At 44.2% G+C, this 144,179-nt stretch overlaps 3 protein-coding genes across 10 annotated transcripts; 2 read left to right on the forward strand and 1 right to left on the reverse strand.

The window, feature by feature from the left end:
• Window positions 1–672: 672 nt before the first annotated feature.
• Window positions 673–99,325, forward strand: IKZF4 (IKAROS family zinc finger 4). 7 transcript variants are annotated; one of them, XM_084837377.1, is made up of 8 exons: window positions 673–1,010; window positions 42,281–42,335; window positions 55,115–55,219; window positions 64,354–64,614; window positions 67,619–67,786; window positions 96,732–96,881; window positions 97,485–97,616; window positions 98,410–99,325. In XM_084837377.1, the coding sequence occupies exons 2-8, from the start codon at window positions 42,296–42,298 to the stop codon at window positions 99,156–99,158; spliced, it is 1,605 nt and encodes a 534-aa protein (XP_084693503.1). In that variant the 5' UTR covers window positions 673–1,010; window positions 42,281–42,295; the 3' UTR covers window positions 99,159–99,325. The 7 variants fall into 7 exon arrangements, with proteins under 7 accessions (XP_084693503.1, XP_084693504.1, XP_084693502.1 ...); XM_084837378.1 differs by having other exon boundaries at window positions 852–1,010; window positions 42,284–42,335; XM_084837376.1 differs by lacking the exon at window positions 673–1,010 and adding an exon at window positions 3,635–3,725 and having other exon boundaries at window positions 42,284–42,335.
• A 10,466-nt stretch (window positions 99,326–109,791) lies between these two features.
• On the reverse strand, window positions 109,792–120,038 carry LOC146353818 (uncharacterized). Of its 2 annotated transcripts, none has more exons than XM_084837370.1 (4): window positions 119,846–120,038; window positions 113,703–114,713; window positions 111,894–112,020; window positions 109,792–110,955 (listed from the first exon to the last, which is right to left on the reverse strand). In XM_084837370.1, the coding sequence occupies exons 2-4, from the start codon at window positions 114,402–114,404 to the stop codon at window positions 109,967–109,969; spliced, it is 1,818 nt and encodes a 605-aa protein (XP_084693496.1). In that variant the 5' UTR covers window positions 114,405–114,713; window positions 119,846–120,038; the 3' UTR covers window positions 109,792–109,966. The 2 variants fall into 2 exon arrangements, with proteins under 2 accessions (XP_084693496.1, XP_084693497.1); XM_084837371.1 differs by lacking the exon at window positions 119,846–120,038 and adding an exon at window positions 119,662–119,726.
• A 4,570-nt stretch (window positions 120,039–124,608) lies between these two features.
• Window positions 124,609–129,662, forward strand: RPS26 (ribosomal protein S26). Its single transcript, XM_084837383.1, has 4 exons — window positions 124,609–124,635; window positions 127,313–127,490; window positions 128,612–128,742; window positions 129,559–129,662. The coding sequence occupies exons 1-4, from the start codon at window positions 124,633–124,635 to the stop codon at window positions 129,592–129,594; spliced, it is 348 nt and encodes a 115-aa protein (XP_084693509.1). The 5' UTR covers window positions 124,609–124,632; the 3' UTR covers window positions 129,595–129,662.
• The last annotated feature ends 14,517 nt before the right edge of the window (window positions 129,663–144,179 follow it).

Raw genomic sequence — 144,179 nt, forward strand, 5'->3', positions numbered from 1 at the left:
GTTACGCGTTACAGAAACAGATTAGAACGCATTGCCTGAGTAAAAGCATTTTGAAGCTGCGCTTTGTTGTAAACATAACTAAAATCGGCATGACTATCAATTCGCACTGAAGATCAGTTCGCTATTAATGTCGATTAATATGCAGCATCCTTCCAGTCCCTCTGTTGTTGTTTTTTGAAAACACAACATGTTGGTGTTATACGCGATTATGCAAACGTTCTACGGAAACACTTTTCACTTGATCGATTTGCAAATCATTAGAATTTGGGAGTACAGAAAATGTAGATCAAAGAGGCGCTGTTGATATATGTAATATGTAATTCGTATTTGCTAAGGCTCTATTAGCAGAGAAGACTAATACAGTGTACTAAGAAGTGGGGCGCGGGGGGATCCGCCGCCATCAGAGCCGCCGTCCAGCTCCCAGCCGAAGATTCGGCTCCCAGACACGCCCCGTCCGCTGCCTTTTTCTGGTGGGTTGCGTCGATGCTCTCGACGTTCAGCTGCACGACCTGCTCCCTCTCCTCCTCGCTCAAGACGCCGGTGCTGCTTAGGATAATCGATACACTAGGCATTCGGACCTTTCCCGCAGCTCAGCAGTCTCCGCTCTCGGGCTGCTTCTTCCACCTCCTCCGGCTACGAGCCTTCTATCGACTCGCTCGGCTCTCTCCCTGCTTCCCTCCGGGCCGCGAAACGAGCCTCTTCGAGCGCGCTCGATGCGCTCCGTGCTCGCCCTCTCCCACCCCTGACGGAACGATGCCCTGGGCGCTTTCTCTGACCACTCGAGCCTCTCGACGCTCTTCTCCCCGTGCCTGTCTCCTAGCAGAGGGACCGGAAGTGGCTCGGGGAGGGGAGGGGGGCTCGGTCCCTCCTCAGGTGAAGGCGCTGCTGATGGAGCCGCCGTTGCGGAGCAATTGAGCCCCCCTCCAGCGCCCCCCACCCCCCTCCCAGAGGCTGGGCCGGGGGGCCCCTCCCCGCACTGAGACAGCTGGGTTTGGAGCCCCCCAACTCAGGTGAGGAGGGAGAGGAGAGGGTGTACGGGGGCCGGGAGGGGACAGCGAGCAAAGGGGGAGTCGGAGAGTGGGGGTCGAGGCAGCAGAGGGCGGAATAGTTGGGATTAGGGCACTGGGGGCTCCGGGGGGCTCTGGGGGAAGCCGTTTGATCGGAACTGGGTTGGGGGGTGCGGTGATGTGGGTAGAGCCGAAGTGTGGTGCTCTATTGTAAGAGGTGGTAACTAAGGAACAGCTGGCTGCAGGGAGAAAGGCGCAGAGGAAACTTAGGCTGTGTCTTGGGGAAGCTAATGAGGATTTCTATAGGGGCTGTCGGCTGCTGTGCAGGGAAGCAGGAAGAGATTGTATGTTTAGGGGCCGTTCGTTATTGGCGGTGGTAACTGGAGAAGTTTCCCAGGTATTTAGAGATGATGTTGGCCAGGCGGATTGGTGAAATGCTGCGAAATAAGAATGGAGGGAGTTGTCACTTTAATGCACTATTATCTGAACATTTAAAAAAACAACAAATGCTTGAAGTCCCTGTTGTGGCAGGTACAGCACGGTATGAATCCTATTCCGGATTTATAGATTTGGCTCCACCGTAAGGCAACACATCTCCTTTTGTCCGCACACAAATTTCTGGCAATGCATTCTTTTGATTGCATTTTGATGGGTTGCCCTTTATCTTCAGGACAGTCTTTGCCTTAACAGAAGGCATTTCTATGGCATAGTGCTCAGTGTAGTTGCTCAGTGCTTCTTCAAAGTAACTCTTATTATGCATCAGTAACAGTAACGGAAGATGAAGAAAAGGTTGATAGATTTGGGAACGTGCTGGGATCTTCATTCTCATCAGCTGGCTTAGTTTTGTAGAGGTGGAACTAAAGGATTCTAACTAAGACTTACTCACGCAGGCTGATTATCTGTGGTTACTGTTGAAAGGAGAGAAACTTCCCTTTCAGCAATAAACTTTTCTAACAGCCCAGTTACTCCGAAGCGCAAATATTTCCAGTTTTTACCTTGTTCTACATCTTGAAAAACAAGATAATTCATCTCTACAATGAGGCTAGTTAGTATGTTTTTTTCCCTGGGTGCTTGTGTAAGAGAGAAAACTAACAAAAGTATCAGCATCTACAAAAAAAGCAGTCTAAAAATACCGCTAAACGCCACTCTGTAGTTCTGAGAAATGTGGAGACTTTATCGGAGGCAAAGTTCATGTTCCTATTTTGCTTCCCTTTAGTTGAGTTTCTTGCATGCTAATTTGTCGGTGGGGGGATTTCTTTATTCAAACCATGTAGGTGTCATGCTTAAATAAATAAGCCATAGTGGGCATTTTGCTCTGGAGCCAAGTTTGCGTTTTAAGTTGAAATCAAGCTTATAATATCTAGGCTCAAATTCCAATTTGCCTAGCTCCCAAGTTTGGCTGCTTTGGCATCTCTGATGAATAGAAGAGGTAGTTGGTTTGAAACAATGCAAAGATACTAACAGTATTCTTAAGTATGACACAATTGTACAGGGGTTTATAACAGTATTTCTGTGTGGTCTTAGCAAAGTTATGCTTGAGAAGTGCTGCTATGATTTTCCTGACAGGCATTTGAATGATCAGCCTTAGCTTTCTAGTATTGAGTTATGGGGTAGCAAATTCTAACCAAATGACCAACATTGGTTGGAAGGTGCATAAATGTTCAATTGGATCATAACTTCGCAGAGTCTTGGATACAAGCTGACTCTCAGTGCCATGAATGCAACAATATCTAATCACAAAAAGCAGCATTCATGGGGGTAAAATGTTCTCTCCAAGTCAGTTGAGGCTCATCAGATAACAGCAGGACTTCATTCATTCTCTAGCATATGTTTAATGCTACTAATCTTATATCAGGTGAGTGAATCTTAGAAGGTTTCAGGTTGCTTAGTTTGGTGCATTTAAGTCACATGAGCTGGCACTGGCTTTGTGGATAGGCTTTTTATCCCCAAACTGGCTGTTAGGTTTCAAGATGAACTTCTCTGCTGCCTTATTCAACTAATATAAAGTGCAGGAATAGCCAAGGATCTGTGCATTAGAAGCCCTGCTACTTTCTAATCTATAGCGGTTTCTTTGTCTGAAGGGGAGTAGTAGTCCTACTGCCAGCAAGTTGTTAGTGTTTAATAATAATTCTTAATTATCATAGTGTGTTGAGTAAATTCATCTCACTGAGTTTCTTTGTGAAATGAGGACAGTTCTAGTTCCTGGCACAAAAATGGCATGGCTTTATCATAAACCTTGCTTGGGATTCTCTCTGTCAGGTCTAATAGCCTGGTCTTATACATGTTTAAGTTGGAAATAAATCCCACTGTGTTCAGTGAGACTTCATTCTAAGGTTAGAGCTTGCAATCATATGCAGAAAGGATGATGATAATTCCTAGTATTTATGTGTACATATGTGTGTGTAGTGCTTAAGAGTGTTGTGAGTTACTCACTGACATTTTGTTATGTTTACAACAGCCCTATAAGGTAGGACAGTATTACTATTATTATTATTATTATTTTATTTTGCAGATTCTAGGGTGGGGGGGGCTCACCTTAGCCAACCTACAGTTCATGGCAGTTCATGGCAGAGGGGAGACTTGAACCAGGGACCTCCTGATTTGTAGCTCAGACTCCAAGCTGCTATGCTACACTGGCTCTCCAAGGAGTACCTCGTTGCTAACAACCATGTGAAACTATAACACCACAGCTGCTTTTGTATTCCAGGCCTATCTAAGGTGAAAGCTTTGTTTCTTATGAATGGTACTGATTATGCTTTGACAAGTAAAAAAATCTGTAATCACGATAAATGGATGTTTTGTCTTTGCTACTTAATGCCTGCCTTAGAGGTGTGGTGGCAGAGTTAGGAGAAACAGGCTATCTCTTGTGTTACAGCTTTCTGTTTGAAGTGACTCAGTCTCTACGTGCTTCAGCAACCATCACCTACCTGATTCCCCTTTGTGATCTCAAGAATAGCCAAGAACCCTACCCATATGGCAAGAACCTATAGACAGCCATTCTTAGTAGCTGCTTTGAAGCTGGAGAGTTGTGGTCTTGAGATTTGCCTAAACCATAAGCATTATGCAGCAACCTTCCTATTTAGTTTAACTTTCAGTGGTCTGTGTTAAGTCTGTATCTTAATGCCTTAGCCCATAATAATATTTTAGTGAGCTCTTACATTTTCACACTTTTTAGCAATCTTACTGCATTACTTTGGATATTGGGATAGGATGGGCTTAGAAACTGGAATGGCCAGCAGCTATAAAGGTTCCAAACAAAACCTTTGAGACTAAGTTAGCTGTAGTCTCCTGATTTTTTTTAACTAAAGGGTAGAACAGTCTAGTGATTCATTTTTCTGTTTGAATCAAACCCCTTGGCTGCAAATCCCTTGTCCTGGAAGTTATTTTTATTAGCTTCTAAGTTTATTTGGATTATATACGGCCCACCTTATCTTGGAGATACAGAATGGGTAACTAATAATAACAAAAAAATAAAATAGTGTACATTTTAAATATCCACAGCTATGCATTCTTTGTCAAATGCATTGAAATTGAAAGGTCCAAATTGAAAGGTCTTCCGCTGCTTTTGAGACGTGTTTAGGCTAGGACCCCAGTAAGGAGTTCTACAAATATAGTGCAGCAGCTGAGAGGCAGTTTCTACATGTCTTTGATGAAACTCTGATGGCATTGTTAACAGAACATGCTTCAGGAGGAGGATGGGAAGGAGGCAGCATGTATCATGTTCTCCTTAAAACATCTTCTATTCTGAAGCTTTCCATCAGTCTGTTTGCAGCTGACATTAGAGCAAGGATGGGGAACTTCCCCATCCAGTCTGCCAGCTTCTTCCCCAGGCCCTGCCCCCTCTGCTGGCAGGGAAAACCTCTTTTTTTTCTGATCAGCAGCTGATTAGAGATAAGAACTTTCCCCTGATGCTCAGGGAGAAAGATTTGAGAATTTGTGCCTTAGGCCCTAATGATCTGTGTCCCCTGTTGTAGAATTAAAGCACTTGGCCACAGACTTTGATATATGTCACCATTTATAACTGAAGGCAGCAGCACTTAGCAGTTGCCCCAACAGAGCTACTAATGTCTTTGAGGTTGATTTAGCCAGGGGAAGCCTGTAATGGAGTTAAAGGGACACAGCTATTTGACCTCCCACCCTGTGAGATGGAGGTCATGTGAGGTCAACTGCAGGGACAAAGGCATAACATGTCAGGGTGAGCTAAATGTCAGGTGAGAGGGAAAGAAGCTGGGTTATTTCTCTCTGTTTTCTGTGGACCATTTCAATTTGAAGCGCCTGTGTGCCTATCATTAGTAATGTCAGTTGAGTTGCGTTTCTCTACCACCTCTCAAAACGTTCGTGTTCAGAAGTGGCATACACCTTTTACTTGTAAAGGTCAGCTTTGCTTTTTCTTGGGAGGTGGGTGAAAGTGGAGCTGACTTTTGTGAATCTATCTAGGTATATGCTGAGCAGGTAAACTATTTTTTTGATCTTCTTGCATGGAAGAATGATGAGAGAAGTGGGGTTTTAATCTTATCTCAGCAGAGCTGCTAGTTGATTGATTGTATGACAGTGGAACCTTAAAGCCCTGCCCTAGGAAGGAGCCTTTCCCCTTCAGATTAAAGCATTCATTCAGCCACTTGGAAGGGTCCGTAAATATCAGTCCTGCTGAGTGCAGTGTCATGGGTCTAGGGAGGCCTGTTGTTCTTCCCTGACACTGCGGGTAACAAGCAGGCCGTGCCTCAAAGAACGTATGGTGCCGAGAGAAAGGTGTGAGAGAGAAACTTTAGAAACGACACTAGTAAAATGTTGCCCTAACATCTTACTACTGGACATCACTGGTGGTATTTTGCCTATTTTGTCTGTGTTCCACCTCTCAGTTCAGCTCTCTGACCTAGACAGCATGACTTGTAATCATTTTTGCAGCTCTTGTACCTTGCATCTTGCATCTCCTGTCACCATGCTGATGATCCAAACAAAAGCCTTATGTAGCACATTGACATTGGGCATGTCACCGAGTTAATCATGGACTTTACTTTATTTAACTTGTCTCTGAGTAAAAACAATTCTGGAACAAAAAGTATACTTTTTTTTTTAGGTAAGCTATGCCATAACAGGCATTTCCTTCTGAGTGAGGGGAAATGGGGAATGCCTCCTTTACGATGGTGGTTGCCATTTGTATCTTTTATAACTACTTGTATTTAAAATGTGGTGTTTTTTAAACTGCCTGGTTAATTGGGGCACTTGTTACCCCATTAAGGCTGCAATCCTATACCCATTTACCTGGGAGTAAGCCCCTTGAACTTGGTGGGATCTGCTTCTGAGTAGATATGTATAGGCTTGCCATGTAAACAGTGTTGAACTGTTTGATCTTACTGATTAAACTTTTCAGTCGTAGTTCTTGACCACCATTTGGTAATCACTTAGGAGGGTGAAGGATGAGGCCATGTAAGAAGCCCAAAGAGAAAGATATAGGTAGTAGGAGATAAATGCATACAGAGGCACACAAGCAAACCAGAGCTACTGAGAAACAAGAAGGAAGTATCAGCATGTTTGGGAGAACCCTAAGATTTTCAGAAGTAGAAAAATATTTTTGGAAAAAACCCTAAGGGGTCATAAAATCCCCCATACAGCCCAGTGAGGACTGAGTGTGTTCAGTAGCCAGAGAATGCTGTATCCGGGGAGGGGTGGGCACAGAAAACTGAGCAGAGGCAGAGTGAAAAGGACTGTCCTGAAAAGGAGCATGCATGGCTGGAATACTGAATGCTCCTTTTTTCAGATCCCACTTGTGACATCTAATGTTGGATCTAAAAGCTATTACAGGATCTTGGGAATCCCAGTTGTCGCTGCTTTGTTTTTGCTTTAAAGGAAGCTCTTGCACTCGAGGTTATAGAGAAAAAGCTGAAAATATGATGGTGATGATTCTAACTATTAATGTAACAAACAGAGAGGAATCTGGATAGGGATTCCAGTGGTCAGTGGGTATGCAGACTTCACTTTACACTTGTCTATGTTTCCTTGCTCGTAGAGCAATCTTGCAGATACTAGATCATTATCCCACACATAATCTATATCACTCATGTTTATAACCTGGGGTAAACAGGCTTAGTTCTCTTCCAATTTACAAAAGCCTCCCTGCCTGGTAAATGGAGGTAATTCATAGTCTCCCCAGGTAAGTGGCCATTTATGAGCCCGCCTTAAAGAGCTTGGTCCCCTGCCTTCTTGCTGCCTTGCCTCACACACAGATCTGAGCACAACTTCAAATTCTGAAACATTTGTCTGAAAACATTGCGAATTCTCTGAATAAAATTAAGCAAAACTGCCTAGTTAGCATGATTTAGTCCAGTTATATACTTTCGAGTTGCTTTAGCTAAGCTATTGAGCTGTTTTTCTTTCCTATATCTTATACAGCTGTGTTTTCTCAGTGGTCTGTAATAAACATACATTAATACATGAAAGTTAAAGGGCATTAGAAGTTCTGAGATCCTGTGGTTAGACCACAGCAGTTAAGAGTACCATGGTTTCCATCTCCGCCACTAAACTGCTATGTGAATTTGGACAAATCACTTCAACTTTGTCTTGTTTATTATTAATATTACATTTATATACCACAGTTTTTCTTCCAAGGGATCCAAGATGGCTTACATGATCTTCCTCCTCCTCCGTTTTATCCTCACAACAACTCTGTGAGGTAGTTTAGGGTGAGAGTCAATGACTGGCCCAAAGTCTTCTTGTGAGCTTCATGGCAGAGTGGGAACTAGAACCCAGATCTCCCAAGTCCCAGTCCAACGCTTTAATCACTACACCATAGTGGCTGTCTGTTAACTCTCAGAATACATTAAAGCAGTCTACATAGGTGTACAATGCTGATCCTAGCTGTGGAAAATGTTTCTAATCATGTAACCCAACCCAGAGATGTTGCTGAGCTTGTCTCCCCTATATCATTGGTGTCGGAATCACACATCAGTTCCATGTTTCCCAGTGGCTGCAATTATGTCTTGATGAAAACTCAATAGTTGCCTATCAGATAGGCCCATTGTCACACAACTTTTTGCCTGCTGGACGGTTGTTCCTATGGAGATATTGCCATACAAATTTTTTGAGCAAATGGGAGAAACAGAAGAATGGTTTGCTCGCATTCTTGAAAATGGAAATTATCTGAAGTTGAAGTTACTTTCCCAGGATTGTTGGCATGTACTTGTCCATCTGCACATGTTTGCATGGGAATCCTCATGAAAATACTCCACTAGTGGGTAAAATGTATTGTTACGTAGACTTTTTGATTTCAAAGTGAGAAAGGATATAACTTGTTCAAAAAGAACAGAAAGGGAGGTGGAGTTGCACTATTTGTTAAAAATACATATCTCTGCACAGAAATACAGGAGGATGAGCTTGGTAGCCCATCGAGAGTATCTGGGTTAAAATAAATGGAGCTAAGAATAAAAGGAACATGGTGATCAGAGTCTACTACAGGCCACCCAATCAAGGAGAGGACGTGGATGAAACCTATGAAAAGCAAATTGCCAAGGTTTCAAGGAAACATGATGTAGTAGTAATGGGGGACTTCAATTTCCCCGTTATTTGTTGAGAGACAAATTCTGCAAAACATGGCCCCTCCAAGAGATTCCTGCCTTGTGCTGCTGATAATTTCCTCCTACAGAAAGTAGAGGAAGGAACTAGAGGATCGGCTATCCTTGACTTCATCCTAACTAACAGAGATGACTTAGTGGATCAAGTAGCAGTTACGGGAACTCTGGGGGAAAACAACCATGTTATACTTGAGTTCTTGGTTCTAAAGGAAGCAAAAGCCGAGTGTAGCCAAACACGTACCCTGGATTTTAGGAAAGCCAATTTTAATAACTCAGAACAATGATCACTAAGGGCCCATGGCAAGCGACTCTAACGAGAAAAGGAGTCCAAGATGGGTGGGAGCTTTTTAAAAAAGGAAATTCTCAGGGCACAATTACAAACAATTCCAACAAGAAGAAAAGGCATAAGACAACAGAAGAAGCCAATGTGGCTTCACAAAAATCTTAGAGATGACCTGAAAACAAAAAAGGACACATACAGGGAATGGAAGGAAGGCCAAGCTACAAAGGAGGAGTACAGGCAGGTAGCACAGAATTGCAGGGATGGCGTCAGGAAGGCTAAAGCTGAGAACGAGCTGAGGTTAGTGGGGGATGCTAAAAGCAACAGAAAGGCTTTCTTCAGATACATGCATAGTAAAAGACAGAGGAAAGAAATTGTGGTTCAGCTATTAAATAAGGATGGCAAAATGATAACAAAGGACAAAGAAAAGGCAGAAGTGCTCAATTCCTACTTTGACTCAGTCTTCTCCCAAAAGAGGGTCTATGAGCCCCCAGGCAAAGTACAGGCTGAAGGGGCAGGATTGCAGCTTGAGATCGATAGGCATATGGTCAAGGAATACCTAATTACTTTGAATGAGTTCAGATCTCCAGGGCCAGATGAACTGCATCCTGGAGTAATAAAGGAACAGGCAGAAGAATCAGAGCCACTGTCTATTCTCTTTGAGAAATCATGGAGGACGGGGGAAGTGCCAGATGACTGGAGGAGGGCTAATGTTGTCCCTATCTTCAAAAAGGGTGAAAAGGAGGAACCTGGGAACTACAGACCAGTCAGTCTAACATCAGTCTCTGGGAAAATTCTGGAGCAGATGATAAAGCAATCCATCTGTAAGCACCTTGAAAACAATGCAGTGATTACTCGAAGCCAACATGGATTTGTCAAGAACAAATCCTGCCAGACGAATCTGATCTCATTTTTTGATCTGGTAACCTCCCTTGTGGACTGTGGGAATGTTGTGGACATAATAGACCTCGACTTCAGCAAAGCTTTCGACAAAGTGCCCCATGATACCCTGATGAGCAAACTTGCTCAAAGTGGGCTAGATGAAACAACGATCCGGTGGATCCACAGTTGGCTACAGAATCGGACTCAAAGAGTGCTTATCAATGGGATCTTCTCAAACTGGGGAGAGGTAACGAGTGGGGTACCACAGGGCTCAGTCCTGGGCCCAGTGCTCTTCAACGTTTTTATGGATGAGGAGGTGCAGGAATGCTGATCACATTTGCAGATGACACAAAATTGGGCGGGATAGCTAATACTTTGGAAGACAGAAACAAAATTCAAAGTGATCTGGATAGGCTGGAGTGCTGGGCAGAAGACAACAGAATGAAATTTAATAGGGATAAATGCCAAGTTCTGCACCTAGGAAAAAGAAACCAAATGCACAGTTACAAGATGGGGGATACGTGGCTCAACAACACTACAAGCGAGAAGCATCTTGGAATTGTTGTAGATCACAAGCTGAATATGAGCCCACAATGTGATGTGGCTGCAAAAAAGGCAAATGCTATTTGGGGCTGCATTACCAGAAGCATAGCTTCCAATTCCCATGAAGTACTAGTTCTCCTCTACTCAGCACTGGTTAGGCCTCAACTGGAGTACTGTGTCCAGTTCTGGGCACCACACTTTAAGAAGGATGCAGACAAGCTGGAGAGGGTTCAGAGGAGGGCAACAAAGATGATCAGGGGAGTGGAAACAAAGCCCTATGAAGAGAGACTGAAAGAACTGGGCATGTTTAGCCTTGAGAAGAGAAGACTGAGGAGATATGATACCGCTCTTCAAGTACTTGAAAGGTTGTCACAGAGGGGAAGGCCAGGATCTCTTCTCGATCATCCCAGAGTGCAGGACACGGAATCATGGGCTCAAGTTAGAGGAGGCCAGACTCCAGCTGAACCTCCTGACTGTTAGAGCAATACGACAATGGAACCAATTACCTGGGGAGGTGGTGGGCTCTCCCACACTGGAGGCATTCAAGACGAGGCTGGACAGCCATTCCTGCATTGAGCAGGGGCTGGACTCGACGATCTTATAGGCCCCTTCCAACCCTACTATTCTATGATTCTATGACTCTAAGAGATTATTGATTTCTCATTTAATTCCCATCATTGTGTTTACTGGGGCATAAAATCATGTGTGAGAGGCCCCTTCATCTTTTGTTTCTGGCTACTTGCAACTCTCCCATGGCCCCTAGTAAATTTGTTCTTCATTTGGTCTTCTGTGACACAAGGTTTGGCTGATGAGGGTTTCCTGGGGAAGTGAAAGTACCATGGGAAACTGGGAAGGTGGGCCATCTCCCCTCCCCTTTCTATTCCTGCCTTTTTGGGAATTGGGAATTGCTCTTTAGAGTCTTCAACAAAGTTGAAGGGGAAGTGGCCAGAAGTGAGGAAGTGCGGGGCATTCTTGCATTAATGTTCAAAGTAATTTTGGCACCTGCATCTTTGGAAGTCGTCCACGAGCCAATTTAAAACAATTGTTATTGGTGTTACTCTCATCCCTTGTCCTTAACTTCTCACAGAAGGACCAGAATCTGTTGTCATATGTGCTTAGTTCTTTGAAAAAAAAGAAGAACCCCAGTGGTAGCTGTTTGAAAGAAATTTACATAGAAATTCTCTCAAAGAACAAAATTAAAGTGCATTAGCCTGCAAAGATAGGCCTAAGGGAAATATACAGAGCTCTATTGGAATGAGCATGTAAGAAATGCTAAATGGAAATGTTAAGTACTTTTAATATTAAGTGCTGGAGTATGGAAGATGTATTTTTGTAAAACAATGTTGTGCTGATTAAAGAACAAATAGCTCTCATGTCCCAACTACCCAGAGTTTAAACAAACATTGGGTAGGTATGAATGAGTGGGAGTGCGCTAGTTGCTGGCTGCCTGGCCACTTCTGCTATGATATCGTGATGTCTGAACCCAGAACTCTGGGTTGTTGTGGGAGAGACAACCCAGAGGTGGGTGGCTGGTAACCAGCATGCTCCCTTGCTCCTGTTCATTTTCAACAACCCACGATGAAGAATCCATGGGTCACTTACTACATACGAACCAAGCCACAGTGAACTGGAGGGCTACAGCTAATGTGCATGTCAATTTTACAGTAATTAACACAAGAAAGTTAAGTACGTGCTTAACAATGCTTACTTTGGCTAGGATGTAACCGTCATTTTGCATTAATATCGTCAGAATCAAATCATTTCTTGTAGACAAGTGTTGCCTTAGCAGCTCAGTCTTCCACTCAGGTGAGTAACCAAAATGTTCAAAAAATGATTTAGCCCTTTAAATAATTAAATGGACTAAGAAAACCATTCCAAAATCTTCCCACTTTGTTGTCAAGCACAAGGCCTAGAAATACCTTTTAATGAGAGGTGAAGTTTGATATTCTTGGGATTCTAACCACTGACTGTGCCTGGGGATTGCGGGGAGGCAGGGAGAAGCATAAGATGTCATCTCTTCCACTGATGTGATCCTTCTATTTAACTAGTGCTTGGGAAATCATGGGAACCTAAACATTAGATGTGGATAGAATGTGGGGAAAACCCATTTCACGTTTCCAGTCGCCCATGTGTTAATCTAAGGCAGCCTGGACACCTTTCCTGGCACTTGCCAAAGTGCCCTACTCCCACATTTTTTAATTAACACATGTTCTTACCAACAGCTGGGATTGCTGTGAAAATCTCTTATTGCTGAAAGCTGTGGGTTCAAAGGAGTTGTCTTTGCTTGTACTCAGTCTTTTGGGCAGGTTACTTGTCTTTTGCCGCACCTGCCATGGCCGCCATTTTGTGATGGTGTCCAGGACAGTTACTCAAATCCCCAGATATGCCCACGGCCCAAAAAGGTTGCCTACGCCTGGTCTAAGTTATCTGTAAAATCAAGTCTCTCCTATCTTAAGCACTGATGTGATAGCAGATCCTGCAAAAGGTGGGCTAATGTGCATGAAAGCATTTATATTAATATAAATGGAACAGGGATACAATGCCATGTAGGCTTTCCTTTTCTGTTCGCTTTCTCTCTGGTATCTTCATTTGCATAGACTTCTGATTTTCATAAAGTTTTTCTGTGCCACAGCCAGAAGCTATTTAGTGTCAGCACAAACTAAGCATTGGGAAAACATTTTCCTTGGTGCCTAATGGGCTGCCAGTTTGATAGCTACATTAGCTGTTTGTTTACAAATACAAATGGTTTTCTTACAGGCTTGCTTTTGAAATGTTTCTAACAATCCAGACGCTTCCCCCTCATCCTGCTCCAAATGGTAGTTCATCTGACTAACTTCTCTTCGCAGCAGAAGTGGAAAACAAGTCTTCACAAAGGAAAAATAAACTACTGTTCATGGAAGCAATGGGTTGGGAAAAACAGCAAAGCTTTTCTAGATCTTACTAAGTCTTCCCTTAACTCAGTAAGCTTTAAGGTGTTAATTATTGGCTGTCAGCAGCTCTCAGATGCAAGGCTCACCAACTTTCATGCCCTCCCCCTCTCAGTGAAATCCCTAGTTGGAAACATATGATTGCCCACTGGCTTGTAATGGGAATTGGGTAGTTAAGTGCTGCTTTTGCCTCACTTGCTCATTGCCTTGGCTTGGTATCTTGCTGGGTGGCATCATATGATTGAAGTTGTGAAAGGGCCACTTGTCCTCTTCCAATCTCTCTGCATGCCCAATTTTAAGCCCTTTCTGCTCCTCTCTTGCCCATTGATCCTTTTATTTCTTCTCCACTACTCCTCCTTGCTGAGCTCAAAACACACCACTTCTGAGTCGTTTTGTGAGGAGGTGCAGTAACAGGGTAACTTAAATAAAAGGTTCCTGTAGTGTTAAAGGGGTTCACTGTGTTTCATTAACAGCAGCCCATCTGCAATCTCTGTGGAGTTATCTTACTTAGGGAGCTACTTATGGCCTGTGTGCACATGCACGTGCCTCTGTTATGAAGGCAGAATTGTGTGTTCAGAGTTAAATTTTAATCAGTCCTGCTTTTTAGTTAAAAACAATCTCTGAGAGCTGGTTCATACACTGTATTTCGGGTCTAACCTACACAAATAATTGCTCACATGAGCAGCGTAACATTGGATACGCTGTTTATGAACAATTGCAGCATCTGCTAAAGGTCTGTGTGTGTGTGTGTGTGTGTGTGTGAGAGAGAGAGAGAGAGAGAGAGAGAGAGAGAGATTGTAATCACTTGTGTACCCTGATCGCAGTCGGAATCTTTTTTCATGGAATTTTACTGTTTATATATGTATATCAACAAATATGTGATGCTGTAATAAGAATGGGGGAGTTATCTGAGGTGGGGCAAGACTGTGGGTTGACAAGACCTCCTTGGTATGAGAAACAACTTGCATTCAATTCAGTATATTTCTGACAGTGCAGTCCTATGCATGTTTCCTCAGATGTAAGCCATATTGGGTTCAATAGGAATTATTCCCAGGTAAGTGAGTGTAGGATTTCAATGTGAATGTCTGAAACACATGAAATTATGATCATGTGGGTGAAGAACCCACTGTGACCTTCTTTAGAATAGCATTATCTGTCTTCACTCTAAACCAGGGATGCACAACCTGTGGCACCTGTCACTGCTGAACACCCCGTGCCAATTTCCCACAAATTTCGTACAGATTGCTCTTTCCTTGCTGTTCCTAGCAGTGCAGAAAGAGTCATCTGTATCAATATTACTGGAGGAAGGGGCGGAGAGAAGGCTGTCTGCTCACTCTAAGCAAGGAAAGAGGATTTTTGAGATGTGCCTATGTGTATGTGGACATCACATGTGGCCCTCGGGGCTAAAAGGGTTGTGCACCCCTAGACTAAACAGAACAAAACAAAAAGATCTAGTAAATCATCTTAAAGAAATACAGCACATAGTACTTTGTCAAACCCACTCTAAAAACTGAAATTGTTGCGTAGGACAAAAACAATTCGTTCAGCCTGCATTCAGTGTTTGTTTGTTTGTTTATTTATTTATTTATTTATTTATTTATTTTTTTATTTTATTTCATTTCTATACCGCCCAATAGCCGAAGCTCTCTGGGCGGTTCACAAAAACTAAAACCAAACAACACACAATAAAACAATTTAAAATATATAGAACATTAAAACCACAATATAACAATACAACCACAATAAAACCTAGCAGCAGTACAGGAGTTTAAAATACAGATTTAAAACAGCAAAGATAAAAATTTAGAAAGCTAAAATGCCTGGGAAAATAAAAAGGTCTTCACCTGGCGCCGAAAGGAGTACAATGTTGGCGCCAGGCGAACCTCACTAGGGAGCTCATTCCAGAGCCGGGGTGCCACAGCAGAAAAAGCCCTCCTCCTAGTAGCCACCCGCCTCACTTCCTTTGGCAGGGGCTCACGGAGAAGGGCCGCTGATGATGATCTTAAGGTCCGGGCAGGCACATATGGGAGGAGGCGATCCTTCAGGTAACCTGGCCCCAAGCCATTAAGGGCTTTGAATGTTAACACCAGCACTTTGAATCGGGCCCGGAAATGGACCGGCAGCCAGTGCAGCTGGAAAAGTACTGGCGTAATATGAGCTCGCAGGACAGTCCCTGTTAACAATCTTGCTGCCCTATTTTGGACCAGCTGAAGTTTCCGGACCGTTTTCAAAGGCAGCCCCACGTATAACGCATTGCAGTAATGCAGACGAGAAGTTATCAGAGCATGGATAACTGTAGCTAGGCTATCTCTGTCCAGATAAGGGCGTAGTTGGTATACCAGCCTAAGCTGATAAAAAGTGCTCCGTGCCACTGAGTTCACCTGTGCCTCAAGTGACAGTTCTGGATCCAAGAGCACCCCCAAACTACGAACCTGATCCTTTAGGGGGAGTGCAACCCCCTCCAGAACAGGTTGAATATCACCTAGCCGGGCAGACGAACCACCCACTAACAGTACCTCCGTCTTGTCTGGATTGAGTTTCAGTTTATTGGCCCTCATCCAGTCCATTACCGTGCCCAGGCACTGGTTCAGAACAGCCACTGCCTCACCTGGTTTTGATGAGAAAGAGAGGTAGAGCTGGGTGTCATCCGCATATTGATGGCACCTCAGCCCACACCTCCGGATAACCTCCCCCAGCGGTTTCATGTAGATGTTAAACAGCATGGGGGATAGAATAGAGCCCTGTGGAACCCCATGGCACAATTGCCATGGCACAGAGCAATAATCCCCCAGCACCACCTTCTGGAATCGGCCATCCAAGTAGGAGCGGAACCACTGTAGTGCAGTGCCTCCAACTCCCAACCCAGACAACCTATCCAGAAGGATACCATGGTCGATGGTATCGAAAGCCGCTGAGAGGTCCAGGAGAATCAACAGGGTCGCACTCCCCCTGTCCCTCTCCCGGCAAAGGTCATCCCACAGGGCGACCAAGGCAGTTTCCGTTCCAAAACCAGGCCTGAAGCCCGATTGAAATGGATCTAGATAATCCGTTTCATTCAAGAGTGCCTGGAGCTGTCCTACAACCACCCGCTCAAGCACCTTGCCCAGGAAGGGGATGTTGGCCACTGGCCTATAATTGTTAACATACCAAGGAGGTCTTGTCAACCCACAGTCTTGCCCCACCTCAGATAACTCCCCCATTCTTATTACAGCATCACATATTTGTTTATTCAGTGTCCCATTTTCCAGTTTGTATTTTTAAAATTTATTTTAATTGCTAATATGATCAGATACAGTGGCAAGAAACAGTTTGTGAACTCCTTAGGATTATCACATATTTCCAACCTAAAATGTTATGAGATCTTAATCTAACCCCATAATCCTAGATAAAGAACAATAGGTAACCTGTTAAAATGACTCATGAGCATGATGCTTTTTCAACATTTACTTATCCACAACTGATTCAACATTCAGTATCTATGTGTGGAAAAGTATGTGAACCTTTAGATTCAGCACCTGGTGGCACCCCCTTGAGCAGCAATGACTTCAAGTAATCATTTCCTGTAACTGTTGGTCAGACTCTCACAATGGTTTTGAGGAATTTTGGCCCATTCCTCCATATAGAACTGCTTCAACTCAGTGACATTTGAGGGCTTCCTTGCATGAACAGCTTGCTTCAGGTCCTGCCACAACATTTCGATGGGATTTAGGTCTGGACTTTGACTAGGCCATTCTAAAACACGGAATTTCTTCTTCTGCAGCCCTTCTTTTGTAGATCTGCTTGTATGTTTAGGATCAGTATCTTGTTGCATGACCCACTTTTGGTTCAGCTTCAGCTCACAGATGCATGGCCTGACATTCTCTAGAATCTTCTGGTACACTGCAGAATTCATGGTTGTGTCAATGAAGGCAAGCCGTCCAGGTCCTGAGGCAGCAAAGCAGGCCCGAACCATCACATTCCCACCACCATGCTTGACGGTTGGGATGAGGTTCTTCTGTTCGAACTCAGTGTTTGTTTTTTGCCAAACATAACATTTCTCATTAAGGCCAAAAAGTTCTACCTTTGACTCATCTGTCCAGAGAACATTGTTCCAGAAGTTTTGGAGATCATCTGTGTGATCTTTAGTGAACTTCAGATGGGCAGCAATGTTCTTTTTAGAGAACAGTGGTTTCCTCCTGGCTATCCTCCCATGAACGCTGTTCTTGTTCTGTCATTTTGTGATTGTTGAGTCATGCACACTCACATTAGTCAAGGTGAGAGTGACCTGCACATCCTTGGATGTTACTCTGGGGTTCTTTTTGACTTCTTGGATGATACGCCGGTTTGTTCGTGGAGACCTTTTGATACGATGACTGCTCCTGGGTAGAACGACTATGGTCTTGAACCATCTCCATTTGTAGACTGTCTGACAGTGGATTGGTGGAATCCCAAATCCTTACAGATAGTTTTGTAACCCTTTCTAGACTGATGAGCAGCAATAACTGCTTTTCTGAGGTCCTCAGAAATGTCTTTGAATCGTGGCATGATGTGTTTCCACAGAACCCTATGGTGAAGACCAAACTCACAAAGTTTCTGATCCTTTTAAAGGGTGGGGCCTCCCAAACTCACCCCTGAAGATCTACCTCATTACTTAAACACCTGATTCTAATTATTCCCTTTAATTGAGCTGATGCAGCCAGGGGTTCACTTAACTTTTGCATATACTCTGACTCTTAAGTACTCATTGTTTACTTTATTCATCGTTTTATTTCACAGGACATGGAATTGGTTAATATAAACCCTATTGGGTATTTAGAAAAGAACTTGTTTTGATTCACAAAGGCTATCATGGTACAACTATGGAATTTCCGTAATTATCATTAGGGTTCACAAACTTTTTCTCACCACTGTACATCTGATTCTGTTTTAACCATGATAAACTCCCTGGTTATCCTACACACTTTGACCTGCAATTTGAGCTGCTCTAGCAACCATGATGGTCATCTGGAAGAATGCAGTACAAGGAAAGAACAAAAGTTGAAAACCAATCAAAATCATTTAATAGAGTATGTATCGGCTTGTAAGATACTATTGAAGTCTTCTAAAGCCCCATAGTCCACATTTTGAAGATAAGCATGGAAATGTGATATTCCTTTGGCCACAAATTGTCTATTGGCCTTTGCTTGGAATTAGTTGTCAAAAGAGCCATTTTTTCTCTACCAGCTAAACAGTTTGAGTTGGATTTGCACCTTAGGGCTGCATGGAAATTAGGTTTGCAAGAAGCTTGCCCATTTTACATGTGGAGGAATATGATTTTTGTATACAGGTAAGTCCTTTGATTTTTACTAAGGCTTAAAAGCATTTGACTTGTGTACAGAATTGCTGCAAAAGTGGTTTGTGGTTGTTCAGTTAACAATTGAAGCTACTGGCTTCTGGTTCCACTTACATGTGATAGATCAGTAGTCTTCAATCATTTCAGACCTGGGACCCACCTTTAACTCCAACCTGAAACATAGGAACCACTTTGATTTTTTTTTTTACTATTATGTGTCTCGTTGTTTTTCCTTCCTTCTTTTAACACCTCTCCCCCAATTTAAAAAACCCCTCTACATTTATTTATTACCTTTTATTTTATTTTATTTTATTTATTTCAAATAGCCAAAGCTCTCTGGGCGGTTCACAAAAATTAAAACCAAAAAGCACACAGTAAACAATATAAAATAAAAACATTAAAACCACAATATAACAATACAACCAGAATAAAACCAGAGTAAAACCTAGCAACAACACAGAGATTTAAAATACAGATTTAAAACAGCAAAGCTAAAAGTCTAGAAAGCTAAAACGCTAAAATGCCTGGGAAGATAAAAAGGTCTTCACCTGGTGCCGGAAGGAATACAATGTAGGTGCCAGGCGAACCTCACTAGGGAGCTCATTCCACAGCCGGGGTGCCACAGCAGAAAAGGCCCTCCTCCTAGTAGCCACCCACCCCACTTCCTTTGGCAGGGGCTCACGGAGAAGGGCTGCTGAGGATGATCTTAGGGTCCGGACAGGCACATATGGGAGGAGGCGATTCTTCAGATAACCTGGCCCCAAGCCGTTAAGGGCTTTGAATGTTAACACCAGCACTTTGAATCAGGCCCGGAAATGGACTGGCAGCCAGTGCAGCTGGAAAAGTACTGGTGTAATATGAGCTCGCAGGCCAGTCCCTGTTAACAATTTTGCTGCCCTATTTTGGACCAGCTGAAGTTTCTGGACCGTTTTCAAAGGCAGCCCCACATATAACGCATTGCAGTAATGCAGACGAGAAGTTATCAGAGCATGGATAACTGTAGCTAGGCTATCTCTGTCCAGATAAGGGCGTAGTTGGTATACCAGCCTAAACTGATAAAAAGTACATGAGAGAGATAACGGCAATATTGCTATTGATGCAGTATAAAGGACTCAGCCATCCTGTATATCCTGACTTTCAATTGAAGACAAAACAATAGACCGTCATGGTGCAGACAGATATTCAACATCTTGTATGTCCTAATGATGTCAATACTCCCCCATCCCCATTTTCTATCAGCATTTTGGAATTCTGTCAGATGACACTATTTACCATGCTAGGCCTTTTGCCCTTCCGGGGTGGCTGAGATGCATTTGGCTTTGGTTCAAAATAGTTTAAGTGTGATGTTGTCCATGTTTTATATTTACTTATATTAGAAAGTGATGGTCACCATTTTTAAATAGTAGGCTGGGAAGTCTAGGGACCTGGGGTGGTTGTGGTATGACCCTAAATCCAGTGATAGTGATATGACCCAGGACCTGCAGTTGCAATTTTCATATGCATTGAAGCCTTTCCTTTGTTCAGAAACTGGGATTTTTCTCCATGTATTGTGGTTGGAAGGAAAAGAAAATAGATTGTATTAGACTGTCTTTGTGTAGAGCTGGTGAATCAGACTGGTACGCAGATCCTAAATATTTATGCTAGCATATCTGCTTGGGGTGCCAACATAATACCTTGTTTGTCATTTTGCTGGCATGACCCACACTGGGCACTCTTGTATTGACATGGCAGTGGTGGACTCTACAAATAATGGAGTAGGAAATAGATTCTGTGAAATGCAGAAGTTCTGGCCACTGGAGACTCCCCCTGAGTCACTAGCATACACTGCTTAAACATCCTGGACTTTTCTCCATAAAGGCTGAGAACTTGTTATTTACAGAATAAAGAAAGTCAAGATTCTTAGAATTCTGAAAAAGTCTCCAGTTCCCATGAGTTAATAGTTCTGTATATTTCTAGAGTCTCTTATTCTGGTACTGCTGTGTACCATATATAAGGAGGAGGAGATCTTGCCTAGGTGTTACAGAGGAGCTTCAGACATTGTTGCTGTTCAGTCGTTCAGTCGTGTCCGACTCTTCGTGACCCCATGGACCATAGCACGCCAGGCCTTCCTGTCCTCCGCTCTCTCCTGGAGTGTGCTCAAGTCCATATTCATTGCATCGGTGATGCTATCTAACCATCTCCTCCTCTGCTGTCCCCTTCTCCTTTTGCCTTCAATCTTTCCCAGCATCAGGGACTTTTCCAGAGAGTTTTCTCTTCGCATTAGGTGGCCAAAATATTTGAGCTTCAGTTTCAGTATCTGTCCTTCCAATGAGCAGTCAGGGTTGATTTCCTTTAGGATTGACTGATTTGACCTCTTTGCAGTCCAGGGGACTCATAAGAGTCTTCTCCAGCACCACAGTTCGAAAGCATCCATTCTACGGCGCTCAGCCTTCCTTATAGTCCAGCTCTCACAGCCATACATTGCTACTGGGAAAACCATAGCTTTGATTAGATGGACCTTTGTCAGCAAGGTGATGTCTCTGCTTCTTACTACGCTGTCTAGGTTTGCCATAGCTTTCCTCCCCAGGAGCAAGCGTCTTTTAATTTCATGGCTACAGTCACCATCTGCGGTGATCTTGGAGCCCAAGAAAATAAAATCTGTCACTGCTTCCATTTCTTCCCCTTCTATGTGCCAGGAAGTGATGGGGCAAGATGCCATGACCTTCGTTTTGTTAATGTTGAGTTTCAAACCAGCTTTTGCATTCTCCACTTCCACCCTCCACAAGAGGCTCTTTAGATCCTCTTCGCTTTCTGCCATTAGGGTGGTATCGTCTGCATATCAGAGGTTGTTGATAATTCTCCCGGCAATCTTAATTCTGACCTGTGATTCATCCAACCCGGCGTTTCTCATGATGTACTCTGCATATAAGTTAAATAAGCAGGGTGACAATATGCAGCCTTGTCGTACTCCTTTCCCAATTTTGAACCAATCGGCTGTTCCATGTCTGGTTCTTACTGTTGCTTCTTGACCCTCGTACAGGTTTCTCAGGAGACAGGTAAGGTGGTCTGGTACTCCCATCTCTTTAGGAATTTGCCACAGTTTGTAGTGATCCACACAATCAAAGGCTTTAGCGTAGTCATTGAAGCAGAAATGGATGTTTTTCTGGAATTCTCTTGCTTTCTCCATTATCCAGCGACTGTTGGCAATTTGATCTCTAGTTCCTCTGCCTCTTCGAAACCCAGCTGGTACTTCTGGTAGTTCTCGGTTCACATACTGCTGAAGCCTAGCTTGTAGGATTTTGAGCATCACCTTGCTGGCATGTGAAATGAGCGCAATTGTGCGGTAGTTTGAGCACTCTCTGGCGTTGCCCTTCTTTGGAACTGGAATGTAAACTGACCTTTTCCAGTCTTGTGGCCACTGTTGAGTGTTCCAAGTTTGTTGGCATATTGAGTGCAGCACTTTAACAGCATCATCTTTTAGGATTTTAAATAGCTCAGCTGGAAGACTGTCATCTCCGCTAGCTTCATTGTTAGTAATGCTTCCTAAGGACTACTTGACTTCACTCTCTAGGATGTCTGGCTCAAGTTCAGTGACCACACTATCATGGCTATCAGGGACATTCAGATCTTTCCTGTATAGTTTTTCTGTGTATTCTTGCCACCTCTTCTTAATCTCATCTGCTTCTGTTAGGTCCGTGCCTTCTTTGTCCTTTATCATGCCCGTCTTTGCACAAAACATTCCCTTGAGATCTCCGATTTTCTTGAAGAGATCTCTAGTCTTTCCCATTCTATTGTTTTCCTCGATTTCTTTGCATTGTTCATTTAAGAAGGCCTTCTTGTCTCTCCTTGCTATTCTCTGGAACTCAGCATTCAGTTGGATATATCTTCCCCTTTCTCCCTTGCTTTTTACTTCCCTTCTTTCCTCAGCTACTTGTAAAGCCTCCTCAGACAGCCACTTTGCTTTCTTGCATTTCTTTTTCTTTGGGATGGATTGAGTTGCTGCCTCCTGAACAATGTTACAGACCTCCGTCCATCGTTCCCCAGGCACTCTGTCTATCAGGTCTAATCCCTTAAATCTATTCCTCACCTCCACTGTATATTCATAAGGGATATGATTTAGGTCATACTTGAATGGTTTAGTGGTTTTCCCTACGTTCTTCAATTGAAGCCGAAATTTTGCAAGAAGAAGCTCATGACCTAAGCCACAGTCAGCTCCAGGTCTTGTTTTTACATTACTGTATAGAGCTTCTCCATTTTTGGCTGCAAAGGACATAATCAATCTGATTTCGATATTGACCATCTGGTGATGTCCATGTGTAGAGTCGCCTCTTGTGCTGTTGGAAAAGAGTGTTTGCTATGATCAGCATGTTCTCTTGGCAAAACTCTTATTAGCCTTTGTCCTCCTTCATTTTGTACACCAAGGCCATGCTTTCCTGTTATCCCGGCAATTTCTTGACTTCCTACTTTGGCATTCCAATCCCCTATGATGAAGAGGACATCTTTTTTTGGTGTTAGTTCTAGAAGGTGTTGTAGGTCTTCATAGAACCGATCAACCTCAGCTTCTTCGGCCTCAGTGGTTGGGGCATAGACTTGAATTACTGTGATGTTGAATGGTTTGCCTTGGATTCGTACTGAGATCATTCTATCGTTTTTGAGATTGTACCCCAGTACTGCTTTTCCCACCCTTTTGTTGACTATGAGTGCTACTCCATTTCTTCTAAGGGATTCTTGCCCACAGTAGTAGATATGATGGTCACCTGAATTAAATTTGCCCATGCCCGTCCATTTTAGGTCGCTGATTCCCAAGATGTCGATGTTCAATCTTGCCATCTCATGTTTGACCACCTCCAGCTTACCTTGATTCATTGATCTTACATTCCAGGTTCCTCAACAATATTGTTCTTTACAGCATCGGACTTTCTTTTCACCACCAGACACATCCACAGCTGAGTGTCCTTTCGGCTTTGGCCCAGCCGCTTCACTCTTTCTGGCGCTACTTGGAAATACCCTCTGCTCTTCCCCAGTAGTATATTGGACACCTTCCGACCTGAGGGTCTCATCTTCCAGTGTCATATCTTTTAGCCTTGTGATACGTTCCATGGGGTTTTCTTGGCAAGAATACTATTATGCACTATTTATTGGACATTACCCTGACACCTTAGCTCAGGAATCTGAAAGACACAGCCTGAATGGCTGCCAGGAACACAAAAGCTCTGGAATGCTGCATAGTTGCAGGAGTCATAGAGTGTGTGCAAACCCACTTTGGTTTAATTAAAGGGAGCATTTCCCTGCAATCAGGGGACACATGCACATGTGTGCCTGATTGCCATCTCATCACCTAGCTGGCTGACTCACTAGGGTACCTTTGAATTGGACAATCAAATGCCCTGATGGGAAAAACAAGCCAATCTTGAAACATCCTCACCTACCTACCAGTTCAGCAAGGTCAAAACACTAACCCAAGTAACCTAAGCACCCTTGATATTTTATCTTTTGTTCTGAATATTGAGCTATAGTATCATGAACAGCTAGTTTGATGCAAAAGTAATGAAGAGGTGAGTGCCTTCTGTTCAGTAGTTGGTTCCCTTGTTTTGAGCCATCCTGGACCAGCCTCTGAGCAATCAAACCCTTTGTAGTCTGTGTGCAGCCCTATAACTGCTTGGGAATCCCAGAGCTGGGTTCTATATGGAGAGAGGCACTGTTTGACCTGTGAGGTCACTCTGTGAACCGCCATGTGAGTTGCCAACTCTGAGTCCTAGAGAGGTGGTCAAGAAGCTAAATACCCTTTCTAAGGTATTTAGAAATGGCCACTAAAAAGTTTGAGTGAACATGCTATCTTCTGGATTCTAATGGATGCTCTAAATCTGTTGTTCAACCAAAACTGTGGTGGCTCCAGGGTCCTTAATAACAACTTAGCATTTGGTCACTCCATCCTTGCTCATCAGATGCCCTGTCTTTGGATGTCTATAGACAATGTGGTGCAGCCAGTTGTCAACAAGAGTGGAATGGTTTCATTCTGCTAGATGTTAGTGATGTAATGGAGATAATGCCCCGTTGAGCCATATGATGTGAGCATGCCCTGGGGTGGCTTCTTTCTGATTGAAACTAATTTGTTCATGCAAAATCTGTGATAATTGCAGATGTTCATGCATGTATAAATTATATTCCTATGATGTGGGAATTAACAGATGGGCAGCCAAAGTGGATTTTGGGAGCTCTTACAGTTGCAAAGAGACTCATACTTCAGGCTTGGAAGGATAAACACCCACCACTTATCATTCAGTGGTCTAAAATCTTACTGCTGTTGCTGCATTTGAATGTATCTTCTACCGTCATCAATTTCGTATGGATGCTTATTTAGATATATGGCCTGCTTATATTAATGTGTTTATTTGGAAGAAAAGTGTTGAATCGTTTTTTGTCTTTTATTTATGGTGTTGTGAACAGTTATCAATGGATACGCTTTTTTGTCATGTTCCTCCCTTTTTTTCCTTCCCCCTTCTCCTTTTTGTTTTTGCTATAATTGCAAATAAAAACTAATAATTTAAAAAGAATGGCTTGAGGCTATTACCCCATTACTGTAATTTGGAAATGAGCTGAAAAATCCAAGGATAGTCTGTACCCACAGCAGTTTTATAACTTTTTGCAACCAATCGAGAAATGAAGTCCTTCGGATTCCCCTTTCGCTGAGTCAAGTAAATAAAACCATCCCTTGCTCTTTCCCTTTTTCCTAATTCCATCTATTTCTATGCCTGTGATCCAACGTTTCACCAGCATCCAAACTTCTTTGGCTTTCTAGTCTCCCAACCCCCTTCTCTGCCATTTCTCTAGTGCAGAGGTGCAGAACCTCAAGCCTGGAGGCCAAATTCAGCCCTCTAGGTGTCAGGAGCGCCCTAGCTGCCTCTTACAGTCTACTCCAATAGCCAACTCAAGACACAGACGAAAAGGATTCTTTTCAAGGTGTTATTCCTTTTACAACTTAATGACTCTTTCAGATGCTAATCACCAGTGACTAAGCAAGGAACAGCACTGGGGAAAGATAGCAGAGTAGCCTATGCTCCAGGTTAGGCAGTTGGTCCCCGTTTGAAGGAGAATCACTGGAAGACCCTGAACTTATGGGCTAGGGAGAGATCCTCCCCCTTTCCCTTGGGTCCTTGGGACGCGACCGTTGCTTGCGCACCAAACGAGTGCTACACCTCCTTTCCGCGCCCTCCAGCTGTTGTCGCTCCCTGCGCCAGCGCCAAGCATCCAGCAAGCCCCCCTCCAGCACTCTCTCGCTGCCAGGGTCACTATCTAGCCCAGGAATGCTGGCAGGAGGAATCTCTGCCAGCTGCTGTGCCTGTGAGAGATGAGCAAGCTCCTCTCCCACGGATTGCTGTTCCTCAGAATCAGAGCTGCTCTGAGGTTCTGTTGGCTCAGTTTCCACCCTGACATCAGGGATCCCAGTCCTGCCCTCTGGGTCTCCCCAGATGCCCACGTCTCCTTCCCTTTTTCCCTCAACCACTGATCATTGGGTGGTTTCCTGGCTTTTGTGCAGTTTTCCCCCTATTATATAAGGTTGAAATGCCTCTCCTAAGGCTTAGTTACTGGCAGTAAGAGGTTTAAGCTAAAATATGTACCCCTTTTGCCTTTGGCCCTGCCCGCCACTGGAATGTGGAACCAAAAGCTTCTAAATGGAATTCGGCCGTCAGCCTGGAAAAAGTACCGCACCCCTGTGGTACTTTTGGTACTAGCACCACCTTTATCTCCTTATTTGGCAAATACTAATTTCCTCAGTCTTTGTCCTGTCTATCAGTTAGGTCTGTTACAATCGGTATACCATCCCATGAGGGTATACTAACCAGGGTTTTTTTCTACTTTGTAATGAATGTGCATGTGTGTGTTTTTTTAGTACAAAAATCTAAGAAAATAGAGTTTATGTGTTTGGACTTTTTAAAGCTTTTTCCTCAACTTAAAAGTAACTGTTCACCATTCGGTTAAGAACATAGTGCATAAGCCTGCTGTGTGTACATCTCACCGGTGGGTAAAGGCCGTCATTGACCCATGTTGCTTGCAGTACAAGTACCCACGCTAGTTGCATGTGCATGTGAACAAGGATGCGCTGCAACATAGGGCCCTGATCCAACAAAGACAATCCATTCACAAAAGCAGGTTTCTGCAGGTGCATTACTTGCTGGATCAGAAACCACAGGCAGACGTTGGCTGTGCACCCAAATACATGTTCTCTATCTGCTTTCAGTAAGTACTTTCAGTAAGATAGATGCACACCCAAAATGTGGATGGGGATGTGCATGCCAAAGCACATCTGAATGTAAATCCCATTGGAAGCAATGCATATCAGCACCAGATATGCATCTGATTTCCACCCACTGTTCCCAGTCCAGCCAGTGGTCTGCTTCTTTACATAGATCTCCTTTCTTGGATTGGGGCACAAGGAGTTTAGCAAACTGGGTTCTTGCCATTTTAAGAGGCATTCTAAGCTATGCTTCTAAATTTTAACAGAGTTTATGAAACCAAGACCCTAAAAGGGCTTAATAAAATTGGAAACTGAATTAAAACTGAGAAGTCTCCATGAGAGATGGCTAGGAAACAACATTCTATATCTTGCTGCCCTGACAGAATCAAAATTAAAATGCCAAAAGCCAGCACACCTCAAGTAATAAGACAGAACAAAAGAGAAAAGTACTATTAGAAGTATTCTTTGGTTTAACTAGCCCTAAACAACCCAGCGCACTGGGTTTGCATGTCACGCTCACAACCTACAACCTGGCTGACCATAGGCTGTCGATTAAAAGCAGAACTGAGACACATGTGGGAGGCAGCATGCTCGTTTACTCTTACTCATGTATGGTAAATCGTGGGTTAATTAACCCACTATTTGTCATTATGTGCGAACTGGGTCATTAACTTGCTTAGCTCTATTTGTATCTGATTTTAACATCAATTTATGCTGTTTCTATGTCTTTTCTTTTAATCATGTTGATTGATTTGCCACTCTGGGAACCTGTCAAGTCTGTAGATTTCTTTTTAATGTGGTGCCCCAAGATGGAATGAGAAAGAAAGTATTAGTTCATAGTATAGCATTTTGAACTAGTATAGCAGTTGAAAACTGGAATCTTTCTTCCTGCCCTACTGCTAAATAAACAACTTGTAAGTAATGTTTTCCTCAGTGCTGCCTCTGTAGGTGTTTTTGTATTCAGTTTTAAGAAGGTATCCCATGAACTTTAATTTACAAAGTATTTCAATATATATATGGGGATAACTGTATCTCTAATCAGGATTAGACCAGATAGACAGAGTGCCTGAGGAACTATGGACAGAGGTCCGTAACATTGTTCAGGAGGCAGTAACTCAATCCATCCCAAAGAAAAAGAAATGCAAGAAAGCAAAGTGGCTGTCTGATGAGGCTTTACAAGTAGCTGAGGAAAGAAGGGAAGCGAAAAGCAAGGGAGAAAGGGGAAGATATATCCAACTGAATGCTGAGTTCCAGAGAATAGCAAGGAGAGACAAGAAGGCCTTCTTAAATGAACAATGCAAAGAAATCGAGGAAAACAACAGAATGGGAAAGACTAGAGATCTCTTCAAGAAAATCGGAGATCTCAAGGGAATGTTTTGTGCAAAGATGGGCATGATAAAGGACAAAGAAGGCACGGACCTAACAGAAGCAGATGAGATTAAGAAGAGGTGGCAAGAATACACAGAAAAACTATACAGGAAAGATCTGAATGTCCCTGATAGCCATGATAGTGTGGTCACTGAACTTGAGCCGGACATCCTAGAGAGTGAAGTCAAGCGGGCCTTAGGAAGCATTGCTAAAAACGAAGCTAGCGGAGATGACAGTCTTCCAGCTGAGCTATTTAAAATCCTAAAAGATGATGCTGTTAAAGTGCTGCACTCAATATGCCAACAAACTTGGAACACTAAACAGTGGACACAAGACTGGAAAAGGTCAGTTTACATTCCAATTCCAAAGAAGGGCAATGCCAAAGAGTGCTCAAACTACCTTATAATTTTGCTCATTTCACATGCCAGCAAGGTGATGCTCAAAATCCTACAAGCTAGGCTTCAGCAATATGTGAACCGAGAACTACCAGAAGTACAAGCTGGGTTTCGAAGAGGCAGAGGAACTAGAGATCAAATTGCCAACAGTCGCTGGATCATGGAGAAAGCAAGAGAATTCCAGAAAAAATCAAAAAAGCCTTTGATTGTGTGGATCACAACAAACTGTGGCAAATTCCTAAAGAGATGGGAGTACCAGACCACCTTACCTGTCTCCTGAGAAACCTGTACGAGGGCCAAGAAGCAACAGTAAGAACCAGACATGGAACAGCCGATTGGATCAAAATTGGGAAAGGAATACGATAAGGCTGCGTATTGTCGTCCTGCTTATTTAACTTATATGCAGAGTACATCATGAGAAATGCCGGGTTGGATGAATCACAGGTCGGAATTAAGATTGCTGGGAGAATTATTAACAACCTCAGATACGCAGACGATACCACCCTAATGGCAGAAAGCGAAGAGGATCTAAAGAGCCTCTTGTTGAGGGTGAAAGTGGAGAGTGCAAAAGCTGGTTTGAAACTCAACATTAAAAAAACGAAGATCATGGCATCTGGCCCCATCACTTCCTGGCATATAGAAGGGGAAGAAATGGAAGCAGTGACAGATTTTATTTTCTTGGGCTCCAAGATCACCGCAGACGGTGACTGTAGCCATGAAATTAAAAGACGCTTGCTCCTGGGGAGGAAAGCTATGGCAAACCTAGACAGCGTAGTAAGAAGCATAGATATCACCTTGCTGACAAAGGTCCGTCTAATCAAAGCTATGGTTTTCCCAGTAGTAACGTATGGCTGTGAGAGCTGGACTATAAGGAAGGCTGAGCACCGAAGAATTGCTGCTTTCGAACTGTGGTGCCGGAGAAGACTCTTACAAGTCCCCTGGACTGCAAGGAAGTCAAATCAGTCAATCCTAAAGGAAACCAACCCTGAGTGCTCATTGGAAGGACAGATACTGAAACTGAAGCTCCAGTATTTTGGCCACCTAATGCGAAGAGAAAACTCCCTGGAAAAGACCCTGATGCTGGGAAAGATTGAAGGCAAAAGGAGAAGGGGACGGTAGAGGAGGAGATGGCTAGATAGCATCACCGATGCAATAAATATGAACTTGAGCACACTCCGGGAGAGAGCAGAGGACAGGAAGGCCTGGTGTGCTATGGTCCATGGGGTCACAAAGAGTTGGACATGACTTAACGGCTGAACAACAACGACAAACTGTCTCTCTCTCTCTCTCTCTCTCTCTCTCTCTCCATAACTTGGTTTTCTGGAGTAGTATACAATGCTGCCATTCTGCTTACACCATCGGCATAGCACTAGCATAAGCTACCTCTAGTGCAACTCCAATAACACATGCAGGGTAACAGATTTCCCTTGAAAACCTGTCACTCCCACATACATTATTGGCATTGCGCTAGGGGCCACTTACAATAGGCTGTGTCAATTCCATAAGGAGAGTGGCAGCAATGGATACTGCCCCTGGATTCCAAATATTGTTTAGTCCAATGCATTTTTTTCTGGCTTTAGTATAGGGCAGAACCACTGTTGCTGTTACACTGGAGACCTCTGTGAAATGCATACAAGGTGATAGATATTAACCTTAACAATCAACAAATGCCTTTTTAGTCTAAAGCCAGGCTGATACCTCAGAGCAGAGAATGAAGAGGTTTTGTTTTAATATCAGTAATTTCTGTGAGTACCTGACATTTCTCTGCATCCTTGTGCAGGACAATTAAGCAAGGCTATTCATAGTTAAAAAAATATTTTTTTTGTGGTATTATGTAAGGAAAAGATGAGAAGAGTTTCCCAAAAGACAAGAAGAGTTATTGAAGTCCTGGGAGATGTACCTTTTGCATATTTGACACTTAGCATAACCATCGTGGTCACGAAGTGATTAAAGGGCCTTTTCCACAGTGGCTCCGCACCTATGGAATGGGTTGCCATCAAGGGTCCGTCAGGTCTTTAAAAAGGCCTTGAAAACCTTCTTGTTTACTCTGGCCTTCTCTTGATTATGTGTGTGTGTTTGCTGTTGTTTTTAGACTGTTGTTTTTATGAAATTGTATTAGTCTATTTTATTGTTGTAAGCTGCCTTGGGAGAGCTCCTGCCCTGAAAAGCGGCCTAGAAATATTTTAAGTACAACAAATAAATTAAGCCTGTATCCGCTTGTGAGCATGCTAGTTCCATTGATTTCAGGAAACGTTGCATGCCTAAAGCCAGGCACAGGATTGCATCCATAGGTAAGGTTTCTGGTGGCATTTTAATTTAGTTTTGAAAAGCATAATGGATTCTAGTGGAAGGGAGCTACTGTTTTAGATCTACAGTCAACATATTGCAGTCCTTAAAGGGATGGTAATTCATTGCCAAAATAGCCTGCCTGCAGTTATTCTGGAGTAGGATTACTCAGGACACATGGCACAGTTTGATCAGAAACATTAGAGCTGGAAAAAAGTAACATTTTCTGAGATTATTACAGAGTGTTCTAGTGTAATCCAATGGACAGAGCTCTCTCTATTCATTTTTGGTTCTTGAGTTCTTTGCAAAGCAGTTTCTTCTGTAGTAATAACCTTTATTTAGTCTGGAAGTAGTATATTTTGTCATATGTTGAGTTTTTTTTTAATTATTTAAAACATTTATTTCTACCTTTCCTTATAAACTTTCAAGGCAGCTCACAAACTTTATTTAATTATTTGTTACATTTATATCCTGCCTTTTCTCCAAGAGCCCAAGGTTGGCATACATGATCTCTCCATTTTATCCTCACATCAGCCCTGTGAGGTAGGTTAGGCTGAGAGTCAGTGACTGGCCCAAAGTCACCCAGTGAGCTTCATGGCCAAGTAGGGACTACAATCCAGAGTCCCAGTTCAGCATTTGAACCACTACATCATGCTGGCTCTCCATAAAATACAATATGGTTCTTGTGTGGACAGTGGTCTACACAAGAATCATAAAATGCAATAAAATTAAAAACCATGGGTATGCTTTGTCTATTAATCACACTGATTGCTGTTAACACTTAAAGAACATTTCACTTTTGCAGTTGCTTGAGGACAGGATGAAGAAGGATGGGTCTGGTTTATTTGATCACAACCGTCAAACCACAATAGAAAAATATTGTGTAAACCCTGAAAGGAAGAGTAAGCTTCTTTGACCAGAGGATATGAAATATCTGAAAATAATCTAGATCTTATTTAACCATTTTTTATCATGGCAGTGCACCTGCTAGTTAAGCTGGCAACAAGGGTTGTAATGTTGGAAAGATTAGGAAAGTCAGGTAGAGGTGTGGCAGGCAGCATCTGGGGTTCTCATTATACTCATGTCTAATTAACCAAGAGATGTTTATAATACATCACTCATATCCCCAGGACCTGGATACCACATTTGATGTATATCAGTCAATAGAGGCATCCAGGGCACCCTCTGGTCCTGTTTTGTTACATGACTTTCAGTTATTGAGGATATGGATAAGATGCTTGGCCTGGTCCAGCCAACTACCTGTTTGCTTGGCCCTTGTCTATCTTAGCTTCTTACATCTAATAGGGAGGAAGTGATTTCTTAGGCCCAGGAGGTAGTAAATACCTCAAAATATTGATCGGTGGTCTCATCTGCTTTAAGGCAGTTAAGACATGGGTGCTCCTGAAGAAACTGCCTTGAGCACAGAAGATTTGAACAAATATTGGCCAGTGGCTAACGTTTCTTTCCTGGGCAAGTTGCTGGAGTGGGTGGTTGCTGGTCATCTCCAGGAATTCCTGGATAAAACTGCTTTTCTAGATCTGTTTTGATTGCAAATGTAGTTTTTGCACAGAAATTGCCTTGGTTATTTTGTGGGATTAATTTTGCTGGGAGAGAGATGGGGCATGTGATCCAGTTGATTCTTGTGGAGCTCTCAGTGGCTTTCAATACCATGTACCATGATATAATTTTGGATAGCCTATCTGAGTTAGGGACTGGGGACACTGCTCTGCAGTAGACCCACTCCTACTTGGATGGACAATTTGAGAAGATGGTGCTGGGATCCTGCAGAGCTCTGTTCTATCCTACATGTTCCTTAACATCTACATGAAACTGCTAAGTGAGGTTGTCTGGAAGTTTGAAGTGTTATAAATATGCAGGTGATCCGCATTTCTACTTGTCCCTTTTTCATACCTCAGGTGAGGCAGTGGGACTACTGAATCAAAGGCTGGGCATAGTAATGAACTGGAGAATGGCCAACAAGCTGAAATTTAATCCAGACAATGTAGAGGTATTGTTAGTAATGGTTCCACTGCCCAGGTGAGTGGAAGTCAACCTGTTGCACTTCGCCAAAAGGACCAGATAGTTAAGTTTGGGGGTGCTCCTTGATCTCTCTTTCTCACTAGAGGCATAGGTCACCACCATGGCTTGGAGATCATGTCTTACCAGTGTAGGCTGTTATCTGGGCCAGGATAGGCTGGCTTCAGTTATCCATGCCCTGGAAACCTTGTATTTGGGCTACTACAGTGCATTGTATGTAGGGCTGCCTTTAAAGACAGTCCAGAAATTTCATATAGTTCAGAACACAGCTCCAAGATTGCTAACTGGGATCAGATGGTATAAGCATATCACCCTTGTACTTTGCTGGCTTCAATGGCTGTCAGTCCACTTCTGGGCCCAATTCAGAACACTGGTTTTTGACCTTTAAGGCCATACACAGTTTGGTACCAGGGTACCTGAAAGATCACCTGTCTCCATATGCATGTATCCAGACCTTCAGATCTTGAAAGAGCCATCTCCCAGTGCCTCTACCAGCTGAGGTACTATGGGTGGCTACCTAGCACCTACCTTTATGTCATTTCAGTACCAGGCAACAACTATCCCCGCACCCCAGCATTTTAATCTGCTATTCCTTTAAATTTGTTTTATCTGGGATGTAGGCTTTATGGAGGTGTTGTACTTTTTAAGGTATTTGTTTTTATCGTTATTGTAAGTTACCCTGAGAACATGGTTATAGAGTGGCATAAACATATTTTTAATAAATAAGGATCATCCAGTGTTACAACTTTCATCATGCAAATTTAGTTACATCCAATAAGTTAAAATTGTAATACCAGCCATAGTCTGTCACCCACTGTCCAACATCAGTTGCTCACCAAGAGATGCATTAGAGGTGAGTAATCTATCTATCTTCCAGGTAATGCTGAGTAATTTGTTAGGAATGTCAGGTGGTTGTGCGCTCCAGTGATGATTGTATTGAGAAACTGGAAAGTGTTTCTCTACTGACCTTGTCTTATTTTAGAAGCAGAACACCATGTCAAGGAGAACAGCTTAGGCTGACCAAACAGGGGTTGAGAGAGGCTGGCAGCCTTATAGAAGTCCATCTACTTAAGAAGTGGAATGTAAGCCACCTTTGACACTGGCAATGGATCCTATAAGTGCTTGCAAGAACTGCTGCTGTGCCTGTGTTTGCTTCAGTGCGGGTTGGCTGGTATCCTCTTCCTGCTTGGCATCACGTGAGAGATTGCTGGACATGACAGTTTTTCAGTGAAATGCTGTTGATTTTGGTCACACTGCTGGGCCCATGCAAGAGAATTGTGGATCCTGTTGATGTGAATAGGATTGTCTGTAGTGTTGCCGTGCAACCCTTCTGCCCACTTAGCATGTTGACTTTCTATTATGTGTTTCTATTTAAAACTTACATGCCCCACATTAAAAAAAAAAAATACAGTTCAGGATTGTCCTGAATTGCTGCACTGGTACAACACTGAGTGCTTTGAAGTATTGATGCCGTGACTCATGACATAGCATTCCATCCCATTCTTCCTTTCTCAATAGGACATAAATCTAGGCTGTAAGGGGTAGGTTGGGAATATCTTGTAGGAAGCAACTGTAGTCTGACTAAGGAAGAGGTCTGAATTAATTTGATAAGACTTTCTTTCTTCTAGGATTTGGACACCATCTGAAATAACAAAGAGATATGCAAAGGTCCAGCTTGATTTCTTTTCACTGTGACTTTTCAGTTATTGCTTTATTTAAAAAAATTGCTGATCTTAAAGGATGCACATAAACAGTATAATGCAGAGGTTATGGTGTGTATGTGTTTAAAATAATTGGACTACTTCTGAAAGCTTTACTCCCTAAGTTTTGTCACTGGGGGCGGGGGGAGCCCTTATTTCAAAAGTGAAAAGAATTTCAAGGGCTTCTGAAGCCACTGTGCTCTACTTTTAGTGTGCTAATGTTCTTAATTCTCAGAGCCTGGAGGGGATTCTAGACACTGGCCCTGTTTCTCTCTTGCAGTATGTGAAATATTGGAAACGTACCACTATTAGCATTGAATGCCAAAGACATATGGATTTTGTTCTTTTATGCAGGGTGGAGGTTACAATGGCAAAATGTTGCCGTAATGTGTGTGTGTGTGTGTGTGGGGGGGTTACTAGGGAGTTTCTAGTACAAAGCATGTGAACACATACACACTTCAAAAAAGAGCTGATTTGATCTGGCTCCCATTTATGTTCGCTGTGGATACTGATGGTTCCCCACTCCCCTCTCAGCCAAAATAGTATAGCATTATCTACATAAGGAGTTTGCTACCTTACTTACGGAATGTTGATTCCCCAACTGGGTCAGTCCTCAAAAAACATTTGCTTTCATTCATATTGTTACCTTTACACTAAATTATAGTACTGGTTTGAGCTTGCAGAGGGAGCTGCAGTGGTGTAAAGATAATACACATTTTTTGTTGTTGAAGTCCAACAAGTAATTGTGAAACAAAAAGGGGTGCTTTTCCTAATAGTAATACTTGAGCTATGTTAGCCAGGATATTATTTCCCTACAAGCTGATCTCATTTCTAACCTAGACCCATTGAAAGTAGAGCTGGGAGAAGGCACAGAATACATGAGAGGGCCTCCATGAGACACAGCAGCTTTTAAAGAAACATTGCTATTGCTGACATAACTAACATCAAGTGTTGTCAGTCATCCAGTTACTGGGCTAGTCCACACGTCACAATAAGCTACCCTGAGATCAAGCCACCATGGGTTGGTTATTCAATCGCTAAACTAGGAAGATGCTAACAGACAACCAGCTCTCAGAGGCTTCATGTGGCTTGTTTCCCCCTTTGTCCACCCGCCCGCTCCCAGCACGTATCCCAGGGGCCTTTGCAGCACAAACTGTTGTGATGAGATTCTCCCCCACCAACCCACATGCTTTCTTGCCTTGTGAAGCACCTGGCTTGACATACATATGCTGTATCTTCAGAGCTGAGGGGGGTGGGGGTGCTTATCTTACTTTTTAGGATGACGTGGTTGAGTGTTAAGTGTTATTTTCTTTCTTTAGCACTTAAAAAATGCTTCTTTGGCTGCTCCTCACAGCCCATTCCTCTTCCTAGCACAGCTAAGTATATATGTGTAATTGACTTGCCTCTGGGTAATTGCCTCTGGTGCATCCCCCAGTTTGGGACCATGGTGATTCGGGAGGGGGTATTTAAGCTTCCCCCTCCTGTTGTCATGCCAAAATCCTCCCCTTTTCTCTCTTCTGAGACTTTTTTCTTTTTTTAACCATTCCCCATAGGTAGGGGGGAATTTCAGCATGAAAACAGAAGGGGGAAGCTTAAATCCCCCTTCTTGGAACACCACGGTCCTGAATTGGGGGGTACATGCTTACTCAGTGGTAAGTGAATCATGCACACATGCATAGCTGGGCTAACCCAGCTCACAAGGGGATAGTAAAGCTGGTTGCTCTCAAATGAAGCACCACGCTGGAGGGGTGGAGGGCACTGTGAGGAGCAGCCGGGTTTTTCATTGGTCTTGCCAAGCATCTCTATAGCCCTGTCAATCAAGAACCCACTCTGCCAAGTTTGGACACCATGAGAAGCCATCCTGAAAGAAAGCCACCCTGAGCAACCCAACAACAAGCCATGGGTTCTCAGGGTGGCTTGTTCATGAAAAATAAGCCACCCTGCAGAAACCATGCTGAGTTCAGACATCATGACAAGCTGCCATGGGTGATAAGCCATGGCGGGTTGTCGTGTTGTGTGAATCAGCTCATTGAGTTGCTAATTTAACCATTTTATCTGCCTATGTTCATTATGTTTCAGATGAATTTGGAACGTATTGCCAAAATAATCAAATCCACCTTTTGAAACTATAGGATTTATAAATATTTATGAGGCTTTTCTGCATTTTCAAATACATGCTCACATAGTTATTGGATATCTCTAGTCCCACTTCAGTAACCAGTTGCAATAAAAATGTCTCTTAATAGCTGTTAACTTCAGAGATTTATCTCTTTCTATGCAGGGGGTTCCCTCAGCAGGTCTTCTCAACCTGTTTTTGTCTGACTGTTATGTATAGTTCTGAGTAATATAGTGAACAATGGTATATGAGGCAGAAATAAGAAGTGTTGGGACAATGTATGTGGTGCTGTTACAGCGATTTTATTCTGAATGCACTCTGAGGGAACTTGATTAAGGACAGCATTTTATGTTCAGTTAGTTTGACCTGGGAATAATCCTGCTGGCTCAACTGTGGAAGCCAGCTAGTTTCTAAGAACAGCTTTCAGCCAAGGATGAATTCTCTTCAGTGAATGGTGGATTTTCCCTAAAGGTACTTTCATCCAGTCTGGAATGTTTACACACCTCTTTGACTTCTGCACTTTGCATAGCTACAGTGTGGCAGGGTAAAAATGTATACTTCATACTGGAGTAACTTGCATTCCATGGTAATTGAGTTAGTTCACAGAGTTGCATCTGTTATAAGGGAGCTTCCTAAAGTAAAACACATAATGCGTAATTAAGCCAAGGAAGTCATTGCCTGATAATGATGTGAATGCCCAGCAGCTGGAAGGGGTGGCGGTGTTAAACATTAAATTGACTTTTAGAAAATATTTGACTTAACAAGTATAGAAAATACTGCAGCCTATATTCTTGGTTGCCTGAAAGCATAGTTACATATAGCATAAAGGTGGAATTTTTTATGGTTGCAGAGTACATTGTGTAAGCATTGTATGTAATCCTTCTCAACTTAGGTATGAGTAAAATTGTTCACAGGCATAGTGTCCCAGTTCAGAAAGGTCCCATTTTACTGTGGTGGTCTGGTTAAGGGCCAGTTTTGTTCTGTCGGTGATAGTTTCCTGTTGCAGTGCTGCAACTACTGTTCTAAGGATTTCACCTACATGAATGGGACTCCAAGGCTACTAGACATAATAGCCTAAAAGTGTTATTCCCAGGGCAAGATCTGAAGGCACATGAGGCAACTTGCTGAAGCTAAGTGGATCTGGGTCTTATCTGTGGGAAACTGCCTGGGAAATTGTCAAGGAATCCAAGCCCTGCAGCGGAGCAGGAAGCAACAGAGCCTTGCTTAGCAATCCACAAGGTCTTTATTCAGTTAATAACACCTCTTCACACCTAAAGTGACTACAAAGCGAGTCAGAAACCAAATCAGGGAGCCTGGGTCCAATCTTGACAGAAATCTGTGTACATTTTAAATTTCATCCTGGAAGAAAGGCAGGATAGAAATGAAATAAGGGCTTTTCAAACTGGAAAAGTGGTGTGTGTTTTGCTTTTATGGATGTACAAATGACAGATATGTGAGCAGACTACAAACAATGTTTGTAGGACAGTAAACTTCATGAACTTATTTGAAAAGCTGTGCTTACTGCTATTTTCTATTTATTCAGTACCTTGGATTAAGAGGGAATGAATATTTCCACGAACTCTTGCTTCTGAACCTCTCTAGCTGGCCACAGACACAGAAAATAGTATTTTAGGTGGATCCTTTTCTAACCCAGCATGGTCATTTTCAGTGGGAATGAGTCAGCCCTTGGATGCCTTTAGACATAACTCTAGGTATGTGGGAGTTGTTTTCTATCAGAAGATCCCACATGGCTAGGGACTGTGCTTAGATGACAACATGTGATCCACCATGCCTGCGTGTTTCCATCAGTCTAACACAGATCACAACAGGCTCTCACATGGGCGTTATGTCTAAAGGGCATATGAGTAATTAGCTCAAGTGGATTAGCAGATTGATGTGGCTCCTACATCCTTTTAATTTTTTTTTGGCATGTAATGGATTTCTGGTTTCCAAATACCAATAACTGAACCAAATAAGTCATTTAGTGAACAGTATTTTATATAAAAACATCTAAAATGGGGATTGGAAGAGGGCAAAATTTAAGTAGAGATCATTGTTGCTGTAATATAACTTATAAGTCCCTGTGGCTAGACCAAGGAATAAAGTGGGAAAAGTGTTCAAACGGCTGCCTTTCTTCTGAAATTGCCCATTTTTATTCATTCATTTTTTACCCAGCATCTAGGCAATGACATTGTCAAATTGATGCAATCCAATGTTTTTCCACTGGGGTTTTCCAGACCTGATTTGGGGTGGGGGGGTTTCAATAAAATGTAATTGCAGCACTAGCCTGTCAAGTGTGGGCTCCTGTGTCATTTAATTAAAGATTTTCTGTTCCCAGATCCTGTCTGTTTTATTATTTCCTGTTGAATACAGCTGGGGGATTAATGATGAATAGCCTCTTAATGGACCCTTGAATAGCCTCTCTTGTCCAAAATGCCAGTTTCTTTTCAGGGGGGTGGGCAATATTGTTTTAATTGCTGGTTTCCTCTCATTATTTTTTCCTTCTTTAGCACTGTTTTGCTATTTAAAAAAATTAAATGCAAGAGGCTGTTCAAGAGACTTTTAAGAGACTACTCACCACATTCTATTCCCCAGATGCAGTCAACAGAGACTATTCCCCAGATGCAGTCAACAGGAAGCAATGAATAAAAATATCTAAAGTAATAGAAGGATAGGACCTGCAAACAGGAAACTTTAATTAACATTGCAAAGGACCTTTGCTGAATGGGATTTAGCCATGAGCAAACATAGAAAGATCTTGGCCATGAAGAAGGGCATGAATGCTTAATGCAGCGCTATATAAGTGGTTGCATGGAATCTCCATTTTAATTCAGTTCCCAGCTAGTTATGGAAAACTGATTATTTACCATCACTAAAAGGCCGTAGTGTAGAAGCAATGTTTACTATCACCTGGGGCTACTCCTTAGGAGGAGAAAAATATTGGGGACTCGACCCTGTGTGGTCAGAGGCAGGAAGAAGGAATTTAAGCAGTGTGAGCCAGTGTGGTGTAGTGGTTAGTGTTGGACTGAGACTCAGGAGATCCAGGTTCTTGTCCCCACTTGGCCATGATGCTCACTGGATGACTTAGGGCCAGTCACTGACTCTCAGCCTAACCTATCTCACATGGTTGTTCTGAGGATAAAACAGAGAAGAGGAGGATCATGTAAGCCACCTTGGGTTCCTTGCAAGAGGAAAAATGGTGGGGTATAAATGTAATAATAAATAAAAAGCAATCTGGAGAAAATGGTTGTCTGTCTCATAGCAACATCTGTCAGTTCAATATGTGAAGAGGCACACCTGTATAAGTTCCATTTAATGGTGGAACATTAAAAGTGAGTTGCTAATTTTTCTTCTTTGCCCATACCTCATTCCAACAAATACTGATCTTGTGAAGAATGTCATACTTCTCTTAGTAATTGCTTATGCCTCCTTAAAGCGCGCATTGACTAAACCCACTCTGATCAACAGTGGATTTGCTATCCTTGCAGTAGGACCAGTTGTATCGCTGTCCATGGTTCTCAAATCATGAGGTGGGCATGGGTAGTGCATAGAGGGGAATGAGTTCTTTCTTGACTCCTCTCTTTGGTTTTGGGGTGGAGTTGCATGACCACTTTCCAAATGTGGTTTGTTTTAAACTTCCTGCATAGCAATATGATGAGCCAGCTGTTGACTGAACGTATAACCAAGGGTTACCGACAACCAGAAGTGGGGAGTAGGAGTGGTAATGCTTGACTTATCACCTGAAGATTGGCTCTCCTTACAGTTAGAGATGGAAAGTTTTTAAAGCAATCACCTTATAGTAAGTGGTAGTTTGAGTCTATGCTCAGTCTGTGTATTGATTGAGATAGAGATTGAATGGGCCGTGTGTTTCTCCACTTCCTAATAATGTTTGTGATGGGGAGGTTGCTTTCAAATGTATTTCCATTAATAAGTTTACAGTATGCTGTTAATCCATGTGGATTTGCACCTTTCATTCTTGAGCTTTTTAAAAAATATGCCTCTTCCCAGACCCAAGACCTTGAGTTACAAACACCTCCCCCCACCCCCGAATTAGGGAGACTGACTTTGACAGTCAGATAATCATTGGTCCATTTGCTGTTGACAGGGGACTTATAACCCCCCTCTGTGAGCTGTTTTACTGTCTATATACTCTTGTTCTTATAAATTACTTCTCATAATGGATTGGAATGGAGAATGGATTGCATTGTCTTCCATATTTGGAAGCTATTCTAACATCCATCAGTGCTCTCACCTTTGTTTAGACATAAGTACATCCCTTGACTTTTCTCCCAGAAATATTGCATTCTACCCTCATCTTTTTAATAATTTGCATGCAAACTATTTTATTAGTCCATAGGTGTGCCCTATTATAAATGCTTAAAAAGAAAGCGGAAAAGGTTAATTCTGTGTTTCCCTTGTGTTCTGCAAACTGCACCTATATTTTGGCTTAAGTATCTAATATATCTCAGGAAGTCATTGCTCTTAATTGTTTTCCCCAATGAGTTCTCATTTCTCAGCTTACTGGCAGGCAATTACAACATGAATTCAAAATGGTAAAATTTGTGCTTGTTTTCACTCACTTTTTTAAATATCCAGTGTAATTGGGGTGGAGGAAAGGCATTTGAATGTATAAAATGTTCATTAACTCCATGGGGTGCTAAGTAGCAAGATATATACAGCATGATCCACTGCTGAAAATGCCTGTTTCTTTGAAAATGTTTGTTTCTAGGCTGCTCAGGGATGTGCTGTGTTAGTTTTCAGGCTCATTGCCCAAATTATTCCTTTTCATTGATGAAATGAAACTGCACTCGTGCATTTGGAGCTCAGTATTACCTGCTTGTTGTACCTTCCTATAGACCAACATCAATTTTTAGTTCAGACTCGGCTTGAAGAGTGGATGACAGCAGAGAGTCAGTTTTGTTGAAAATGAATTGCATTGGACAGTTGTTACTGTACCTTGCCACTGAAGGATTCAAAATTAGCTGTGGCCTGTGGCCACATGTGTTCTAGACCAATGAAGATTGAATTTGGTCTTGCCTCATCAGATGTAAGACTGACAGCTGCTCCTTCCTTGCAACCTTTTGAAGCAGTGTTTAGCTTCTGTTTTGTGAACTAACACCATTTGACAGTCTCCCTCCTTACATAAAGAGCAGCTAGACACAGCTGAAAAAGCTGCTGAAATTTTGCTGCATTGCTGCCACGAAATGAAAGTTACTAGCCAATGTGTATATCGAGCTTTTTTATTTCCAGTAGAACAGTGTATGTCAAGTCACTTCTTTTTCTGTGTTGCCAAACTACGGCTTAGTACACTTACACTCCCCGATTACCATCTGGCATCTACTCCTTATGTGGTCCTATATTCCAGCTGGAGATATTTTTTCTTCTGTTTTGTAAAACATAGAAATAAATTATTTTTCCCAGTGTTATTAAAAATAACTCCATGGTAGTGTCCACAATTGAATTGTGGCTCCAAAAATGTGTGTTAATGCAAATGAAGTGGTTTAGTTAATTCTGATATTTTAGGATGCTGCTGCACCCATGTGCAACAGGGAGAGTGGGGGGCAGGGGAGGAAATCTTGCAAATAGGCTCCTGCTTTAATTTACATCTGCTATTTTGACACATCTCTGTCTCTCTTTTTCTTCAGCAGAGTGTCTTAAAGATGGATATAGAGGACTGCAATGGACGCTCTTACATATCTGGTATGTTCTTATTTGCCTTTCTCAGATCTCCAACTGATATTTTAATATATTTTGTCTTGAATTCTAACCATTACATTTTGTAAAAGACAATGCAGGGCTGTCTTTTGGTCACAATGAACTTCCAGTTCAGACATGTGCACACTGAAATGTTCAGCATGGCTGAGGGATTGTGGAGTCACGTGACTTCCTCCCAACAGTTGCCTGATGTTGTCTCTCGTTTCAGGGAGCTAGTTCCTGCGTCTGTTACTTGCTTCAAGTTCTGAGGAGTGGAGATGTAGGAGAATAACCTTCTCCCCACCTTTCTCCCTCTGGCCAGTGGTGGTTGCTCCAAGGATTGACTGCCACTGGAGCTATCACCTGAATGATTGCAACAGCCAGCCTCTGTTCTGGTCAACTGAGCAGTGACTGGGTGATTCATGGCCTCTTCTCTTCCTGCCCATACTCAGCTCAGCGTAATGTTCCAAAATCAGCCTGAGACAGGAGGCCATGTCCCACCTGGTCACTGTGCATCAATCTCGTGGGGCAAAGTTATCTTCCTGCCTGCCTGCTGTTGGCTTGGAGCAGCACTCCAAACTCAGCACAGCTAGGGATGGATAACCATGCTCCATTAAGCTGCTATTCCATGAATGGGTGGCATAAGATGCTGGGAGGAGAAGGTGAGCAAAATATTGCAGCTTGGTATCTGCCCACCTGCCAAATTTGATATGTATTTTTGCTATTAAATATAACCGATTTGCAGCATAGGGCTGTAATGCACAGCAATTAAATTAGTTAACTATAGATTAGGTGTTCAGAACTTTTTTCTGATTTGGGGGGCAGATGGTCAGTGGGCATAGTGGGCACTGCATGAAACAATTCTGCTGGTGCAGGGAAGAGCAGGTGCTCTTCCCACTGTCTGCATCCCTGCCACCCGCATCCCCACTATTATCTCCAATCTGAGATTGGCGAAAACAGTGGGGATTCTTCCAGGGGGCAGGGGTTAGAGGACAAGCCCTACCCCCTGTAGGAGCCCCAGAGGCTCCATGGGCTAAATTAGGGAGCTCAGTGGTCCTGGGATTCTGCACCCCTGCTATAGATACTTCTATGTGCTTATCAATTCAACGCTATTCCATTCACTAAGAATTTAGAGCAAATCTTTGCACTACAGACTAAAGGAAAAACTACTCTTCCATTGCTTGACTGGGACAAGTAGTTCTTACTGAGCACAAGCTGTTTTCCAGGTCCCCCAGATATCAGCGTACCTTGATTCTGTGCTTCTGTGCTTTTAACATTAGCTTGACCATAGGCTAGATTTCTGTTATGGGCTCATATTAAATATGAGCCCAGAAAGAATTTGGATAGTGTTACAGTGAAAATATTATCCTTCAAATTATGGGTACTTTATGGTTAGGGAAGTTAAGTGGAATAGCTTCTTCCATTGATGAATCCACAAATAGTTGAATGCTTCTGCATTATTTTAAGTATATGCCTGCCTGAATTTTATCCTGTCCCTGAACACACTCTTTGGAAAGAACTGTAAGTCTAAGGTTAAATTTGAAGTTATGAAATCAACTGCTACCCAAGCATTCAGTATCGGGAGTACGCTAATTGAAATGTATTAGTAATGCTAACTCAAACTGCAGTAACTTAAAGGCATTTTTCGAAGAAGAGTTGTCATGAGCATTTGTTCAAGTAGAGCCTGATCCATGCATATTTGTTTTTAAATAAATCCAATTTACAGTAAATGTGCATAGGATAGGAAGCATAAGATAGGAAAGAATGTAGAGAAGGTAAAAGTAGATTTGTTGGACCAATTGGCGGATAAGCAAAAACAGAGTGTTCTTCCATTTGCTTAGCTCTCCTACAGGATTTAAGTAGTGAGGGTAAAAATAATAATAATCAAACCCTTAAAGGCATGGATTATGCCAGATACTGATACCCACTGGTTTTGAAGAAAAAGTATGAGAACCTGCATAACTAGAAATTAAGATATATAATCTTACTTTGTTGGCTGTTTCTCTTTGACAGAAAAGCATAGAGTCCTTATTGGACAGAGTAATTAAAATAATTATGAATCAAAGAAGGATTATAAAAGCTACTTGCACATTAAAATACATTGATGTAAATGAAAAACTGTATTGACTGAGTAGCATTTAGAAGGGACCACTGGAAAAATGAGCTGGCTTCTTTGTACTGAAAGCCCCACTAAGTTGGTCGCAGGACTGGCCATACATGAAGCTCAGTTTGGGAGGGGCAGTGGAATGAGCACCCTCCTCAGCACTGCCTGTCTGAGCTCTCCCCACTTCTGCCGCTGCCATCTCCAGCTGCTGTTATAATCCCCCCAAAATGCAATGCCTGGTGTGACGATGTCACCCTGACCATTGCATTCTAAGGTTTTAAAATCGTGGCCGACTGCTGCCAAGTCCAGTGCTCTTCCTCCTCTGGAGCCTAGCAGGATCTTGATCCCTACTTCACAATGTTGCCACCACTGCCAGGATTGGGTAAACTGCAGCTGTTGTGCAGGGGGAAGGTGCGAGTAACTGGTGTTGGCAGCAGCCAGGGCTCAGGCTCATCACGTGGCACCAGTGCCACTGCCACCAGCAGTCATTTCCATGGTTCCCCCCACCCCCTGATGAGCACAGTTTACCTGGTTCTGGTAGTGGCATCTCGAACAAGGAGCAGAGCTCCTGCTTGGCTTTGGAGTAGCATAACTACAGACAGCTGCCATTTTAAATGCCCCCAAATGCAATGCGCAATGTAACAATGTCATGATGGGCTTTGCATTTGGGGTTTTTTAAATGGTGGCCGTCTGGTGCTCCTCTGGAGCCAAGCAGGAGCTTGGCTTCTACTTCAGGATGCCACAGCACTGCCACCACCAGTTAAATTGGACTCATTGAGCAAGGAGAGGGTGCAAGTTGCTGGTGGTGGGCAAGGGCAATGTGGGGGGTGGCCCAGTTGGGGGTGGCAGCCTTTCCTTACCCATTCCACACAGCAGCATGACTTGGCCCAGCCCTGGTTGGTGAGAAGGATTTTGGTTACTAGAGATATGTACCCACCCAGTAAAATTCACCCCCTAGTTCAGCTTTCCCCATTGTGGTGCCCACCAGACATGTTGAACTGTGACTCCCATCATCCCAGCCATCATAGCCAACACTTCTGGAGAGTACTATGTTAGGGAAGGCTCTACTGAAGAAACATCTTAGACTGCAAAACATCTTTTGTCCTGGACAAAGTATATTGATGAAGTTGTAGCGACACCAATAATTCTCAATGATACAAAGAACAGGCTGATCTGGTGGTAGTTGGGATTAAGAAATGTTGGCCAGTATATGCAAAATATGAAAGAACAGTGAACACAGATCACATTAAGCAGCTGCATGGAATGTACACTGGTGGGATCAAATAATTTTGGGGAGACTATGCAGTAGTGCCTTGGAGTTTAACGACTGTATGTTTGGCATATACCTTAAAAGCCAGTCACTATCAAGTGAATATTATGAGACTGAAATAAATGCTTTTATGGAGGTATCTAAAGGTTATTGAGTTAGGAGTGTGGGAAATCGGTAATTTGTAGGCCACAGATCACAGTAATCAGTAGGCTGTGGCTAACTGTGTGCTGAATCAATGCATAATTGTATGTGGCTGTTTTGCAAAATGCTAATTAACTTTTCATTCCTTAGTGCTGGTAAATCATCCGGACCAGTGAAGGCCAAATTTATAATACTCCCCAGGAGGACAGATTTTGATAAAGAGACCTGCTGGGGATCAGATTATGGGAACGAGATGTAAAGTCCTGATTGTTTTAGACAAATCAAGGTTTAGTCAATGATTGTTTGAAACCTAGTGGGCTGTGGGAACATCCTAACATGTTAATAAAATGGAGACAGAAACGCCACTGTTTTACGTGTGGTAGGTGTTTGCTTGTACAAAAATATACAAAAATATATTGTGTATTTACTATTGAATCCTAAGGTTTGCCATTCTAGCTATGATTGGAACCCTCTGCATTCACAGATGTTGATGAGGGATCAATAAAGAAGCAACCATTACTTGTCCGGTCCCTGGCTGGGTGGTTTAATTCAATTTCATGTACAGAACATGGCTTCCTTGTGGGATTTATGCTTTCCATACCATGCAGTCCAGTATGCTGCAGATGAGCTGTGCCTTCTTTTTCAATGGAGCTCTGTATGTACTACATTTCTGACATTAGTGTATCATGTGGATCAAGAAGAACTTGCAAGCAAGTTGAGCAAAGCTATGCAAGAAATACAGCAGAGATGTTACCTGGTTTGTCTGTTGATGGGGAGTTGTCCTAGAGATCCAAGTGATCGCTCCTGTTCAGAGAGTTTTAAGTGGTCACTCCCATTCAGATGCTTGGCTCACACCAAAAGAGGTGCCAGCATGTTCTTAACTTTTACCACAATGGCAGTCATGTTTATTCAACAAAAGCCTTTCAGACTGATTTTGAAAAGCATGGAAAAGTCTTTCCCCAGCCAGGGATCCAGAAATGTACTTGTCAGATTTCCAGTGGCACAAGTAATCAGTTTTTTAATAGCACTCTAAAGAAGCAAGATGCTTCACTGCTGTTCGAGTTCTGTCCCTGCCCTGAAATGGGGTAGGGGTTGGGTTGGTGGCAACTATAAAGCATGGCCAACCAAACATTGTGGATCCCTATTCCCACTTCTTTTTGGATTGGCTAATAAAGCTAGGACTGTTCTCAGGTTTACTCAGATCATGGAATCTGGTCCTTCCTCTTCTTTGACTGGTAATCTCATCCTATCTCCAACCATTGTTGGATTTTTCTGGAGCAGCAAAGCTGGATGTGGTTTCTGTTTTCCTCTCTTCCAGCCCTTCTCTCTCTCTTGAAAACTTTTTTTTAACTTAAATTGTGTGTTCCTCCTGTTCATGTGTATACTCGTCATGGAAAATATTGTGCATGTATGCCATTGTGATCCCACCAAGGAAAGAAATAGAACTCCAGGGCAATTACTGTAACTGAATATTAGCAATAGCTCCTCCTCCTCAACTAGTGTAGACAAGGCCAACACCCTGAAATGTGGTTCACAGGGTTTCCATTCAAGCACATTTTTGTACCACGAGATGTTGGATTCAGGGCCATTTGCCCTCATTGACCTGGGGTAATATACAGCAGCAGAGTGCTTAGACCAGGGGACGGCAGTCTGGTGCCCCCCAGATGTTTTGGACCACAATGGCCATAATTGGCCATGCTGCTGCTGCTGTTGTTTAAATTTCTTAAATACTTTTCTACGAAAAAGGACTTCAAGGTAACTCTCAACAAAAATTAAGGCATAGACATACAACAATTTAAAACAGGTTAAAAAATAACAATAAAGTACCACAACCCACTAAAACAACTAAATTAAGAAGCCCATCTTTTGCTGTCAAATGCCTGGGAATACAGGAAAGGCTTAATCTGCAACCGAACAGATGACAATGTTGGTGCTAGGCAGACCTCACTGGGAAGAACATTCCCATGCTAGCTGGGGCTTATGGAAGTTGTAGTCCAAAGCTTCTGGAAGGCACTAGTTTGCCTACCCCTGACATAGATCATACACTCTCATTATGCTCTCGTACACTGTGAGTGTAAATTATACCAGGCAGAAGCAGGGAGGATGCATGTTGCAGCGTAGACCTGGGAGGTCAGAAATGTATCAAAGTGTGAAATTAGCACTTTGTGATAAATGCATCAGACAGACCGGGCTAGAAAAATCTCAGGATCTGGCCATCTAGCTTTGAAAAATATGATGCTGGCATCCTCTGCAGTTCTGCAATGAAAACAGCTTCTGATTCAGGAATGACTTTTCCCTAACAAAGGCGTGGGATGGCTCTGAAATAGTTAGAGCTGCAACTTTAAATTGATTTAAATCAATTAATCTAACTGATCCAACTGTATCCATTTAAAAAGGTGCCTCTGGTTAACTGGGTGGCAGATCTTTAACATTATTGTTAATACAAATACTGATTAAAAAACATGGGTAGTAGGCGCCATCTTGGAAAGGGCAAATGCCTCTTCTTTCTCACACAAATGAGAATGAATGTTTCTTCAGAGATAATACCTGTTGTGGCATGTGTGCATCATTTAAAATAAAAGTGTACTTTTTCCTTTATAACTATTTTATTATTCAAATTGATTAAATCTGCAATAATCAACTAAACTTTCTACAGCATACACTTCCTCTTTTTCTGAATTGTCTTTTGAACAGGCATGATTGAAATATAACAGGAACAAGGCATATTATTAATCAGAAGATTAGAATCATAGAATAGTAGGGTTGGAAGGGGCCTATAAGACCATTGAGCCCAATCCCGTATTTACATAAATCACAGTATTTATGTTCCCAATTAAAAACAAAAAGTGTATTTCCAGGAAGTTATTACATTCTTGGGGGAAAAGAGAGAAGAGGACATTCTTTTGAGTAAGAACTTCAGTGGAATAATGGGGTTGACTCTTGACAGGTCCCGGAAAATTTCCAGATATTTTAAAGCTTGAGTAAGAAATAATTTACTCTATCTCTGAAGGTATTACTATCCAAAAGAACAGGATAATATGTTTTGCAAGCTTCCACACTCCACATATTCAGTATATATCTTTGGGGGCGGGAGGAACCACAATTTACACAAGTAAAGAATGTTCAGATTAAACCATTTATTTATGCCAGTCATGCACCATTCGTTCTAACCTGGCTACTGTTTGGCCAGGAAAATTGGTTAGACAAAGGCAGATGGATACTTTATTATTACAGGATGAATCAACTGTGTCAAGTGTGAAGCAATCCCTAATACATTTTTTTCCCTATTAAACACCAATGGAGTTTTTCATTGTACTTATGCAGTTTCTGCTGTCAGTTACTGGAGTGTTAAAAGCTCTTTGATGGGAGCTCTTACCTTTCCAGAGCAACACATTCTTTCCTGTACACAGCATCCATTTCTGTTGCCAAAGTGATGTAGGGTAGACCACAGCTGTGGTGTTTTTACGTGGACTTCCTTGCCCCCATCTAGCTAGGTTAATGTTTTTTAAAACTCACAAAAGAGATACTGCCCTGTAACTGATGGCTCTATTTTAGGAGACAGACAAGGCATAAAGCATTAGGGGAGCAAGCCTGAATCTCAGCGAAAGGGGACACTGCAGCCGTATGGATTCCTGCTCTAATCGTGCTGCTTGACTGTAAAATGACGGCCGTTTCTCTCACTTCCAGGAATCTCTTCTTCCTGGAAGGTGAGTGGCTGAGTTCACCCTACTGCCGAGATGCAGCCACATACACTCACAGTCTGTATTCCAGTGCTGTTTCCAAGGAGTTGGCTGTGATAACACTCCAGGGTATCTTCAGCAAGGTAGAATAATGTAAGTTAAATGGGAAGGGGTGGCTGTCTGAAATAACTCCATGCTGTTTCTGTTTTTATTTACACCTGGCACCATTTGGGGGTAGGTGGGGTGTTTCTGATGCCATGCAGAGCAGTGGAAGAAGTGACTCAGTTTAGATGCAGATAAATTGATCCCTAGAATTCCTTATCTGTGCAAGGGGGATCGTGGCTGTTCAAAATGTGACTGCAGGCCGTTTGATATGGATGAACAACAAAAAGGGCAAGATAAGAGCAGTATGTGTTTATAAAGGAGCTGCCAAAGAACTCCCCTTCTCTCCTCCCCCCCCCCCGCCCCCTGCTACTGAGTATTCAGTAAAAGCCTAGGGAGAGGGAGGGACCATAATTCACTCTGTGTTCTGGGGAGGAGCAGAACCTAGATTCAAGTCATTGATGCTTAATTTGCTCTGGTGAGAGCTGTTTGTTGCTGCTGGCTATTTTGCTTAACCATGTTATTTCTGACTTCTAATTCAAATTTAATATCCACATTGAGGGGAGTGTGGTTGCTTCTGGGTGCTTACATAGGTTTAGTGTGCCATAGATTCCCTGTTTAGCCGTTTGAGGAATGGAGGGGTTAAGGGAAAAGGCCCCAACCTCTGGCCCTCTAAGGAGAGGAAGAGAAAACAGGTATTTTGAAAAAGATATAAATTTTCAATAGGCACACGCATTGTATGCCATTCTTACATTAAACTTGAGTTCACCTGGTTGGAACAGTATGTTTCCTTTCTCTTGGTAGATGCTGGACTGTGTTAAGCTATGTGAGCATGAGAACAGGAGCTCGTTCAAGCTCGGAAGAAAACCACCTGTTTCTATACTAAAGCCTCACCAATGAGACCTTCTCCAGAATTGCTTCCTATCTTTTAGAGCTTGCATTCTAAGTAGATAAGAGTGCTTTCAGACGATGGAAGCACTAAGCAGAAACTGGAATGGGTCGCGGCAGGGAGTGCCTCGCGGCAGGGAGTGCCTCGTGGAAAAGATGTGCAGGGGCTTGGCACTATTATTGCACTGCAATGGCTGTGCTACCCGTAATGATCGTGCTCCTCCAAATGCACTACCAGTTATAATCACGGGGCTTGCCCTGGTCCCCATGTGAATAAATTTGTGCCACTGCTCCCGAAAGACTCTGTCTGGAAGTACCCTAGGTTGGAGACAGGCCTGGCACAAGGTCTCTTGCTACCTGAGGCGAGAGAGGAGGAGCTGCTGTTGTCCTCCCTTCCCTTGTCTCACGCTCCACTTACCTTTCCCTCCACCCCATTGGAAGAAGCATCTGCAGGGCTATCATGAGACCTCGTGGGGCTCTCGAGACCTCTGCAGGTGTGTCTTCCGGCCACAGATTACAAGGGAAGGAGGGTGGTGGTGGTTGTTCTAGAGAGCTCCATCGACTGCTCTCTCGCTGTGGCAGATGTTTCTCCAGACAGGTGCCCTGCTTGGCACCCTATTAGAACACTAAAATACATCTACTCTCTATAGTGAGAGGCTAGATTTACAACAATGCTGTTACCTGAGGTGGCAAACCTACGTCTGAGCTATACCACTTCAGCAAGCCAGGTATGAGTGTTGAGCCTGTGTGCTCTTCCCTTGAACCCCCGCCCCCCCAATTGATTGCCAGTTTTGATGCTGTGATCCTGGATCATTTAAACCACAGTTCTTTTAATGTCATTTTACTAACCAGCATCTCCTAAATCATGGTTTGATCCTGGTTTAAGATGCTGGTTGGTAAACTGACATTAACAGTGCAATCCTGTATATGTCTACTCAGAAATAAATCCCTTGGAGTTTAATGGGACTTTCTCCCAAGTAAGTGGATATAAGATTGCAACCTAAGTCAGAGTTCCTTTCTTTGGACACAGTGGGGGAATCCTGGTTTGAATAAACGAGGATACAAGTGTCAAGGCTGGTGCACAATGGGAGGAGGGGTGAGGGAGTAGCACATGGGCCTGATGCTTCTTCCTGGCTTCCTAAACCATGTTGGTACATTACATTCCAAAGGGGAAAGTTTGTCCCTTATCCTATTCCCTATGATTTACTGAGCCATTACCTTCATTTCCCCCTGCCCCTTGAGCTTCTTTGGAATAACCTTTAAAAGTCATCATGCCCCATCTTAAATTGTGCCTTTTAGATTTAGCTTATCTAATCCCTTTACCTTTACTTCACATGGGGATGTTTGAAGACTGCTGTTGAATCCTAGTTATTGACACTTGCAATCATCCACACTTTGCATCACAGTCCGTCTTCGACACACGGTTGGCTGCTGGGCAGCCAACTTATCAGCTCACATAATTCATTAAAGGAAAATTTGGTTAAAGTCAGTGGAGCATCTTCACCCTGCAAAGTGTTCAGGAAGCTCCAGATTGTCCACTTTAAATGAACAATGCCCAGCTTAGTATTGGTGTTAAAAGTTTAGCCAGGCATTGGATTATAAGTGTTTGTCCATAAAGCCCTTATGCAATGAGTTGGATGATGTAATGATGGCTAATCTTTTAAATTAGGAAATTTTGGCAGGTGTAGTTTTTCATGCCACAGTGCTGCAAGAACTTGATAAGCTAGCAAAATTCCATGAACTGCTTAACAAAGATACTAGAGCGCTAATGCTGAAAGGTTGGCCTTTGATATGCGGGGGGGGGGGGTGAGAGTGAGGGGGTGGTAGTGTAGAGAGCATTGTACATTTATCGCCTGTTGGTCTGAATCCACTAAAATAATTGTTAACCTGTTGCTCTTGAACTGAAAAAATCTGTGTCTGGGTATGTTAAGGCTCATCCCTAAACTGACCTTTCACTGAATGGTTTGAAAGCTGTAACAACTGAGGTATCAGCTCATTTAAGGGAACCTTTCAGCTGAAAGAGTTGAGAGAAACTCTGTGGGATGGAGCACACATGAGAGAATGACAGACATACTCCAAGAAGTCTGATAACTTGTAAGCATTTATCAATACAAGCTGAGACTGATATTGTCAAGACATTTTTAAAAACTTAAAGTGTAAACCCCATCTAGCACAGGATTTACTTTTGGGTAAATTTGCATAGGATTGCACTGTTAGAAGAACTAGATGCACATCCCCTGAATGGAGGAGATCCTGATGCAAGCGGGTTTTGAGCCCTGAGACTGTGGTTCACACGATTGCTGGAGCCACAGCATTTTTTTAAGCCACAGAGGGTTGCAGCATGTGCTGGTGGCCATTGCGAATATTCAACCTGTGGCAGGCCATCACCATGGCTTATTGTGACATGTGAACCCAGGGCAGAGTGGGTTGTTGCCATGGTTAACAAATGATCCACAACCCAAAAACAGCCCATGGGTTGTGGGGGGTTCATTAACCATGGCAACAACTCACCCTCACTGGGTTCACACATCATGATATGGGCTGCTGTGATAATGCAAATAGTGGCCACATTTACCTAACCATCCTATAGACCACAGGAAGAGGACTTGGGCTTCTGTGACAATGAGTGGGCTCAAGATTGTCCACTTTAAATGAACAATGCCCAGCTTAGTATTGGTGTTAAAAGTTTAGCCAGGCATTGGATTATAAGTGTTTGTTCATAAAGCCCTTATGCAATGAGTTGGATGATGGTACTGATGGCTAACCTTTTAAATTAGGAAATTTAAAGCTTTTTGCACCAGGATATAAGAATTTATGATGGGCTATACAAATGGAATTTTGCATCAGCACAAAATGGCATTACATGGGCATTGAGTTCCAGGCAGTTATGCCAGGGCAAATATTGAGATGGGTGTGTAAAGCCCACTGTAACCTTTTAAGAACACACACGTTTTTGTGATATAGCAATGTCAGTTTGGTGTGTGCCTGTGGAGAGACTGAGGTGTCACTAGGAAAAAGAAATTATTGAGAGCTTTTTCAGAATTAATACATTGCACAATTAATTTTTTTTAAAATCAAGAGTAACATTCCAATACAGATTAAGAAATGAAGTCAAGGCAATAGTACATTGTGATGAACAATTTAGACAATATTATACATTAAATAAGGATGTAGTAAATGCATGGTTAGACAGAAAAAAAAGTCCTACAACTCCCAGCATTTTCCAGCCAGCAAAAGCTGGTTGGGGAATGCTGGGAATTGTAGGACTTTTTTCTGTCTAAACATGCATAGGATTGCGCCCTAAGATAGTCTTTCCAAAATGATGAATGAGCCTAGGGTGGGCATGGGCGGGTGGGTTCTTATTAATATAAAAAGTGGAAATCACACGCTAAAAAAAGAAGTCGGACTTAACAGTGCCTCTATTCTAGCGCAAGGGGTTAGCTTCTCTAAAAGGGCAAGCTGCCAAACCCTGCCAAACTAGTTTTATAAATGCTAAGGTTCTGGGGACTTCCCATGTCATGTGATTTCCATGTATGCCGTAACTAGCAAGCAGTTAATAAGATATTTATAAGCAACTGCTTCATGTTCTTCCCCATAAATAGATGAGAGAGCTGACTACTTTTGGTATATGTGCTCTTTTGGAGTTTAATGGAGGGATCCATACGAAGAATATATGTGAAATTAATTCTCTGCAATAATATTGTCATCTTGAGTCTGGATTTGACAGTCACCATTTTTTTCTGAAAAGCCATCATATTGGCTCCATGAGAGCTCATGCTGATTAAACGCTCTTCTGTATGTCAAGTTTCTGAAGGTTGCTTCATTCACATTGCAGATTATATTCAAGAGCAAAACATCCAACAGCAAAACCATGTCTACATTGGATCTTATTCATGCATTTATGGTGATTCAAATTTTACATGAAAATCCCTTTGCCCTATAATTGACATGGAATGAAATATTTGTGCTTCATTGAGGAATCCTAAGTGCTGCTGCAAATAGTGCTTACAAGCATTCGGGTAGCTTAGAGCAGCCTTCCCCAACCAGGGGTCCTCCAGATATTTTGGATGACAACTCTCAGCATTCCTCACCATTGGCCATGCTGGCTGGGGCTGATGGGAGTTGATTCAGGTTATTTTGGCAATACACATTAAACTAGTGCCATAATTCTAAAAATGTTTGAGTTCAACCTCTTAGATGTGAGAGGGCTGCTGTATGTTCATAATAGAATCTGGCACCTCTCTTCTCAATTCTGGTCAGATGCTGGCTCTGTTGACAATGGGATATGGGATCATCCTCTGATCATCTCAAATTATATGGTGTAAAAACATGACTGCTGGTCTCTTTACTATTTGGGTAAGTCTGGATTCTGCTTCCTCTATTGTCATTCTCTAGGAGTACTGGTGGGTAATTTTTCCTTCAAATATTGCAAGCTGTGAGGGCTAGATACTACTCAAGTACATCAGGAGAGGCTCTTTTCAGTCTTCTTTCCTGGTCACAGGGGAAATAAATTCATTTCTTGAGATGGATTCTGGCAGCAGGACAGCCTGAACTTACCTGTTCTCCCTGCTTTCTCTCCTCCCCTCCCCACATCCTAAAGGTAATGGAGATTCCTCTTTGGAAAAGGAGTTCACCTCCACAATTGTGGGGCCCTCAGTGAGCACACCAAACAGCCAACACTCCTCCCCAAGCCGCTCCCTTAGTGGTGAGTACATGATCTTCTGATTTCAGTATTTTGCACCCAAAATGTGTTGCACTATGTTGTGGTCAGGGCAGAGAGCACCTTTCATGTGTCTAAAGCAAGCTGTTGCAGGGGGAGGGGGGATCTGTTGTGGGGCGGAGGCTGAAACCAGCAGTGGGCGGGGCCAGAGCCGAAAGTAGGTGAGTTATCCCTCTTCTCTCTCTGCCACCCCCTTTTCTCTCTCTCCCTCTCTATTCCCACCCAGCAGGCTACCAGGCAAGGGACAGATCGCTCTTGCCAGAGGGGACTGAACTGATTGTGTGCAGAAGGCTTTTGAAAGTAGGCTGAGGTCTAGGACTGGAGGTTGCCCACCTCTGGGACTCTAAAACAATAGTTGTCCCTACAGTTTGATCTTATCCAAGAAGGTCTAGGTAAGGATAATCACATCTGTTAAGAATCTGCCTGGATTCTGTGGCCCTGAGAAACAGGCAGCTTTTGGTATAGCAGTTTTCAGTTATTTGGACTTCCTCCAAAGTCAGTTAACATTTTCTCTGCCCAGTACTTTCTCCTATTCTGTAGTTGGCCTTAAACCTGTGCAGTGCCCCGCTCATATAAAAACATGCATTTTTTAATCTGGGAGATTGTGTCACCGTGCAATTCTTGTTATGTTAGCGGGGGAGAAAGCCGTTAAAGAGCCCTTCCCCTCATAGTGAAAGGCTGGAAATTGGAATTATTCGGAACAGCATTAGTAATGCTGTGCCAAGTAGGGCAGGGAGGAGTTGGAGATGGAAGACTCTAGATTTGGAGGAAAAGACTTGCAGGCCTTGATGGATTCTATCTTGTGACATTCTGCAATAACAAGCATTTCCTTCAGAAATTAAAATAGCTGATTCTTGTGAAAACTACCAAATTCTAGAGAAGTGTATGAAGTCACCAGATTGCAAAATAAATATGTGTAAATGTGTAAGTGTTCTCAAACTTGTTTCTGATCAATATTTATGACCTGATGATTCCTCTTTACATTAGGCAGGTATAATCTTTTAAGTGCTTAATCTGAAGCTGGACTGTTTATATTCCAGTCCAAAGCTGGGTTGTAAATATCACAATGGAATCCAATTATAGTCATTTGGAAAGAGACATTGAGAAGTCCAAATAACGCATCAGTGCTTTAAGGTCTAGTTGGTCCAATAGAAGACATAATCTCACGTGTTCAATGTAGCATAAAAGGAATCTTGCATATGGATTGAACAAGCAGGAAATGAACATCTACCCCTTTAACAGGGAGATGCTGGCTGATGGTGTTGCTTCTGATCTGTCTTGATTTCACAGCTGGTTCAGCCAGCAAGCTCATGCCCCAGTGGAGCTGGAATATTACATAACCTGTTTTGCCAGCCTGACCAGACACTGCTTTCCTTCTGTAAGGAAGGTTGCAGAACAATAGCCAGCCCTCCAGGGGTGAAGCAAAACTATTTTCTTTGGGTGGGCAGAGACAAAAATTGGAGCAGGGGCAAAAAGGGTTGGGGCAGTGGTCACTATGAAAGAGGTTTCTGGAGAAAAAAGTTTTTGTAGGTAATGACAAAAATAAACCTCAGTTTTATGCATTTTTTTAATTAGGAACTATGACTTGTGAAGTTTACAAAAAAGCAAATAATTTAAAATACAATATTTTCCACATGTAAAGTAGTAGTGTAAACTAAATAATAATGACTATGAAGTAAATGTACATTGTGCAAGCCATCCTACCGTAATGATGTGAACTGTTACTGAAGTCTAATGCGCCATGATTTCTCTGCAAACTTACAGAGGAACTGTTCACTTGGAATTCCTTCAAAAATGTAACTTTCAAAAGCCAAGATTACGAAGTTTGCTTTTCTCTGATGAAGCATTGAACACTGTATGGCATCAGCACATGAGTCAAAGTTGAGAATGAATTTTCACAAATAGCTGTAGATGCACCAGAGTTGACTCCTGCAGCATACAAAGTGTACACATGTGGAAAGGCTTCCTTGTACAGATACAATGTTTTAGTAAACTCATGAAGTGTTGGGGTTTTGCAGGATTCTGCCATATCCTTGTACTTCTTCAGTAGATATGTTTGAAGTCCCTCGATTTTTGGAGTGAATCTGGAAGGTTCACGCAGTGATGTAAGCTTGCTTGGATCAAGAAAGTTATCTGTGTCTATATTCTTTAGAGCTTGTATGGCAGCTGAAATGTGCATATTCCTATCACGAAATCAAGCTGCCATTTCACCTTTCACTGTATCAATTGCACGGAAATATATTCTCATCTTTTGTGTCTCATCTGTGGAACAGTTCTCGTTCACAGCCTGCACAATGCTGCCTTCATACATCAGCATATTTTGTAGGTAAGAGCTAGATTTACAAACCCTCTTTGGCATTGGTCTTATTTCATTTGCATGATCTGATTGGTCTCCTTCATCTATAGTCTTCAGTCTTGCTTCTTCAAAAATGCTTTGAAAACTGCCATCGTTTTGCAGTGATGTAATTTTTTCTGAAACTGTGGCTATGACATCAGGGTCTTGGGAAATATCCACCGAAAATCACTGCAGAATAGCTTTTGCTGGCTGAATCAATTTTAACCGTTTAACAATGTTAATTAAATTAAATTTAATTTTTAGTTTTAAAAAGGAACAGCCCACAGGATCATTCCATATAGTCCTGTATTCTGTTGCTACCAGTGCAAGTCCAACATATGCAGCAATCTGCCTCTGTGGAAAGACTGGAAGGTGGAATTTGTGAGCAATGTGAGCACATTCTGGCTGTTTTCGACTAGGCTTCAGCTGCCCCACAACTGTGAGTTCGGTTCTCCTGGGGCAGCTGCTTCCCAGAACTAACTACCTTGCTCTCCTTTGCCATGCCAGGAAAGCAGTTAAGAAAGTTTCACTTTAAGAATTAATTTAATACCTATAAATATCACTTTTCATAAGGAAATGTTTGACAACATGTCACATAAGAACTATACGTCTCTCTGAACTACAGGTTCTAGAATTAACTGTACAAACACACAATCTCTGTTCTACAGAAACACCCTGGGCCAGCCAGCTAACACTGCTTTTGGTGGCTCAACCAGCAAATCTCACACACCCATTTTGGTAGTACATATGTTTGCATGAAAAAAGTTAAATAAGGTGAATTATAATGATCATTTCCACAGTTGGATGAAGGACTAAAACTGTTGCAACTAAGGGTCTAACCATATTATAGTCTTCAAAACCATTTTGAAATGGAATCAGCTTGAAAGGATATATTTTTCAACTTTTTTTTTAACTTACTAGGGAAGAAATGCCCGCCCCCCCAGACACACACACACAATATTCCGTCTCCCCATTGCCTGGTCTAAGTTAGTAATGTTCTCATTTGGCTTTCTGGGCCTTGGGGAGCCAGCTCTCTTGCCTCTCTGCTTCTTCTGCCTCAGCTCCCCCACCAGATGCACTCGTAACACCCACCACCTACAGAGGCTGGCTGAGCATGACAGAGGTGGGAGAGATGCTCTGTAGTGTATAACGTACTGTCCTTCCCAGCTTTCTTTCCTCCAACTGCAAACTCCCAGCCATCAAGATTTGTGTTCACTTCACACCTATTCATCTGAATGGGCCAAATTAATTCCAATCTCATCTCTTCATTTCCTGCAGTCTTTCTGTAGTAATGCTCCAGTATGTTTTTCTGCCCCAACTTTGGGTGCATGGATTAATCTTATTTCTCTGAACATACATATTCCTACTTCATTTTATAGTTACTTACATGTAATTCTCATTGTACTGTGTTGTCAGTATCAGATGGTCTTTAGTTACAAGACACCAAATATTTGCTGTGTTTGCATTCCCTTGGTAACTTTGCCCTGCTACCTCTCTTTGGATGCCTAAACTGTAAAAGGTCTACTGAAGTTTTAAGTTACTGCAATGCTAGAAATTTGGGGACTAAAGGAAATTTTCATCTGGGGGGGGCAGAATTATCATTTGGGGGGGCAATGTCCTCTCCCCCCACTCCCCAGTCACTACACCCCCGCAGCCCTCCCTTCTCTGTCCAGGAAAAAAACAAACCCACTCATCCTGAGGGGATGGGAAAACATCAAAGTTCAGCCAGCATCAATGTATCTGAGCAGCTCCTGCCCCAGTGAACAGCCTTTCACTTCATATTTGTGCACAGAGGTGTCAGCTTGTGCTGGATCTCCAAGGTACTACACAGTTATAACTTGCAGAACTTACAGGTAGGCATCCTTTCTCCTAGTATATTAGCCTTCTCTGATATTAACTGGGTTATTTTTAGGAATAATGCTTAATGCTTCTGTTATTCTAGGCATAGTGAATGTCTCTCTTTAATAGGCGTTATCAAAATGCAAGTATTTTTTCACCACTATCTGTAGCTGTATTTCCATGTGATACTGAATGCCACCAATAAAAAAGGTCTTGGATTTTTGGGGGAAGGAAATTATGCTCACTTTTTGAACATCACAGTCCTTGAACATCTTTCATAGGAAGTGCAGTTTGCATCCAGGCTTTCTGTGTAAACTTAAAAGGCCAATGCATGAGACTCTTCCTACCCCTTAATCTTGGCTTTAACATGGCTTTTAAGGCTTAAAAGAGATTAGTTTCCTTTCATTCCAGCATTCAGTTCATAATTTGTAAATTTGTTATTAGTATTGTACGCCGCCTAGAGTGGCCGGGTATAAATCAATCAATCAATCAATCAATCAAATAAATAAATAAATAAATGTGCTATTCCCAGGAAATAGGGGATTTTGTTTAATTCTCTGAATTCCAATTTCCCCCCATCCTAAGAATGTGTTCTGTCCTCAAGTAGTGTCCCTATCCTACACTTTGGCTTGTGGTATGGCAGGCTTGCGTAAATGATTTTCGGAGTCAAAGTACCCCACCCCCACCCCTGCGGGTTTTCTGTTGACGAGGAGAGGGCATTAAAAGCCAAGGTTCCTGGATGCTGTGGTGCCTTGCCCTGCCTTGGTTCATCGCTCCAAACTGAGGCTAAATCTTGACTTACTTTTAACCTGAAATAAATTGATCGTGCCACTTGCTTCTCCTTCTTTGACATACAAGCTGTTACTGTCCTGAAACAAGGAGCTTGAGCTGGGTAGTTGTTAGGGGAGGAGTGAATTCTTCCGTATCCCTCCTGAATTTTTCATGTGTGCTGATGTTGATGGGATGCTGACTTACCCAACCCTCTCTTGTGGATGTAACCATATCCCACTCAGCATAGCATTGGCAGTTCTGTACCTCGTAGTTGTGTTGGTTGGCTGCTGTTCTAGGCCAGTGGAACAGCTCCTTATATTTTTGAAGGGTTTTTTATATACTTTTGTTGTCAAATAAGCTAATATTTTGGGGATGGGCAACTTGTGGCCCTCCAGATGTTTTGGCCTCCTACTTCCATCATCCCTCACCATTGGCTATGCTGGCTAGGGCTGATGGGAGTTGTAGGCCAAAACGTCTGAATGTCCACAAGTTGTCCACCCCTGAAATATACAAATAAACGGGAGCAAGTAACTGAGGTGCTGAAGACTGCTAAATTCTCTTTGGTTTTTCACACTAAGGCTGAAGTGGTTTTAGCCCCTTTGCCTGTCTCTGGCCTTGTATGGAGAAGAAGCTGAGATGTATAATGAAGGGCTCTTTGGGATTAGGAGCCAGATGCAAAGCCACTTGTGGCCATGTTAAACTCCATTTTTTTCTTGAAGCAGGGCAGCTCTCCGTGGCACTACTGATATTCATGGAGGCACAGTACATGCTGTATTGTATGTGCTTAACCTGGATAGCTTTGTGTAGCTATTTGCTCTAAATGGTCCTGGCCTGCATTACTGTTTTCTTCCATCCACCATGCCAAATAGAAGGAATTTGCACCAGGGTTGTTGTTTTTTTAAGAAATGTATGCTTTAACATTTGGTTTGGTTTTAGAGTAAAAAAAACTGCAGAACCCATGTTAGATGCAGAGGTTTGTGAAGAGTGTGTGTCTAGTCTACACAGCCTGGTTCTTACTAATATAATTAATGCCAAGATATTCTGAGAGCATAGGCAAATTCTTTACACTAGCCTCCTCCCCATGGCTGCAGGCAATGGATGTGTGTGCCCATCACAAGGTCTCCCAGTTGCTACCTTTTTCTTCAGTTCTGTAGCGTGATAGACTGCAACTGGATAGTGGGGAAAAAGATATCTGGCAATGACCTACATTCTTAACTATTTTAATACTCTGTGGAATGCCACAAATCAAACAGTCTTCAGGAATATACATGGCAATTAGGTGGTAACTGCCACCTTAATTTTATGTGCCAGCTCATGGAGAGTCTGTGGGTTACATTCCCCCAGCTCATAACACCTGAGTGTAGCAAAAAATGCCAACCTGGGGGCCATGCTAAGTATGACTGAAGCAGCTAAGCTTGCTCATGTGTCTGCCCTATTCATATCTAAAGCAGGAGGTGGTGGAGTTTTGTTTCAATATAAAAAGGGGTGTGTGGGTGAGGGGGATAGAACCCCCCTCTTCCCTTGCTATGCTACATTGCCCCAGGCATTTTTCTGATACCAGAAAGGAGCCCGGCTGGAAGAAATGTACCTGGAACAACAGAGCATGAGGCAGGAGTGGGGTAGGGTCCAGCTCCCCCTTTCATTTTAAGAATCTAACCTCCTTTATAAGTGAGTGGGCCAGATGCATGAACAACAAACATGGGCAGTGACAGAGCACAGGCTTTGCATGCAAAAGGTCCCAGGTTCAATCCCTGGTATCTCCAGGTAGGGCTGGGAGATTCACTGCCAGTCAATGTAGACCAGGGATGGGGAACATATGGTCCTCCAGATGATGAGGGACTTCATCTCCCAGCATCCCTCACCAGTGGTTATGCTGGCTAGTCCTGATGGAAGTTGCAGTTCAGCAGCATCTGGAGGGCCACAAGTTCCCCACCACTGATGTAGACAATACTGAGCTACATGGACCATTGGTCTGATTTGGTATAAAGGAGCTTCCTGTGTTCCTAAACAAGGCTTCCTCATCCCATCTAGTTCGGTCCTTACTCCTGCTGTTCTTCTGCTACAGCAGAATGCTACTTAGAAGAGAATGCAGTGGGACTGATAGATTAGGAGGAGATTTGAACGTGAGAGTCCTTCTTTCTAAATACACTCTGAGTGAGGTAGAATGACTAAATCTGGCTATGGACCAAAGGGACAGGAGTGTTTATTCTGTAAGGCCTTTTAACAGCATTCCTTCTGTAGTGAAGGCTACTTCATGTATCAGAGGGTAGAGTCAGGAAGCCCTCATTTCTCAAACTTACATTCCATTAGCTGCTTCCGGGGACAGCCCTGTGCTAGATCCTCTCTGCTTTCCAAGTTGTGAGTTTCCACTGGCTTGGAAAGTGCTTACTTCTGCCGGATATGTGAAAAGGTTTTTCCATCCCACAATGTGTAGTTATCTGCTTTCATCTACCTCTGAGCCATTTGTGTACAGTCTAAACATGATGGCCCAAGGACATTATTTAAATCCTGATAGTCTATCCACTATTGTAGCTATTTCATTGCCCTTGTTTTCATTAGTGAAGAGGAATGCTTTGTGGGTAACAAGTGTGAAATGCCCCACGTGCGTGCAGCAGCTTGGCAGTCTGATGTGAACCTGGAACTCCAGGCTCCTTTCTAGAGATGTGGTACCACCTTATTCAGTTTTCCTACTTCAAAAAAATTTGAGCACACATTTTACACCTTGAAATGGTTCAAGCATCTCCTGCACATCATCTCATGAAACTGGATTTACTAGCCTACTGTATGTTCTCTTGGCAGAAACTCACGTTACACTACAGTAGCCCAGTTTCTTGTGCGCTCCTAAATGAATCGATTGATAGAGGCTTATTTTGAAGACCCAATCTCAGGTTTAAACCAACCATGTAGATTGTGTGTGTCAAAGGTCCACATGTGAAAACTGTCGCAAATTCCTCATAAAATAGCCTTACAGGGTGATGGTGGAAAAATGCATAAGTCATGTCTCATAAGGTTGCTCTTCAGATGGTTCCTCATTTTCAGAGTAAAACATCCATGAATCCTCTCTAGCTGGCTGGGCCTGCAGCGGAGGAGCAGACCGGCTCCTCCCATCCACCAACCCCTAAACAAATTGGAGCTCTGGAGATCGTGTTGGACCATTTCAGCTCTTGATAGTTACAATATAAGAAGAACTGGATTGGATCAGACCAAAGGCCCATCTAGTCCAGCATCCTGTTGCCAACAGTGGCCAGCCAGTTGATTCCAGAAAAGCCCAGAGGCAGGGCATAAGGGTAAGAGCCCTCCCCTGCTCTTGCCCTATAGCAACTGGTACTCAGAGATACAGTGCCTCTGAATGTAGAGAAGCTTTCCCTAACCTGGTGCCCTCCAGATGGGTTGGAAGAGAGTTAATTATGGGAGTCATAGACAATCTCATCTGGAGGGCACCAGGTTAGGGAAGGGTGATATAGAGGTTCCGTTTAGTTATCACGACTACTTGGTGCTGATAGACCTGGCCTCCCATGAATATGTCTAATCCCCCCTTTTAAGGCCAACTAAACTAGTAGTCATCAGCACATCTTTTGGCAGCACGTTCCACCAGTTCATGATGCATTGTGTGAAGAAGTACTTTCTTGGGCTGTCCTGACTTTACTCCCAGTCAGTTTCGTTAGAAGACCTGAATCCCAGGGTGCTTCTAGCTAGAGGCCTCCTAGCAATACTAACGAGAAGTCATTACAAAGCTATTCCATCTTTTCTTTCTTAACAGATTTTCTGTGGTAAGAAAAAAGACAGACAAAGTGGTGGGAATACATGGGAGGGTTAGAAGTGGAAAGTGTCACCTGGGCTTGCTGTAAAATTCCATGAATGAGGCAAGGCGATGGCATGATAAGAGCCCTAGTATTATGGAAGCACCCCTAGAATTATGAGGGCGAGGGAGAAAAGTTTATTTCACATCATGCATACGTTTAGAAACTTCTGTCATGCCCTCCCCCAGCCTTGGATATTAATAGGGAAATGTTCTTTATTAATTCTTAATTACTCATTTTGCTTATTCTCAAAGCCAAACTCAGAATCTTTCTTTCTTCGTCTTCTAGGGCTGTAGTGGTTTAAAAAAAGCATAACCATTTACAAATACTTAATATAAAGCTATTAATTTTTCCCCATCTTTTTTCCCCCATAGCAAATTCTATCAAGGTGGAAATGTACAGCGATGAAGAATCAAGCCGGTTGCTATCGCATGATGTCCGGCTCATTGAAAAAGAGGAGAGTGTGATTGTGGAGGATTCCCTCTCTGAGCCCCTTGGCTACTGTGATGGGACGGGGCAGGATCCACATTCCCCTGGCGGCATCCGGCTACCCAATGGCAAGCTGAAATGTGACATTTGTGGGATGGTGTGCATTGGCCCGAACGTACTGATGGTGCACAAACGCAGCCACACTGGTGAGCAGGGGTGTTGCCAGGAACTTCAAAGATCTGGGGTCCAGGCCCATGTGACACAAATCTGCATAAAATTCATATATGCTAACTTATATCTATATATGCAAATTTAGAAATGATTACTAGGGTTTATTTAAATTTCGCAGAAGGCAAAGCCAGCCAATTTATCATCCAAATCACCTCCAAATAAATTCTACAATTCGTTTGCACCCTTCCCCAGATCATCCCAAATAAGTAGTTCATCATCAATTACAATTAATTTGCAGTTGTGTGAAAAAATGCAAAACCAAAATGGAATTTCAAAAATATTACAGTGCTGATCCAAACACACAGTGTGTTGAGGGGTGTTGCGGCATGGGAGAGGGGCAACCCTTCCCTGCGCAGCTGCAGTGCCCCTTGAAAATTACATCCCCGCATGAGAATTAAATTAAGAAAACAAACTTGCATTGGAAAAATGGACACTCGGGGCTCTGGAGAATAGATCTGGGCCCCTGGAGAATTGAATCATGGCCAGTGCCCCATGGGCCCAGGCCTAGCAATGCCCCGCCAGTGAGCAGGCATAGCTGCTGGTAAACAATAGCAGTCAGGGCTAATACATATGCTTGGCATTTGTATAATTCTTTAAGGTCTTAATTGTCCCGGAGTCTGCTTGTTGCACACTAGCACAGCCTAGTATATGCTCTTGGATCTGGAGTTGCCAGGGACTGAACCTGGGACCTTGTGCATGCAAAACATGCACATAGTGGCAGCTGGTGGCCAAACTGATGGGTGGACAGAGCCAAGGGGTCAGCAGAGGTGGAACCAACTCGATTTTGTTTCCTAGGCAACCTCGTCCCTTGCAACACCCACACTTAAGCAATGCATAAATAAACTGAAGGTCATGAGGCACTGTATTTTTTTTTTAAAGACATTACATGGTGCAACACAGAGAAAAGGCAGAGGTGCTGCCACAAATCTTGCACTGAGACATTGTAAATACATAAAAGTTTCCCATGCCACACATCGTGCTCAGGAGCTTTTTAAAGACCTGAAAGTTGGCCAGCCAAAGCTACTGACATGCATGCTTCCTTAAAACATGAAATTTTCCAAGCCATGGACAATAATAACAATTTTTTTAAAGTGGATTGAACTTTTTTTTAAAATGCAGTGGCCCAAAGGAAGCAGAAATGGCTTAAGAAGAAAGCAGATGGCCACCAAGCAGCACTAGTAGCTTATAAACAAGCAAAATAGCCAACAAGGAGCACTGATGGCTTTGGGAAAAATTAAAAGGCCACCACCAAGCTTAAATGGATTATTTTAAAATTGCTGGAACAATTAACTGAAGAGCACTGCACACAATTCTGTGACATATTAATTCATCCAAAATCAGTGCCATGCCATATTCATCAATGCAGCCAGAGGTGGAATCTGATCTATTCTACCCCCTCCCCACCTGCTAGACTTAGATCGCAGCCAGAGCCAATTCATTCATCCTCTATCCATTCAATTCCTTTAATAAATCCCCTACTCCAACTAGCAGCACTGGCTAAAAAGAAAATGTAAGTAAACAGTAGCAGCCAACAACAAGAGAAAAAGGTTTAAAACATATCTTTAAAATAGTGAGGAAAAATAGCATACCATCCAAGGAAAAGGAGGAAACCCCACCATGACCACTGGTTCCCCATTAAAGCAAGTTTACATACCGGGTGGATTGTGCTTTGTGGTCTGCCTCCTCAAACGGAGAAATAGCAAGGGAGCAAACAAACAAACTCCGACTCTCACTCTCTTGCTCCCTCCTCCTTTTCCATCTCAACTTCAAGATATATGTTCCAACACGTGCCACGTTCTCAGGAAGAGAGACAGCTTGCTTGCCTCCCACAACCACCTACTGCAAGCATAAGCTGGGTTGGGAGGATGAGCACAAACCAGGCAACTGCACAGCCTCCATTTCTTTTTTTTTTTTTACTGATTTCAGTCCCTGATTGGACGGTACAGCTGCAGCGCCGCCCATTAGCAGCAGAATGTGATGCCCCCTCCTCACTCTGCAAAGGCAGAGGGAGCCAAAACGGAGTAGTTTGGAGCTTTAGGGGCACCATTCCCCCAGGTGCTCTACAGGAAGTTTCCCCATCCTAGGGGGAATGATTTACGCATGCGTGATTGGCACGCATGTGCAGTGACTTCACTGAATCTGTTGCCAGACTGCTGCTGCTAGAGGAAGAGACAAGCCAGCAGCAGCAGCAGCGTGGGAGCAGTCAGTGGTGCTGCAGCCACAGGTGAAATTAAAATAAGTGATTGACGCAGCGGGGAAGGAGCAGGTGGGTGTTGGTTGCCCAGCTGCCCTGAAGGCCCAGCCACGTCTGCAGAGCCACTGAGCTATGGTCCTTTGGCTTAGCCAAAGTTCACATAGTGAGTTTATGGCTGAGGCAAGACTTGAATCAGGGAACTTCCTGGCTTATTCTCTTAGCCACTGAATTTTACTAGCTCCCAGCATAGGTGAACTAAAGGAATTTCAACAAAGCAAAAGGAACAGGTCTTACGGTCAGAAGGCAAAGTAGGATTGGCATCCAAGAACTGAGTGACATGTTTTGGACATAGTACATCTCAGAATAGAGCTCAGAGATGGTAACAGGTAGAGGCTGAGGCTCAAAAGAGATCACAGAACACATGCAAAGAGCAAGCAACTGGCCTGTGACCTGGGAATGCTAGCCCTGCCTAGCTTACCTTGTGTATGCAAAAGTGGTAACACTTAAATGACTTCAGGCTGTTAGCGTTAAACCCAACAAAATGAATATTTAGGGTGTGAACGTTGATCTCATTTAAGATCCTGTGTAAATGCCTGTAACTTGGATTAACGGGTCCTGGATTAGGAAAAGATAAATTTGGCAACAGGATAAATGAAGCAAAATAAACATTTTCACCCTATGAAAAGGATAGCATCACAAAGGCATGAAGCTGGTGCAGTGCTCAGTGAAAGCAAAGCTCAAGGCTAACTTCTCTGGATACTCACTAATGAGGCTCTTCTTTCTAGGCGAGAGGCCATTCCATTGCAATCAGTGCGGTGCGTCCTTCACCCAAAAGGGCAACCTCCTGCGTCACATCAAGCTGCACTCGGGTGAGAAGCCTTTCAAATGTCCCTTCTGCAACTATGCCTGCCGGAGGAGAGATGCACTCACTGGCCACCTCCGAACACACTCAGGTGGGTGACGGGCACTTCTCCCACCCTGTTGTTGCTTGGTGGATTGGTAGTACTATTTCTTCCTCTGCGGGCTTGGCCCAAACCACTGCCAGTGGGAGTCAGCTGGTGTTGAAAGTAGGGCAGGTCTCACCTGCTGTCTCCCAGCCACCCCTTTTTTGGCCTTGTCCCCTCCAATCCCTCCCTTCTAACTTGACTCCACCCACTCATGACCCTTTGTTTCTAGCGTCTGTTACTTACTTGTTACATCTGTATCCCACCCTTCCTTCTAAGAGCTCACAGCACCATAGATGGGGCTCTCAGGAAGGTTTCCCATCCAATCAGTGGCCATACGCAGACTTGCTTAATGAAGAAAGAACTACCTTCACATAATTCTCTACCATTTAAAAAGCATTCCCATGATTACGGCACCACTCTCATTTTAATTGAGCCTGGGAATCTTTATGCCAGTAACACCACATTAGATTAATGGCAGCAATAACCAGATTTAACTGCTGGTCCTCATACTCCCTCAAGGCGTGCCTACTTTGTTCTTCCTTGCCCTCTGAATTAACCTGATGTACTGAACAAACCTCGTTTGTGTTCATTGAAGTTCCTTTAAAGATATGTATATCCTTTTAAAGCCATGACTGATATAATAGTAAAAACAACAACAAATATCTAAAAGAAGAGTCTGTGCCCTGCAAAGTGATGGTCTCCATCATCTTATTCTCCTGGAGTCCATCCCTTCCCGCTCCTCTGGGTTCCTGTGCGCTACTAGGGTGTGCTTTGGCTGCCTCATCCTCTGCAGACAAGCATTTGTGTAGGTTGTTGACAAATGGGTGGGTGGGTTTGGCATTGGTCTTTTTAACCACAGCATTTGTGTTGTGGTCTTCTATTTAATCTAAGGTTCTGTCCTGTAACAGCTGGCTTGCTGTAGGTGGGGAGAACGGGATCCGCTGAGCTTTGTTTTCTCTTGGCTTCTGTTTCTGCACTGCATTTGGGCTTTATAAGTTACACAGATGACTATGGCCATCTGTGACTCTTCTCCGACGTCACATTTTACAGGTTCTAGTCCCCACTTGGCCGTAAAGCTCACTGGGTGACTTTGGGCCAGTCACTGACTCTCGGCCTAACCTGCCTCACAGAGTTGTTGTGGGGATAATATGGAGAGGAGGGGGACCATGTGAGCTGCCTTGGGTTCCTTGCAAGAGGGAAAAAGGCAGGATGTAAATGTAATAATAATAAATAATAAATGTATAAATACCAAAGAAACAGAGTCTACAAGTGATTATTATATTCTCATTATGATGATGGTCTCCCAAAAAAGATGTGATCCCGAACATTTCTAGTGGTTTCTTAATTAGGCAAATTGTGTGTTTGGTAGAATAGTAAGCTTTTGAGTTGCACACAGCTATTCTTTATGCAGGACAATGAGTTTCTCTTGTCTGAAGGAGAACTGTGCCATTCTAGCAACACCGGTAGTGCAGTAGAATAGATCATCTAAACTATTTTGAATTCTGTCCTGTTCAACATTTTGAGCATTTTTCTGTCAGATTAAAGTTTAACATAGGCAAACCTCCCCCCTTCATGACCTTGGTAATCTTCTTTGTGTCTGACCTGACTGCCTTTAATGGAAGTCATCATACTGCTGTCCCCCTATCTTAACTTTTTAGAAGAGTTAACTGCTTCCCTGTTGCACACTTCCTGGAACTTGTGTTGGTCTATATATGTGCTCACACTTGTGAATGACCTTGTCAGGAGTGCCTCTGAGCATAGGGAGTGGCAGAGTAGCTCAGAGTCTGAAGAGGGACCGCAAAATGTGGGGGAGGAGGAGTTTGAAGTCACTGACATCCTGGACTCGCGCCTTTCCCGAGGGTGCCTGCAATACTTCATGGACTGGAAGGGGTATGGCCCGGACGAATGTTCCTGGGAACCGGCCGAACATTTGCATGCCCCTTTGCTGTTACGCCGTTTCCACCATCAGTACCCCCACAAGCCCGGGGCCCCGGGAGGGGAGCAAGAGGGGGGGCCTCATGAGAGCGGGGATGATATCAGGGGTGCCTCTGAGCATAGGCAGTGGCAGGGTAGCTCAGAGTCCGAAGAGGAACCACAAAATGTGGGGGAGAAACTTTCCCAGACTCTTCCAGACAGGGACGGACAGACTCCTCAGGTTTCAGTAGTCCAGCTGGACAGAGAGAGCCTCTTTTCACACACTCCCATAAGAGATAGTGAACAGGGAGAGGTGGGGCTTGGAGAGCCTGAATTCTTAGATGCCAGTTGCAGACGCAGGGCCAAGAGAGAGATGGCAGGGACGGAGCTGAGGCAATCTGCCCGATTGGCTTGGTGGGATCAGCTACGCGTAGATTCCTCTCAAGACAGAGGGAGATCCCCCCCTTAAGTTAGGGAAGCGTGCCCGCCTTTTCTCAAACAGTAGGCAACTTTCAATCTTCCTGGTTTCTCTTTGAACTCCTAAAGGCATTTCCTTTGTAGACTGTGAGTTACTGACAATTAGCATCTGTATGGCCCATTGAAGTAAAAGGATTAAAGAGTGGATAGAAGCCTCTTGTCTGTGTTTTGATTCTGGCTATTGAAGTTCAGCAGGGACAAAAGAGATACCTGACAGACCTCTTGATTTTAGTGAAACTTGAAGGAATGTGAATTTCCTATAGAAGGCCAAGATTAGCCAGAATTAAACATCTTTCCACCTTTGTGTTTTGGTAAATACACACAACCATTCGCCTTATGGCTAAAGGGAATTTATAACTGCTTAATTTTTAAATGCTTAATTAAAAAAAAAAATTAAGAGCCAATGTGGTGTAGTGGCTAGGGTGTTGGACTGGGAGTTGGGAGATCCAGGTTCTAGTCCCCACTCGGCCATGGAAGCTCACCGGGTGACTTTGGGCCAGGCACAGACTCTCAGCCCAACCTACCTCACAGTGTTGTTGTTGTGAGGATAAAATGGAGAGGAGGACGATTATGTACACCACCTTGGGTTCCTTAAGGAGGAAAAAAGGCGGGACAGAAATGTAATAAACAAATAATAAATAAATGAAGAGAAATGGCCATAAAGCGCAGTATCTGTAATCTGCTGCTAGGGTCTTGCATCGTGTCTTTGAAACTTTGAAATAGGGTCTTTGAAACTTTGGGAGGACACTTAGGAATATATGAGAAATTTGTTTCAATTCGGTTTTGATCAGGATTTACTGAGTTCACACTTTGCGGACTGAACACAGACTCAGACATAAACTGTGGTTGAAGTCTGTACATTTCCAAGCTTCCAGTGTGATTTGTGAACCCAAATCAATGTGTTCAAAAGCATGCACACATTTGAAAAATGCACATAAATATACTTTAATCAATGGAAAAGAATGAGTATGAATGCTCATCACTTCAAAGATGAGCATAATCGATGTGTACATTTGGAAAAATCCACACAAATACACACTGATTTTCATGTGGAAAGAAAAAAACAAAGCTTGCAATCTGTTACGGACTTGAGTCAGAATAAGCTTCAAGATGGAATTTGGAGAACTTTGGCGAGCTCGGGTTTTGCTGATTCGCACATCCCTAAGGACACTGGGTCAGGTTGAACCTTGGACAAATGTCATCTGAGCACAATCAAGTCATTAAAAATAATCCACCCTGAAAAAGAGAAACTTCCGTTAGAAAGACATGATTAGCTTCCATGTGAGTAAAGGAGATCAGCATGTTTTTTTGCAAGCTTGCGTGGAGGTTGAGGGATGCCATGGAACCATGACAGCTCCCTTCACAGATCACTGCACATTGCGAGGATGCTACTGCTCTGTGCCCTGAGGCCTTTGGTCTTCCTGAAGAATCCTTCAGTCTAGAGCAATCAGAATCAGTTGTCACTTCCCCCAACCAGCTTCCACTTGGGTTGTTCATGGCGACAGTTAGCCATGGCGACAGCTCATCCGATTCTGACCCTTCAGGGAGCAAGTCCGTAGGTACCCACAGTGCTTAGTATGGAACTTGGTACGATTTTGCATGTAACGTTTTGAGACTGATAAAGAATTTGCAATTTGGGGATCTGTTTTGTAGCAAAACAGCAAGGTGTTGACATTTGCGACCAAGTGAGACAACTGCCTCTGCAAAGAGCATTTTCAGGGTCGCTGTACTCTGGAGCATCAGCAAAGGCCCTCATGGCTAGCCAGTTGGATTGTGGGAAATGACATATAACTTCAGTTAAGTCAGTGTTCTGTCTTCAAAATAAGAAAACTGTCTCACCTGCTGAAGGTATTAGCTAGGGCTAGAGAACCAGGTTCTAATCTTCAGCTGCCACAACCCTGTTGAGAAGTTAATTAACACAGAAGAGTTTTCTCATCTCTGATTCTAACAGGCTTGAGAACATATCCCTATCCTGCTTTCAAGGTGTGGTGACAAAGAGACCCAGTGGTCAGGAACTCTCATACAACAACCCCATTAAATGCAAATGATGGCCCATCATGGAGGCATTAAGGTGAAGTCCCACTTTGCCTGTCTGCCTCTGTTTTTCCACACTCTGGACTAGTTCTCAGTCAGGTGGTAGATCTTTGTCTCAGCTTTACCACTCAGACTGCAGGTGGGAGTTCATATGACTTAAATATTCCTCCATTCAGAAAGCTAGCCTTCACCCTGACATGCTTGCTTTCTGTGTGCAGGGCATGTCTTTGGTCATGTGAGCCCCCACCTGCAGTCATGTGAGCCTCCACTTATGGTCTGAAGTGGTACAGCCCAGAATGAGGTATATCATCTCAATGATAACTACTAGGCCTATCTCACACATACTGATTAGGGAATGCTGTTACCACTTGCTACTTTCCTGTCCCAAACTGCACTGTTTTTCAGATACTGGAAAGAAATGGCCCCAGTGTGTCAATGTAGGATGACTATTGCACTTCTTTTTTTTTTTTTACATCTTGTGCATGTGTTTTCCCATATATTTAAATTTGAATCTATCTGAAAGACTCAGGATGGAAAACAGCATCACAGGCAGAAGACAAATGCACCGTACCAAAAGCTCATAGCGTAAACTTACCTTTAGCTCATACCCTGCCAATCACTGGGCAAACCTAAATTTACAAAAAAAATTAGAGGCTGACCCTAAGGGTGAGGCAACAGTGGACAAAGAGCTAACCACCGAGGGGGGGTGGGACAGAATTAAACTGTGACAACCTGTGCTGTTCAGAGTGCATATGCCATTTACCTATTGTGGCTGTTCTCCAAGGATTCCTAGAAACTATACTCCTATGGTTAAAGATCAGAGAGAGATTGGGATCCCCATTAAAATACAGTACTCAGGGTTGCTTTGAAATGTATATAAGATGTAGCTGCTGGCTCTTTCTGTGGTTTTTTGTGCACGTGGCAAATGGGAGCCCCAGAATACAGTTCAGTTTAGGGCCCTCGTGTCATTTAATCCAGCACTGGCTAGGATGTATAACTCCATTCTTTCACCAAACCACTGAGTATTAGGGCCAGTTCACATGACACAGTCAGTTATTTACTACTAATTGAGGGTTATATGGGGGTTGTTTAACCCTTGAATAACCCACGATGGCCAGGTTCACATGACACGCCGCACCCCAATTGCCCCAGTTGGAAATTGTGTATTCAAGATGGCAGCCGCACACACCTACACACACCATGACTCATCATGGGTTAAATAACCCACAGTGGGCCTGCTGTGTCATGCAAACCAGGTCATTATGTTTATAGTTCCATAGATGAAGGCTTGTGCAACAAAGCCCTATCCTGAACATTCTTAGGATATAGGAGAGGCTTCTAACTATCTACTCTTTTAATTGTTGGTGAGGGTTTTTGTGTGTGTGTGGAGGAGAACTTCCTTCCCATCTCTGAAAAGTGCATTGCTTTCTCTTGATGTTCTTGTTATCCTTATCACTGGTCCATCCTTCCGACTCTTGCTAAGATTTTGATACCCTGAGGCAGTGAAATCTGCAGGAACAATTTTGCATTATGCAGTAGAGACAATGCATAGAGACATGTACAGACACCACTGTGTGTTGGTTTGAATTTTACTCCCCAGCACCCTGATGGTTCAGGGCACTTAGTTATAATTAAAAAATAATACCCAAAGCATTAAAATCAAAATGAAATCTTAAACTATTAAATCCTGACTTTCCAACTTAGGTGTTCCCACTAAAAGCCTGTTCAGATAAAAATATTTTTGCAGTGCTTTCAAAAGATACCTGGACCTTAGTGAGTTCCCAGTGGAAGGGAGTAGCATAGGTGAGGGGCAGCCTATGCTGAGAATGCTGTGTCCTTGTAGAATGAAACTGTTGCCCAGATGGTATACTAAAGTGTGTGCTCTCGGTTTTTCTTAAGAGAGCGTAATGGGGTATTGAGAAGGATGTGGTCTCTGTGGTATGTTGGGCTGAAGCTATTAAACCATCACAGAGGCAACAGTTTTGTAATTCTATGCACAGCTTTTGTACTGGGACCTAGAAAGGGCTCTATAACTGAGGGTGGTATATAATCTATACCCACAAAATCCAGAGTCTGTGCCTCAAAACCTCAAATAATGTGCTCAGCATAAATTATGCAAAATAATGTGTCCAGACTATGGCAGCAGAGAGTAAAATGAGCTGAATCTGGGGGTATAGATATTGGTGGGCACACGTATATGTATCCCCCACCCCTAGAAAGCCAGCCCCCTACAGCCTTTTGGTTTACAGGTATTTGAGATGCTGATTACTGATTCCTGGTTTGTTTTACCAAAAAGAAAAGGCAGGATTCAGACCCCATTGCAAATAACCCCTTTATCTATCCCACTGTATATCATCATAATAATCATTATTATTTAATATTTTTATGCCACCTTTAAGGGTAAAGACATTCTCAAGGCAGCAGCCAGATCCCTGCATATTCTGAGCAAGCATAGAACTCAGCTTCCTCAGAATCTCAGTTCTCATCTTTTCAAGGTTAGTTTCTAACCTCCTGGCTGTGAAAATAAGCTTGACCATGGCTAGGCAATGCCTGGTGAAATTTCAAAAGCTGAGGATGAGGTGTTGGGGAGAGGGAGGAGAACTTCAGTGGCCTGCATTGCTTCTTGTTTCTTGTATGACTGACAGAAGCAGAAGAAATAATGTAAAATAAGCAGAGATATGTCAAAGGCTTAATTTGCATGCTTCATACAGGGCACAGAATTACTTTTTGTCGTCTTGGCATTTGAGTGACCTTGGTGCATAATATTCTCTGAAGTACTTGCAGTATACATAGCCTTGGGCATAGCTGAAACCATCTGTGCCCTGAACCAGTATGAGTATGTGCTGTGTCTACAAACCAGCTCAGCTGACACTCGGCAAGTGTGCACGTGCAGTTTTCAAACAGCCTAAAGGGTAAATGTGCCAGTGCACACAGCACAGGGGAAGCCATCCTGTGCTTTCTGCAGTGTCAGAGGAGGATTCTAGCTCTCGCCTTTTTTGTTCCTGGAATTATATCAGAGTCAGACATATTGAGCCTTAGCACTGTACTGTTAAGTCCTAAAGCTCCCTTCTCCTGAAAATGGGTGTGCTTCTGATGAACTGGAGTAAGCCCTTAAAGTTACACTGGCAAAGCATTTTGTTTTATACTTAACTTGCAAATCTCTCTTAAAGCATCTCGATGCTTGGATAATGGGGGTTGGGAAATGGTTGCTTATTTATCAGTAATATGCAGTATACCACATCCCCATATTGGAAACAGAGTTTAACACTGAAAACCCTAGGACATAAGAAGAGGTATGGTGGATCAAACAAACAAGCCATCTAGTCCAGCACAGTGGCTTACCAGATGCCTGTGGGAAACCCATAAGCAGGACAGGAGGGTAAAAGCACCCACCCGCCCAAGTTCCCCAGCAACTGGCATTCAGAGGCGTGTTGCCTCTGATGCTGGAGGTAATATATAGCCATCATGATTAGTAGCCATTGATAGTTGTGGTTGTCTAATTCCCTTTTAAACCACTAACTTGTGGTTGTCTAATTCCCTTTTAAAGATGTCCAAGTTGGTGGTCATGGTGATATTTTATGGTAGCAAATTCTATAGTTTAACTATGAGCTATGTAAAGAAGTACTTCTTTTTATCTGTCCTGAATCTTCTACTATTTAGTTTCTTGGGATGACCCTGGGCTCTAGTATTATGAGAATACTAGAACTATCCACGTTCTCCACACCATGCATAATTTTATACACCTCTATCATGTTCCCCCCTTACTTGCCTTCTTTTGTAAACTAAAAAACCCCAAACGTTGTAACTTTTCCTCATAGGGAGTTTGGTCCCTTCATAATTTTGGTTGCCCTTTTTTTGGACCTTCTCCAGCTCTACAATATCCTTTTTGAGATAACCTGACGAGAACTGTACATAGTATTCCAAGTGTGATCACACCATAGATTTGTATAAAAGCTTAATGCCCCTTCCTCCAGTTTGGGGAAATCCTTTTGGAACTCTTCGCTATCCCTTTTTGTTTTGTTTAAGCACCCAAAATAGTTTGGTGTTGCTAGCAAATGTAGCTACCTCACTACTTATCCCTAACTCCAGATTGTTTATAAACAAATTAAAAATCACTGCTCAAAACATGATGGAAAAGAGTTTCCCCAAAACCTCCTGGTATCCTCTGAGTTTAAGCAGTTTGACCCGTGGCCCTGAAAGACAGGTTTTAGTTAGCCACTAGTTAGCCACTGGTTGGGAATCTCTGTCTCAATAGAAGAGCCTCTATTAGGGCATTTGTTGCACTGCTCTGTAAAGGTTGCATGAGGAAGTGGGGGTTGTTATATTTACATAGGAAGCTATCTTACACAAACTCAGATCATCTAGCTCAATATTGTCTACACTAGCCTTCCCCAACCTGGTGCCCTCCAGAAGTTTTGGACTTCAACTCCCATAGGCCCCTGTCTGCATGGCCAGTGGTCAGGAATGCTGGGTGTTATAGTGCCTAATATCTGGAGGACACCAGCTTGGGGAAAGCTGGTCTATGTGTACAGGCAGCAGCTCTCCAGGGTTTCAGAGAGATGTCTTCCCTGGCCTTACTTGGAGATGCCAGGGATTGAACCTGGGGCCTTCTGTATGCAAAGCAGGTGCTATTCCCCTGCACTTTTGTCCTCCCAAATTTGTGCACGCATTGCCACCTCTGCCCAAGAGCCCCAATATTGGTCAGAATACTGAGGAATGTTCTGCTCTGTTGTCTGCTCTCAGAAGAGGAAAAAGCATCTACCACCTGTAATAAACATTGACAGAAATTGGGCAACAGTAAAGCACAGTTCCCTGTGCAAATGGTCAGGTTAGAAGATCTTGAAGTCAAGACTTCAATCTTGTGTCTAGAGAAACGTGCTTTCTTTTTTCCAAGGCCTGACCTGCAGTTTGATTGGTGTATTTTCTGTGCCATCAACCCTCCATGTGTTAGGGCACAGAATGAAAAGCAGCTGATGACAGGTATATAAAATATGCTCAATTCTAACATGTGTTTATTATATCAAAGAAAATTAAGTCTGCACAACAGCAGGTTATTAATATGGGGTTGGTGGGGCAGGGGGGGGAGAGAAATGACACTATCCTCACCAGTGTTTTGATATTGCAGCTGTAAAAATAGTTTATCCCACCTGGGGAGGGTGAGCAAGGAATGTCTTTCCCCCACCCCCAGCCCCTTAACCTGACATGTGTGTTTCATGCTGTCCCCCTGGGTGATACAGTTGCTTTCATCTCTGAAGATCTGCCTCCAAAAAAAGTAAAGATTTATAACCCAGATCAAACACATCCCATCAGTTAGAAATAGATCAGAAGCTACATCTACACATGGGATAGGATGACTCTCCTCCCATGTGACTATCGCTCTTGAATACACATACCCCTCTCTCTCCCCCCCCACCCCGTAACCCAGTAAATAAATGAATTGGGAATTTGCATTCAGCTTATTTTGCTACAGACCCACTTCTACATAAGTCTCCTATTTTGTCTTCCCTCCCTACTGCATTTTTGGGGAGCAGGCAGGTTAAATATCTTTCCTATGTAAATATAACTTGAATTGGGTTTTGAAGGGTCTTCTTACCCATAGGGTGAGTGGGGTTGTAAACAGCACCATTTGATGCCATCTACATTGTTACTTTTATGATTACATATGGCAGTTGTGTTTTCTTAAAAACAAAAAATACTAAATGCTGTGGGTAGCTCAGAAAGAGGGAGATTATGAGATAGAGACATTGAGAGCTTGGAAGAAGCAGAAAAAGGAACTAAGGATGGGAAGCAATAAGCCATGAAGGAGGAGTAGATTTGGGGGAGTTGCAAAGAATTGAGAACACTAGCAAATTGGGGCCCTGCTGTGTAGCATAATTCTCTGAGACCTTTTATGTGAAGAAAGATGACCTATCCCATTCTTTGTGAGGCTCTTTAAAAACTCTCTGCAGCTTGGCTAATCTTCTTTATCACCTGATAAGCAGTGAATAGATTCCTAGTTGTGGAGAAACTTTCAAATAATGATATACCCTACTTCCCTACATTTGAAACACACTGATCATATATGTTGTATGACAGGGGTAGGTAGCAAGTGGCCAGGGACTGCATGTGCCCCACTGCTCCCTGCTGCCCCGCAAATTCAGTAATTTAGGGGAAAATTAAATAGGGGGAAAATGTGAGTAGTGGCTACAGAGTGCCCAAAGGATCAAAACTGGCTTCCAAACAAGTTAATTTTGACTCTTTTGGTGTTCCATGGATGCATCATCATCGTCATCATCAGTTTAAATTTTTGTTGTTGTTGTTGTTCAGTCGTTAAGTCGTGTCCGACTCTTCGTGACCCCGTGGACCATAGCACGCCAGGTCTTCCTGTCCTCCGCTCTCTCCCAGAGTGTGCTCAAGTTCATATTCAATGCATCAGTGATGCTATCTAGCCATCTCCTCCTCTGCCATCCCCTTCTCCTTTTGCCTTCAATCTTTCCCAGCATCAGGGTCTTTTCCAGAGAGTTTTCTCTTCGCATTAGGTGGCCAAAATATTTGAGCTTCAGTTTCAGTATCTGTCCTTCCAATGAGCAGTCAGGGTTAATTTCCTTTAGGATTGACTGATTTGACCTCCTTGCAGTCCAGGGGACTTGTAAGAGTCTTCTCCAGCACCACAGTTCGAAAGCATCAGTTCTTCGGCGCTCAGCCTTCGTTATAGTCCAGCTCTCACAACCATACGTTGCTACTGGGAAAACCATAGCTTTGATTATACGAACCTTTGTCGGCAAGGTGATGTCTCTGCTTCTTACTATGCTGTCTAGGTTTGCCATAGCTTTCCTCCCCAGGAGCAAGCGTCTTTTAATTTCATGGCTACAGTCACCGTCTGCGGTGATCTTGGAGCCCAAGAAAATAAAATCTGTCATTGCTTCCATTTCTTCCCCTTCCATATGCCAGGATGTGATGGGGCCAGATGCCATGATCTTAGTTTTTTTAATGTTGAGTTTCAAACCAGCTTTTGCACTCTCCACTTTCACCCTCAACAAGAGGCTCTTTAGATCCTCTTCGCTTTCTGCCATTAGGGTGGTATTGTCTGCGTATCTGAGGTTGTTGATAATTCTCCTGGCAATCTTAATTCCGACCTGTGATTCATCCAACCCGGCGTTTCTCATGATGTACTCTGCATATAAGTTAAATAAGCAGGGCGACAATATGCAGCCTTGTTGTACTCCTTTCCCAATTTTGAACCAATCGGTTGTTCCATGTCTGGTTCAGAAAACGTTCCCTTAATACCTCTGATTTTCTTTAAAATATCTCTAGTCTTTTCCATTCTATTGTTTTCCTCGATTTCTTTGCATTGTTCATTTAAGAAGGCCTTCTTGTCTATCCTTGCTATTCTCTGGAACTCTGCATTCAGTTGGATATATCTTCCTCTTTCTCCCTTGCTTTTCGCTTCCCTTCTTTCCTCAGCTACTTGTAAAGCCTCATCAGACAGCCACTTGGCTTTCTTGCATTTCTTTTTCTTTGGGATGGATTGAGTTGCTGCCTCCTGAACAGTGTTACGGACCTCCGTCCATAGTTCCTCAGGCACTCTGTCTATCAGGTCTAATCCCTGAAATCTATTTGTCACCTCCACTGTATATTCATAAGGGATATGATTTAGGTCATACCTGAATGGTTTAGTGGTTTCCCCTACGTTCTTCAATTGAAGCCAAAATTTTGCAAGAAGCAGCTCATGATCTGAGCCACAGTCAGCTCCAGGTCTTGTTTTTTACTGACTGTATAAAGCTTCTCCATCTTTGGCTGCAAAGTACATAGTCAATCTGATTTCGATATTGACCATCTGGTGATGTCCATGTGTAGAGTCGCCTCTTGTGCTGTTGGAAAAGAGTCTTTGCTATGATCAGCGTGTTCTCTTGGCAAAACTCTGTTAGCCTTTGTCCTGCTTCATTTTGTACTCCAAGGCCATGCTTGCCTGTTATCCCAGTGATTTCTTGACTTCCTACTTTGGCATTCCAATCCCCTATGATGAAAAGGACATCTTTTTTTGGTGTTAGTTCTAGAAGATGTTGTAGGTCTTCACAGAACCCATCAACCTCAGCTTCTTTGGCCTCCGTGGTTGGGGCATAGACTTGAATTACTGTGATGTTGAATGGTTTGCCTTGGATTCGTACTGAGATCATCCTATCATTTTTGAGATTGTACCCCAGTACTGCTTTTCCCACCCTTTTGTTGACTATGAGTGCTACTCCATTTCTTCTAAAGGATTCTTGCCCACAGTAGTAGATATGATGGTCACCTGAATTAAATTCGCCCATGCTTGTCCATTTTAGTTCACTGATTCGCAAGATGTCGATGTTCAATCTTGCCATCTCATGTTTGACCAGCTTACCTTGAGTCATTGATCCTACATTCCAGGTTCCTCAACAATATTGTTCTTTACAGCATCGGATTTTCTTTTCACCACCAGACACATCCACAGCTGAGTGTCCTTTCGGCTTTGGCCCAGCCGCTTCACTCTTTCTGGCGCTACTTGGAAATACCCTCTGCTCTTCCCCAGTAATATATTGGACACCTTCCGACCTGAGGGGCTCATCTTCCGGCATAGTATCTTTTAGCCTTGTGATCCGTTCCATGGGGTTTTCTTGGCAAGAATACTGGAGTGGGTTGCCATTTCCTTCTCCAGTGGACCACATTTTGTCAGAACCCTCCGCCATGTCCTGTCCGTCTTGGGTGGCCCTGCATGGCTTAGTTTATGGCTTCACTGAGTTATGCAAGCCCCTTCGCCACAACAAGGCAGTGATCCATGAAGGGGTCAGTTTAAATTGGGGGGGGGCACAAAAGTGCCCCCCACAGACCTCCTGCAGTTGCTCACCACTGCTGGATGACATTGTGAAATTAGTGAGAGAGGAGAAGGTTGCCGCCTTCTACATTCTTGTCCATGTGACTATCTCTGTGAGCCTGTACTGAGTCCAGGGTGAAAAGGTGTCTTACAGCTCAGGTTAAAAATGAAGGCACATGACAGGAAGAACACCTCATTGGCCAAGCAGTGTAGAAGGCTTATGGTGTGAACGGAGCAATAGCTCTGTGGTTCAAACCATGGCTCCTCCAACCAAGGGAAAGGCTCTGCAGAACCACTGCCAGCCAGGATTGGGCTAGATCAGGGGTGGGCAACTTGTGGCTGTCCAGATGTTTTGGCCTACAACTCCCATCAGCACATCCAATGGTGAGGGATGATGGAAGTTATGGGCCAAAATATCTGGTGGACCACAAGTTGCCTGCTCCTTACGTGGGCAATGTAATGGGTTACGTGGCCCAATAGGTCTGGCTTGGTATAAGGCAGTTGCATATGCTCATAACCAAAGGTCCACACATTTTGGCTAGCCCTGGGAGCCAACCAAAAGTTGATTATTGCCAAGACCATCTCCCTTGCACTGCACCTTCAAAATGCCAGCATGGTGTAGTGGTGAGAGTATTGGACTGAGAGCCAGGAGATCTGGGTTCTAGTCCCCACTCGGTCATGGAAGCTCACTGGGTGACTTTGGGCCAGTCACAGACTCTCAGCCCAGCCTACCTCACAGGGTTGTTGTTGTGAGGATAAAATGGAGAGGAGGAGGATAATGTACACCGCCTTGGGTTCTTTGAGGAGGAAAAAAGGCAGGAAATAAATGTAATAAATAAATAAATAAAAACAAGCTCTGGGACAATTCCATGCTTCCCTCTCCAGCTCCTAAGTTTGGTGCTGGGGAGTGGGATTATTCCTGAAATTGTGCTGCACTTCTCACAGGCTCTGAGCACCTCAGAAGCACAGCACAAGAATAAGTCCATATCTCCAGGAAAGTTATAATTCAGGGGTCCCCAGTGTGTCCACAGGGACCTCCAGCAGCACCCACAAAACTTTCCAATCCTTGCTCCCCTTCAAAATCTATTTTAATTAAAAAAAAAACCTTGAAAAATGTTAGGGCACCAGGTTCTCCTTCCTGTTCCTGAACCTGCCACTGATCAGCTGTTTAGTGGGCAGGAAGAGATGGAAAGAGGTGTTTCCTGGCCTGCCCAATTATCTTTCCCCCACACAGACCTTTCTCCGTTGTGCTCTCTCTTCTCTCCCAGCCTCCAGCCTCACTATTTCTCTCCCCCAAACCTTTTCCTTGCTCTTTCTCTCCCCTCTATCCCTTTGCCTTGCTATTTCCCCCTCCCTCCCAGTCCTTAGCCTTGCTTTCGCTCCCTCCTACCTCTTTGCCGCACTGTTTCTCCCCACTCCTAACCTCTAGCCTAGCTGTTGCTCTCTGTCCCACCCCTTTATCTCACTATTTCTTTCTCCTCCCAGCCTCTAGCCTTGTTCTTTTTCTCTCCTTCCCAGCCCCATCTCTCATTCGCCACACACAGTGGAGAATGGCTGAGCCTGTTCCAGAAGTTACTTTTTCAGTAGTGCACAACTCCATTTCTTTTCTGCTGAGGATATTTGGCAATGGTTCTCAAAATCTTCAGTGGACCTCCCTACGGGGAGGCATGGACAATTGCTATAGCATATTTTTTCCTAAAGTCTTGCCCAATTCTGTTTCTGGCTCAGTTCACACATAATGAGAAGCCACCATGGGTGAATTTCCCTGTGGAGCTTTTTGTTGCAACAGCTGCCACCAGGGGCATCGTTAGAGAATGGCGCACCTGGGCACAGGCCCCGGATCTTTTTTGAGCTGTGCCCCAGATCTTTTGAGCTGTCCTAATTGCTTAGTGGTTAAGATGCTGAATTGCAGACCAGACAGTTCGAGATCCGAGTGCTGCGTGATGGAGTGAGCTCCCGTCTTCAGTCCCAGCTCCTGCCAACCTAGCAGTTCGAAAGCAAGAAATTGCAAGTAGATAAATAGGCACCGCCTCGGCGGGAAAGGTAACAGTGTTCCGTGCACCTCGGTGTTCAATCATGCCGGCCACATGACCACGGAAGCGTCTTCGGACAGCGCTGGCTCTTCGGCTTAGAAACGGGGATGAGCACCGCACCCTAGAGTCGGACACGACTGGTTGGGGACACCTTTACCTTTAATTGCCATTTTTTCACATTTTCCCATTGACTTGCATTGGAAAACAGAAACGGCCATAACGTTTTTGTTTTATACGATAAATACATGACATTTGGGGACCTGGCAGCCCCCATAGAGTTGACTGAACCTGCCAAATTTCAGACAGTTAGGTCCAGTGGCTTTTGTGCTAGCCATGCATAAAGTTTCCTTTTCTCAAAGACTAAAAAAGTAAAAACTGCCAAACTACACAGGGGAATATAAATCCTAATAAGAAGGTATTTAAGGTGACCATTAGGAGGTCACTATCCCTAATCTCTGGTGTAGGGTTTTTTTTGAGGTGCAAAAACTTCTCTCCCCCTACTTTTCTGCTCTTACATGCTCACTGTTGGGAGCTTGCTTGCAATGAAATTTTGAAGAGGGAGAAGGAAGGGAAGAAAGAGCTTCATGTGAAATACTGGTATTTCACACAGCACCTGATTTTACTGCCCCAAAGTGGAAACTTTGGCTTCTGCAGAAGTTTAGTAGCTTCAGTACAGCAAAGGATCCAATCAGCCTCCACAAACTTGTTTCTCTCCCTCCACTTTAATGTCTCCTAAATAGCTGTAGGACTCAAATTATTTCAAAAGGAGGGTTAGGACTATGTGGCATCATGATCGAGGAACTGCTAAGGCTTTTAAACAGGTTCTACAGTTTTAAAAAACCTAGAAAAAGCCCTCAGCCACCTCACCTCATAAAGTTCATTTAAGTACGTGCAATCCTTACAAACCCTCCACAGCCTCCTAAATTCCTCTGAAGTACTACCTGTCTGAAAGGAGCCACTTGGCTTAGGGAATTCCCTCTACCCCCCCCCACCGCATTTCCAGTCACCATTCCTCTTTTCTTCTCCCTCCCCTATCCTTTTCTTTCTTTCTCTTCTTTATTCCACCCAGAGCATATCCTGAGGAATTCATAAAGAGAATTCTCTTTGGTGGGCAAGAGAAGTTCTGTACTGTATTTGACTTTATACAAACAGACAAGAGGGTTGGTTTTTCTCCTTCTCACTCAAGTCTTTGAGACTTGAGTTCACATGGTTGCAGAGAAACAAATCTGGGGCTGTTTTGTTTGTCAGTTGCCATTATCCAGCAATAGGAAGGGCTGTAGCTCAGTGGTGCAGCACATGCTTGGCATGCAGAAGGTCCCGGGTTCAATCCCCAGCATCTCCAAGAATGGCTAGGAAAGAATCCTGCCTGAAACGTTGGAGAGCTGCTGCTGCCAGTCAGTGTCGACAATACCAGGCTAGATGGACCCAGGTCTGACTCAGTATAAGGCAACTTCCTGTGTTCCTATGAACAGAAAGCTTTAATGACAATAAGTTTGGGTTTGTTTTTTAAGTGGAGGGGAGATAAATACTGCTCATTTATACAATCTATGTATGCCTACTCAGAAGCCCCATTATGTTTAATGAAGCTTACGTTCAGGAAAGTGTGCATAGGATTCCAGCATGAGTTACTTTTGCAGGGACGTTTGCACTTTGATGTTCTGGATGTTTCCTCAGAAATAAGTCCTGAGTTGTGAGCATGGTATTGCAGGCTTAATGCAGTGCCTACCCAATTTCACCTAATGAGTTGACTACCCTTTCAACTCAGTCCTATGCATGTTTTTTCATTTGTGGATTTAGGTTTTTTGAGTTTTTTGCATGAACTCTAGGTTCAGTGGTGAGGGAAAGGCACTTAGTACATGCTCAGAGTTTCTCCATGACTTAACCCTGGTTTTGAAAACAGACTCATTGGCTGAATCCTGGTGAAGCCTTGGCACAAATGAAGTTATGGGGAGGAAGAAACAATGAGAGCTTGTGAATAACAAGGAGGAGGTAGAAAGGAGTTGCACAAAACAAGACATCTGTTTTTATGAAGAGTTTTGTTTGTTTGTTTGTTTATGTATGTATGTATTTATTTCATTTCTATACCGCCCAATAGCCGAAGCTGTCTGGGCGGTTCACAAAAATTAAAACCAAACAGCACACAATAAAACAATTTAAAATATATAGAACATTAAAACCACAATATAACAATGCAACCACAATAAAACCTAGCAGCAGTGCAGGAGTTTAAAATACAGATTTAAAACAGAAAAGCTAAACATTTAGAAAGCTAAAATCCTAAAATGCTTGGGAAAATAAAATGGTCTTCACCTGGCGCCGAAAGGAATACAATGTAGGTGCCAGGCGAACCTCACCAGGGAGCTCATTCCAGAGCCGGGTTGCCACAGCAGAAAAAGCCCTCCTCCTAGTAGCCACCCGCCTCACTTCCTTTGGCAGGGGCTCAAGGAGAAGGGCCGCTGACGATGATTTAAGGGTCCGGGCAGGCACATATGGGAGGAGGCGATCCTTCAGGTAACCTGGCCCCAAGCCGTTAAGGGCTTTGAATGTTAACACCAGCACTTTGAATCGGGCCCGGAAATAGACTGGCAGCCTGTGCAGCTGGAAAAGTACTGGCGTAATATGAGCTCGCAGGCCAGTACCTGTTAACCATCTTGCTGCCCTATTTTGGACCAGCTGAAGTTTCCAGACCATTTTCAAAGGCAGCCCCACGTATAACACATTGCAGTAATGCAGACGAGAAGTTATAAGAGCATGGATAACTGTAGCTAGGCTATCTCTGTCCAGATAAGGGCGCAGTTGATATACCAGCCTAAGCTGATAAAAAGTGCTCCGTGCCACTGAGTTCACCTGTGCCTCAAGTGACAGTTCTGGATCCAAGAGCACCCCCAAACTATGAACGTGATCCTTTAGGAGGAGTGCAACCCCCTCCAGAACAGGTTGAATATCACCTAGCTGGGCAGACGAACTACCCACTAACAGTACCTCCGTCTTGTCTGGATTGAGTTTCAGTTTATTGGCTCTCATCCAGTCCATTACCATGCCTAGGCACTGATTCGGAACAGCCACTGCCTCACCTGGTTTTGATGAGAAAGAGAGGTAGAGCTGGGTGTCATCTGCATACTGATGGCACCTCAGCCCACACCTCTGAATAACCTCCCCCTGCGGTTTCATGTAGATGTTAAACAGCATGGGGGATAAAATAGAGCCCTGTGGAACTCCATGACACAATTGCGATGGCACAGAGCAATAATCCCCCAGCACCACCTTCTGGAATCGGCCATCCAAGTAGGAGTGGAACCACTGCAGTGCAGTGCCTCCAACTCCTAACCCAGACAACCTATCCAGAAGGATACCATGGTCGATGGTATCAAAAGCCGCTGAGAGGTCCAGGAGAATCAACAGGGTTGCACTCCCCCTGTCCCTCTCCCGGCAATGGTCATCCCACAGGGCGACCAAGGCAGTTTCCGTTCCAAAACCAGGCCTGAAGCCCGACTGAAATGAATCTAGATAATCCGTTTCATTCAAGAGTGCCTGGAGCTGTCCTACAACCACCAGCTCAAGCACCTTGCCCAGGAAGGGGATGTTGGCCACTGGCCTATAATTGTTAACATCCTCTGGGTCCAGGTTAGGCTTTTTCAGGAGTGGTCTAATTACCGCCTCTTTTAAAGTGGCAGGCACCACTCCCTCTTTCAAGGAGGAATTTACAACCTCCTGGACCCAGCCAGACATCCCCTCCTTCTTTGATTTAATAAGCCATGAAGGGCAAGGGTCAAGCACACAAGTGGTCGATCGGACTTGGCCAAGCACCTTGTCCGCATCCTCAGGCCTCAGTAACTGAAACTCATCCAATAAACTGGACCAGACAGTTCTCTGAACGCCTCTACCAATGGAACTGCATTAATGGTGGTGTCCAATTCATGATGAATCTGAGCCACTTTATCTTCAAAGCGCCATGCAAACTCGTCACAGCGTGCCACTGAGGGTTCCACTGTCTCTCTCCCTGGCCCAGAATGTAACATGCTGCGAAGCACTCGGAAAATCTCCGCTGGACGACACTGAGAAGATGCAATGCTGGTGGAAAAGAACTGTGTCTTTTCCACCCTTACCGCCACAGAGTAGGCTTGATAGTGGGCTCTTACCTGTGTTCGGTCAGACTCAGCACGAGTTTTCCTCCACCTGCATTCTAGCCGTCTCCCCTCTTGCTTCATTGCCCTCAGCTCAGGTGTATACCAAGGAGCTGGCCGGGCTCTGCTCAGAGGGAGAGGGCGCTTGGGCGCGATCGTGTCAACCGCCTGAGTCATCTCTGCATTCCACAGAGCGACCTGGGCTTCGACAGGAGCACCAGCCATACCAGCAGGAAAATCCCCCAGAGCCCTCTGGAATCCATCAGGATCCATTAATCTCCGGGGGCGGACCATTTTACTAGATCCCCCACCCTTGCAGAGGGGGAAGGCTGCCAGGAGTCTAAACCTCAGCAGGAAGTGATCTGACCATGACAAAGGGACAGATGTTAATTCCTCCACTTTCAGATCACCATCCTCCTGCCCAGTCGAGAAAACCAGATCAAGCGTGTGTCCTTTTGTATGCGTTGGGCCGATGACATGTTGGGACAGCCCCATGGTTGTCATGGCGGCCATGAAGTCCTGAGCCGCCCCGGATACAGCGGCCTCGGCATGGAAGTTGAGATCCCCCAGGACCATCATCCTAGGGGTCCTCAACACCAAGTCCGAGACCAACTCCGTCAGCTCAGGCAAGGAGTCTGATGGGCAGCGGGGTGGGCGGTACACCAACAGAATCCCTAATCTGTCCCAGGTACCCAACACAAGGTACAAACACTCAAGATCTGCACTCGAATGAGCAGGTAGCCTGGAGAGGGAGATTGAATTCCTATAGACCACGGCAACCCCCCCTCCCCGACCGTCAAGTCGGTGTTGGTGCTGCACCGAGTACCTAGGAGGGCACAGCTGGGAGAGAGTGACCCCTCCCAGTTCCCCCACCCAGGTCTCAGTAATACATATCAGGTCAGCCCCCTCATCCACAATCAAATCATGGATGAGGGAGATTTTATTTTGGGCCAACCTGGCATTCAGCAGCAGCACCACCAGACCCGAGGGCAGACTGGTAAGGCTGCCAGGAACCATCAGGCTGGGGGAAGAACCAGAAGAGGGGACAGCTGTAAGTCTAGCCCCTCTTCTCCTCAGCTGGCCTGTTAATCCCCCAACGCCATACCTCCCCCTGCCCCTGACCACAGTTATGGTGGCACCTCCCTGACCCCCTGAGTTGCCCAATAGTCCTCCCAGGCACATATTAAAATGTTAGGGTATAAAATGTTCAACAGTATAAAAGAATATAAAAGATAAAAGAGATAAAACAGAACAGCAGCTAAGAAGGAGCAGATAAAGTCCACGTTTGCCCCTTTCTCCCTCGTCTTTAAAGCTGCTGCCCTCTGCTGCTGCTATTTGCTGCTGGTATCTGTGGCTGCTGGTGTCTCTGGAGAGGCAGGTGGGTGGGTCTTCAGGTCCTGTTCCACGCGACTCCAAGTGCGACGCTAAGTGCTCCTTCCCGAGCAGCCTCTGGCAGCCCCGCCTTAAGTACCTGGAGAGTTGCTGGAGAATGGTAGGATGAAGAGGGATGGTTGCATGGAGGGGAATAGAATTGGTAAGGAGAGAATGTAAGTGCTTAGTGGTGAAAGAAAAGCATTCTGCATATACTCAGAGACACTGTCTATTTAAGAACATGAGAAGAGCCATGCTGCATCAGACCAAAGTCCATCTAGTCCAGCATTCTGTTCACACAGTGGCCAATCAGATGCCCATGGGAAGCCCACAAGTAGAACATGAGTGCAATAGCACCTTCCCACCCATGTTCCCCTGCTGCTAATATTGGTGAAATTTAAATAAATTCTAGTCATTCTAAATTTGCATGTATGTATATCCTTCAGAAACTTTGCAGGTTTCTTGCCTGGGGGACACCTCTAATGAACTATGCATTTTCATACAAATTTACCCAAAAACTATTGGGGAAGGGGTGAAGGGAAAGCAAATCACTCCCTCCCCAAACTGGAGAACTCCCCTTCCACATGAACTGCTGCACTTATCCTTCTGAAACGTTGCTGGTTTCTTACTTAGGGACAACTCTAGGCAGTCTGTAATTTTCAGAACAATGGTCCACAAGGAAAATAAGGACAGAAGTATGTCCTCTTTTGGAGCCCTCAAAATGTCAAGGCCACCCTTGCATAAAAATCCTTGTGGCTATCATCCTGAAATTTGGAGACATGATCTCCCCTGATGGGGCAATGAATCCTGAAATATGTATCCAATTCTTCCAAGTAATAAAAATTTTATTGGCAGTTCCCTTTAAAAGAAAATCAAAATATAAACCCTGCACCTATTTTTCTGACATTGGGCAGGTGTAATCCCCTTCTAGGGGATTATTGTCATCCATTTCTGACCAAGATAAAAAAGTTAGTTTTTTAAAAATTTCCAATGGTAGTCAACAGGAAGCATAAAGATTCATTTTTCCAAACCTTAACTCAGGTTTGGTGCTGAGCTGAAATGGTCCGACTACAAATTGGCCCGAGCAGAAGTGGGATGTTTTCCAAAATGCTGAATTGGGGTCTGAGTTAAAGTGGGGTGGGGGGTCAGTGCACACTTCTTGTGTGTGTGTATGTATGTATGTAATCTATAGACACACGCAAGCACACCACATGTGCATGCGCGCGCGCGCACACACACACACATATATATATATATATTAATTAGAGGTGCACTTAGACTTGGATATATTATAAAGATAGATAGATAGACAGACAGACAGACAGACAGATAGATGCAAATTTGTGTTATGGGCCTGTGCCCCGGATCTTTTAAGAACCTAGCAACGCCCCTGGCTGCTACCATTTTGAATATTCGGGACGCAGCAGGGGTGTTCTGTAGCTTCTTGTTATGTGTGAACCAGTCAAGTGAGTTGTTGAGGTGGTTGACAAGCCACCCAGAACCCATGAGCTATTTTAGGGTTGCAGGTGGCTTGTCAGTCACCCCAACAACCCATCCTCATCGGGTTCACACGTAACGAAAAGCTACAGTATGCCCCCACTGCCCTGAATATTCAAAATGGAAGCCACCACCACAATGAAAAGCGCTGTGAGGAAATTCAGCCATGGTGGCATCTCATTACATGCGAACCAGGTCTCTCTGTTGTCTTGGTTAGGTCCAAGGGCAGACTGTTACCCCTCCCCCAATTCCTTTTCACTGTCGGTACAGTGTGGGGGTTTATTGATGATCACAGATATATTTGACAATGCAGAGGCTCAGTGAGGCAGACTTTTTTTGGTGAACCTTTTGGCCCTCTGGGTACTTCCCAAAAGTGCCTCAAAGCATGCTGCCGGCTTTTGTGGTCCTGAACTCTCCTTTTCTGCCCTCTCTGCCTATGACCTGCTCGCCCTTAGGCCTGGACTGAAAGTGTGCATCCCCAGCCTATATGATGTAAAAAATCCAGAGTACTTTTCTTTCCTTTTTGGCTTAGGTAGACTAAAGATGAAAAGGGGCCCTCCTGTCTGTTGTTAAAAGGTGTCTGTACCAAAAGCTCAGAGGCATAAAGGACCAAGAGAAGCAGCAATGGTGAAATCTTGTGTCCTTTTCAAGGCAAATTCTGTCTCAAAAGAAGGTGATACTAGTTAGGTATTTCCTTTTGGTGTAACTACAAAAGCTTGGCCCAAAGAGAAGAGCAAAATTAGAGCCCCAACCTACTTTTAAGAAGTTTCCTACCAACAAGAATAAATGTTAGTTTTCAAAAAGGCAATATAGAAGGCATTCAAGGAACAGTTTTACACGTGAGTTGACTACCCAGTTGAGAATAATGTGATATAGTGAAGTCCTATAGTCAACTTGCTAGTATCTAAATTGCTGGTGATTTGTGAGATTCCGATTTCTAACACAGAGATCTGTCTCAGCTTACAGGCTGCCTTATCCGAACCTCCCCAAGGGTTGGATTAAGCAGCCACCCTCCCTCAGTTGTTGCACCACTGACATAGTGCTATTTACAGGAGGCCTTTTTATCTGTCACCCGCTCCTGAGACAGAAGATTTTTGATAGCAGGAGGGAGTGCTTTCATGCTTAGAAAGTACGTGTTCATCCTAGCAACCAGGACATGAGGGTTTATTTGAACACTGAGGCCAGGAGTAGGAATGGACAGAATGGTTGTTAATCTGGTTTCTGCCTGTTTTGCATGTGTTCCCCAGCAAGTCTGTTCCATCCCATTTTCATGCCGATTTTTAAGGGGGGAAATCCTTAAAAAACCAAATTATAGTTAAAAATGCATAAAAAGGACTTACAAGGTGATCTGAGGGCTGCCTCTCTTATAAAGCAGCTAGCACACATAGCTGCTGCATGCATTGAAAATCCTGCTGCAGTTCCCCTGGGAGCGACAGGACCTGGAGATACACCATCGCTCTCTGAGAGGTTGTACGGAAAAAAACATGGTTGCCCCCATGGGCCCATCAGCACACCATCAGATTGCGTCACTCCCAGAGGGAATTGCAGCCATATTTCCACAGCTTGAGCCTTGCATGCTTAGCTGTTCCAGGGGGCAGTTACCTGCATAATAATTTTTGAAAGAGAGTCAGTCCTCAGACTACCTCGTCACGGAATCCAGAGTGGACCCATGACCAATCCCGACGTCAATCCAGGTGTGGATCAGGCGTGTCTGCTCTGGAATTGGAACTCACTGAATTCTTCCCCCATCTCTAGCCAGGAATGGAAATTGTGTCAGTTGCATGGTGCCTACCCACCTCCACCCCAGCGTTTCAGTTTTTCACTTGCATGCATCCTCCATGCCATGTTGAATTACCTGTGCCACCTCTTATGGCTTGTTCCTTAAGGATGTCAAGTACCTAAGATGTCTATCCTCATAGAAACTGCTGAAGTCAGTCTACCGTCACATGCTTCTTACCCAGTATCCTGTCTCCAGTAGTGGCAGCACCTCCCTATGGCTTCTTATGCCTCTTTCCATCCCCACTGTTTGCTGGGCCTCTTGATCCCATAACAGACTTGATAGCTAAGACCAGGCTTCTTTGGACTAGGAGTCTGAAAACTCAGTTTGCTACTGTGCTGGGCTCCCTGCTCCTCCCTCAGCCTCCCTGCAGGATTTTAAACTAAGGAAGCCCCCCTGCTCTCAGCCAGTTATCATCTTTGACCTCACAAGAACCTTGTGAGAAAGGTCACTATTATCCCTATTATTTTACAAATGGGGAACCAAGGATGATCTCCCTAAGTAATTTGTGAGGCAAATATGCAAGACATGAACCTTCAGCGCCCAAGAAAGTGCTGCGTGTCACTTAGGTGAGACGATTGAATTGGAGAGTAAATTTCAAAAAGTGGGTATGCCTGTTGCGCTAACGTTTCTTCTTCAGTAAACAATTGTTGGTGGTTAAACCACAGCTCCATTCTGCCAAATCATATTACAACTGCACAAAACGTTCCCAGCTGGTGGTTTCATGTACCGCAGCTGGCGCAGCTGAGTTGGACATGCGACGTAAATAGCTGCTATAACTGGTGGTTGCTATTCCTTTTGTCCTGTGCCTGCACTTTCCAGAAATGGCTCTCAGTTATCTTTTTAGAGCAGGGAGTACATGAAAAGGTAACATACTTTTAGAGCAGGGAGTACATGAAAAGGTAACATACGTCTGCTGATGGAATGCTTTCCATCGGCGACAAGAGAGCCCATGCTCACCCACCATCTGCCTTGTTTGTTTGTTTGGTTGTTTGTTTATTTCATTTCTATACCGCCAAATAGCCGAAGCTGTCTGGGTGGTTCACAAAAATTAAAACGAAACAGCACACAATAAAACAATTTAAAATATATAGAACATTAAAACTACAATATAACAATACAACCACAATAAAACCTAGCAGCAGTGCAGGAGTTTAAAATACAGATTTAAAACAGCAAAGCTAAAAATTTAGAAAGCTAAAATCCTAAAATGCCTGGGAAAATAAAAAGGTCTTCACCTGGCGCCGAAAGGAATACAACATAAGTGCCAGGCGAACCTCACCAGGGAGCTCATTCCAGAGCCGGGTTGCCACAGCAGAAAAAGCCCTCCTCCTAGTAGCCACCCACCTACCTTCCTTTGGCAGGGGCTCCCGGAGAAGGGCCGCTGAGGATGATCTTAGGGTCTGGGCAGGCACATATGGGAGGAGGCAATCCTTCAGATAACCTGGCCCCAAGCCGTTAAGGGCTTTGAATGTTAACACCAGCACTTTGAATTGGGCCCGGAAATGGACTGGCAGCCAGTGCAGCTGAAAAAGTACTGGCATAATATGAGCTCGCAGGCCAGTCCCTGTTAACAATCTTGCTGCCCTATTTTGGACCAGCTGAAGTTTCTGAACCATTTTCAAAGGCAGCCCCACGTATAACGCATTGCAGTAATGCAGACAAGAAGTTATCAGAGCATGGATAACTGTAGCTAGGCTATCTCTATCCAGATAAGGGCATAGTTGGTATACCAGCCTAAGCAGATAAAAAGTGCTCCGTGCCACTGAGTTCACCTGTGCCTCAAGTGACAGTTCTGGATCCAAGAGCACCCCCAAACTACGAACGTGATCCTTTAGGGGGAGTGCAACCCCCTCCAGAACAGGTTGAATATCACCTAGCTGGGCAGACGAACTACCCACTAACAGTACCTCCGTCTTGTCTGGATTGAGTTTCAGTTTATTGGCTCTCATCCAGTCCATTACCATGCCCAGGCACTGATTCGGAACAGCCACTGCCTCACCTGGTTTTGATGAGAAAGAGAGGTAGAGCTGGGTGTCATCCGCATATTGATGGCACCTCAGCCCACACCTCTGAATAACCTCCCCCAGCGGTTTCATGTAGATGTTAAACAGCATGGGGGATAAAATAGAGCCCTGTGGAACCCCATGGCACAATTGCCATCGCACAGAGCAATAATCCCCCAGCACCACCTTCTGGAATCGGCCATCCAAATAGGAGTGGAACCACTGCAGTGCAGTGCGTCCAACTCCCAACCCAGACAACCTATCCAGAAGGATACCATGGTCGATGGTATCGAAAGCCGCTGAGAGGTCCAGGAGAATCAACAGGGTCGCACTCCCCCTGTCCCTCTCCTGGCAGAGGTCATCCCACAGGGCGACCAAGGCAGTTTCCGTTCCAAAACCAGGCCTGAAGCCCGATTGAAATGAATCTAGATAATCCGTTTCATTCAACAGTGCCTGGAGCTGTCCTACAACCACCCGCTCAAGCACCTTGCCCAGGAAGGGGATGTTGGCCACTGGCCTATAATTGTTAACATCCTCTGGGTCCAGGTTAGGCTTTTTTAGGAGTGGTCTAATTACTGCCTCTTTTAAAGTGGCAGGCACCACTTCATCTCTCAAGGAGGAATTTACAACCTCTTGGACCCAGACGGACATCCCTTCCTTGTTTGATTTAATAAGCCATGAAGGTCAAGCACACAAGTGGTCGATCGGACTTGGCCAAGCACCTTGTCTGCATCCTCAGGCCTCAGTAACTGAAACTCATCCAATAAACTGGACCAGACAGTTCTCTGAACGCCTCTACCAATGGAACTGCATTAATGGTGGTGTCCAATTCATGATGAATCTGAGCCACTTTATCTTCAAAGCGCCATGCAAACTCGTCACAGCGTGCCACCGAGGGTTCCACTGTCTCTCTCCCTGGCCCAGAATGTAACAGGCCGCAAACCACTCGGAAAATCTCCGCTGGATGACACTGAGAAGATGCAATGCTGGTGAAAAAGAACTGTCTCTTTGCCACCTTCACCGCCACAGAGTAGGCTTGATAGTGGGCTCTTACCTGTGTTCGGTCAGACTCAGCACGAGTTTTCCTCCACCTGCGTTCTAGCCGTCTCCCCTCTTGCTTCATTGCCCTCAGCTCAGGTGTATACCAAGGCTCTGCCTGGTCTTTAAAGCTGCTGCCCTCTGCTGCTGCTATTTGCTGCTGGTATCTGTGGCTGCTGGTGTCTCTGGAGAGGCAGGTGGGTGGATCTTCAGGTGCTGTTACTTGCGACTCCAAGTGCGACGCCAAGTGCGCAGTTAGCATCGCACTTGGCGCGACGCTGAGGCGCTGCCTCTGGCAGCCCCACCTTAAGTACCTGTTTGGCGGGGCAGAAGTAGGCTCAGGATCCACCTGGTACAGCTGGCTGGTGCTCCTTCACACAGGCTCCTTCCGGAGCAGCCTCTGGCAGCCCCGCCTTAAGTACCTGTTTGGCGGGGGCAGAAGCAGGCCTTGGAGATGTCTTCTAGAAAAGCAATATATATAAATATTTTAAATAGATGAATAAACCACACTCCATGCCTACAAACAAGAGGTCTGTCTTAGACATTAATTTGTTGTATTCATGAAGATGTAGCTCTGGAGCCTGTTCAAGGACAGGAAGCAACATGTGACAAAACTCTTCACATGTTTGTATCCTGCCCTTGAACATAAAGTTCAGCTGTTTTGAGTATACTCCTTGTGGAAAGGCGGGATATACATCGTTTTAATAAAATAAATACCTGGAAGTGCCTTTGGGATATGTTCCTTTCCACTTCACCTCTGAGTAACTACAACGATTAGGATTAGAGGTGACCTCCAGGCAACAGGTGTGAAAGTCTCTCATTTTTAGAAATCAAGCACTGGTCAGACTGCTGGTTCAAACTGTGCCCAGAAATTCCTCTCTGCTTTTTAATCAATATTACTGCAGCGATGCCCAGAATCCTTGGCTGCCAAAATATCACCATCTAGATGCTGTATGATGCATCTGTTATGACTTCTCACGCCCAGCGAAAGCCCTCTTATTAGCCAAGAGATCATTCTCATTTTGAAGGAAGTCCTTTTTCCTTTAATGTCTTAAGGCAGCCGTAGTTAGCATGACTATTTATAGAGTCTGGCTGTGCCCTGTCTCACTAGCTGATCATGTATGAAGAACTATTCTTTTTTCCAAATGTGCATTGTTACTAGACTCCACCCAGAATAGAAAACATCCTTTAGTGTTTTAACGACCGTAACCCACCTTCACCTTTTTCATTAGTTCAACTTGAACTACAGGGAGTCTCTTTGACAAAGGTTGAACAGATGTTATTTACAAGAATTGTAAGTAAGCCACACTATGGCTCTCACTCTTAAAAGAATTGTGGGAGGGACTGCTGTTTATGAACCACATGTACCACAGCTGGCACAGCTGAGTTGAATATGTGATGTGAATAGCTGCTCCAACTGGTGGTTGCTATTCCTTTTGTTCTGTGTCCGTGCTTCCCAGAAGTACATGTAGGGATAGGGCTTTGAATAATGAAATCAAAGCCAGAGGATAGTATCCTGTCAGGGACTTTGTGGCCATCCCTAGTTCCTTCCATCTCCCCCTTGAAAAGGGGTGGGGGGACTGAGCAGGATAGAGCGTTCTTTTCCTCACTCCTTCCTGGGAGAGAGAATGAGATGACAAAAGGGATTGAGCTGATTGCAAAGGGGTGTGTGTGTGTGTGTGTGTGTGTGTGTTTTAAAGGCTGTTCTTAGGAAAGTATCCATTTGTCCCTGTCTCTTTCCATTCTAATGGCTGCAGGCAGGCTGACAACCCTTGATTCTTGCTGACTTGTAGGTTGCTGTGATAGTTCAAGAAATGTATGAGTCTTCTTACGGGACTCTTTTTGGGGTTTTGTTTCCACTCTAGTCTCCTCCCCCACAGTTGGCAAGCCCTACAAATGTAACTATTGTGGCCGCAGCTACAAGCAGCAAAGCACGTTGGAAGAGCACAAGGAACGCTGTCACAACTACCTGCAGAGTCTTAACACTGAACCACAGTCGCTGGCTGGCCAGCAAGGTAAGTCTTGCTGGGTCAGGCAAGTCTGATGAAAGTGTCATCAGACAGGATGCTTACAGACGGGAAGTTTTGCAAATGTCCAAACAGACTAGCAGGGTCCATGCGGGTGGCAAAGTCCAAACTGGCTCCTGCAACACATGTCCTAGTTGGTACAGTACCTCCTCTTTGTGGTGCCTTTCCTCTGCCTTCTGGTTCAGTGCTACAGCCTTTGCAGAGCGCTGTTGTCTGGACACAGCTTTAGTTGTTGACTATTTCAGGAGCAGTCACTAACTTGATAGTGGGAACTGGAGTCCTATTTCTAGGACAGGTGAAAATTGGGGTTTAGTGGCTAAAACCTATAGGGGCTGGTAGTGAAAGCTGAACCAGGAAAATGGAATCTAAATGGGATGATCATGGTCCTGAGGAACAGGATCTAAATGGGTTGGATTAAAGTTAGCATTAGGAACCAGTTATGCCTGACAATTTTGCTATGGTGACTCTTTCTCCCCTGGCAAGTCACTTATCACTTGCTGATTTTATAACATGATCCAGGCTCTTAAGAGGGGGTGGGACAGAATTACTCCAGACAGCCAAAAATAAACCCCATTTTTGTTTTCTTACCAGGTGACGAGATGCGAGACTTGGAGATGGTGCCGGACTCCATGCTTCACTCCTCAGCCGACCGGCCGGCCTTCATTGACCGACTGGCAAACAGCATCACCAAACGAAAACGCTCCACACCTCAGAAATTTGTGGGTAAGGCGCTTTTCCTCAATTCCTGGAAGGAGGGCTGGAGATGTTGACAGGATAGTAGGGTGCCTGACTGCTGATAGCTGCTGTATTATAGCAGGGATAGGCAATGTATGCCCCCCCCCCCCATTTTGACCTACAGCTCCCATGATCCCTCACCATTAGCTATGCTGGCTAGGACTGATGGAAGTTATAGGCCATAGGCTGTCTTGGGTGTTCATCTGTGTTCAGTCAGTCCTGGGTTCTCAACCCCACCAGCTTTTAGCACACCTCTCCCTGCCAGATCCCATAAATATGATTGCATAGGGAATCCCTCCCCTAGTAGCAAGATGGTAACTACCTCTAGAGTGGAATCTGACAGCCATTTTGTGTTTATGGAATAGCTGCCATTACAGGGATTTGGCTTCAGGTCATGCCCAGAACTATACTAGGATGTGGCAAGCAGACTAGAAATCAACAAGGAAATACTGATAGGTGGAAAATGGACTTGCAACTCAAGAAGTGTGAAACTGAAGGAGTGTAGAATCGAACATAAAACTATTGTCTGGTATTTCAATACATTATTTGTGTGTTCTGTGATTTTTTTTTTCAGGCTTTATGTGAAGTAGGCTGTTTACATCCAGTCCAGTTCAGACTCAGAGTTGAGTTCTATCAGCTGATTGCTGCATCCAGGTGTTTCTTTGCAGGGCTCATGTCTAAGTGTTCTCCCACCTACTCTGTTTGTCTTGCAGTCGTAATAGGCTCATTGTCCGACTGTAGAAGGAATGTCTATATTGATATTGTTTATCCTTTGCTTTAGGAGAGAAGCAGATGCGGTTTGGCCTCTCCGACATGGCGTTTGATGTCAACTCCAGCTTTGAGAAGGACGTGGAGATGGTGGCTGCCCACCATCCCATCGACGCTAGCTTTGGCAGTTCACTGTCGTACGTGGGGGCAGAACACTTGCGGCCCCTCAGACTCCCGCCCACGAACTGCATCTCTGAGATCACACCTGTCATCAGTTCTGTCTACACTCAAATCCAGCCCCTCCCAGGGAGGCTGGAAATAGCAGGAAGCCGGGAAGCTGCTGAAGTCCATGAGGATCTTCCTGATGGGACGCAGATTGTGTACCGGGCATCACGGGAGCCGAGCATGGTATCGCCTAGCAACGGTTGCCAGGATTCCACAGACACTGAGAGCATCCATGAGGAGAGGGGCTCACAGCAGCCGCTGCTGCCCAGCATTGGGAACTGCACCAGCAGCCGGCAGAGTCCGGCCTACGCCAAAGAGGACCCAAAACTGCAAGAGGGCATCATCCCCACCACTACTCGGTCAACTCCCAGCTCAGCCAAAGAAGCCCTACGTGTGGTGAACGATGAAGGGGAGCAGGTGAAAGCCTTCAAATGCGAGCACTGCCGGATCTTATTCTTGGACCACGTCATGTTCACCATCCATATGGGCTGCCATGGCTTCAGAGACCCTTTTGAATGCAACATCTGCGGCTATCACAGCCAAGATCGGTACGAGTTCTCCTCCCACATAGTGCGAGGGGAGCATAAAGTAGGCTAGCCCTAAACTCTCTCTCCCCTCTGGTCCCTCCCTCCCCGTCTCTAGTGCTCCATCCTTGTTAGGCATGGAACTGTCCATTTCTTTTGTACTCCTTTGCACTGACTTTGGCTAAAAAAGAGAAATATTAAAAAAAAAACCCTAACTTAAAAAAAATCCAACAAACTTGAGACGGGGAGGAGCTCATAACATTTTGCCTTTTTCTATGCTGTGTTATTTAAATACTGTTAATTGATTTTAAAATTCTTTTGTGCTTTTCTCTCCCATGTAGTTATTTATTAACCTTTATTTCTCTCTTTATTTTGTTGGTAAGCCTTTTCTTTCAGTCATTTTGCAGGGACTCTCTCCATTGAGGGATACGTAAGCTGCTGGTATACATCAGCAACGTACTTGTGTCTTTAAGGTTTAAGTCTCTTCCTCCTCCTCCTCCATTTAAAGTTTCTTTGGGCTTCTTTTTATTTCAGTTCAGCTATCTCTGTCAAGCCACCATGTTAGACATAAAGAACCTCAGATCAGGTGCTAAAATATTATAGAACTTCCCCCGTTCGAGGGGCTAGGAAAGCCACGACTTGAGTTACACTGAGCTGGTAGATGTCAGGATGAACTGCGTATACCCTCTTTTATGAGTGTCTCTGAAATGGAGCATAGAAAGGTATCCTGCTAGGAACTCTGTGGTCCTAGGAACTCTGTGGTCCCAAGAACTCAATACCTCTGTGCTTCTGCTTACAACAGCTTTCAACTGAAATGTGCTATCTCTTCTATTGGGGCCCAAGTGGGGTGGCAAATTTTGCATCTGGTGAAGATGAAGGGGCTGCAGCACCGCCTATTTGAAGGATAGTGGTGAGCACTTTGTAGATGAAGTTTGTCAGTGTGCTGCCTTTCGGAGTCAACTCAATATAAGCATTAGGAAAGCAAATGTTGTTTCCAAGATGCAATGAAGGAACCATGGCATGAACCATGGCATTCTCTGGTTAAGGCTGTATTCTGTTTCCCAGCTGTTAAGAATCTGGGATGCCCTCCTGCAAGGACATGCTTGGTGTCCCTGTTGGTCAGCCTGACCTTCTCTCCAGAAGGGTTGTCTGAGCTGAAGTCCTCTGAGCTTTCTTTGTGTAGCTCTTAAAGAGCCATTGTGGCTGGAGGCTTGAAAAGGTGGAAGCCTCAACCCTTGGGTGAGTGTTTGTCACTGACTCCTCTCTCCAAAAGCATGTTCCTTCACCCTAGAGAAATTGTTGGCCAGGATGTGATTCCTAGGAGACATCATCGAGGGACTTTCAATAGGAGGCAAGGAAGATGCTAGCAAGAGTCTATATGTAGTCAGCTTAGCAACCTCTCTTGCTGCTACTAGGGATGGCAAAGGTGCTATTGAGAACCTTTGTGGAGTCAGCTTAGCAACCTCTTGCAACTACTAGAGCCAAGGCCTTCTAGCCCTGCCACTTCCTCTTGCTTTTCTGGTGCCTAATGTCTCCAGTCAGTTTCCCAGGAATCAGTCACCACTGAGCAACTTGGGGTTTGACTACTTAACTTCCCAGTGGATTGGCTGCCTTTTGTTGGCACAGATCAGTCATGAACCTTATAGATCTGTGCCCAGAAAGCATGTATTTTTTGGACCTATTAGCAAGATCTGACAGCAGCAGCCATGTGGTGGAAGGTCTGTGTCTGGTATATCTATGGAAAAGCACACACTGCTCATCCCAAACCACAGGGGTGCATGTTTTGCAGTGTTTCTCCTTAAGAGGGATCTCTGCCCCAGGGCAGAGAAGGAAATGGCTTCCAGGCTGATTTGCTGTAATGGCATAGGAAAAGAGGTGTAGAGAAGCCACCCCCAACCTAGTGCCCTCCAGATGTGTTGGACTGCAACTCCCATCATTCCCAGCCATTATGGCAGCTTGCTGGGAATAATGGGAGTTGCAGTCCAACATTGCCAGCACCAGATTGGGGAGGCTGGTGTGAGCAACGGCTAGCAAAATCCATCTGCCCAGGGTCAACAGAATGACATTAGTCCCCAGTTTTACCAGGGTCAGGGGTGCCAGAGAGGGCCATTGGCTTTCTCTAACATGGATCCTGCAAGGACACCTTGCTTTGTGTACTTTAGTGTCTTAAAGCCTTGATTGAAGGGCTGAAACCTCCATTCTGTCATGTGGTTGAACATTGCTGGTGGCAGTGGACAGTGGGCAAAGGTGGTATCTCCACTTGTCAAAATTATACAGTCATTCTTACCAATCCAAGTAGAAACCTTGTTGATACTTGCTCTTTAAAGCATAATCACCAAATAAGAAGGCTGATATGCTGAGGTTGCGTTTCTCCAAGGCTTGGTCCCTCATCTCAGCCTGCTAGAATCCCCTTACCTGACAGAAAGGGATGGATATAAGGTTAAAACTGTCTTTCTAGTCTTATTTGGGCAAAGGATGTGGCAAGGAGGAGAATGCTCATGGTTTTCAGTAAATGCCCGTAATGCATAAAATAACTTGCTCAACAGCAGCCAGCAAACTGCTTCCTTGTGGGATAAACCAAAGGCTGTTCTTTTTCTACTTTAAAAAAAAAACACCTCAAGTTGCAACATTGTGTTTGTTTCCACCACTTTATTCCTTTCTGAGATGTGAAATACTTTTTTTTTGAGGCCAGACAGACTTGCTAAACTGCAAAGGCCTCAGGAAATTATTTAAGGAGGTGGGGGGGGGGGGCGGCACACACACCTCCCTTTAAATAGTTGTACACCTCAGTCCTACCACACTTCTTAAAAGCTCTTAGTTTTTCTGGTACAAAGTCACTTTCCCCCTTCTCTCTCATTTGGGTTCAGCATATAAATGGTATCTTATAAGCTCAGAAGGCATTTTGAGCTGGTCCCAGCAATGTACATTGTAGCTTCAGCAGATGAGGAGAGAATGGGCTATTAAAATCCTTGTCATTCTGATTACCATTGTGCAATACAAATGAAACATGTTGGGAGGCTTTGCCAAATTGCTGAGGGGGCTTAAGAGCTCAGTGCTTGTATTTTTCAATGAGGATTGTACTTCCTGAAATTTCATATGCCATATGGTAAAGGATTTTGATTTTTTTAAGCAGTTATATCTCCTAGTGATGTACATTTAAAGTATTCAGCACATTTTGTGATTGTTAATCAGAAGGGTCCATTCACCTGACATAGTTTTTCCCACAATAACTCCCAAAATGTGGATCCTTATTAAAATTGTTGTGTGAATGAAACGGCCCACTGGTAACTACAGATGGCAGTTCTGTTCTGGGAGTTGTCATGGGGAGGGGACATCTCCTGTGATTGGAAAAGGTCATGTGAACCAGCCCCTAGACTTTGTACTTTTGAATGTTTTAACTTCATACTGCTCTAAAGGTTAGGATTTTTCTATTACAGATCTTACAAACATGAAAATTTAGGTCAGATTAACACCAGTAGTTTGGTAAGATGATTACGGTGTTGAATGAATGAACTCAAGATGTTACACAAGGTGTTATGTTTGTGCCCCTAGAAATCTGAAAAGCTCCTTCTCAGTTACTTTTAAAACACTTTCAGTTTCACTTTCAGTTACTTTCCGAGAGCTTTTTAAAACAAAGCTCTCGGAAAGCTTGTCTGTAGACCTGTAAAAGCAGGATGTCGGAAATCGAATGTACACATATTGCATGTAACAAAATAACAAAGTTGATTTCCAAAGTAAAGCATTTGCTGCTCAATCAGTGACTGTTTGGGCCCATTCTGCGAGTGTGCATAAGTTTAAAAAAAACCCTACTCCAGAACAAATCATCAACATAATTTTTGTAGGGACAGCCTAATGGGCCAGTATTTTAGATTCTTCTCATATCCTGCTCATAGGATTCTCCCTAGAGAAGTTACATGATTAGTTCTGGTAGTGTCACCTGTTCATATAAGTGCATTTGGAGAAAATCTTAAACCATTTGTCACCTGAGCATCCAGTGTTACAGTGGTTTTACATCTCTGAGAGAAGATGCTTGCACATCTTCAGATCCAGGCAGGGTTGTGTTTATAAACAGTAATGAGAATAGTAATCCCTAAACTCAACTGTGTGCATGTTTCTTTTCAGTGTGGATCTAGGCCTAGATATGCAGTAGTCACTCCCCAGTTTTATTGGTAGAATTTATCCCTGTAGGATCTGACAAACAGCACCTGCCCTCTAGGTACATGAAGCTTTCTTGACCTTTTTCTAGACCTGTTAAGGCCTCTACTCCAGTGTATTTTGGGTGAAACCCACATATCTTAATTGGAAAGCATTGTTTTGTCCATAATACCAAAGTATAACACAAATGAGTAGTTATGAAGCTTTTCAGCCAAGCCCCCAAACTGTCCAGTCTTGCATGGAAAGGGTGCAATTTCCCCCCAGACTTAGGCAAAAATAATTAAATCTGTGTTTATGTAGTCAATCTTTTAAGCAGAACTGGAAATAAGGCATAGAGCAACGTCTGCATTTACTTTCTTTCCACTTAGTAAATCAGCTGCATAGCACAAGATAGGGACTTTAAAAAATATTCTGAAAAATTGAGCTTGTGAGAGAGACACCAAGACCTGGTTCACACATAATGCTAGCCCATGGTTTATTTAACCCATAGTTAACCCATCGTTTGTTGTCCTCCCCAAAGTTTGTCTGGCAGATGAGTGAACAAACTGTGGTTGTTTTTCTGAATCCCTGGGTTGTTTGTTTCTCTCCTCCTTCACCCAAATGTATTCCAAATGCCTTTGTGGCACTCTAGTACTGGCATGTAGAGCTGCTGGTTTTTTAAAACTGTTCTTTTACCACCTCTGTAGCCTGGAAAAACAACCCATGAACAATCCACAGTTCTGTACTCTCACGTAATGACAGCCCATGGTTTAAACAACCCAGAGTTCACAGCCCACCACCAAACCATGAGTTCTCTTTCTGGGTTGTTCATGGTTAACAAACCACGGTTTGTTAGCATGACTGGGTTCATAAATCACGACAACCCAGAATTCAACAACACATACCATGGGTTAGCATTATGTATGAACCCAGCCTGAGAGTTTGGAGCTGAGTTTTGCTAAGAATCTATCCTTTTGAATTCTGAATTCTAGAAGGGATTCTTAATGTGCTTTTCTCTTTGCCATGTGAAATGAGAATTCTTTCCAGCTCCAGTAGACAAAATTCTGGGAAGATGCATAATTTTTTCCAATGCAGAGGCTTATATTGCTCTCAAACCTGTGTAAACGTAACCTGAATGGCTGGCCAGATAAGCTTGTCATCTTGGAGGCATTCCTGGCATATAACATTGGGAAGAAAATACAGTTGTGACATTTTCCTTGTTGCATTTTTACACAATTTTTCCTGATACAGGTATGAATCTTTGATGCACACAAAACATTAATAGGAGAATCAGCTTTCATAGTTGAATACTGACACCTTGAAAGCCAAAGATGTCCCATGAGTGCTTGGCTTTAGTTGACAGAAACACTGATAAATTAAAGCACCTAAAGTGTTGTTTTTACTGGGGCTTTTTAACTATCCCTTTGTGCCTCCATATGAGCCCACATTCAGATTTTTTTATTTTTTATTTTTTTTGCTTCTTGTTTTTTGGGGGAATAGACCTGTTCTCTGCAGGAACATTTTGATTTTTTTTAATGGACATAATAGGGAGTTCTAGCACTAAATTAAGATGTCCAGAACATCACTATTGAACTATATTTACTGCACTGTGGAATGGTACTATACTCTGTTAACCCTGCTTCTGTGATGAATCAGGGAGCAAGAATCCTGTTTTGGACTTCACATCTTACCTCCTGCTCTCCCCTTTTGTGAAAATGAAAACAGGTTTGTTTTTAGAGAAACAAAGCTCTGAAATTTCTAAGAAACCAGTGTTCCTTTTTATTTTTGCTTTCACCTGTATGAAGAGCCTAAAAAACAAATGTAGGAATTTTGTAAAACTCCAGGTCTCTTTAACTTGTGTATATATATATATTTTTTAACCAGATATATGAAGAACAAAAAGATGTGCAATATCCCCAACCTGCTACAATATCCTTCTCTTCTTTCTAACAAGCTTTCATTTGTATATTGTTATTGGGTTTGCTGGTGTCGCGCTCTTTCCCCCCTCTTTTTTTTTGGGTGGGGTTAAACTTGCTTTTAAATAAAAGAAAAACCTCTTACTGCAAAAGCTTTTTTGTATCTGTAATATATTGTAAGTACATATTTGTGTAATGGAGATTATACTACTGTTAAGTTTTGTACTGTACTGGCTGAAGGTCTGTTATAAATAAACATGGGTAATTTAACAGTCTGGTCTCTGGCTGTCCTTAACTATATTATTGTCTGCCTTTGTGCTGACTACCTATTCTTGGATCAGCACCTCGATACTGCTATGCTGATGCACTCAGAGGTATAGACACCCTCATTCATGTCACCAGAGTGAGCAGATGGGCATGCATGTGAAGGGAATATGCATGCGGGTCTGCTGCCTTCAAAGAAATTAACAGTATAATCCTTTATGCAGGACAGCCTCTCTGTTCCAAAGAGAGAAGCCTGTCCTAAACATGCAGAACTACCAAATGTCTAATGCTGTAACACTTCAGGCAAGGACTCAGTGCCTGCCTGGGTGTGTCTGATTGTCCATTTGTACTGTAAGGGCAGGCAGTAAAGTACTGACAGTAGGAATCACAGATGTGGAGTGTTAGAAAATGGTTGACCTTGGTTGGTATCCCCCCATCCTAAGTCTTATTCCATAACCAACTTTACCAGGTGGGAAGTGCTATCACCTATGTAAGAGAAGACCACTTCTTAGGAAGCAGGGTGTGAGTTCCTTCCTGTGACAATCCTCATATTGTTGAGTAATTTCTCTATGGCTGCCCACCCTCCATTGGGCATGTACTTGGCAGAGCCACATCACAAACACCAAACTTCTCTGAATCAAGCAAACTACGTTTTAATGGTAGAAACCAGCCAACTAGCCAAAGGAAACTAGTTAAACTGCAGGCTAAAAATGAGTTTTTGTTGTAACCAATAATAATTCTGCCAAAAGTGGCCATTTCTAAAGGCGCTTCTGGTAGCTTTGCTGTCCCCTCCATTCTAATACTACACTGCCTCCACCCAATCATCTCTTGTTACTTGAACAAGAACCCACATAGGACTTCTGCTTTATTAAATATTTTTTAATTTTTTAAACATTGTATGGTTGCTCTATTTTCAGCTTTCTGTTAGATAAATTAAGACTGACAGAACTACTGCTTAACCAACTTTTATAGCAGCACATGTTTGTCCAGGCTCCACTTAACTGAGGCAGGAGCTTCCTAACTCTCTCACCAACAGGAGGATGTCACAGAATTACGGACTTTTAAGGATCCATTAGTGCTGGGATTTCCATGTCTTTCTGGCTAAGCCCACTTCTGTAGGCTCTCTCCTGCCACAAAGGAACCTGGGAACCCAGTACCCTAGCCATCCCCAACCTGGTGCCTTCCAGATGTTTAGGAATACAACTCCCATCATCCCTGGTCACTGGCTATGCTGGCTGGAGCTGATGGGGTTTGGAAGCCAAACTATCTGGAGGGCATCAAGTTGGGGAAGGCTGCCCCATAAACTTTAGTGTGCTCTTCCCATCCAACTAGAGCTGCCTTCCCCAACTCGGTGCCCGCTAGATGTTTTGGACTTCAATTCTCATCAGCCCCAGCCAGCATGGCCAATGGTCAGAAGTTCTGGGAGTTGTCATCCAAAACAACTGGAGGGCACCAGGTTGGGGAAGGCTGAACTAGAGTCACTTCCATTCCCCTGCATCATCTATCTTTTGTCAGTGCTTGGCCCGTACAAGCACTTTCCGCCATTGTTATGGTAGTGCAAGAAGATTGGCAATAGCATTCAGGGCTGTGCACACTGTGAGGCTGAGTAAAATATGCAAATGACATGAATGTGTATAAGGTGTACTTTACACAACTCCTCCTCTTAGTCATTGGCCTGGCCAAGAGTCTCTACAGAACACTGGATTCCCCCCCTCCCTCCAGCTTCTGAGATCTCAGCAGACAGCCCACATGTTTTCAAGCTTCACTCCACATCCATATAGGCTTGGTACTTATACTTTTTAAATGAGAGCTAAGATTCTCAGGATGCTCAATTAACCTCTATATACCAAATTTGTAAACACCCTGATTATACACAGCAGTGGTAGCACCCACTCCTTGGTTTTATGAGATGATTGTATTTTAGAGTTGCATTTTCAACTCTGTTGTAAGTCATCTTGAGTCTTGTTTTGTTTGTTTTTAGAAAGGCATCTAAGAAATACATAATAAAATAATAATAAATCACCAGGCTGGTTTCTGCTTGCCCGTCCCACCCCCATGGTCAATGTGCCCCGTCTGGGACAGTTTGCACTGGTCAGCCCCAGCCTTGACTGACCACACATGCCCTTTTTGTCCTCATCCTCCCCAAGACATAAGCATGATCCCACCCAAATAGCTCCTGGGAGCACCAGCTGTGAGTTACTATGCAATGCTACTGAGACAGAAGTTGGTGTTTCGTTGGTTAGTACTTAATTAAGAAAGCAGCTGTGAAGTCACACCGGATGGCTGGAAATAGTTAATTTTTAAAAAATGAAACTGATTCCTTACATGTATCTGCTTTGAAACCACTCCAACAAAATAGCCTGTCTCTTTATCCCAGGACTCTAAAATAAGGAGCAGGGATTGCCAAGATTTTAGAGGACACAATGAAACTTGTGAGGTGAGATACGTTAACAACTGCCACACATGCTTCCAAACTCAATTTAAAAAATAAATAAATGATGGGTCAAACAAAAAAATTATAGGAGCATGATTTTGTTTATTAAAAACATCTGAGGTTCATACTATTTTAATCCTTATATCAGAAGTTCTCTAAAAGTAGGGCTGTGTGACCTCTGCTGTCTAGAAAAGGTCAGTTCGATCACTTCTGTAAATCGGCATGTTTCAGTTATTCAGCTTGTGTTCATCGCGGGAAGAGGCAAGATGCCAGGGCATCAAAACTCTGAGAGCATCTGACTCAAATCACCCCCATTCCCAGACAAACACACCCCTTACTTCTAGAACTCCACCAGCATTACCCACATACTAGCTTATCTTCAGAACTATGAATGCTAACAGCTGTTTCAATTTAACTTTTAAATTTAAAGATGAGCTCCTTGGCATGTTAAGTTCTATGCTTCTGCAGAATCATAAAGTACACACAGCCCTGCCTAAAGTTATTACAATTTTTTGTCAGTTCCATACTAAGGTTTTGGATTAATTCATTCTAAAAAATACCTTGCCGCTTTGGAACAAATATCACTGTAACCTACCTCACCCACAAGAGCAATTATTCCCCCCTTACCTAACTTTACCAACTTTCCATAGTTTGCATCCAAATATTTCAGTTCAAATGGTGATACTAACTAGAAAGTGTGAAGGGATCAGCCACTTTATAAACTAGGTTGCCATATTTTTTTCTCTCTTCTGGCAGGACTCCAAGGTCTTGAACTGAGGCAATTCAGCAGGTCAGGCTTTTCCCATCACTGAAGCTCCATCTTTAAAGCCACAGAGTCCTGACCAAAACAAACATCAGAAGCCAAGTAAAAGTTACTCTTTGCTCCAGGATCCAACTGTGCACAAGTCAAGTTCCGTTATTGCTGCTCCTGCCCACCTTTCTCCACCTCCAGTGTACAGCTCCATTCATTCTTTCTCCTCCATTAATACTGAGATGTTGAGGCACATAATTCTCAGCTACCTAGGTCAGATTGGCCAGTCCCCTAGTAAGCTGGCTGGCAGAGGGCAAGGCTCTGTTTTGAGCTGGGACTGCCTGCCTGCTTGCCACAGTTCATAAAAAATAGTCTCAGGGCTGAACCCTAGCCAGCAAAGCTCAGCAGCCATTAACACAGTGGTAAAGCCCACAGTTTGTATGTGGTCCAGTCCCTGCCATCTGCCCTTACAGGATTTCAGGTAACACACCTGGACAAGACCCCTGCCTGACATTTTGGAGAACTGCAGCCAGTCAGACTGGACGATGGCTCAATTCAGTAAAAGGCAACTCCTTGTGTCATTAAACAGCCCTAGTTCAAAGTGTTCTGGATGTGATTAGGGCAAGGACAGGATGTCTGACTGTCCTGTCTTGATTCTGTTGGGCTTTACACACATGTAGAGAAGTGGAAGGCAATGGAGCCATCATTGCCACCAAAAGAGGATGATGCAAGGAAGGTTACCAGTCCATGCCATTATCACTGCAGGACACCCCTGTGTATGGTGCCCTGGCCCCATTGGTCTCATGGTGATCTCGCTACTTTCCCCAGTCCCAGGCTGTTTCCCCCAGCAGAGGAGACCTACATTCCTTCCCTCCCCAGTAATAGTATAGGGCATTAAAGAGATCATTGTCCCAGCCGTGCCTTGGATACATGCATAGCTTCTCTCTCTGTCTCTCTCTCTGCAATAGGGAGCTATTCTTTCAGGAAGAGGGATCCTGCTCCTATTTCATCCAGCCAACACAGACAGACCAGTTACTTGGAAAAGGTTTATCCCAACCGCTGCATGCAGAACAAATGTCATCATCTCTGCTTCTTCCAAAGGTCATGTGACAGCAGGAAAGTCAGCACTGTGAAGGAGTAAAGGACAAGATCATTCATTCCTCATGTCCTTTCTCTCTAGAACTTACAAGTCCAGCTACAAAGTGCCCCTGGACCCCACCCCCCACCCCCGCAACGTCTGTAACAACCGAGGCAGGAGATGCCAATGGACAAATGCTCCCATGACCAGTTTTAGTCAACACCAGAGAGAGGGGGAAAAGAACCCTGACTGTATCATTCAAGATCTTTGCTCTCTCTGTGCAATGGTGTGCAAGTGATGGGCATCAGGACCTGGGTGAGGGAATTGAGCTGGACTCTGCCACATTCCCCAGTTGTTCTTTCTCCTGCTTTATCCCATGAACTTGGAACTCGCTGTTTGCTTGCAACTCGCTTTGCCTGGACTCGCTTCCTTTTGGATTCTCTTTCGAATGGCACTTCTGGTGTTTCACCAGCACTCCCCTCTGCCTGAACCGTCTCCCACACTCAAGGCAGCGATAAGGTTTTTCCCCAGTGTGGATTCGCTGATGTGTAATAAGGTCAGAGAGCCTGGTGAACCTCCTCTCGCACTCATCGCAGGGGTAGGGCTTCTCTCCTGTGTGGATTTTTTGGTGCCTCGTAAGGTCGGAGGGATAGGCAAACCTCCTGCCGCACACCTTGCAGGAGAACGGCTTCTCCCCTGAGTGGGTTCGCTGGTGCGAGACTAGATTGGAATGCTGGATGAATCTCTTCCCACACACGCCACAGGCATGAGGTTTTTCTCCTGTGTGGATTCTCCTGTGGGTAGTGAGAGAGGAAGAGGAAACAAACCGCTTCCCACAGTCAGCGCAGGCATAGGGTTTCTGGCCCATGTGGTTGCGCTCGTGTATCTTCAGCGCTGACTGGTGGCTGAAGCATTTCTGGCAGTATGAGCAGCGGTAGGGCTGCTCTCCTGAATGGCTTCTCTGATGGCTGACCAGATAGGCCCGCTGGCTGAACGTGTCTCCACACTCGGAGCAGATGTGAGGTTTCTCCCCCGAGTGGATTTTCTGATGTCTCGTAAGGTGAGAGAGCTGGCTAAAGCTTTTCCCACACTCAACACACAGGTAGGGTTTTTCTCCTGTGTGGACATTCAGGTGCTTAGCCAGGTCTGAGGGCCGGGTGAAGCTTTTGCCACATTCGATGCAGAGGTGAGATTTCTCTTTTCTTTGGGTTCCCTCAGATGCTGGGGGTGCCTCCTCCTCCCTGGGCTCCTGGTGGTCATGCTGTTCCTCAGTTCTATCCATGAGACTGGCACCTACAGGATGAGGACGCAAGTCACAATGTTATTCTGTGGGCCGTTGCCAAGGCGGAGGGGGTGGGGTAGGAATGGGAGCTCCTCATCCCTCTAGCCTGAGACACCACTACAAGAGAGCATTTAGGTTCCCACATAACAAGTGTGGTGATCCATAGGGCATCCCATGGCCATGGATCTAGCATTACTAAATGTACTAAAACTACCAAGCATCTGAAAATAGAAGCGCCAAATTTGTCAACTTTGAAATGTTATGTGAGTTCACAAAAATGCTTTGCGTGTCCTTTGTGAATTGTTTTGTTTATAATTCAATTTAGAGGTTGCTTGGGGACCATAGGCCCTCACAGTGGCTTATGATAATATAATACCATGCAACAAATACTATGCAATTAAAAAGAAAAAAACCAATACACATATTTTAAACTAAGAGAGCAGCCAGATAAGAATACAATCCAACCCCTGGTCTCAAAATCCTTGTTGGAGCAGATGAGTTTTTACCATCTGCTTATCTTAGCGTGGAAACCAGTGGAGCTCTGCAAATAGTGGAGTTACATGTGTTACATAAGCCCTGTGGCTGAAGCTGTAATGCCATGTTCAAGTGGAAGTTTCCAAACAGTTTTTAACGACAGCCCCATGTACAAAGTGTCACAGTAGCTAAGTTGAACTAGCTACTCACCCAGTGAGTTCATGGAGGAATTGAAAAGCTTAAAAGACAAGATAGAATTCTGCAGGCTCCCCACTGGATTATTCCCACAGTCTTTCAGGATCACTTCCTGGAACCATCTTGAGAGGCCAAGGCTGAACTACTACACAACAGCGCCCCCAATGGTCAACCCACAGAACCTGTCCAGAAGGATACAATATGGTGGTTGTAGGGACCAGTCCGTAGCTGCTCATCGGGAATGGAGGAGGGTAGTAGCTCAGGCAAAATGCACCCTTACCCAATGAGCAGGCATTGCCATTATCCTGCTTCCTGGTCTCCCTGCCAAGCTGCCTCTGCCTGGCATCCAGTGGAACTCTCTGTGCTTCAGAAAAATCCACAGCCACCTCTGGGAATGGCTCAGGACCCTGAAACAATAAAAGTCCAGTTCACAAACAGGATCAATGGTAAAGGGTGGACTCGATGGTAGAGAGGGTGACCTTTGCACATATGAAAGCCTTAGTCCCTAACATGCCCTAAGATGCCCACAGTACATCTGTCTGTGTGTGATCCTGAAGCACTGGGTAGGAAAGCTCCTGCCAGTCAAGATTTGGCAGTACTGGGTTAGATGGGCATCATGGTTTGATTCAGTGTGGCTTTGGATATTCTAAGCAGGGCAAGAGGAAGCTCAAAGATTGGAACAGCCTTCCCCAACCTGGCGCCCTCCAGATATGTTGGACTGTAAGTCTCATCATCCCCAGCCAGCTCAGTGGTAGAGCACATGCTTTGCATGCAGAATGTCCCAGGTTCAATCCCCGGTGTCTCTAAGTAGGGCTAGGAAGGAATCCTGCCTGAAACCTTGGAGAATTGCTGCCAGTCAGTGTCAACAACACTGGGCTTAGATGGATCAACTGGCTCAGTCAGCATACGGCAACTTCCTATATTCCTATGGCAAGTGGCCATGCTGGCTGCGATTATGGGAGACACAGTCTCAGCTTCAGACATTCTAAACAAGTGTGGGAAGATGAAGTGCATGTGAATTGTGCCTCCTCTTCCACAGCTAGTATCAAACACCCATAGACTCTCAGTCACCTTCTAAACTTTAGGGAAAGCAGACGCACAGGATAGGAAAACTAGTCAGGGACGAAAGGGGTCATTTTTGACTGACAGAGGACATCAGGGCTGGCCAAAGACATTTTGCTGCCTGAAGCAAAGGAGGGCACCCCCTTCCCATGTACAGTACAGAAGCTGATGACTGGTAGCGGAATCTTACTTCAACACTGCTGACAGGGCAGTGTTTTCCATTGCACCCGAGAGCAGCAGGCTAGCTTACAAGAGTGCAGGGCAGGCTCCATGGGACACACAGCCCTGTCCTCCAACAAGTTGCCACTGGTCCCCCCAGTGTCTGCTGCCTGAAGCAGCTACTTCACTCTGCCTGATGATAGGGCTGGCCCTGGGGGACATTTTCCTTTCACCTATTCATCTCCACTGGGAAAATGAAGGAACTTAATGGGCCTGCTCACTACCATGCAATAAAACACTAGTTCATGTAATGCAGCCTTCCTAATCTGGTGACCTCCAAATGTGTTGGACCGCAACTCCCAGCCAGCATGGCCAATGCCTTTCAGGTTACTAGAATTCTTTTCATAGCCCAGCAATGTATATTTTCCCATATTGTCTCCGTTCTTTCTGGATTCAAATCCCAGCTGCAATATCTGAAAGCTCAAGTTTCACTTCAAGAGATCACCAAGAGTATTTTTCCCCCTATAGGAAAGTAATTCTTGAATATGCGCCATTGTTTTCCACATGCCTTAGCACTTTTTAGAATCCATATTTTTCTTCCATTGCAGTATTATTATACTTATCTCCAAACCCTATGAATACGTAAATACATGCCAGGAGTTGCAGTGTCAACACATCTGAAGGGCATCAGGTTGAGGAAGGCTGATGTTACATGTAGCGGGCACCCCCATTTTCTTTTTCAAAATGTTGAAAGGTATACAGTACCCCAACAGTGGCACTGCGTTTCATACAGAGAGAGAGAGAGAGAGAGAGAGAGAGAAGCTTCTGGACTCTGTTGCAGTATTTACCCCAAATGAATCACACTCACCTGTTCTTCCTGCTGCTCGCTTTCCTGCTGCCTCAAGATGAAGCCTTCAGCCAGGGCGACTGCTTGGGCACAGGTCTCTGGGCTACGCTCCCTGACCTGACTTTGGATTTCCTGTGGCAAGATGGTCAGGAACTGCTCTAAGATCAGCAGCTCTACGATCTGCTCTTTTGTACGACTCTCTGGCTCCAGCCAGCAATGGCAGAGTTCCCGTAGGCGGCTGCAAACCTCGCGAGGCCCCTCAGCCTCCTGGTAGCAGAACTGCCTGAAGCGCTGGCGGTGTATCTCTGTGCTGGTGGCATTTCCTTGCAGGAAGACGGCCTTCACCTTCCCATAGTCTAGTTTGTCCCTGGAATTCAGGCTGCTAAATGCTTGCTGGGCTTCTATGCTGAAGGCTGGCCTGAGTCGGGACACCCCATCTCCTCTCGGCCACTGGCAGGCACCAAACACACGCTCAAAAGTGACCAGGTCATCCCAGGATGTCAGTTCTGGCAGTTGTTGGTTTCCCCAGGCTGAGGGAGGAGACTGCATGGTCTTCAGGAAATCCTGCCATTGGGATTCCAGGCAGTGAGGTATGCCCTCCTGCCGTGGCACTGCCCAGCGAGGTAGATCCCGGATGATCCCAGATGGGATGGCAAAACTCTCTCTTCCTGTTCCCTCCATTCCCTCTGCTGGCCTGGGGCCTGCTGAGGCCTGCTTCTCCATTTTCACTACTGGACTCAGCCTCTTGTAAAACGTTCCCTGAACCTGGAGGCCCAGGGCTGCCACCTCCCACGACTATTCAGCCATTTTGTCTCTCTGGAGACAGATTTATGCCCGCTCAGGTCCATCCACCTACCCTTCACTTCTACTATTTCCTCACTCAGAAGCCTTCCCTACTATGTTCCCTACTGTGTACCTGGCTCCTGCTACTGTTAGCATGCGGTATACCCCTCTGACAGCTCGCAGTGCAGGTGGGTTCGAACAGTGGGGCCAGGGCATATCAGTGACTGTTCAGTTACCCAGAGCTTGTTCCTAAGAAGAAAAAGAAAAATATGTCATTTATGACAGTTGTGTTCCACCTTTTCTCCAAGGAGCTCAGGACAGTGTATATAAGGTTATCCATTTTTCCTTCAAAACATCCCTGTGAGGTAGGTGAGGCTGAAAAAGAATAATTGGTCACCCAGTGAGTTTTGTGGCTTTTCTCAATACAACTGGCAGATAAGTAGGCTATTTTGTTAAACAAAGCACAGTTTCTAGGCCATAATAGCACCAGGTACATGCACAGCACTACACATTTATATACACACACACTATGTATTACAGAACAAAGTTAAAATACATGGGGTAGTAGCAAAAGTGTGAAAATTGCAGCTAGTTTTGCTATAGCAACAGAAAAATAAAGCCGCTGTATGAATCATAAGAGCAACAGAAAGATACTGCCATTGTTATATAAAGATGTTACACTTGAACTTTAGAAAATATAAATTGGGGGGGGAGAAGAAATAATTATATTTAAGCCTTAAATCAGTAGGATATAATGACCAATGGTTTATGCCTAAATTAGCATTGCTCATTTTGACTGATCGACTCTTCTCTGCCCAGGACTCTTGCTTTTGTGCTGAGAGTGAAGGACACTACTATTTTTCGTTGATTTTATTTATCATTGCATGTCTAATGTAGGAGTTGGGAGTCTGGGTTTAAGTCTGCCCTTTATTCATTTATTGCATCTGTACCCCATCCTTCCTCAGCAGTTCTCAGAGAGGAGTGCATGGCATTCTTAAAGCAGACTTCCATCAAAAGTTCTAGCCAGACCTGCATTTCCTTAGCTATAGAGATGGAACAACCTAAGAGAGGTGCCTCTGAACAACTCTCTGTTCTCAAATCTCTGATCAGAGTTATGCAGGGGGTTGGGACCAGGTCTACCATTAGGCAGAGTGAGGAAGCCACCTCAGGCAGCTGGTTTTGAGTGTGCAAAGAAACCGAGGAAAACAATAGAATGGGAAAGACTAGAAATCTTTTCAAGAACATCAGAGATCTCAAGGGAACGTTTTGTGCAAAGACGGGCATGATAAAGGACAAAGAAGGCAGGGACCTAACAGAAGCAGATGAGATTAAGAAGCGGTGGAAAGAATACACAGAAGAACTATACAGGAAAGATCTTAATGTCCCTGATAGCCATGATAGTGTGGTCACTGAACTTGAGCCGGACATCCTAGAGAGCGAAGTCAAGTGGGCCTTAGGAAGCATGACTAACAACAAAGCTAGCAGAGATGACAGTATTCCAGCTGAGCTATTTAAAATCCTAAAAGATGATGCTGTTAAAGTGCTGCACTCAATATGCCAACAAATTTGGAACACTCAACAGTGGCCACAAGACTGGAAAAGGTCAGTTTACATTCCAATTCCAAAGAAGGGCAATGCCAAAGAGTGTTCAAACTACCGCACAATTGCGCTCATTTCACATGCCAGCAAGGTTATGCTCAAAATCCTACAAGCTAGGCTTCAGCAGCATGTGAACCGAGAACTACCGGAAGTACAAGCTGGGTTTCGAAGAGGCAGAGGAACTAGAGAACAAATCACCAACATTCGCTGGATCATGGAGAAAGCAAGAGAATTCCAGAAAAACATCTATTTCTGCTTCATTGACTACGCTAAAGCCTTCGATTGTGTGGATCACAACAAACTGTGGCAAATTCTGAAAGAGATGGGAGTACCAGACCACCTTACCTGTCTCCTGAGAAACCTGTAAGAGGGTCAAGAAGCAACAGTAAGAACCAGACATGGAACAACCAATTGGTTCAAAATTGGGAAAGGAGTACGACAAGGCTGTATATTGTCACCCTGCTTATTTAATTTATATGCAGAGTACATCATGAGAAACGGCAGGTTGGATGAATCACAGGTCGGAATTGAGATTGCTGGGGGAATTATCAACAACCTCCGATACGCAGACGATACCACCCTAATGGCAGAAAGCGAAGAGGATCTAAAGAGCCTCTTGTTGAGGGTGAAAGTGGAGAGTGCAAAAGCTGGTTTGAAACTCAACATTAAAAAAACGAAGATCATGGCATCTGGCCCCATCACTTCCTGGCATATGGAAGGGGAAGAAATGGAAGCAGTGACAGATTTTATTTTCTTGGGCTCCAAGATCACCGCAGACGGTGAATGTAGCCATGAAATTAAAAGATGCTTGGTCCTTGGGAAGAAAGCTATGGCAAACCTAGACAGCATAGTAAGAAGCAGAGACATCACCTTGCCGACAAAGGTCCGCATAATCAAAGCTATGGTTTTCCCGGTAGCAATATATGGCTGTGAGAGCTGGACTATAAGGAAGGCTGAACGCCGAAGAATTGATGCTTTCGAACTGTGGTGCTGGAGAAGACTCTTACGAGTCCCCTGGACTGCAAGGAGGTCAGATCAGTCAATCCTAAAGGAAATCAACCCTGACTGCTCATTGGAAGGACAGATACTGAAACTGAAGCTCAAATATTTTGGCCACCTAATGCGAAGAGAAAACTCCCTGGAAAATACGCTGATGCTGGGAAAGACTGAAGGCAAAAGTAAAAGGGGACGGCAGAGGATGAGATGGCTAGATAGCATCACCGATGCAATGAATATGAACTTGAGCACACTCCGGGAGACAGCAGAGGACAGGAAGGCCTGGGTGGTATGGTCCATGGGGTCACGAAGAGTCGGACACGACTTAACGACTGAACAACAACAACAAAGGGCAACAAAATTGTTAGTAATGTTTAAAATTATTTTACTCCAAGGAAGAGGCACTTGTGGGATTTTCTGCCTTGAGTACCAAATAACATGGCATCCTTGGACACTATGACCTTGATTTGAGGTGGGGAGCATCATTTGCTGTTCTGCCTCAGGCAGCAAGATGTCTTGCATGGTGGATTATTCCCAAGCACACTTGTATAGAGACAAATAGTGCTAAAATTATATTCATGAATGGGTTTCATAAAATCCTAACTCTGAGAGGGAGGCAACTGGAGCCTGGTGCATAGTTTGAAGGAAATTGAAGCTGTTTGGCTCAGTTAGGTGAGCAGGCAGTGTGCTACTGGGTATGGTGGTTAATTTCCATGTGGGGGTGTTCAGTGCTTTCTAAAAAAAGATGGTACTGAGGAAGAAAGGGGGAGTTTTCCTGGAAACTGTAGCCCATCACCTGGAAGTCCCGTTCTCCCAGTTCCAGACATGTAAGTGCTGGCTGTGACTACACAGCAATGAGGGAGAATGCACTCGTGGTTATGGGAAGGGACAACAGTGCAGTGGCAAAGCACAGGTTTTGCATGCAGAAGGTCATACAACAGTGCCTGTTTATTTGGCGCTATGCAGGCTGTTGAGACTCTGTTGCTTGTTTTCCCTCCTGTGATTGGAGTGTCACCCTGGTGTTGTTTTTGTATGCAGAAGGCCTCAGGTTCAGCCTTTGACATCTGCAGTTAAAAAGATCCGGGAGAGTGCAGGTGATAGGAAAGGCTCTTAACTGCCTGAGGCCCTGGAGAACTCTGCTGCCAGTCAGAATACAGCAGAGGGGTCAAACCAATTTCAGTCTGAGGGCCAAATTTCATTCTGGAAAACCTCTCAGGGGCACATTTCAGTGGAGGGCAGAGCTGAAGGCAAAGGAGGGGGGAGAGCAACACCCTCGCATATTTTAGCATTAAGCTCTTTCTGTCAATAACTAGGTGAAGCATTTCAACCCCTTAGAATGGAGGAAATAAACTGAACAAAAGCCAGGAAAGCACCTGGTGGGGCTAGGGAAAGGGGGTGGGGCCATCTGGGAAACCTTGGAGGGCTGTGTTGCGCTAACACTTGTTATAAGGCGGGCAATATGTTAGATTATTATTATTATTATTATTGCTATTCTCTGGGAGCAACACATGACATCAAGTGTCTGCCAAATGAATGCACAGATGGGCATTTTCCTAACCAGTTCACTAAACCTGGACACATGTTGGGGTGGTGGTGGGGGAAATAATTCTTAAGGTTGTTATTCAGCCTTTGACAGTGGCACTAGTGACGAAATTTCCTGGATGGCTACGCTGGGGCAGTTTATCACTCCCAGACATCGGCTGAGGACTAGGCGACCAGGGGTGTTGCCTGAATATTTTTGTTCCAGGGTTGCTTCTTCGTTCGGGATTTCTGTTTTTGTGTTTTGGCTATAGTAGCTTCCTAAGAGTAGGAGAAAACAGAGGTGTTATTGTCTGAGAGACCAAGAGCAGGCTAAGCATGCAGATTCTGTAATCGGCTCAGGAGTTAAATACATTTCTGCAGAGCAGCAGGAGCTCGGAGCTTGCTCGCCCTTCTCCCCCCCGTTCACCATAAGGCAGCAGGACCCACTAGGGCTCCCCGAACAGCCCCCACTTCCCACCTCAAGCCCCTTGGACGACTTCAGGAACCCAGTAGCTTGCCAACCTAGAAGTTTTTGTATGTATCATTGAGCCTAGCGATTTCCCCACCTTCACGCCCCCCCCCCCAACTAACGAGGTCTGATGGACTCTTCCTTCCTCCCCCAATCTGCAGTGACTGGCTGGAAGTGGGGATCATAGAGAAAAGGGGGGGGAGACAACTCTCGGAGAGCAAACGGGGCGGGAGGGGGCTGGTGGAAGAAACCTCAGTTTAGGAATCCTCCAGCTGGAAGGAGTTTTCATGCAGGGTTAAATAGGCAGAGAGAAGCTCCCTCCTCCCCACTCTACAAATAAACAAAAACTCTGGATTTTTTTTGTCGTAAGGGAAGAAGTGAAGCCCAGCATTCAATGCATCCGCGAAACCTGGATCGGACTTGCTTTGCTGCTGCAACCGGGTGGGGGCGGAGGGCTTGCGACGAACTAGCGAAGCTGGACAAAGGAAGCGAAGCGATTCCATAGCACAGGCCCCACAGAAGCGCCACCCCACCGCTCGCATAGATCAAAGGCGTCATTTCCCAACTCCATAGAGAAGAGGCGACCCCCACACACTTCCACCCCCCACCTACACAGATCTATGGAGATCCGTGGAAGAGAGAGCCCCGGCCCGCGCCACTCCCCGCGCACCACTTCTCTCCCAGACCTCTCCTCTCCCCCCACCCGGATTTTGGTCTCGGACTCCGCCTGATTTTTTCCTCTCCCTCCCTTGTCGCTACATCAGCTTCCCTTTGCCCAGATGCCCCTTAAACTCACCGCTCCCCACAGTTCCTGCCTCTGCGCAGACCCCTGAGGATCTCGAGCCCCGCAGGCAATCCCCCCACCCCTTAATAAAATTCAAATCCCGAGGTTTTTAATCCAGGGCGGAGCAGGATGGAGCCCTGGCTATTGCATCGCCCCTCTCGGCTTCCTGGGCCTCTCCAGGGCTTAGCTCTCACTCAATAGGACTAAGCCGGCTTAAATCCAAGGGCTCCTGTTTAACTGGTTTGAGGATCGGGCTGCCAGTCAATTTAACTCTTGACGCGTTTCAGTTTTAAGGGGGGGTAGTTGAGGATGAGTTTGTCTCTTGGCAAGGCAAAGTATCCTGGCAGTGCACAAGCACCAGGCTTCAGCTTGCAAAGCTAGACTCCTTTGATGCCCATGGCACAAAAATAAATGTCTAGTGCCACCTCAGCCAAAAGAGCCAACTCTTGCGCTGCAAAGCATTTCAAAGACAATAAACCACAATGTTGTTCGATCCTAGATTGTGTCATGCTTATTTCCATAACCATTCCAAAGTCAGGCCAGAGATACCAGTTGATGAGAGGGGTCTTGAGCAATGGGGTTTCAACATCTTTCCCACCTTCTGACATGTACGCTGCTATGGCTCAGCATGCTTCTCTGAAACCTGCAGATCCCCATGTGTGAAATAGTACAGAATACAGTGGTGAGAATAGATTATATGAATCTTTTAGGCAGTGATCAAAATTACCAGTCTCGATGCAAAAGAATAAATGAACACAAATCTGACATGAGGAATGGCAGTGTTCAGGAGCCAGGGAGGACAGCACATTTATTTATTTATTTATTTATTTATTTCTATACCGCCCAATAGCCGAAGCTCTCTGGGTGGTTCACAAAAATTAAAACCAAACAACACACAATAAAACAATTTAAAATATATAGAACATTAAAACCACAATATAACAATACAACCACAATAAAACCTAGCAGCAGTGCAAGAGTTTAAAATACAGATTTAAAACAGCAAAGATAAAAATTTAGAAAGCTAAAATGCTAAAATGCCTGGGAAAATAAAAAGGTCTTCACCTGGTGCCGAAAGGAATACAATGTAGGCGCCAGGCGAACCTCACTAGGGAGCTCATTCCATTTCAACACCCCAGGGCAGTCTGTCAATGACCTTATGTGGCCATTCTTGAACAAATGAATTTCAAAGACAGATATCAATGTAAAATTTCTGAACTACAACTCATCAAGAAATTCAACTTAATTTCCTGTGGTTTGAATAAGAGCAATGGTTTTTTTTCTTTTTTAATCACACTACATATGTCCATCAGCTCACCACTGCAATGTCTGTGGTATCACCAAACAACATTTTGTGAATGGCACAAAAACACTGTGTAGTTAAGGTAATCATTACTGTCTGTACTTTTTTGCATTTCAGTTTACTCTGATAATACAGTTTATATGTCCCCTCCCACCCACTCAAGAATGTGTATATAAATCTGCCAATTTGAGGTAAACCCTTCATGCATCTGATGAAATGGGCAGTGTCCACAAAAGCTTATGCGAAAATACTTAGTCTTTAAGCTGCCACAAGACTCTTTCTTGTTCTTGCTGCAACAGACTAACATGGCTAAAGAAATGTTAGCCACTGTGTAGGGATGTAAATCAAAAATTTTAGGGACACAGCTGCACTGGCTTTCTGTTATTTTAAAAGTGTAATTCAAGATGCTGATTTTGACCTGTGAAAGTTCAAAATGGCCAGAAGCCCTGACATAGCTTAGTAAAGAAAGAAAGTACCCATCGTTTAAACTATAACACATTTTTCTGAATTACTATCCCATATTTAAAGACATCTCAGGTAAGGTCTTACAACTCCCTTGCAAAATATGCTGGTTCAGACTTTGGTGAATCACTAGGGAAAGGGAACCCATCCATTATGGAGCAACTATAGGGGCGGGGGGAACACCTCCCTGCTTAGACTGGGTGTGGTAATGCTTTGGCACATCAAATGGTATTAGTAAGATGGCATTCTCAATTGCTTTTAGACTGGGACTGGGCAACCCACGGCCCATTTTCAAAGCCATCTGCAAGTGATCCGCTCAGACCTCTGGCAAGAACTATCTGCCCCTCCCCCAGCAGCCTCCTTGGCAGGGGGTAGGGGAGAGAGAAAAGGGGGTGGGCCTACTCACTTTTGCTTCTGGCCTTGCTCACTGCTGGCACACAGTTCCTGACAGGTTATCCTCAAGGGCATGTGGCCCTTGACAGAAAAAAGGCTCCCCACCCATCTGCAGTGCAGCATAATAAGAATGGAAGATATCTTTCTTTGCTCTGATTGTGAATTTCTGTAGATCAAGAAAGGGGAACCTCCCGGCTGCAGGTCTCCAACCTTTTTGAACCTGTGGGCACATTTGGGAATTTGAGAAACTGCTGTGGGCACCACAACAAAATGGCTCCCATGGAGGATGTGGCTAGTCACATAATGGCTGCTGTGGGGGCCTGGCTTATCAAAACTGAGCTAAAGATGGGGGGAGGAGAGAAACAGTGAGGCTAGAGGCTTGTTGGAGGAAATAGCATGGCAAAGGAGTAGAGGGGAAAGAAAGAACAAGGCTAGAGGCTAGAAAGGGAAAGAAATAGTGAGGAAAGGGGTTGAGGAAGAGAAATAGCAAGGCTAGAGTCGGGAGTGAGGAAAGAGAGAGCGAAGGGGAAAGGTCTGTGTGGGCAGAAGACTGCACGGGGCAAGAAAACAACTCTTTGCTTCTCTGCCTGCCTGCCAACAGCTGATCTGCACTAGGTTCAGGAACAGGAAAGAGTACCTGGTGCCATAATATTTTTCAAGGTTTTAATTTTAAAAACATTTTGGGGGAAGGTGCCAGGGAGTGAAGAGCTTCGTTGGAGGTCCCCAGGGGTGTTCTTGCACCCATGGATGTCACATCGGGGACTCCTGGGCTACAGGGAACCCCATCCAGCCTGAGAGCTTCTCCCCCAGACACCCCCCCCAGGTCCCATCCCCTCTCCCAAGACCCTATCCTCCTCAGAACTGAAAATATTTTCTCTCCGATCAGCTGCTGATCAGATATAAGAGATTTCCCCTGATTCCCCACCCCCACCTATGCTGCATTTAAGCTTTTTAAAAGACTCCATTGGTGATGTTAGCATTTTGGGATTAAATCTTTTGTGCATGTGTGTGGGTGATAATTACATGTGAAAATGAAACAAAATTGTGTTTTACACACACATTTGTAAACTGTAGCTTCAAAAAGACACTCCTTTTATTCCAGAAAACACACACACACGCACGTGTGTGTGCTTTCTGGAATAAAAGGAGTGTCTCTTTGAAGTGACAGTTTCAGAAATTATTTGAGGCATGCCACTAAGTCTCAAAGGAATGGCTCAGTCATGAAGGAAGTTAGGTACCATTCATAGGATCTGCTTGTGCATATGACACAAAACCAGTATAACTATTCTCTTCTACCCAGCAATTGGGGATGTAACTGTGGCTTGTGCACAGCATGGGTTATGGTTATACATCTGTAGCGTTGTCTTAAATCACTGTTGAAATACTGTTTGCCATTACAGATTTTCCTCAGAAAAACGCAGCTGCTACCCAATGTAGGGTAGCATTGGGTATATTTCTAGGAAGACGTACACCCAGCAGTCCATGCTAGTATGGTATGTCCATAGCACATGCCCCAGAATCTTCTGCAATGCACAAGGGGTCCACATTAGATCTAACAGGGTTTTTCTGCAGACAGATCAAATTGTTTAAATTGTTTTGTGTGTCATGTATTTTATTATTTTATCAAGTTTTATTATTGATTGTAAACTGCCTTCAGTGCCATTTTTGGTAGAAAGGCGGGTTACAAATCAAATAAATAAATAATCAAAATGGAAAGAGGTTGCTGAGGACAGGAAGTTTAAGTTTGAATCCATCAAAGAGTATAGGAAGGCTGATTCCCACAGTCAACCATGTCCATCTTCAGACCTGTGCAGAATAACTTGGTAAACTAAACTGCTAGATAGCCACATACAGATATGAACTGGCTTTTAATAAACCCATCTTTAAAATGAAAAATACATGCTGCTGTCTATGCCTCGTGGGTGGACACTCGACTTCCCTCTGCATGATTATGGACGACTACAGCAGGCCTGGAATCACGCACAAAGTGCTGGCTAAACGTCAGACCCCATTAATTTCACAGGATTTTGTGGTTTCAGATATAAATTAATATTGTTGCTGCAAAGCTTGAATATCAGTATAGTGTTATAAAACTCAGAGAACTATTAAAAGCTGAAACCTAAACAAGTGAATAACCAGGGGGCAAAAATACGCTGGTCCTGCCGCAAGCTCTACTAGGCCTTTCGACCATGTCTTTCGGGGAGGAAATGACCGTCGCCTCACCCTGCACTAGCCACCTTGTGAGGTAGGGTGGGAAACTACATCTCCCTGCATGCACCTCTGCAGCAGAAGCAGGAGAGTTCATCCTTCCCTCGCCTGATGCATTCTGGGAGACGCCCGGGCGTTAAATCTAATCACTCCTTCGTTGAAAACCATTCTTCCGCAGAGCATGAGAAGAAATATAATCCCATACATAAACGCCCGGGAACCAGAGTTGGTGGCCAAAATCAGACTCAATCCTTTTTTCCTGTCCCCAGGAACAACCATACTGTGACGAATACCTCCCTTCCGAGACTCTTTCCTTGACAACCGTTTTTAATCGTCGGCGGAAATGTGGTGAAGCGCTTCCGCCTGGCGGAGGGAAGTTATATAAGGATCGCAGAGAACGAGCCGGATCCTCTTTCGCCTCCTCAGCGTCGAGATGGTGGGTACCGCGCGCGCGAGTCAGTGGGCCGCGGATCATAAGGGGGCATAAAACCAGCTCCGTGAGGGACGGGACCGGGGTAGTGGGAGTGAGAGTGAGGGTGTCTCTTGGGAATTGTGTGTGCGGGGAGGGGCAGTTATTTCTAGGTCAGGATATTCGCGCCCCCTTAAAGTGGGCTTGGAGTGCTTACATTCTCCCCCTCCCCGGTATCCTAAGACTTGTGCGGCAGTATCCTCTCCCCTCACTGTCCTCAGTTGGTATAATCCTCCCCCCCCCCCGGTGGCGTTAGCTAAATGGATCGTTCGCCCGCACGTCGGCGTGTTAGGCCCATTCTGGATATGGCGCGACGCCCGCAGGAGACGGAAGCCCGCTGATCGGGGGTTAAATGGCGCTCGAGGATTTGAGGCCTGCTCCGAATCCGTAAAGATGCGCCATCCCTGGAGAAGAAAAAGAAGAATAGGATCGGTGCAGTATCTTATGCGCTGCTTTAAAATACTTACATTGTCCCTTGTCGGCCCACAAGATAAAACAAAAGTTTAATATGAAACCCACGGTGGAGCAATTCATGTACAGCTCCCGAAAGGCGGACGAAAGTGCTGTTGATGCTTGGAGAACCCAAGGCGTGGTCTGAAGACATATGACAAAGACACCTTAGCTAAGCTTTAAGCAAGGCTGGGTCTGTGCCTGGATAGGTCAGTGAATGGATAGGAGATGGTCTGTGAACAGCATTATGTACATTGCCTTGAGTACAGTGATGGAAGAATGATAGGGTATAGATGTATTAAATGAATACAATCAGTAGAAAAAAACAACCCTTGGGCATATTGCCTATTTCTGCATTTCATAGATGAAAAGTGGTATTCCCTTTTAATATTGTAACAGCCCTGTTCTTAAAAGGCTGCTCCATTATCTTTCCAAAATGCTAAAAAATAATTTTATCAGGGATAAATACCTGAAACAGTAGGAGCTTTTGCTGCTGTTAAGACAAATGAAAAGGGTATAGGTGCACACCTCCTGGGTCTGTCTAATCCAGTGTGCGGATTCACACTGGATGGCTAGATGCTTTGAGGTGCTGTTCTGTAATATTTTAATGCCTAGGAACCACATTTAATACCAAACTAACATGGGACCTGCATTAATTTATAGTGATACATATGCATTTGTGTGCTTTGATTCTGTTGTCTCTTCTAGTCCCATTTTTGCCTCCTTTTTTAAGAAGAAAAAGGAAGCTTAAAAGGGGGGAATGGTAATGCTACTGGTGCAATTTACATTAGAATGGAGTGTGTAAAGCTTCTGGATCCTGACTCATAAGAAAGAAACTGGCTGGATCAGACACAGAATGAAATTTAATAGGGATAAATGCCAAGTTCTGCACCTAGGAAAAAGAAACCAAATGCACAGTTACAAGATGGGAGACACTTGGCTCAGCGATACTACAAGCAAGAATTGTTGTAGGTCACAAGCTGGATATGAGCCAACAATGTGATGTGGCTGCGAAAAAGGCAAATGCTATTTTGGGCTACATTAATAGAAGTATAGCTTCCAAATCACGTGAAGTACCAGTTTCACTCTACTCAGCACTGGTTAGGCCTCATTTTGAGTACTGTGTCCAGCTCTGGGCGCCCCACTAACAAGGATGCAGACAAACTGGAGAGGGTTCAGAGGAGGGCAACAAAGATGATCAGGGGACTGGAAACAAAGCCCTATGAAGAGAGATGGAAAGAACTGGGCATGTTTAGCCTTGAGAAGAGAAGACTGAGGGGAGATATGATAGCGCTCTTCAAGTACTTGAAAGGTTGTCACAGAGAGGAAGGCCAGGATAACTTCTTGATCATCCCAGAGTGCAGGACACAGGATAATGGGCTCAAATTACAGAAACCAGATTCCGGATGAACATCAGGAAAAATTTCCTGACTCTTGGAGCACTACAACAACGGAACCAATTCCCTAGGGAGGTAGTGGGCTTTCCCACACTGGAGGCATTCAAGATGAGGCTGGACAGCCATCTGTCAGGGATGCTCCTACTTGGATTTCTGCACTGAGCAGGGCATTGGACTCGGTGGTCTTGTAGGCCCCTTCCAACCCTACTATTCTGTGAGGGTCCATGTCTTCGAGCAATCCCAAGTGGGAGATGAAAGCAATAGTAGCCCTTCCCCATTATTTGTCCCCAGCATCTGATCTTCAGAGATATACTTCCTCATAACATGGAGGTCCTATTTAACTGTCAACGGTCTCTTCCCCTGCCCCCTCCAAAAGCTATTTAAGGTAGCAGCCCCCACCATGTCATGTAATGAATTGGAAGACCAGTGCTCTAGAAGCTCACAAGCAATAGGATGATGGAAGTTCTAGCTTTTATCTTTTGTTTGTCCCATCATCTGATTATTGGAGGTGTACTGAACATGAAGGCTTAATTTTTAGCTGTGGTGTAAATTTGGATAGCTTTAGGGATCTATGCTATGCTTATGCTGTTGATAAGCAGCTGCTTTTGTTACTGTGTAGGGTGTATGAGAACTATCCTGCTTGTCCACACATGGCTATATTAATATGTGGCCACAGAAGAAGAGAGACACATTTTATAATGCTTCCTTGCCTGTATGCCTAGAGGTGATGGTAATGTTATGTAATGCTTATGTTGGTACCTTGACATTCCTTTATAAACATTTGTCTCTTTAAACAGACGAAGAAGAGAAGGAATAATGGCCGTGCTAAGAAGGGCCGGGGACACGTCCAGCCTATCCGCTGTACTAACTGTGCCCGGTGTGTCCCCAAGGACAAGGCTATTAAGAAGTTTGTCATCCGAAACATTGTAGAAGCAGCTGCAGTCAGAGATATCTCTGAGGCAAGTGTCTTTGACTGTAAGTATCTTTTATTGCCATATGCTACTTTTAATTTGTCATTCTACAAGCGTAGTGGGGATGAGGCAGAAAACTAAAACTTTTAAGAGAAGGCATTACGATGGGAGATAACATCTTGTTTAATGTTTGAGATAGGCGGAATGAAGACGTAATTTCACCTTTTGATTTTGCCTTCTTCCCAGAATGGAGCCCAGCAACTTGGGCACTCTGTTCAGCATTGCTAGTGATCTATATTGTGCAGCTGGCTCAAAATGAAAGTTTGTGAATAAACACCATAATCCCATGTGATATCCCATCAGCCAAATCCAGCAGTATTTGTAGGTGTCTTAATCTTTACTGATTCAAAGCATTTCCCAGCATCCTGGGAAAGCAGAAGGGGAGGGGTAGCACCAAATGTGGAATCCAGTGAGAATTCATTTCAACGGGTCTACTCTAAGGAGGACTAAAACTGAATACTACCTTCAATGTTTTTTATTTTGTCAAACTATACTTTTCAAGCAAATTCTAGGCTTCTCATTGGTTTCATTTGCTTGAAAAGTTTAGTTTGACAGAATAAAAAAAACATTGAGGGTAGTATTCAGTTTTAGTCCTCCTTAGAGTAGGCCTGTTGAAATTAATGGGATTTAAATTAGGCAGGACTAGCTTAAGTCCTACTCATTTCAGTGGGGTTACTCTAACTAGGACTACCATTGGATACTTCCCTGAATACCCAATTTATTTAGAAATTAAGAATAAATTATGATTAGAAATCTTTAAGGATAGTGTGATTTGAGACCCTTTCTTGCAAAGATTATTCCTTGAGGAACACTGGAAGACACTAAAGGGAACGATCTTTGTGAGGAAAAGGATATTGGATTCCATTGTCACTGAAAGACCTGTAATTGAAATATGTTAGATGTTCAATGTGTGTTTTTCTGCCATGTTTTTTTTAAATTTTATATTCTGATGTTCCTTTGGAAAGCTCAGCAGATTATACGAGACGACCAGATAAGTCTTCCACCCATTAAGAAACTTAGGAGCATTTCCTTCGGTGCTATAGGATTTGAGTTTTGCCTTTCTGTCATGCAAAGAATAGCATGTCTGGGTTCTTCTCACACTATTGTCCCTTCCTTTTTCCCTAGCATATGTGTTGCCCAAGCTCTATGTGAAGCTTCACTATTGTGTTAGCTGTGCCATCCACAGCAAGGTTGTGAGGAACCGCTCCCGTGAGGCCCGGAAGGATCGTACCCCTCCACCCAGGTTCAGGCCTGCAGTAAGTATATTGTCAATAGATTGCTACAGTTAACCAGAAAACTCCTAACATGGCTGGTGGAGCACCATCTGCATTGGAACTCCTCTTTTACATGTAGTCATTTATTTTTATTGCATGATTATATAAGAAAATTTCCTGAGCACAAAAATGGAGGACTTGTCTTTCTGAGATACTCCATCCTAGAAAGGCAAGGAATTGAGTTGCTGCATATGTGCTTTTGTTTGTTCATGTTCTTGATCCACATATACACCATGCCATACCGTTTATCATTATTTTAGATTTTGTATGAAGGTATGTGGATGGCTAGTGTATAGGGATTCGCACATTCGCAATGCTAAGCGCCTAAAAACAGACTAGATGCCATATATTGATAATCGTTCAGGTTTACAGTCTAAGAAGAAACAAGACATACAAGGGAAGGGTTGGAAATAGAGTGGAATACAGGCACTAGAGTGTTGTATGATTAGTCCTGTCAATGAATTGTGGAACCACAGAGCACCTTATTGAACCTGATAGTGACTATACTCATTCTTTGTCCCAGGAGGCAGCTGGATTGTTACACAGCACCATCCATGTGCATGGTGCTTTATAAAACTGGCATTCACTAAGTGCCTGACCCTGAAGTTCAAGATTACTCCATAGGGGCAAGGCCAGCTCTCCAGACTGCCTTTTCCTTGCATTGTTCATTCACTGCAACCTGCCTATATTGAATCTGGCCTGAGATAGAAATTGAATACTTAAGAGCTGTTGTCTCCCTATAGATATCAGTGACAAAAAGAGATTAATAGTCTCTAACCAATCCTTCCTTTTTTTCAGGGTGCTGCACCAAGACCACCCCCTAAGCCTATGTAAGGAAATGGTTTGAGTGATGTCAGTTTCTACTGTTGACTCAATAAATACTTTTACAGATGGTCTGTTAATGTGATTGTGCTGCAGTGTTTTTTTAAAGGGGTGAGCTTTAAACGCATAGTGGGTTTGGGGGTACATGTTTGGTGTGCTGTAGGGGAAAAGTGAGATTAGCAGAAGGTGCTACTCTGTTCTTTCTGCTGTTTTGTCCTGTGTGAAGTGGCCTCTGTCCGTATTTATAACATTAATAAGCAACTTTCCCAAAAATTCAATACAGAAACAATTAAAAACAACTTGAGGATTATAAAAAATAAAATGGTGTGCATCGGCAATACGCAGTCGTCCCCCCTTCCCGCTGCCAGACCCATGTCTCTGTTCTTTCCCTCTACTTCTTCCAGTTGCTTGGAGGGAGAGTCAGACTGCGCCATTCCAGTCTCTTCCAGGTAAATCAGATCAGGGAACCTCCTCTTCCTTCCTCCTTACCTTCACTCTGCTGTTTGAAGTAGTATGAAGGGCAAAGATGGATGAGGCTTTCCCCTGCAGCCCCTAGTTCAGAGCGGCTACTGCTAAAAGCAGTTGTCATCCAATGTTGTAAAGGAACCAGAATGTATGGCTCAAGCAGAAGGACACCATGATTCCTTCATGGCACAGTGGAAGGTGGGTGGTTCATCCCACTGAATTGAGGCCTCCTAATCTAAAAGTTGAGAGTGTGCCATGGTTGCTTACAAGAAGTTGAACATTTACTTTTTTAAGACACTGAACTGCAGACTGGAAGGTTGGCAGGTCAGCAGTTCGAGACCCGAGTGCTGCGTGATGGAGTGAGCTCCCGTCTTCAGTCCCAGCTTCTGCCAACCTAGCAGTTGGAACGTAAGAAATTGCAAGTAGATAAATAGGTACCGCCTTGGCGGGAAAGGTAACAGCGTTCCGTGCACCTTGGTGTTCAGTCATGCCGGCCACATGACCACAGAAGCGTCTTCGGACAGTGCTGGCTCTTCGGCTTAGAAACGGGGATGAGCACCGCACCCTAGAGTCGGACACGACTGGTTGGGGACACCTTTACCTTTAAACTCATTTGGGGTAGCCCTACCTAAGATTAATATGTGCTCAGGTCATACATGCAAGAAAGACATATTTGTTAATGTCTTCTGGATTTTAATTAAAACCAAAAGTATAATATAGCATGCCTTTCCAAATAGAACCCTGTCTTGGAATCAGCAACTTTGCAATGGATATAAATGAGCAGTAATCCTGTAAGGTTAATTGTGCACTGAGTAACAGTTGATATAGAATTAAAAGATCTTGAGTGTGAGACAGGATCTTAGGTCCTTATGGATCAAAGTTATGGAGATAAGTATGAAACAACTGATTCAGTAAGCTAAATATAAATGCCCTATGTCAAACTAATGCTCAGGATGTTTAAGCTGCGGGAATGGGGAGCATTTGTCTAGTTACAATTAACTATTAAGTATATTGACTTTGAACTTTAGAAATCCACATGATTTGGTATAGTGCATGATTTCAGTTGCTAGTGCTCTGGTTTATGGAGAAGACTGGGCAATGTGCTATATGCTCAGAAGCAAGAGAGGGCATGTGTTTCTGCTGATTACAGACGAGCATTCCTTCGTCCCCACTAAAAATTCCCTTCTTCCTGTGCTCCCCCAAAACTTTCTCTGGATGGGCCCCCAAAGTTCAAGAACAGATGGGAGGGGGCTCTGTACTATTGGCAGATACTATTCCTGTTGTAAATGGGCATGATTGGATTTCACCTCTAGATTTTGCTAGTGGGAGCTAGGAATTGCACAACTGCAGAATGTGTGCTTTGATAGCAGAATGTGGATTAATACAGAGATGTGACCAGTTCTTCAAACTGTAATAGGACTCTTGAGAATTTACTCCCCTGCTTTTACATGCATGTTCTGTGACATGTGCACACTGACCTGGGAGCAACTTCTGGACATAGGAGGCACCAGGAAGGAGCACATGCATCCTGTTCCACTTCTTGATGCTAAGCTAACAAACCTGTGATATAAAGAGAAACCAGTTCTGTTAGTCTTTTAAGCAGTTATTTGATTTACTGGAACAGTGGCTCTAAGTGTTCCGAAGAAAAAAGTACTACTGCTAAATGGATGTTTGTCAAACTAATGTGTGGGGCAGATGTGTATGAATCATGCCTGCCCATGACAATCTGGAGCCAGGACTCTTGTCTTAGCCTCACTTGTTTACATCATGACTCTAATGGAAGATTTCCTCTGCAAGACCAATTTGCCTTGCAAAACCTGAGGGTGGACACGGTCTACGTTGCATTCTTTGGCTTTGCAGCTTGATATGCCTGACAACGTTCGACATGTTGTCCCAGGTGAAGTCATTCTTGTCACCGCTTATGCAGGCAGCTGCTCTTGGACACTATTAATACAGCGAAAAGATGAAGATGCTCAGCATTCTGAGGACCTAGCAGGACTTTGGTTTTATCCAACTCTTTGGGCAAGAGTTTGCATCAGTGTTCAAGATGCTTTACAATCCATTGTCCTCCCAACTGAATGGGTTTACTTGCCATTTTAAAGACAGAATGGCTCCTGCAGTGACATATTCATGAGCTGATTGTTTATCACTAGCCTGTGGCAGTGTTTCCATAGTGGAAGTTAACATCCTTGGGGATGTGTTGTAAATTTATTTAAAACATTTTTATTTGTCTTTTGAGCTTATAATTGCGAACAACATAGTTGAAATCCTTAAGATGAAGTTAAAAATACATTTTTTAAAAAATACAGTGAATTGAACATAAATTGTTCAAATGTGAGTCAGAGAAGTGGCAAAATGGAATATTGATAATTACATGCCTTTTATAAGACAGTAAACTCCAGATTGCATCTGTTTTAAGACTATATAAAAGTAGGTAATGTCTTAATAGAATTTAATGTTTTACCAGACTCTTTTTGTCTAATACGATCATTTATCTTTTTGTGTAAGCTTTAATTCCCTATTTTCTCACATGAATTCCTTATTCCTCTGTATACTGCTTTTAAAAAAAATTAAAGCTAGGGGAAGAAGAAAGAAATTCAAGATCAACAATAGCAAATCCACATGTATAAAGTGTGGTTTACATTTAATGCATCTGAGGAAGTAGGCTATAGCCCATAGAAGGTTTTTTGCTATGATAAATGTGTTAAGTCTTTAATGTGCCACAAACCTCTGTGTTGGTTTTACTCAGAGGAAAGAGCCACAAAACCCTTCTGAAAAATGATCACCTTTGCCAGGTGCCTAAAAGCCAGCAAAGATGGAGCAGAGCAAAGGAAATTCTATTTCGATGCCCTGTCTGGGTAACAATCACACTGCAGATGGAGGGAGGTGAGTAGGCTTGGAATAGGGCCTCTAAGGAAGGCTTTAATTTATAAGTGTTTGTAAGCAAAGGACCTTGAGCTTTTTTAGCTATACGTGGTTAAATCCCTAAAATATTAAAATCAGGCTTTTGAATTGGGCCTAGAAACCAACAGAGAGCTAATGAAGTTGTGTTAAAATGAGTGTTGTATGTTCCCTGATGCTGGAGAAGGCTCTTACGAGTCCCCTGGACTGCAAGGAGGTCAAATCAGTCCATCCTAAAGGAAATCAACCCTGACTGCTCATTGGAAGGACAGATAATGAAGCTGAAGCTCCAATATTTTGGCCACCTAATGCGAAGAGAAAACTCCCTGGAAAAGACCCTGATGCTGGGAAAGACTGAAGGCAAAAGGAGAAGGGGACGGCAGAGGATGAGATGGCTAGATAGCATCACGGATGCAATGAATATGAACTTGAGCACGCTCCGGGAGAGAGCGCAGGACAGGAAGGCCTGGCGTGCTATGGTCCATGGGGTCACGAAGAGTCGGACACGACTGAACAAATGTTCCCTGAAGCCTGCTGCAGTTAAGTTTCTGGCAGCCACCTTCTGGGCCAGTTGTAGTTCTTGAGAATTCTTCTCTTTAAGCCTGAACCTTGACGGGGTTTATGGGTGCTTTTCCCCAGAGTACACCCCTGTGGCTACTAGTTCATGCCAGTAGCCACAGCGGGGTGCCAGAGGCCTTTGTAATTCACAATCCTGTTCAAACACATTGCACTCAAATAGGCAAGGGTGATTATTTTTTATTAATAAGATAATGTCTCCTTGTTTTCTAGCTGCTATGCAGTGGATCAAAGGGTCACACCAAATTGGGGTGGGGGGAGAGAAGAATGAGAAAAGGAGCAATAGTAAACAGACTAAACTCAGGAAGACAGGATCAAAGTAGAGGTCCCGTAAATCCTATGACACCCAGGCCCTACGAATTAGGAACTAATGTAGGAGCAATTAGATGCTCGGTTGTGGCAAAGTAGTCAAACCTTTAAAATAGAACCCTTGTCTGTATAATCTGCTATCAAGTTTGTATGAGGCATGGTTGGATTCCACACCAAGAAACAGCTATAGATCAAGAATAACCATTTCCTTTTTGCCCCTATCATGAAAATGCTTTTCCTCTTGTTGTCACCTGTTTCTGGTGTGATTCATCCTCTGGGTTGGGTGAAGAGAAATCTGGCGTTAAAACTCAGCCATGCCTAAAAGAAGAAGATGAATAAGCACAGTGAGCAGACTACATTTCTAATCTTGGGATCAGCGGGGCATGGCTTGGAGCTGACCTGGATCAGAACTACATCCCACCTGAAAGGTGCTCTGCTCTACGTGTAGAATTGGGCACTTATAAACTCGAGAACGAAGCAGAGTTCAGGTTACTGTATGCCTGTTTGCTTCCCCCTCCATGAGTAATGACAGCATGGATGGGGGGTTGGGGTGCACATTCTATTAAAGCAACAGGACAGAGGGGACCCTTGCGCTGTAGAGAGGCACTGCGCTGATCCAAACAAGGCAGTGGAAGATATAAAGGCCAAAGGACACCTGATCCAGGGCATCTCCGATTAGATCTCCTGGTGATCCCCCCGCCCCCTGTTTGTTTAAAAGAAACAATTACTATTTCTACTAACTGCTAGATTTTATATTTTCAAGAACTGGGCGAACAGCTGCTACTATTTCTTGTACCAGCAGCCCTCTGTAGAATCTGAAGTCAGTTATGCCCCTAGGAGAGACTTAACTACAGTTGCCTAACGCCTACTGTGCTCTCTCTTAGGACTGTAACGAACAGCACACTTGGGGCTCCAAAATCGTGTGTGTGTGCGCACCTGCCTGCATCTCCCCATCCCAATGTGTTCACTACATTGTGACGTTGCAGTTGGTTCTAGAAAAGTATCATCCTACTGTCATATTTGGATTTTTACAAATGGACCGACATGGGTTCCTATGACTTTTGCAAGCATTGAAGGAAAGTTTCCGATAATGGGATATGATGCTTGAGAACTATAAAGTGTTTTCTGGATTGCATGGTTTAAACATTCAGGTTTTAAATTCCCAGCTGTGTGATCCTGAAGCATGACAGCAGTGCAGCCAGCAAAAGAGCAGTGTGGAGAGCTGGGCGCCTCGGCTGCCTGGCACACCTTCGCACCATGTGCCCTGTGCATGTCTCTGGCCCTTCCTTCCACATAAACAGATCTGACCACAGGGCTGCCATGTTCAGCATCTCGGCATCAGTCCAGTGACTGCTATTTCCCACTGGGGCGAAGAGGCACTGGCCAGTGAGCCTCCATGAACTCCGCTTTCCTTCTGATGCGCTCTCATTTCCTCCCACTCTCCTCCTGACTGCGGCCGTTGTTCGGGGCGCCCACTCCTGAATCTCTGCCATCGTCTCCCTCCATATCATGTGCTGTGACAGAATGACCTTGGCAGTGGCGGTACTTCCCTGCGCTGCTTCTCGCCAAAGATCCCGTGATGCCACAGCAGTGACACACACAGCTCCATCCCTCTGCCAGGCTGCCATGGCTGTGAACGGCTGAGGGTGCCCATGAGAAGAGGGAGAGGAGGGAGCCACGTTTGCTTTTCACAGGCTCTTTCCAGAAGGCTGGGGCAGCAGACACAGAAGTGGGATTAAAGCTTCTTGCAATGTGGCAGAGTGGAAGGTCTGCTGAGGAGGAGGCTTTCCACCCTGCCACTGAATGCAAGAGAGAAGCGGAGGTGCTGCAGTCTCCTGCTCATGTCTCTTGCCAAGTCCCTTGAAAGACGCTTTTCCTGTTTTGTGATCCAGTCTAATTCTAGTGGGTTGCATGTAGCAGGCTGAGGTTTGTTTATTGTTCTTTTCCTGCACTGACTGACTGAAGCCCATCAAGGCAGTTTACAAGAAGTTCCAAAGATAAAAACCATTGCCAAATAAAAACATTGTAAAACATTAAAAACGACCTTAAAAACCATAACAGTTTAAAAAGCCAAGTTTAAAAGATGGGGCTTCCTGAACTCATGGGCAGGGGGGACTAGTTGCAACTGCAAGGGCGTGTGTTCCTGAGTTTGGGAACAACACGGGAGAAAGCCCTTTCCTGCATGCCTGACATGCAGGCCTCTGCAAGTGGGGGTCTTCCAAAGGACCTGACTTGCTGATCTCAATAACCAAGCAGACTCCTAGCAAGAGAGGTGCTCCTTCAGATAGCCAGGTCCTAAGCCACTTAGCACACAATCCTATTCAGATAGGCGGCCGCCTCCAAACCCAGAGGCGACCATGTATCCAATGCAGGGCAGGAGAAGCACAAGGGGGATTGTTCCCTCGGTGCTTCTGCCCTGCATTTTCAGATAGACTGCGACTGCGGCTCTCTAGCCGGTGGAGGGCTGAGTGGGGGGAGGAGGCTGCTGTATGACACATAGGATGTGTTGTACTGGCATTTTCGCCCTTTCGTTTTTTTTTTCGTTTTCGCTGCTCCACGCTTCTCTTGCGAGCACGGAGCACAGGGCTGTTCCGCGCTGCATCTGAGGCAGCATGAAAGTGCGGGGAGGTCAGTTCCCAGAAAACCAGATATCCTATGGCTGTCTAGCTGCTGTCTAGCAGCCATAGGATTGCTCCCTCCGAGCTTTAAAGCTTAAAACCAACACCTTGAATTGAGCCTGGAAACAACTGGCAACCTGTGCAGATCTTTCAGTATTGGGGTGATATGCTCACGATACTGTGCCAGTCACCAGTTAGCAGCCTAGCGCCACATTTTGCATCAATTGAAGCTTTGGGACGCTCTTCAAGGGTAGCCCTATGCAGAGCACATTGCGGTACTCTAACCATGATGTAACCAAGGCAATTATCTTGTTGCCAGATCAGATGGATGCAGGAACTGTCGCAGCTGCCACACTAGATGTAGTTGTGCAAATGTGCTCAACAGAGCACATCTCGGAAGCTGCTCAGAAGTTACAGGAGAACTAGCAGGGCCATGCTTTCCCCCCATCCAGTTCCCAGTGGTGATCATCCACCGAGGTGACCAAAGCAATCTCAGTCCCATGTCTCAGCCAAAAGCCCAACTGAATTGGGTCAAGGTAAATCAGTATCCCCCAAAGCTGTCTAGTTAAAGGTTAGTTCTCCTAGTTAGACAAGGTTGAAAGCTACTGATCTAAACGATTCTTTCAGTCAAAGGCCTTTACTTCAGAGGCCTCTCAGACCTTGGTTCTGTTTCCACAAAGTATTGGAAGAGGAACTTCTTAGCAGCCTTGTCTGTGAGGATGTGGTGGGCACAGTTCTTCCAGTAGACAGGCGAGACATAGGCTTGGCCCTTCCTGGCACAGACATGCTCCCTTCTTTCTTGGTTGGTTTAAAGCACTGTTCCTTATCCTTATGCCATCCAGATATGTTGGACTACAACTCCCATTATCCTCAGCCAGCATAGCCATTGGGGGATGATGAGTGTTATGGCTCAACACATCTGGAAGGCACCTGATTGTGGCAGGCTGCTTTAAAGGGGCAGGTTTGAAAAGCATTGAGGGACAAAGACAGGCAATGTAGAACCTGAGCAAAAAATACCAGGAAAAAATGTTTGACCCCCTCCACTTAATGCTGTCTGACCATCTTCACAGCAACGTAATCAAAATAGGGCTGTTCTCAGGGAAACTCCTGAAAGACTGCATTATGTCTGAAGCTATAGCACTGCAGCTTCCTGAGCTTAGGCAGAGCTGGCCTTCAGCTTGTTCAAAAGCACAAGGACGTGCACGCAGTTGAGCTTGCAAACATACCATGGCCATTTCCTTCTTCCTCACAGTGGCTTCTGTTCTGAAATTAGGTTATCACAGTCTGCATGCATGGGGAGGACTGGAGAAACCAACACATTTGCATGTTTATCTTAAAAGAGACGACGACTAGCACTAAAAGCTGTTCAAAGGAACATATCTGGGAGGAACCCGCAAGAACACTTTTTAAAAATGGGAGATGGACAAAGACATGGGTCAAAGAAAAAAGCATGAAGTCATATGCTCAGGAATTAAGAAGGAGAGCCCTGTTTAAAACAGGAGAATATGTTGTCAGTGCCAGTTGCCTTGTTGTCCATGGAAAGATCTCAAGGAAGACAAACAGTGAAAGGAAAATGGGCTTTCTTCCTTTGAGGCCACACATGGCTAGGATAGGCATGTAGCTATTTATTATGTTTATATCCCGCCTTTTTTTCTCCTTAAGGAACCCAAGGCAGCATACATTATCCTCCTCCTCTCCATTTTATCCTCACAGCAACAACCCTGTGAGGTGGGTTGGGCTGAGAGTCTGTGACTGGCCCAAAGTCACCCAGTGAGCTTCCATGGCCGAGTGGGGACGAGAACCTGGATCTCCCGGCTCCCGCTCTACATCCGACAGGGCAGGAGTTAATGGCCATTTTAGTTCTGCTGTTTGAAGAATTGTGCACACAGTGCCCAACTCTGCATTATACGCTCCTCTCTCAAAAAGACTTGTTCATGTCAGCCGTCCCCAACCTGATGCATTCCAGAGGTTTGGGACTACAATGCCTATCATCCCTGACCATTGGCCATACTGGTTGAGGCTTACTGGAGTTGTAGTCCAGAACATCTGGAGGGCCTGTTACATGCAAGAGAAACAATGTGGTAAATGTTTAGAAACCAGAAGGAGCAGGTATTGGTGGTTTCACTGTTCAGAGACCACTTGTTCCTCGTGGAGAAGCCCAGACTTTGCTAGTGGGGAATATGTACTGTACTGTACACAATGCTGGCTTTGATTTCATGATATAGTGCAATGCAGAGATGTGCAACCGTACTTTCAGTTGTATAGATGTTGAGAATTAACATCAGCTCCCCTGCACTGAGAGTGCTGCTCTGCACTCACTCTTTTTGCATGCTGATACACTTAGCCTTTACCCTGATCCTTACTCATTATGACTTCCCAGAAGCAGGTGGCACCAGGGTGGAGTGCACACATCCTGTTCCACTTCTTGATGCTAACAAACTCGTAATATAAAGAAAAACCAGTTCTGTTAATCTTTTAAGTAGTTATTCTATGTACTGGAACAGTGACCATAGATCTTACGTGGAAGGGCAGTACTATTGCTAAATGGATGTTTGTCAAACTAATGTGTGAGATGTGTATGAATCATGTCTGCCCATGGCAGTCTGGAGCCAGGACTCTTGTCTTAGCCTCACTTGTTTACATCATGACTCTAATGGAAGATTTCCTCTGCAAGACCAATTTGCCTTGCAAAACCTGAGGGTGGACACAGTCTACGTTGCATTCTTTGGCTTATAATGCAGCTTGATACGCCTGACAACGTTCGACATGTTGCCGCGGCGAAGTCGTTCTTGTCACCGCTTATGCAGGCAGCTGCTCTTGGACACTATTAATACAGTGAAAAGATGAAGATGCTCAGCATTCTGAGGGCCTAGCAGATCATTAGCAGACTTCCAAAATCCATATTAATGTACAAGCTTTTGAGACCAGTGTGGGTTCCTACTAAACTCACTGGTGATATTTACTGCATAGTATGTCAGAGGACAGGAAGGCCTGGCGTGCTATGTGTCAGGAACGCCCTAGCGACCCCTTTCAGTACATTCCAATAGCCAACTCAAGACACAGACGAAAGTATTCTTTTCAAGGCTTTAATCATTTTACAGCTTAATGACTCTTTCAGATGCTAATCACCAGCGACTAAGCAATGAACAGCGGAGTAGCCTATGGTCCGGGTAGGCCGTTGGTCCCCTTTTGAAGGAGAATCACTTGAAGACCCTGAGCTTATGGGCTAGGGAGAGATCCTCCCTCTTTCCCTTGGGTCCATGGGACGCGGCCATTGCTTGCGTGCCAAACGGGTGCTACGCCTCCTTTCTGTGCCCTCCATCGCTCGTCGCTCCCTGTGTCTGCATCGAGCGTCTAGCAAGCCCCCCTCCTACACTATCTCACTGCCTTGGTCACTATCTCAAGAATGCCAGCAGGAGGAATCTCTGCCAGCTGCTGTGCCTGTGAGGGATGAGCTGGCTCCTCTCCCATGGATTGCTGATCCTCCTCAGAATCAGAACTGCTCTGGGGTTCTATCGGCTCAGTTTCCACCCTGACACTATGGTCCATGGGGGTCACAAAGAGTCGGACATGACTTAACGATCGAACAGCAACAACAACAACATCAGAGATCAAGGTGCTTTACAATCCCTCATCCTCCCAACCAAATGGAGCAGGTTTTGTTCCATTTTATATTCTGGAAGACACATTTCTGGGCCAGTTGTAGTTTTTGAGAATTCCTCAAAGGCAGCCAACATAGAGGATATTATACCCAAGTTGGTGGCGTCCAGATGTCTTCAACTACAACTCCCAGGATTCCTGGCTGGAGCTGGTGGGAGTTGAAATCCAGAACATCTGGAGGTCACCAAGTAGGCTGCAGTCATCTACTCCGGATGGGTTATCTTGGAGAGGTTTATATTGTTGCTGTGTTTCCCCAGAGTAATTCCTGCTAGTAGCCACAGGGAGGCGCCAGAGGGCAGCAGCAGCAGGTGCTGCCTTTCTGGTTCTCAATCCTGTTCAACGGCATCTACATTGGAATAGGCAAGATTCTTTCTCATAAGATAATGTCCCATTGTTTTCTAGCTCCTGTGTAGTGGAGCAAAGGGTCAACGCAAATGGGGAGAAAAGGGGCAATCATAGAACCTCCTTCAGGAAGACAGGATCAAAGCGGGGGTCCCATAAATCCTACGAGACCCAGGCCCTACATATTAGGAACTAATGTGGGAGCAATTAGATGCTCTCTTGTGGTGAAGTAGTCAAAGCTTTCAAATGGAGCCCTTGTCCCCATGTAATTTGCTGTGAGGTTTGCATGAGGCTTGTTTTGGTTGAATTCCAGACCAAGAAACACCCAGAGGACCTAATTAGGTCAAGAATAGGTTTTCCCTCTTTGGTCTCACCTATTTCCTGTGTTATTCACCCTCTGGGTGAGGTGGACAGAAATCTTGGGTTAGAATTCAGCAATGCCTACAAGAAGAGGTTGAGCAGGCACAGTAAGTAGAGCAGAATTTCTCATCTTTGGTTCATCTGGGCATGACTTTGACCTGACCTTGATTAGAATTCAGTTCCACCCCAAAGCTTCTCTAAAATTGGGGGAGATCCTGGGCATTTAATAACTCCAGATTTAAGGCCAACTGAATTGTAGTTGTATGTTTTTCTTCCGTGACTAATAACAGCTGGGAGGGGGCACTTTGGGTATGGTTTATGGTACAGAAGTAGAGGGTTAGGCCTTGCAGTTCTCCCACCATGATCAAAACTGAGACTGATTTTAAGCAACTGGGGCAGAGGGATAGTTGGGAGATCAAATTACAGATATCCTGTGTAATGTGAGATTTTGCCCTTAGACCTGGGGTGGGGAACATGCTGCCCTCCAAATCTTGTTGGACTGCAACTCCCATCATCCTTTACCATTGGCTACAATGGCTAGGGCTGATGGGAGTTGCAGCCCAACAACATCTGGAGGGCAGCATGTTCCCCACTCCTGACTCAGTCACTCTTCTGCCTGGATAGTGCCAGCTTTAGGTACCCAGTTGTCTTGGAGAGGGTTTAAGCACCACCCTCCACAATGTGCACCCTGATTTCTCCTCCCATTAGGAGCCATCGGAAGCTAGTCTCTGTATCCAAGCCTGAAGCACAACACTGAGGAGCAGATTTCTGGAAGCCAGTGTAAAGTCTGTCCTGAAATTGCTGGGCATCCGCAAGCATTGAAGGAAAGTTTCCGACAATGTGATATGATGCTTGAGAACTATAAAGTGTTTTCTGGATTGCATGGTTTAAACATTCAGGTTTTAAATTCCCAGCTGTGTGATCCTGAAGCATGACAGCAGTGCAGCCAGCAAAAGAGCAGTGTGGAGAGCTGGGCGCCTCGGCTGCCTGGCACACCTTGGCACCATGTGCCCTGTGCATGTCTCTGGCCCTTCCTTCCACATAAACAGATCTGACCAGAGGGCTGCCGTGTTCAGCATCTCGGCATCAGTCCAGTGACTGCTATTTCCCACTGGGGCGAAGAGGCACTGGCCAGTGAGCCTCCATGAACTCCACTTTCCTTCTGATGCGCTCTCATTTCCTCCCACTCTCCTCCTGACTGCGGCCGTTGTTCGGGGCGCCCACTCCTGAATCTCTGCCATCGTTTTCCTCCATATCATGTGCTGTGACAGAATGACCTTGGCAGTGACGGTACTTCCCTGCGCTGCTTCTCGCCAAAGATCCCGTGATGCCACAGCAGTGACACACACAGCTCCATCCCTCTGCCAGGCTGCCATGGCTGTGAACGGCCGAGGGTGCCCGTGAGAAGAGGGAGAGGAGGGAGCCACGTTTGCTTTTCACAGGCTCTTTCCAGAAGGCTGGGGCAGCAGACACAGAAGTGGGATTAAAGCTTCTTGCAATGCGGCAGGGTGGAAGGTCTGCTGAGGAGGAGGCTTTCCACCCTGCCACTGAATGCAAGAGAGAAGCGGAGGTGCTGCAGTCTCCTGCTCATGTCTCTTGCCAAGTCCCTTGAAAGAGGCTTTTCCTGTCTAATTCTGCATAATACGAGGAAAGAGGAGCACAGCGTTGTAGCTCAGGGGCTGCCATTTGGGTTCCTGCGTCCTACTGATGATCTTGAGAAGGAATTGTGATCCAATATGAATTGCGGGGCTTTATACCAAAGGCCCTTAAGTTCATGCCTGCCTGGAGTCTACACTTTGTTACCCTTGAATCTCTTAGTCCTAACCTTAGACATGTAGTCCAAGGTTTATGCAGGTTTATCAGCTACAGAAACCCATGAAGAAAATGATGACAAGAAAGCTCTGTCATGTCTCCTTAGACATGTAGGAGGGGCTGCTAGTGTTTAATCAAGTGATTAACCCTCTGCATATGCTCCAAAAGGCACTTGCCACATCTTCAAGGCACAGGAAGCAGATCAGGAGCTGCTGAGCCCTGAGATCAAGCTCTTGGATTGAACTAATTTGCTAGTGTGTAAAGGCGGACCATTACGATTTCTATGTACATTCGCAACTAGACAAAGCTGGACTGGTGGACCAAGTATCCTTCAATGGTTCAGTAATTTTTTTATTTGTTCTTACTTTGTGAAACCCCCTTGTGTCCCCTGATAGCTTTAGAGAAATACCCCACAATTGCTGCCTGTTCTTAAACCCAAACATTCTTATTATGCTTTCCAGAATCCCTTTTAATGTACAAAATATTTATTTATTATATTTTTAATCCACCCAGTAACAAATGTTCTCTGGGTGGATTGCAAAGTCTAAAGGAATAAAATATAAGTACTTTGCAAGTTGTTTCTCATTTCTGCTTCCAGTAACCTTGTGAGGTAGGCCAAGCTAGATGGCGAAGTACCTAAGATCATCCAGTGAACTTTATGGCTAAATTGGGATTTAAATATGGGCCTCCTATAGCCAAATCCGGCCACTACAACTGGCTGCTTTGTGAAAAAGAAGGCAAAAAAGAACAGTTTATTGATGAGTAGAGTTAGGAATTGCAACTCAGGGTGAAGGTGCAGAGGAAAGATGTCCTAACTGATGATCAGCAAAAACCCCATTCATCTCTTTGTGTGAGTGAACTGCCTTCGCATGTTTCAGTTCTCCACAATGAGGACTAGAACCTTAGCTTTGTCAGTTGGTTGTTTCTAGAAACCTGTTGCAGGCTTCCTCCTGACAGCAGCAGCAAGAAGCTCCTTTGGGCATCTGACAGTACAATCCTATTGATTCAAGTAAGTTCAATGGAACTCACTCCCAGACAGGTAAATATGTATAAAAGGTTGCAGCCTGGGAGTAACCAAGAAGGTACAACCTGATACAGACACTGTCTACAGTTAAAACAAATGTAATAATGTCCACAGTGTCCACTAGACAACCTTGGCTTCAGTGGGGTACATAAAACCACCCTCCCCCCTGAAAGGTGTGCTGTTCAGCCCTGATCTCCTCCTATCCGATGCGTGGAGTGGATGGAGCAAGCTCCTATCTCATCTCTTATGACTTCAATACATGCACAGTCGGATTACACACACCCATATATATGTAACTGATGCAGCAATTGCAAAATATATATATACAAATTTCCAAAAGGCGGATCTGTTTATAAGTTGGCTCTGCTTTATCTCAGTCTTTAAAAAAAAAAAAAGGGGGGGGGATACATTTTTAAAGCTTCTCTTTGATTTGTGCAACAACAAAAATTAACTTTAAAAGATCAGCCCAGTTGTCCTTCCTTGTAGAACAGGATGACCATGGGGGAGTCAGGGCTTGTCCGAGGGGGAGA

Source organism: Heloderma suspectum, chromosome 2, assembly GCF_057233095.1.
Source record: "Heloderma suspectum isolate Gila_16-S chromosome 2, 16-S_ref, whole genome shotgun sequence".
Lineage (NCBI taxonomy): Eukaryota > Metazoa > Chordata > Lepidosauria > Squamata > Helodermatidae > Heloderma > Heloderma suspectum.

Bases quoted from the DNA above. Each gene is read 5' to 3' on its own strand.
- RPS26 (XM_084837383.1), top strand. The intron at 127,491-128,611 runs GTAAGTATCTTT...CTTTTTCCCTAG, and splicing joins TGAGGCAAGTGTCTTTGACT to CATATGTGTTGCCCAAGCTC. The intron at 128,743-129,558 runs GTAAGTATATTG...CCTTTTTTTCAG, and splicing joins CACCCAGGTTCAGGCCTGCA to GGTGCTGCACCAAGACCACC.
- LOC146353818 (XM_084837370.1), bottom strand. From the start codon at position 114,404: ATGGAGAAGCAGGCCTCAGCAGGCCCCAGGCCAGCAGAGGGAATGGAG. The intron at 112,021-113,702 runs GTGAGTGTGATT...TTATTGTTTCAG, and splicing joins GCGAGCAGCAGGAAGAACAG to GGTCCTGAGCCATTCCCAGA. The intron at 110,956-111,893 runs GTAAGGGTGCAT...CTCATCCTGTAG, and splicing joins TGGCAATGCCTGCTCATTGG to GTGCCAGTCTCATGGATAGA.
- IKZF4 (XM_084837377.1), top strand. From the start codon at position 42,296: ATGGATATAGAGGACTGCAATGGACGCTCTTACATATCTG. The intron at 42,336-55,114 runs GTATGTTCTTAT...CACATCCTAAAG, and splicing joins TGGACGCTCTTACATATCTG to GTAATGGAGATTCCTCTTTG. The intron at 64,615-67,618 runs GTGAGCAGGGGT...TCTTCTTTCTAG, and splicing joins GCACAAACGCAGCCACACTG to GCGAGAGGCCATTCCATTGC.